This window comes from Poecilia mexicana, unplaced genomic scaffold (assembly GCF_051168715.1).
Source record: "Poecilia mexicana isolate PSO_F unplaced genomic scaffold, ASM5116871v1 scaffold_13, whole genome shotgun sequence".
In the NCBI taxonomy this organism is placed as follows: domain Eukaryota; kingdom Metazoa; phylum Chordata; class Actinopteri; order Cyprinodontiformes; family Poeciliidae; genus Poecilia; species Poecilia mexicana.
This window is the reverse complement of record NW_028263382.1, coordinates 11,712,852-11,829,674: the sequence shown is the minus strand read 5'-3', so window position 1 is coordinate 11,829,674 and position 116,823 is coordinate 11,712,852. Positions and strand designations below refer to the sequence as shown.

General features: G+C 38.1%; 4 protein-coding genes across 7 annotated transcripts; 1 reads left to right on the top strand and 3 right to left on the bottom strand.

The window, feature by feature from the left end:
* Positions 1-10,078: 10,078 nt before the first annotated feature.
* On the top strand, positions 10,079-71,613 carry LOC106926224 (FRAS1-related extracellular matrix protein 2-like). Its single transcript, XM_015001008.2, has 24 exons — positions 10,079-15,238; positions 16,312-16,401; positions 39,470-39,616; positions 42,180-42,410; positions 44,081-44,206; positions 45,125-45,376; positions 54,297-54,446; positions 56,931-57,140; positions 57,225-57,422; positions 57,529-57,693; positions 57,931-58,113; positions 58,211-58,341; positions 58,430-58,585; positions 58,787-59,090; positions 59,232-59,363; positions 60,380-60,711; positions 63,349-63,541; positions 63,679-63,783; positions 64,005-64,132; positions 65,024-65,158; positions 65,339-65,465; positions 67,089-67,276; positions 67,367-67,513; positions 69,398-71,613. The coding sequence occupies exons 1-24, from the start codon at positions 10,228-10,230 to the stop codon at positions 69,899-69,901; spliced, it is 9,345 nt and encodes a 3,114-aa protein (XP_014856494.2). The 5' UTR covers positions 10,079-10,227; the 3' UTR covers positions 69,902-71,613.
* A 737-nt stretch (positions 71,614-72,350) lies between these two features.
* Positions 72,351-88,627, bottom strand: LOC106926222 (tripartite motif-containing protein 3-like). The gene is made up of 13 exons (XM_015001004.2): positions 87,985-88,627; positions 80,984-81,164; positions 80,268-80,508; positions 80,009-80,160; positions 79,727-79,907; positions 78,265-78,994; positions 78,018-78,121; positions 77,053-77,220; positions 76,778-76,946; positions 75,507-75,566; positions 75,207-75,277; positions 74,538-74,678; positions 72,351-74,450 (listed from the first exon to the last, which is right to left on the bottom strand). The coding sequence occupies exons 2-13, from the start codon at positions 81,127-81,129 to the stop codon at positions 74,298-74,300; spliced, it is 2,316 nt and encodes a 771-aa protein (XP_014856490.1). The 5' UTR covers positions 81,130-81,164; positions 87,985-88,627; the 3' UTR covers positions 72,351-74,297.
* Positions 88,628-90,459: 1,832 nt separating this feature from the next.
* Positions 90,460-97,915, bottom strand: fhdc4 (FH2 domain containing 4). The gene is made up of 12 exons (XM_015001003.2): positions 96,929-97,915; positions 96,106-96,495; positions 95,270-95,331; positions 94,545-94,647; positions 94,348-94,433; positions 94,061-94,161; positions 93,894-93,964; positions 93,698-93,805; positions 93,096-93,166; positions 92,895-93,012; positions 92,627-92,791; positions 90,460-92,539 (listed from the first exon to the last, which is right to left on the bottom strand). The coding sequence occupies exons 2-12, from the start codon at positions 96,454-96,456 to the stop codon at positions 91,268-91,270; spliced, it is 2,508 nt and encodes an 835-aa protein (XP_014856489.2). The 5' UTR covers positions 96,457-96,495; positions 96,929-97,915; the 3' UTR covers positions 90,460-91,267.
* A 294-nt stretch (positions 97,916-98,209) lies between these two features.
* LOC106926220 (arfaptin-2-like) lies at positions 98,210-105,946 on the bottom strand. 4 transcript variants are annotated; one of them, XM_088011669.1, is made up of 11 exons: positions 105,862-105,946; positions 105,655-105,783; positions 105,431-105,539; positions 104,021-104,129; positions 103,546-103,608; positions 102,920-103,006; positions 102,668-102,768; positions 101,698-101,919; positions 101,468-101,625; positions 101,184-101,358; positions 98,210-99,456 (listed from the first exon to the last, which is right to left on the bottom strand). In XM_088011669.1, exons 3-11 carry the CDS (start codon positions 105,527-105,529, stop codon positions 99,301-99,303), a joined length of 1,170 nt encoding a protein of 389 aa, XP_087867795.1. In that variant the 5' UTR covers positions 105,530-105,539; positions 105,655-105,783; positions 105,862-105,946; the 3' UTR covers positions 98,210-99,300. The 4 variants fall into 4 exon arrangements, with proteins under 4 accessions (XP_087867795.1, XP_014856483.1, XP_087867797.1 ...); XM_015000997.2 differs by having other exon boundaries at positions 105,701-105,783; XM_088011671.1 differs by lacking the exon at positions 102,920-103,006 and having other exon boundaries at positions 105,701-105,933.
* Between the last annotated feature and the right edge of the window lie 10,877 nt (positions 105,947-116,823).

The following is a 116,823-nucleotide window of genomic DNA, read 5'->3' as shown; positions in this document are numbered from 1 at the left end:
GTTGTTTGTCACAACCATGATGTGTCAACTCCATAACTGACAATTTACAAAACTTTGATGAAATTTTGCGAAATAAAAGCTTAATTTTGGTAAACTGTAAAGATTTAATGGACCTGACAAGCTACAATATGGCCTCCTTCAGAATAACATCATATAAATTGAGGTAGTTTGGCATTTCGTCAACTCCGTCAGATGTCAACTCCGTCAGAGTTTTTCTGACTCTTTCAGTGAAATTGTTGTCAAATCTCACTTAATTGTGCAACTAATTCATTTTAATGTATTTTACATGAATTGCATTATTTCACATGTACCAAGTTTTTCATTTTATTCACTAGTTTGTCACCACCTTCAGTTCTGTGTCAACTCCGTCATGCACTGTCAACTCCATCAGATGGACTTTTTCTTGTTTTTTGTTTTAAATAATATTTATTTTATTTCTTGAGAAGCATTTGTCTGTAAATTGAGTAAAAATATCACTAATGGGGTATTTTAAAAATCATTTTATATTTATTTTTGTCAGATGGTGATGACAAAGTTTTGGGTCAGGTCGATTAAAAATGTAATTTTTTTTTAAAAATTCGCAACTGGGAGCCTGTACCTTAGCATCTTCATATTTTCTAAACATTATTTGTCATATTTGCATACATAAGGTTGAGAAATAATAAAAAAAAAATATGGGAAAATTAAAACCCATTTTGTCCCTATTCTCAAGAATCACTGGTAAACGTTCAACATCATGAAAAAACATACTCCAGATTATGAGGGATCTGTTTAAGTCAGCCAATAATTTGAATCTTCACCGGCTTGATTTTTTCCGACACTTCGCTAACATTCGGCATGCTAAGCTAAATATGCTAACACCGAGCCGTGTGGCGAACGTGACGTCTAGGTTGAGCTCAACTCAAAATAATAGTTATAAACCATCTCAGAAAAAAATTACTTACCAAGCGTGGTAAACACCTCAGACATGTGGATACTAAATAGTCCTGAAATGACTTGGCTTCTGTCGCTTCGCTTCCGTGGGAATCTGTGATTCTGGGGCGGAGTCAGTGAATTAACTCCTTCAGTGTTATGTCCGCTGGTGGAGTTCAGAGTTAAGAAGCCAAAAGTTATTGATTCCATTTTAACACCTCTAGATTTGATATGGAAACACTTTGTTTTAACACTGGATTTTAACTACTAAACATATACACCCCAGAGTTACATAAACAGAATGTGACTCTATAAGAGTAAAATTAAATCTGCTTTTGCACGAAGTCTACTAACACCGAAACATTTAACACTTTTGAATTTGCTGTGTACAAGTGTGTGGATTTGTCTTAAATGTTGTGGGTAGAAAATGTTTTTCAGAAGTGATGACCTTGGGTGAACGCAGTCTTATTTTCTCCCTTAAGGCAGGAGAAAGCATATGTTTCTCCAGTAATGAGAGGAATACTTTAAAATATTCTATTTCTGCAGCAGTGGTTGTCAGAGAAAGAAATCTGGTATGACTAGTATGAACTTCACTACTTTTCTGACGCTTCTGTCTGATCATTTATACTTTGTTTTACTGCTTAAAAACAGAGATGATTTAGTAAGTCTTGATCTCAGGTGTTTACAGAACCTTCTTTAATAAAATCTTTTATCATTTACTTTTTTTTTTATTCACAATGAAGTTGCTTCAAGCAACACACGAATGTCTGCTACTCTACTCCAATTCCAAGATGACAAATGTTCTTTGATGATAATTGTAGTGTGGTCAGCTAACTTTATGATGTGGGTAATGTGAACACGTCAGAACAGTCACGTGTGTGTGCAAGCACTGAGTACACACCCTCTGGCTGATCCGGTGTTCACTGGGAAGGATTTAGTTGTATTGTTGCCAGTTCTGACAGTCTGGCATCTGGGTATTAAAAAAGGTCCGGATCCAATCACAGCTGTTAGGAGTCTGCTTCCAACGGCAGGGTTGTATCAAACACTAATTATCAGTGTCCTGGCATAGGTGGGGGTCCAGACTCTTTGGGGGGGATCCAGGTTCATGAGGGAGGGATGTTTAGATCACAATAAATTGCTCCAAACATATCATTACTGCATGAGTGATAACAGAGGGGGACATTCAGGAAGTCAGTGAAGAGATCTTTCAGTTGCTCTGCACAGTTCTTTAGATGATGCCTTGGTATGCTGTCTGGTCCAGTGCTGGGGTTGATTAAAAAGGAAAAAAAGAAAGAAAGAAACTCTCAAACCAGACAGACATCGGTGCCTAGAGTCTTTGTTGTCAGCAAAGTGACTCATGAGTTTTCTGTGCATCTATTCTTCCCTTCCAGATAAATTTTTTTTCTGCCATTTTCATTTCTCCACACGCTGCTGCTTTGTTGCCAAGTCTAAGGGCAGCAACAGAGATTTCAGACAGTGGGGTGGTTTCTGCTGTCAACCAGGGGCTTTTGTTGCATGATACTTGGTACTTCTTACCGCAGCCACTTATGGGTTTTTCCTGTCACAGCCTTTGAGCAAACTTCCATACTATACTGCCAAACCTTTTTCATTCCGAATCTGTATGCAGACATCAGCATAATATCCAGCTATGAAACTTTGCAATAGCTTTCTTTTCACTTATAGGTTGGCAGTATTTTCATATATAAAGAAAATAAGCCTAATTTTACCTGAAGCTGATCTCCATTGCAGGAAACCTGCATTATTTTGTACTTGATCTCTGTTTAACATATTAATTCAATCAGTAGATCAAAGAACTCATTTGCCACTAGATGGCAGTAAGACATTTCCTTTTTTGTCAAATTTGTAGGGCGATCACTTTTTCTGTTTTTTCTTTATTTGTATTTCGATGACTTCCTGAGTCTCCTTCCCTGTACAAAAATAAATACAGTTCCTTCAGACAGTTTAAAAACTAATTACAGCATAACAGTGAAAGCATAAAGCATGTATGAGCTAGAACAAAACCAGTGCCTTTTCAGACCTAAACTGTGTGCATTACACAGGCTTGATTTCCTTGTTGGCCTTTGCCGTGCATGTGGGAGGGAAGTTCATTCAGCATCACAGTCCTGTCAATTAGATGCAGTGTGTGTTGGCCAGGTTTCATGCTTGCTTCTAAAAACGAACGTTGATGCAATAGCCGAGCTAGCAGCAGCGGTTCATAGTCATTAAATCAGGATTTGAGCTAATTAGGCCTGTCAGCATCAGTGATGACAGAACACAGCTGTTGTTTGCCAAATTTGACTCAAAAGTTACAAAATGTTTATGGCACAGTTTCAAAAGTCAACAATGATTTTAAAATTCGATTCTGGACTTTTAGCTGCATTTTAATGCCGTCTTGCTAAAGTATGTACACATTTTACTCTTTTTCCTTCTTTGTCACATTATATTCAAACATGTTATTGCATTTCATCGAGACTTTAGGTGATAAATAAAAACATTAAACTGTACATATAAGAAAAAAAAATGCTTATTTAGCCTAACTTTTAGTCAGTACTGCAGAATATCCTTTATCTATCTCTACAGTTTAGAGTGTCCTTTGCAAAATAAAATATCAATTTGCAAATCTTGCCATAGCTTCTCTGGATCGTGGCCTGGTCTTTCAAACACATGAATATAATTTGATCCGATTAATTACTTTGTAATTCTGACCCCATGTGATTAGGACTCCAAATCATGTATGTGCTATCATGGCTAAGATTTTTTTTTATTAGGGATTAGGGATGTTTTTTTTTATCTGTTATATTATTAAATCGAATCAATAATGACGTTTTTAATAATCACATAATGCAAAACACAAAATGCTATGTTCACTTTCGGGCAATGCAGAGATCAGTTACCTGTTTGATATCAGCGGAGGAAGCAGTGATGTGTGACGGATTTGTTGATGTCTGTCTGCAGCTCAATCGGATTAATAAAACCAGCCATGTGACACAGCTGAGGTTTTTGTGCCTGTCAGCAGCACACATGTGTTTGTATGTGTCTGTGTGTGGTGCTGGCGGTCAGAGAGTTAAAAATCGCTTGGAAGTCATGTGGTCAAAAGGCAAGTCAGAAAGCATGAAAAGCCCCTTGTTACAGTTAACGTAAATGATGACAGTTCGTTTTGACAACTAGGGGCCAATGGAAAGTTTTAAGTCAATTATAGCTTGGCAGGGGACTCAGAAATATTTGAGACATTCTCTCAGAACAACCAGGACCCACACATGTACTTTTTGTTCTGTATAAAATAAAAGGAAATTGAATAAATGCATTTAAACAACTAAAATATTGTACAATCTGAAGAATTTTGTAGCTATTTGTGATTTGGTTCAAAAGTGTTTGATTCCTTCTAATGTAGCACTTTCTACCCTTAAACCCTTAAACCTTTTGTTTCAGTTACAGATGAATGGTAAAACATCTGCTGGTTGGTCTTAGTTTACCACTGAAAAAGTCATGTTAGACAGACGGTAAGGAAGCTCGTTTTGACAGAATCCTGGTGCCTCTGCAGCTGCGTTCGCAATGTTTTATTGCTGAGACTTTCAGGCACAGCATTATACATCACATTCCATTAAGATCTTTTGGAAACAGGGTGTTCTCGCAAGAGTACTGCCTCAGAAAACAATGACATAGAGTTAGATGTAGCTGTTGAAACTTTTTCTATAGTAGAAAAGATAAGGTTGAAATCCTTGTTCTGTTAAATTTGGTATTGTATACATATTTTATTAAGTCTTACAAGAAGTGCTAATATGTTCAAGAGATGCAACATATATGCCAAGATGCATATCAGGTTATATGAGCCATTCTTTTTTCTTTTTATTGCCATCCTGTTATGATCCTTTCCTATAGTGTAACTTTTATAGCTATAAATGTTGATCACCTTCTTCACCATAACCACAAACTGATGCCTGCCTAGATTACTAATTTGCTAGCAATGATTGCATATTTGTTGCAATTTTAATGTTCCTATTCCTTATAAATTCTGAATTACCAGCCACAACAGCGTGCTCCTTTGGCATTTGCAGGCATCAAATAAAGTTTTGTGTTGCTTTTGTCCCCTGTGCTATCTTTGAGTCACTTTTTCCTGACTTCTGTGAAGACCTACTTCTTCTATCTTTTCACCCCATGCAGTCAAACCTTCTAAAAAGTCAGTCATCTGAACCTGAGCACCTGTCGATACACCTGCTTCTCATTCCCTTTGGAAATGGCCATGGAATTTACCAACCCAGTTTTTCTCATGCCATGCCAAGTTGCTGCTTATTGAGTTATTTATCCCTAATGGGACTTTGTGTCAGCTAGATTCTCTTGCGATGTTTGTGAATCTCAAGACTTGACTAGATTTAACTGAGAGCCAGTGAAAACTTCCTGTTCATGTTTGGATTCTGTTACTTGTAAAAAGTGACAAGTATTTAATTAATTAATAAATGCATAGTTTTATTATTTCTCAATCAAGTTGATGATCTTGCATATGCAAAGTGTTATGGAAAATCAAATGCATTGCTATCACTGCACTGTAAATACGATATAATTTGATGTATTTAATTATGCAGACAGAAGATCTTAATCATATATTATCAATATCTGCAAAAACATCATCACTTATGATTATAACCAGTTTGCCTCAGTAGCTATTACAAAATGATGTTTCTAACAATTTATTTCAGGCCTTTGGAAAATTTTATGGACTATAGACTTGAGCCAGAGCTTAAGAAATGACATTTTTCCCATCAAAGGTTGACCATGAATCCTTTCATGATCATGACTACTAAAAATGTATAGTTCTTACACTAGAAGAAGGTCTTTAGTAGTTTTCAAAAAGGAAACTAAAACCCACATAATTCTTCATTCTCTGAGTTAGTAATTTAGGTAAGCATAGATTTCTGCAGAGCATTTTGCAAGACCCTTTATTGTCATAAACATTCAGTAAATAGTTGAAAAAGCTTGAAAAGTGCTTTGTTCTTACATTAGTTCCATAATACATTCCTCTCTATATTCCCGGGGAATTTGCAGCCACAGATAAAGAAAATGATTAAACTTGACTGGTTCTGCTGCCTTTTCGTTCTTTAATATCCCAGGAGGAACATAACCTGGGGAAGATGGATTTGGGTGCCGCCCGGCTGTGTGTTCAGCTTCTATAGAGTATATAATTTACTTTTATGGGGTTGGATTTTCGGGAAGTTGCTGCGATCATTTTACTATATAGGGCTTCAACTTGGGGTTGTAAATGATAAAGATGTAATAGCCAAAATATAGCTTTATTGAGATCAGTGAGTGTGGCGTTGTGGCATCTCTTGAGAATAACCAAATGCAAAAATAGTCCTAAACACAAGCAGCTGTTAAGAAGGAATTGCTTTTGCAACACTAAGAGGAAAATTGGGGTAGCACATAAAAATACTGTTATCTAGAGCTATTCAATTAGGAGAGTAGGATAATATAACAGTGTCAGAAAGACAAGATATGGACTAGCTTTTAATTATGTGGAATAAAAATCAGCTTTGAATTAAAATTATACATAATGTCACATTTTACTGTGAGAAAATACTCACTTTTAACTTTTTTATTTTATCAGTTCACACCATAACATCTTTCAAGTCAGATTGTCACACAGTTTTAATCGGCTTGAATTAATATATGTTATAGAAAGATAACACAAGCAGACCACAATTCACAAATTGACTTAAAAGTCAGCATTCATATATAAAGGACTCCATTAGTGGGATTTGGTTGCAGATTTAGCTCATGCTGAATTATGCAGCTCGTTATAATACCAGCATCAGGTCAATTCTATGTCACTTCTCAGGACTCAAGGCTCATTACATGATGCACATTTCTGTTAAGATTGTTATGATACCAGTGGTGCCACTGAAAGTTGGGAATTTAACTGTTGCAGTGTATGGTTGGCTCCTATTGTCTAATGATTAAAAAAATGGGAGATTCAGCTGAGGGCCATCACTGCAATGACCCTGCAAAACAAAATATTTTCAGATTACAAATATGAATAAGTATTTTTGTTCCATTTCTCCTAAGCAACTAGACTGGCAAGATGAACTTAATATTTCAATTTACTATATGTTTAATAGCTAAAAGACATCTGGTATATTTCTTTAATAAAAAGAATGTGCAAACTGTATTTATAGTCAACATGTCATAGATAATACAATACATTTAAAATGTCTGTCTAGAATATTTGTACTTAATTTACATTTAAAAGCTGCAAGCTCAGCTCGAGCAGCACCAAATACAGGTAAATGCAAAGCTGGTTTAATCCTTCAGCACCATTTGTTTTTTCAAGGTAATTCAAACTGCTGAACAGACTATCGTTTCACAGCTGCTACCATTAGTGTGCACAAGCAAGTTTTATAAGAAGGCAGTGGACAAGCTCCATCACAACAGACAACTCTTGTGTGTCCTCTTTGGAAGAGTCATAACAAACAAGCATTTTCACTTTTTTGTTGACTGAATAATTTGGTTCATTCTCCACGATAATACAAATGTTTGAACAAAGATTACTGAGATAGCAACTAACTTTTTAGATTTATTTCAACAACTTTCCCCCCCATGGCAGCCACTGCTGTAAGATGTGCCATGACTGCTAAGCTTAGAATGCTAGCAAGTTTCACTTTAGGATTAAAGTTGATAAACTAGTTGAAGCTTTATATAATTTTTTTTTCTCCAAGACATGATGTGAATTAACAGTCTTGTGACAGTAGTGGAGAATTTCACTGCATTGTTGGTAGTATCAGGGGAAAAAATAGCTACAATACTAAAAATACAATAACACAATTTACAGAATTTCAATGGCTAATATTTAATTCCCATCAAAATTAATTTGTATAATACAGTTTATCTAAAGTGATAGATTAATTAGGCTTTTTTTGGTGTCATCATATGCAAAGGGTGAAAAAAATAACAAACAAAAAAACAGTCTTTTGTCATTAGCATTCAGTAGAACTGTGTAAATGAAATGGGGCAACCAACCTCATTTTTTGTTGTTGATATAAATGATGTAAGATGGTTTGCTGAGCTGCAATATTGCAACCTCAGCCCCACCTGCACCATATGTAACTGCTGAAGGATAAATCTTCTGCACCTCAGGTGTGCAATTACAAGCTTCAGTTCTTTATAGACTGACACTTCTATCTTCTAGCAAGGACTGGTCATTTACAATAAATTTGATATAAATGCACTATGACAGAATATCATCAAACTCCCCCTTGCTTGAAAAATAAGCTTGGAAAATTGGGTATGATCCAATTCCCTCTATGCAATCACTGCTGTCAGAAAATTCTCCTCATCTTCTTTTTCATTTTCTCTTGTAACTAGATGCTGTCAAGGCCCAGGGGCTTTGCTGCGCAGTTTGCTTGGCTGTATTTATAATTGGACCCTGTCAACAGTGTCCAGTGCAGCAGAAGTGCAAGGTTTTGTTATGGCATCTACTTTGTGCCAATTTCAACACATGGCAGCTGTGAGATGGTTTGTCTGTCATTAATGCATAAATATGGGATGGTGCGGACACAATAGTTGCCCCTACATGTTTGTGGAAGGAATGAAAATTATCTAAGCACAGCTGAAGCTAAATTCTTGTTTGCAATGTAAAACTTTAGGGTTGTCTATTTGCAAGAAAACACTGGTAGGTGTGTGTTTGTATACAAAAGAATGGAAGACAAACCTAATAATGAGGCCTGCGGTTCCCGTCAAAACCAGAATGTCACTCTTCTTTTCCGTTGACATGATAATTGCATGTAATAGCAGTAGAAATGCCAGAAGGGATTTAGAATTCAGTGCGGCTCCATCTCTCTGCGGCAAGCCTCTAGGTTAGGCATGTTTCAATCCCCTCTGTTATTTCTACTTTTTCTATGTTCCTTTGTTCCTGATCAAATGTTCTGTTCACCAAATTGTGGGATTTGACCTGCTTTGCTATTTACTAAGTATCTGTGTGGGTGTTCTCTTAATCAGTGTGGGAGGAAGGGAAAAAAAAAAAAAAAAAGAAGCCGGATCATGACTGAGCTTGTCAAGACGAAAATGCTCTGCTTGGAAAAGTGTCAGACACCTAGAGGACAGACGGGAAATAGGACAACATTGATTCCTGACTCCAAAACGACACTGTAGAACTTAGATCCGTTTAGAGCAGGGTGTGGACAGCCAGCCAGGGTCAAACACGCTGGCTGGCTGCAACGCAAAATTAGGAATCTCCTTAGTATCATGGTGCCTTGTGCTATAAATATATTTGTACTTAATAAATCCATGAACTGTATGGGTATAATACATCCTGAGCTAAAACCCACTATCTCCACAAGAAGTCATAGTAGGGTCAGCATCAAGCACTAGGTTCACAACTGTTCATTATCCAATGTGAAAAGAAGAATGCTAGCCTTTAGATGTTCAAAGCTAGTTCCTCAAGAGATGCAGCTGTAACTGAAGTGAAAATTGCATCATATAGACATAATGAGGCTTAATGAAAGCACTGCACACTTTTCAGAAGTTTTGCTGAATTTTTTTTAAAACCATGTATTCTTTTATTTTTACTTCACAAATGTGCACCACTTTATGTTGGTCTATCAATTAAACCTCTCCCTCCCCCACACCACCCCAGTAATATCTATTTAGGTCAGTTGAAGTGACATGTTGAAGTGGCAACATGGGAAAAGGTTCAAGTAGTATGAACAATTTCACCAGGCTCCTCAACACTCCAGGAGGGGGAGACACATATCCACTTTGGTGCGGGTGAGAATCCAGATTGTCTATCCAGACAAGACCTGCTTATGGTTGCTTTTCTTTACTGTTAGAGGCGTTGTATGAATAGTTAGGTGACCTTGACTAAGGCATAGTTCCTTTTTTTTATTTTTAAAACATGTGAAGGATGTGTTAAAAACACACCTCCCTTGAACTTGCACACAGACTTTAACCAATAAATCCACTTCTCACGGAAATTTAATCCTACTCATTAAGAGTTTTGCTTAGTAAACCTCAAAGGTCTATCCTCCCCTCATCACTCTTTCTGTTCAGAATGACACAACCGCCGTCCATTTATCACCCGACAAACGCATTCCAGGGGAGACACTGGCCAATGGGTAAAGAGGAGGGCGTGACTTTCCTTTTACTCCAGCAAAGCAGGAGTATGAAGTTTCGCCCAACAGTGCACAGCTGCTGGGAGAGAATGGTGCAGCTTCGCGCTCAGCTCAGGTGCGTGATATTTCCCAGCTCCGTTTTCATCTTCCTATAACTTTGACCGACGCTCTCAGGAGTGCAGGCACAAAGTTTAGACGCCGCAGCTCTGCTCCCCAAATGGCTTGGATTATTCCTTCGCATCTGCACGGGACTGGCGCTGCTTTGCTTCTGCTCGCACTGATTCTGACAGGTGATGCCGGAGCGAGTGTTTCTGACAGCTATGGATTATCATACGCCCTGAGGCCCGAGCTCTCGGAAGATACGATACTGGTCGCCAATAATGGGATCCGCGTGCCTTTCGGGAGATCAGTTTTCATTGATCCCATTAACGATTTGGTGGTCCAAGTTCAGCCCGGCGACAGATGCAGCATCACAGTTTTGGACAACGATCCGCTGTCTCAAAGACCAGGACACCTGTCTCCGAAAAAGTTTCCGTGTGAATTTGGCCCCAACGACGTGAAGTATTCACACTTTGGCTCCCGGAGTCCCCCGAGAGACAGAGTGAGATTACAGCTCAGGTACGACACCCAAACGGATACAATAATAATACCGTTCATGATGGAGGTGGAGGTGATCTTCACACAGCTGGAAGTGCTGACGAAAAACATGCCCCTTACTGTTGACAAACTGCTGGGCACGAGTAATCCCATCGATAGAGGGATTTTGGAGTTCACCTTTGACAGAAGCTCACAGCAATGCAAAATAGCTTCGCTCACCAGCGGCAACGTGATTCCCCGTTATGGGAAACTTGTGGATGAGGAGAGCCTCGGAACAATGGTAGACTGTGATGAATTCATTAGGATGAACATCCGTTATCAGCATACTTTTACTTCAAAGTCCCCGAACAGAGATTATATCCCCATGCTGGTGGAATTATATGATAAAGAAGGAAATGTGCTTAAGCAGGAATTTTTCCAGATTTTGGTGCGAATAAAAGACGGAGAGGACAACACGCCCCCTAAGCCCAGCTTTGTTGCCATGATGATGATGGAAGTCGACCAGTTTGTAATGACAGCAATAACCGTAGACATGCTGGCTGCTGAGGATGTGGAGTCTAATCCTGACGAATTAATTTTCAACATCACTTCCCCTCTCTCCTTTGAAGAGGGCTACATAGTCAGCACAGATGACAGGAATTTACCCATAACCTCATTTTACCAGGGAGACCTCAAAGAACTGAAAATTGCTTATAAACCTCCTGCTGTGGATTCAGACACTGAGAGGATTTTCCAGGTTGAGCTTGAAGTTGTGGACACAGAAGGGGCTGTGTCAGACACGTTTGAATTCATGATTGTTGTCAAGCCGATGAACACGTTGGCCCCTGTGGTTACAAGGAACACTGGTCAGCTACTGTATGAAGGCCAGTCCAGGCCGTTGTCTAGTTCACAGAATCTAGAAATCAGTGATGAGGACAATTTAGACAAAGTAAGAATTAGTGTAATTGATGGCTTAAGGCACGGAGAGTTAACTGTTCTGGGCTCTAGGAGGAAATTTTTCACCCCAGCTGACCTTGACGCTGGAGCAGTCATTTATCAGCATGATGGTAGCGATACATACAGTGATAACATTATCTTCAGGATGACGGATGGCACAAATGAAGTGGAGTTTTTGTTTCCCATCACTGTTGTGCCTACAGATGATGAGGCGCCTATTATCAATGCCAACACTGGTTTGATTTTGTTCAAAAATCAAGTTATGCAGATTTTCCCGTCAATGCTCAGTGCTGCAGATATTGACTCAGAAGATTCTACAATAAAGTTTGCATTAGAGCTTCCCTTTCCAACAGTGGGGCAGGTGTTGCTGCGTCAGTCTGAGGCACCAAAGGACCCATCTACCTGGAAGTTTAATACAGAGGATGAAATGTATGAGAAAGTAGTGACTGAGTGGCTGCAGCAGGACATTATCGATGGAAAACTGTTTTACAAGCACACAGGGCCTCACAGCACGAGCACAGTCATGGATCAATTTGTGTTTAGAGTACAAGATGACAATGATCCCCCAAATCAGTCAGGTAAGAGCACATTTATAATCAAAATAATTCCCGTTGATGACCTCCCGCCTGAACTTTACCCCAGTACAACCTTACAAATGACTGTTCACGAGTACCAGCTGACGCATTTCCGGAAAAAATTCCTCCGCTACACCGACCTTGACTCAGAGGACCGAGATTTAAAATACACCATTATCCAACCACCTATAGACACAGACGAGAACAGCCCTGTTAAACTAGGAGCCCTGGTATTGACTGAAACCCCAAGCACTGAAGTCACAACGTTCACACAGGCACAGATTAATCATCACAAAATAGCCTACAAACCACCTGATCTTGAGCTTGGAATTACCACTCATGTTCTACAGTTCAGATACACTGTGGAAGATGTCTCTAGAAATAGTGTGGAGGGAGTTTTTACAATATTCTTAAAGCCTGTGGACAACAAGCCACCTGAAATAACGAACACCGGATTTACTGTGCTGGAACGTGGCAGACATATCCTCACCAGGGCTGAGCTGGACACCACAGACACAGACACAGACAGCAGCAAGATAATATTCACTATTACACAGCCTCCTCTTCATGGCCAGATCCAGTTCATATTCACTCACATGACTAAAGGAGATACCTTCAACCTTGAGAATATTGGAAATGGAATGATCTCGTACATCAACAATGGAGATGAATCAACAGTAGACTTGATAAAAATAGACGTCAGTGATGGCGTGCACGTTGTTCCAATTTCTATAAAAATTACAGTGAAGCCAATTGATGATGAGACTCCAACAATCGATCTGCCAGCTGGTACAATAGGCTCCTACATAGATGTACTAGAAAATGCAGCAACAGAAATCACAAGTAACGTAATTCAGGGAAGAGACGAGGACACAGATGACCTCCGTTTGACCTTCATCGTTGAAGACAAACCATCATTTGGTGAAATCCTAGTGAAAGGAGTTCCATCGAGCACGTTTACTCAAGCTGATATCATTAACGGCTTTGTGGTCTATGCCCATACAAGCGGAGAGATTGGCTTAAACACAAAGGAGGACTTTTTCAATCTCACTCTGACTGATATGTCTGATGAGTGGACTATAGGAGGAAATAAAATTACAGGTGTCAGAGTTCATGTAACTATTCTTCCCCTGGACAGTCAGGCTCCTGAGGTCTTTGTTGGGCCACAGTTTACTGTTACGGAGGGAGAAAAAAATGTCATTCAGATTCTTCATATAAGCGCTGATGATGTTGACACCCCTAATGATGACCTTCTTTGTACAATTATTGTTCAACCAACTTCAGGTTATGTGGAAAACATCTCTCCAGCACCAGGCTCAGAGAAGTCCAGGTCTGGGACAGCTATTAGTGCTTTCACCATCAAAGACATTAGACAGAATCACATTTACTACGTTCAAAGCATTCACAAAGGAGTTGAGCCAATGGAGGACAGGTTTACCTTCAGATGCTCTGATGGCATCAATTTCTCTGAAAGGCACTTTTTTCCCATCTCCGTAATCCCCTCTAATGATGAAAAGCCAGAGATTTACATGAGAGAATTTGTGGTTATGGAGGGCATGAACATAGTTATTGACACTCCCATACTGAATGGTGCTGATGCGGACCTCCCGCCTGATCAGCTCACATTTTTCATCGCCAACCCCCCCAGACATGGATTTATTCTTAATCAGCTCACCACTGGAACTCTCCCTGTGTCAAACTTCACCTTGGAACAGATCAGGGATGGCTCCAGTATTGTGTATGAGCATGATGACACAGAGACAACAGAAGATAGCTTTAAAATTGTCCTCACAGATGGAAAATTCAGTGTAGAGAAAACGGTAATAGTTATGGTTATCCCTGTGGATGATGAAACCCCGAGGATGGCTATTAATGATGGCCTAGAAATTGAGATAGGTGATGTTAAAGTAATTAACAATAATGTTTTAAAAGCCACTGATCTGGACTCTGAGGATAGTACACTTACATATATTGTAAGATATGGGCCTGGCCAGGGGTATTTGCAAAGAACAATGCCTACTGGTGAATTGCAAAATATCTCAGTTGGAATGAATTTTACACAAAATGAAGTAGATCAGGGATTTATTTTCTACATCCACAATGGGCAAGAGGGAATCCGTGACCTCATTAAGTTTGATGTGACAGATGGAATCAACCCTTTAATTGACAGATACTTCTATGTATCAATTGGTGGGATTGACATAGTTTTCCCTGATGTAATCAATAAAGGAGTATCCCTTAAAGAGGGAGGTCGAGTTACCTTGACAACTGATCTTCTTAGTACAAGTGACCTGAACAGTCCAGACGAACACTTGGTCTTCACAATCACCCGTGCTCCTGTGAGAGGACACCTGGAATGCACAGACACACCTGGGATGCCAATCTCATCCTTTACTCAGCTCCAGCTGGCTGGCAGCAAAATCTACTACATTCACACAGCTGACGACGAGGTGAAAATGGATAGCTTTGAGTTTGAAGTGACTGACGGCTACAACCCCGTGTTCCGCACTTTTCGCATCTCCATCACTGACGTCGACAACAAGAAGCCTGTGGTTACGGTGCACGGCCTGGTGGTGACTGAGGGAGAGAATAAACTCATCACGCCTTTTGAAATAACAGTTGAAGACAGAGACACCGTTGACCGCCTGTTGAGATTCACAGTTACTCAAATCCCCGTTCACGGTCGCCTGCTCTTCAACAACAGTCGACCTGTCACCTCTTTCACAAAGCAGGACCTAAATGAGAACATGATCAGCTACAAACATGATGGCACAGAGAGCGCAGCGGACAGTTTCTCCTTCACCGTCACTGATGGAACCCACACGGACTTTTATGTCTTCCCTGACACGGTTTTCGAGACCCGAAAACCCCAAGTGATGAAGATTACTGTTCTTGCTGTGGATAATGGGGTGCCTCACATCATAGTTAACAAAGGTGCCCAGACATTGAGGGTGATGGAGAGAGATCTCTTGGGGTTTGTGATCACAAGTAAGTCCCTCAAAGCAGAGGACAGAGACAGCATTCAGGATTCTGTGACTTTTAGGATTACTGTTGCCCCAGTACACGGTTACCTGATCAACCTTGGCAGAGGAAATGCAACTGTGTCCACATTCACACAAGGTAAGAGAGCTGCTTTTAATATTTCTACTGTTCTTGCAACATTTGTGTCATCCTTCACATACTCTCTCTGAAGACTTTGTAATTCTCAAAGATGTTTGATGCTAATCTTAAACCTCTTTATATTTACCTGCTACGTTAAACCTTCTCCCCATTTGACATTATAAAAGCAACATTTCCTAACAAAGGTTTCATTAATATTTCACCCAAAGCTTCTTTTTTTTTAGATACAAAAAAAGTCTGTTTTCAGGGCCCCAGGCTTACCAGATCTCCAGAGGAGTGTATTTTTTCAAGCAGTGCCTAGTGGGTTCACTTTTGGAAAGAGCTGGTGGAGATTTGTACATTACTGGAAAACTATTTTCAAAGAAAAACCAAGGGAAATATAGATATGGTGGTAAATAATACGAACTGCAAACACGTTGAAGGGAGACTGGCTCAAAGGAAATCACTAGTTTTGTAAACAACACAAGGCTGTGCCGAAGTTATATTTCAAACAAGCCAGGGGGATGCCTTGGTTAATGGTAAATATAGGTGTAGCAGCACATCTGTTGTGTCAATGTCCATGTTATTTCTGCTTAGATTTATGGAGCCACTGTGCAAAGGGTATCCCCAGGTAATTAATATTTCAGCAGTTTTCACAAGCATAAATAGACACAAGCTATGCACCACTAATAACATTTTCTAATGCACTATTCCATTCATTTGAATATTTTTTTGACTTAAATAACTGAAGGCATGAAGGGTTAAACTTTACAAACTACCGTATCAATGATTATGAAGGATTCTGTTTGACAATATTGTCAAACAGAATTTCTGCCTGCTAAAAATTTACGCATTTTTAGCAGGCAGGTTTGCCTGCTAGAAATGTGTAAATATGTAAATTTTCCAAGACTTTCAGCATGCATATTTTATCACACGGCCTGAGTCTGCATTAGAACGTAGCATTCAAAAGTTGTTTTTAAGTAGCATATCAGGGGGGGGGGGGGGAATAAAATCTGAATGTATTTTTCTCCTTGTCACCATTCAAACCATGGCAGTGTTTGTTGTTCTGCTCATGCAAATTCTTTCTTTTTCAGCTGAAATCGATGACATGAACATATGCTACATTCTTAAGCCTGGTGACAATGCAACAAATGACATTTTCCATTTCTCCATTGAGGATAATGGTAAGTTTGCTGTCTGTCAATAAGATATTGATAAGATATATGAGAAGAATTCTTCTCATGCTGATATTGGATTTGTCTCAAATTGAAGTATGAGAATATTTTCTACATGTAGGAAAGCCTGCATGTACACTTAGTTCACAGTATGTCTAAATAAGGCAGAGTTATGTGCAAAGATGATAGAGACTTCCAGGACAATATTTTCTCTCACACATGATGGAAAGCGATACTGTTTATACAGTGAAATAGATTTTGACTCTGTTGTAATTTCTTGCCGTCTTGCTTATTACCATTTTATTTAAGCATTTGTGTTAGTTTTACTGCAAATTACCCAGTAGCTAGTACTACCTTATGGCTCCAACCTATAATTACTGGTTATTTTTCAGCAAGTAATTATTCATTTAGCAAATGACTAATTAGTAAAGCAATTAGCGAAGACCTTCCCTCTAACGAAGATTTGTAATCAGGCGCAGGCTCAGTGAAAGGTTTGGGGCAATGATGTCGGTGTTGCCGATTAGCAGAAGCAGTGTGCCTTACAGTGTGTCCTTTTCTCTACCCTTCAGCTGTGATGAGTGAGCACAAAGAGCTGCTCTAATAGGGGCCCTCTTTTCCCACAAGTATCTCCCCGGCCTTCATACTTATATTCTCATTTTGCATTTTTTTTTTTTTTCAAAATAAATCTGTTGCTTCGGTTTAAATCAGTGGTAACAGGTGGACGGGGTGCTGATGAGTGATGACTTAAAAGTAGAAGCTGGTTCTGAATTATAGATTTTCACCTGAGCGGCTTGCTCGTTTTGAGCAAAGGAGAAACTTCTTTGTTGGTGAGGCTCCATCAGTCCCCCTGTTATTACCACACCTGAGTTATTTGTCAGGGATCTCTGCTGGTTTTCTCCCTCGCTGTCACTCTCTTAACGACACACCCAAATCCCACACCAGTAGTTTGTTTTCCGGAGCTGATAATTAGATTCACTTTCTCGGGTCTCACAATAATGTTTACGTTGCTTTTACATTAAAAAAAAAGGTGATTCTGAACAGCATGTTCTCTTCCCCATCAATTACAGCTTTGTCGACGCTGACCATGATTGTCATTCTGTGACATTTGAATTGCGCTTTAAAGTTTTTCTGCCTTTAAACATTTCTAAGTAGTTGGTCGGCCCATCCGCAAGGACTTGTCACGTACTGCAGTGCAGCTGGTGAGGCAGTCAGTGAACATTTTTTCAATGAGATTTGAGCTCCGCTCGTGGCAGCCCTGATTCCCCAGACGGCGCTTGCAGCTCTTTGAACAGCCGTGTTGTGGAGGAGCTGAATGGTGTTCTCCAGCACACAGCTGCACCATGTCATGTTAAACAACGGAAAACATTCTCCTTCTCACTTCAACCTCATTTAGCCACTAAAACTTAGAAATGTTTTTTCCCCCCTCTCAGTAAATAGTTGCTTTTGATGGTGCAGCTGCTTGTGGTAATTTCAGGAGTTTGTGCCAACAGATGTGAACTATCCGTGTGTTTACTACTTGAAGGGCATGTAGAGAAAGTGTTTTTGCTGCTGATTGCCAGTATCTCAGTATGTGCGCTACCTCCTTTGCACATGCCATTGTCATGTAAATACTGTCATCATAAAAAGCATGTACACCCCTGCTGATGTCTAGTCTTTTTGGTATCTGGATATCATGAAAAATGATTTAGAGTACTGGCTTCTGTAAAAATTAAACCTATAGATCTATGCTGTCAGGATTTATTCAACAAAGATCACACCAGTTAGAAAAAGTAGAAAAAGTTTTTAACCCTCCTGTTATGTTTGTTTCTGAGATACAGCAATAATGTTCCTGGGTCAATTTGACCCGTGGAGTGTTTATAGCGTCAGAAACCAAAAAAAAAAAAAAATCCTCCAAAACATTTTTGTATCTGATTATTAACTCCAATACTAACCATTTCAATCAACATTTGTGCAATAATGTTTTTTTTTTATTTCTCACAAATAAAGGATCAATGACGACAAGTTACTCATTTACTCGTTTGGATGTAAGAATTGTAATTTTTTACGTCTACGCACAAAATTTTTTTATATTACATTTTGAATTTTTTTTTTTCAAGGTGTGATCTTTGTAATTTAACTTGAGACACATATACTGTTCTGGGTGAAAGTGACCCACTGATTCAAATCAAGACAAATGAGTCATGCAGAAAGTATTTATGTTTCCCCCACTTCTGCTGAGTGTCCACTCAGTGTGGGTGGAGTTTGCCCACGGGAACCGATAAGGTTCCTGTCAAAAGTTGTATGAACACCTGCTTTCTCGCAGTGAAGTAAAGAGAATAGCGAGAAAGTGGGCTTGTGTGTGTACACATGTGCATGTATGTGTGTGGTGTGTTTGTGTGTGTGTGTATGGTGAAATATGTCTCATAGTTGCAAAGACATTTTTTTACCCTTCAAATTGACCCGAACAGTATATATGTAATAGATACTGTTACATAGTATCTATTTACACAAATGTGTAAAATGAACCATTTTCAATTTATATGTAGAGTTCACCTATTAAGACAAATAGAAAAAGTTTAATGCAGAAAACATACATTCAACTATTTTTAAACTTTAAAACGGGTCAATTTGACCAGCAACATAACAGGAAGGTTAAGTAAGAATAAATTGCATTTTTTAACTGAACCACCTTTGGCAGCAATATGTTGAAGTGATTGTTTTCTGTGTGTCTTTATCAGTCATTTATGTTGAGACCTCAACTTTGGTGGTAGCTGTTTATTTCTCCGCTGCTCTATATGCATGAAATAGCTTTCTACCAACCATTTGTTGTACATTTTGACAACTGACTAAAGTAATTTTAGACATTCCAGTTATTGTCTGCTCTTAAGGTTGCGCAACTCAAATAAATCATACCTATTCTCACTTTTCAGTCATATTTAATGAGAACAGCTTAGACCAAATGGGGATCAGAACAGACATAAATCAAGAAAGAGTGTTATACTACTTTTCCAGCCTGGTGTGTCACATTTATTTATGCCATTGATTTGAGGAAATGGGAAATAGAAGTAGTTACAGGCAAAGCGTCAATATGAAGTATGACATTTGAGTACGAGTAATCAGCCTCATTTTGGGGCCATTGGACTACATTTAAAATGTGCAATTTTATCGCTTTTCTGAAACATGCAGAAATTAACTTAGAAGTAGACCACAGCATCAATATAAATATTATTCATTCATATCTCTGTCTAGATCTGTCTGAAAGAAGAACATGTTTAAACTGAATTGATGAAACTAACCCTATCCAAAACATGCTTTATGCAGTTTTATGTTTTGTGTGTATTCAAGGATTTAAATAAGCCAGCATTTCATTGATATTTTCATTTTATAGGGGATGTTTTATTATTCCAAATATGGATTTCCAGCATGAAAATGTCACTTTTATCTGTATTGGCCGGCATCAATATGGATTTAGCCAGGTTTATTTTGAAGCTTGAAAAATTTCCAGACTCATCAGATACGTCTAGAACACAGGATGGTGAATCAATGCGTCTTCAACATATGTTTATATTGAGTCAGAGGAGGATGCCACTGTGACAAGCGAGATTTGAAACTGAGCAGACTATTTAATTAATATGCCAGAATATTGAGCTGATTATGTATATATATATATATATATATATATATATATATATATATATATATATATATATATATATATATATATATATATATATATATATATATCATTGATTTATATACATATATAAATCAATGACCAGTAAGGATCTATTGTGTACCTCTTTTTTGTTACTTCTGATAGCCGTCCTCCCACACAAATACATTACATATCCATTTTCTTATGTCCAGATACATAAAACTCTGGAATTAAAGGTTGCCTTCTGGGACTGTGCATGTAAATATTATGGCAAATGCATATGTATTCTCCTTCTTGGATGCGTTTACATCAGTGTGATAAAAGCAAAACAATTGTTATCAATCTATAAATGAAGCACTGAGTAAATAGATAGTGACAAGCCATTTATTATACTTCTTTTATGTACTTAGATTAATTGGACTCCAGCCCACAATGTTACTTCACTTTGTTGAAAGTGATATTAAATTTTCTCTATTAGGCTTACTTGCCATTGACTTACTGTGACTTTGTTTTGTAATTGAACTGCCAGGGGCCGGGCTTCCTCTCTGCAGCAATTAATCTCCAGCTTTATGCACTATTTTTATTTTATTTTTTAGACTTACATGTCGTGTTAAGGGCCCAATTTGGAATTTCATTTCAATGTTTTATCAATTTGACTTAGCCGCATAAATCTTAAGATGTCTCTTTCACCTCCAATAAGCTACAAAGTGTTATTAAACATTAATATTTTTCCACAATATCAGGATGTAAAATAGGATTTTTTATTTTGTTGAAGTCCAGAATCTATATCAATAAATAGCACATTTATCCAGACTACTGACAGATTCTTTTTACTTAATGCTAACTCATAGGCCTATATAGCCCTTTTTTTTTCCAAAGGGAAGACGAGGCTTAGACTACTGCTTTGAAGTAACTTAACACCTGCAAAGCAGAGACGCAAACACAGCTTTAAAGCAAAAAATCTCCATAATTACTTGAAAAGTGTTTGGTTTGAAACCAAATTGGTATATGGATATTTGTGTTTATACGTATACGTTCACATGGAATGGGGCTGCTCTTGTCGTTTTAAATCAGTTAATTGATGTGTTTTGGTGGACTCCAGCACTCCCCTTGTCTCCCGGGGATTCAGGTGCATTCAGGTGAGCTTACCTGAACACACACAAGCCCTTGCATTCCCAGGTCGTTGTTTGTCGAGTTGGATCCCTGTCTGCTTCCAGCCAGTCAGTCAACATTACAGATGTTCCTAATGACAGACACAACTGCTGTGGTCTTTGTTTTTCATTCCAGACTTTCGTCTATGTTGTTTTTCCCTTTTCCTGGGGAACCTGGAGACTGAAATAGGTCGTTAAGAGCTCAGCTTTTAAAAGAAGTCTGAAAGGAATTTGACTAAAGAATTCAGCAGAGAGTCAAGTCAACAATTCAACAATTCAGATTTGTTGGGAAGTTATTGCGAATAATTACAAAATACAGATTTCTTTTTTTTTTTATACAATGAAGTGTTCTTGTCTTCAATGCACTTCTGCAAGCTTAAACCATTATGTTTTGCTTGTTATTTCTGCTCCATGGAATAAGGTAAGCTGAAGTCACTGAGTGCTTTCAGCTGATAAATCCTCTGAGCCATTTCAGGCCTCCAGTCATATCTCATATGTCAGTTGTCAACATCTTCCATGTTACCAGCGTGTAATCGCCTGTGACACAGAGCACACACTCCATCTCTCTTGTCCCTCATCCTGTTTAACTCTAGGTTTGGAGGGATTATCTTACTCCCAATAGCGTGCTAGAGTACAACAAAAGTAAGATGGAACATGCACTCACATGCAGTTGCGAGGTTAGTATACTATATTATTCCCATCACAGCTTAGGTGATGACTCTGCAGGTTTTTTTTTTTTTTCTGTACTTCTGTCCTGTTATTAATGAAACTGTTGGGGCTATACTTTTCTTGTGGAGTGTTACATTTCTCTGTCCTTGGAACCTGTATGGTATGAATCATATGTATAAGGCATGCTGTAAAACTCAGGAAATTACATAGCTGGTCATGTTGTCGTCTTTTAAGGAGATTTGGGGAGCATAAAGTTATTCTTCAGCTTCTGCTTCTGCCTGTGCTTGTTTCTTGTTTGTTTTTCACATTTTGTGATTAGAAACCTGACATTTGATTGCTGAGCTTTTCCTGGGAAACAGCTGCTTCATGTTGGGGATAAAAAAAAAAACACACACACACACACACACACACACACACATGAATTAGAGTGAGGATTTAGGCTAATCTTTTTTAATTTGGTTAGTAATTTGGGTCATTTTTTTGCTCCCTTGCTGTCTTTCTAATTTTCCAGACCAGCCTCCGCTATAGCTATAGTACATCATACTGCAATATATTTAAAGTTTATTCCCTAACATCTGGTTTTTATGTTGTAGAATAAGTGACAAGTCTTACCGCAGCTAACCACAAACTGAAAGATTATTGCAGCAATGATTGAATAGCTCTGATCTGGAGTAACAAACAGTTTGATCAAAAATGTTGAAACTTTGCCTGACTTTGACATGGATCGGCATACACCAGTGTTTTATGGCATCAAAATATGCAGAGAAAAAAATAATAAATTAAATGATCGAATTAATTGTAGTTGAAACAGAAAAACAGCAATTACTCCTATTGCTGCTAAAACAATGGAATAAATTGATTTCCTTTTTGCTTTTTGATGTAGGAACATAGACTTAGGCAAACATTTGTAATAATGGCCACTGTCAACATGCCACTTGGATATAATAAGACTTTTCATTGTTGATAACTTTATTATTGATTTCAGTGTCTCAAAGAATTTGTGTTTTGAGAAAATTAAAAGGTAACCCTGGATGATTAAAAGTTTCTCTTTGACTTAATGCACCATCAGCAAGTGTAGAGCCAAGGTTAACACAGCAAAGACAAATTCCCGAAAGTATCAAAATCCCAGGCTCAGACTTGTCCTGTGAAAAGATAATATGTGTTGTCATGACTGCCTTAGGATATCAGTTTAGCAAAACGGAGGTTGTCTCAGGAGTCAAATGCTCCTTAGCTTAGGCTAGCTTTGGATTTTGACAGCTTCTTTATGGATTGTCCCAGTTCTCAAAACTGCAAAGGCTGACATGTAAGAAAATACAAATGGCATCAGCATCTGTAACAAAAAGATTACACAGCACATTTCTATTAAAATGTGCTGTGTACATTTTAATAGAAACTAAATTAAAATGTCAGCCTCACACAGAAGGAGCAGTTTTTAACATATTAAAAACAACTTTATAAGATAGTTTTGACAGAGTGGGTGTCATTAATACTAAAGCTGCTGCAGTGACATCTCCTTTTTTTCACATTTGCAAGGCTTTTGTTGGTTTTGCTAAATCACTCTGGATAATGTGTTTTTTGGCCCCCAAATCCCAGCAGTGGAGCTTCTGGAGCTTCTCTTCTCAGCAATGCTGCATATTAAACCCCTGACAGCTGGTCCGTAATGTCCCGGCTCTCTTCAGATGAGGCCTGGTTTAGCTATTTGAACCCAGTGCATGATACACCTCTTTTATATGCACTTATTATGCAGATTCACAGTGGCACAATGAAAGGATCCATCCCGGGCCCATTGTGAGACCAGCTGCCTGATTCTTTAATCAGAGATCTAAAATCGTTCATCAGATTTCTTGGCTACAACTGCGGTTGATGAAAAACTGTTTTGTCGCTGATTTCTTGTCATTTTCTCTCTTGTTTACAGCAATGTAAAAAACATAATTGTAATTTTTTTTTTTTTTCAATCAGTATGCCAAATAAGTATAACACTAGGGTGAATTATGAATATTGAGCAACCTGATGGAAACCTTCTAAGTATTGTTCATTTTCTAACTCAGGAGTATGTTCTAGAGTATCTTTGAAAAGCCAATCTCATAAAAAATGCTGATGAAACCTTTAGAAGGTTTTCATTGTGGTTCAAGCTTCTGCTCTCCACCACATGCTTTCCATAAGTGTGGCCTGATAGACAGGATGTAAGGTATCAGCTTGTCGAGAAATGGGAAGGGGGAAGAAACCGAGGAGTTGAAAGATAGAAGTGCTTTGTTGGTGCTGCTGTTGGTGAGAGCAAGGCGTCGAGTTGCTTCCTGTCGCCTGAAGTGATGACATGAATGTGCTGATGTGCAGTTCACTCCCCAAACACCACCTATGTTGACAAGTAGTGAAATGTAGTAGAGTAGTAGTGGCTTCATCTGCATTTGAATAGAGCTCACCATTGACATGATTAGCTGTAAAGTAAGATGCATGTGAAGTAGAACCTTAGATCTCCACATTTCTGAGAATGCGTGCCTGCCTCAAAGGGTGAGGAATTAATTCAGTGATCTCTTCTAGTTTTGCTGTTTAGTGGTCAAATATTATCTTTGTAATGTCAGCCTTTAACAAGGCATAAAAAATATGGTGTTCAGTTGCAGTTTACAAAAGGAGAATTCCCAGTTTTTCAAGTACAAGCAAGACTTGTCTTTGTTAGAATAAAGTTGAAGCCTGATATGTTTTTTTTTTCTGTTTAGATGACTGTATGCAGTGCTGTATTCAGATTTATTCAGATTTTGCTTTGTTCATCATACAAATTGAACATCAGACAAAAATAACTGGAGTTAAAACAAAAAATCTGTTTTTGAATGGTGATTTTGTAAAGTCAAAAAGCTATAAACACAAACCTATGAGAAAAAGTAAATACCCCGTAAGCTTAACAACCGATTGCGCCAACCTTGGCAACAACAGCTGACATCAAATGTTTGTCATTACTGGTAGGTTTTACATCAGGAATTCTGGGATATTGTTGCAGAATTGTTTTAAATCAGCCACAGAAGATGAGTTTCCAACATTAAATGTTGCTTAGGATCATGCAACAATAGAATTTTAGTCCAGATTTAGACTAGGTCACTAAATCTTTGTGCGTGTGTGTCTGTGTTTTTTTATTTTTATTTTTTTATATAGACATACCATGTGCTTTAGATCACTCACCTACTGTATAAAACAAAGTTATTTTTAGCTTAAGGTCAAAAACTAATGGCTGGACATTCTATTTCAGGATTTCATGTGAAAGCAGAATGCATAGTTCCATTTTCTACAGAAAATCACTTGGACCATGGAGAGTCAAAGCAGCCTCACATCTGGCTTTAGATAGTAAAATTGTTAAGTGATCTAAAATGTGACAAAAAAAATTGAAAAAGGAAAATATTCTAAAAACACAAGAAATCTGATTAGGGGGAAAATACCGAATACCTTTTCACTGCACCATATATAATCATAAAAATACTTCCAAAACATCCAGCGCAACATTAATTGTACTCAGTATACAGTTGAAGTTTTGCATTATTGAATGCTTCGATCTGCCATCACTAATCTTTTCTGTCTTTGTCACAGATGGGTAATAGAGAAACTTTAAGAAAAGCTAAACCCAAATCTTAAAACATGGAAACTGTGCAGAGTTTGAATGAACCCTTCCCCCATCAAGAAAACAGGAAGGTCTTACTGACAGAAATTAACTAGACCAAGCAGGGGCTTATCTTAGTTTTCCAGCAGTTGAGCTGGGAGTGAAGAGTTACATATTAGCAAGCAAATAGGAAGATGGAAAAAAGAAAAAGAAGCAGAGGGTGCAGGTCTAGACAACTGGGCAGTCTCATACTGTGCTCCAATCATTCTTTAAATCCCCAAATAATTGGCTTATGCATAATAGTTACCACTAAAATGCTCTGAAGGTTATTACTGGTCAATTTTTTTTTTTAAAAATTGGGGATTTTTGTGCCTGTCAGACTTTGTGAAAAAATCTGTATGCTAAAAGCAGTCATTTAAATTTTTTAATTTAAAGGGCATATAACATATAATGTTTTGACTTAGATCCCATAATTGTTGTATTAATTTCCATGTCCTAAAAAGGCAAAAAGGTATGAAGGAAAAGAAGCAAACACCAGGCAGCCAGGAACACAGTCAAAACTTTGAATACCAAACTGTGGCATCAGTGCACAACACAATGGTCAGTCAGGAGAAAAATAGTTATATCAAAGCGAGAACTCAGCTTAATTTCGAATCCATAAAGTGGAGATTTATGCTGCGATCTGTAAAGTGACCAGGAGGAAATCAGAAGAGTTGTTGTCTGAGTGCAGTAGATTGGAGACCAAACAAACCAGCTCCTTACAAAGGATTTTAAAACAATGTGGGGGACCCAAGTAGTGAATGGCTGCTTATAACAAGAATTCTAAACACTAAAAACACTGACATTTGGCAGCATTCAACTTGGACGTTAAAGTTTGTGCTCCAGTTCTGACCATCTCTGCTAAGTTTATTCCTGTGGCTGTCAGCTTGTTGGTTTGTCCAAAAAAAATCCATGATAAGAATACTTTATATCATACAGGTATTGTGCAAGTTGTACTTTTTTCAGCATAACCAGTGCATGGTTTTACTTGTGATGGTTTAACTCCACCGCAGTAATTAAGTTGTTGTCATGTGGTATTTTATATTCTAGTCTAGTTCTAGAATATAGCTCCCAGGAAGAAATTAGACCCACAAATGCTAAACAACTATTCCTCAGATTTATCAGTGATCTGGGTGTTGAGTTGTAAAAATAATCTTCTAGATTCTGCAAGGTGCAAATAGATGTATTTCAACATGTACAGATACAGGCTGAATATTGCAATGAGACCACCCCATAATTGATGAACTCCATTGCGGCTTGTGTTTAAAGAAACAAAAGGGCTATCTCCTCCTCTCCCTCTATCTCTCATTTCATTATTATTACTCTATTGATATTCTGCAGCGTCCCATTTCATCTTTGATTCCACTATTTCCACTTCATCTCCCATATTATCCGGCCATTTCCACTTTTCAGCTAATTTCTCAAATCTGTTAGCAGCTTCTGCTGCTCCCAAGACCCTCTCAGGAGCAGACATTCAACACCTGCTTGCTTAATTCACACACACAAAGATACAGTAATTACATTCCAGATTCAAGCAAATAGTGGCATACGGGTAATGGACTCAAAGGAGAACATGCATTTCCAGGGTTATTCTAATGATTTACTAAACATTTTGAGGCTCTCTGACTGAATAAGTATGTCAATGTGTATATATTTTTTTACATCAATAAAAAAAAGCCCTAAAAAGTCACTTTAACCCAATACTATGAATGTTCTAGCTGAAGGAAAAGCTTAAATTTTCTGACAGAATCTGCAGTCAAAGACAACACTGCTACAGCTACACCTGGGTAAAATAGAGGATTTTCTTTCCTGATAAATTTTATGGTCACAAACAACTGTTGTCGCCTGGTGGTCTGAGCTATCTGTCCTAGGGGGGACATAAACCGTGTTATGTCCTCTTCCATCAGCTTTGTCTTGTTGCTTCTCTTACATCCAGTTGTTTCATAATCCTGGGGCAACACATGTTTCTGAACCAGGCATATTTTTGATGGTTGAGGAGAATTCTGTCCTTTGTTTGCCTCTGCAATACTTATTCCATTATAGATCTCACTTATCGTTTTAATTCCTTATTGATAAAATAAAAATACAAATGGGTTTGGCTGCATGAACAGTTTTTACAATTGGCACGTCTGTTGTTTCAGAAAGAATTTGAAATCTTTCCAGACTTAAGGTATCTCCAGTTGTAAAAAAACACACCCTCTCAGATGTTTTGTATTATTTATTTTTGACCGTGTCATTATACCCTGCCTCGATGAAAGGTTTAGCCAACGAGTGTGTGAGAGCTAGCCTCTGAGCCAGCCTCCCTCTGACAGTTCTCATCAACTGAAGGTTTATATGAGTTGACGGAAGTCGCTAACATTAATGTAATTAACAGGATCTGGAGACGTTTAATGTTACTTTAGATATTTAAGGCAGAAGACGCTGTGTGCGTGAAGCTTTGTTTTGAGAGTCACAGTTGTTACTAATCAACGTACATATGTGCAAATTAATTTCATGCTGTGTGGTCAAATACTTGAGCATGTTGGAGATGTTTCCTCCTTTTAAAGTGATGCAATTGGCCCTGGTATCGTATGTTTTTTTTTTTTTTGTGAAATGTAGCCATTTTGGACTTCTTCTTCTGTGACGCTGTCTTGGACATGTCTTCGACCAGAGCGTGTACAATATGGCATCACGCAAATACGTCTCACGTTATTGGAACCGTCAAGCGTAATCGTTAGGTAGAAAGATTAATATTTCCAAGGAACTGGCCTACTCAGATTCCCATCCCTCATACATGTTTTATTTTATAGTGCTTTCCTGGTTTTGACTAAAAGGGTGTTTTGTTTTGTTTTTGTTTTTTTTGTCCAGAAAAGTGTGCTTTTAAAATAAATATTTGCTTTAAATACCAAATAAAAAGCCACTCGAGGCTCATTAATGTTTTGTACTTGCTTTCGAAGGTTTCAACCCCAGTTTATGATGATATTATGCACTACAAATGAAAGATATTTTAAAGGGCATTCATTGTACCTTAAAGACTCATTTTGATTAAGGCATTCCATAATAGATTGAGTAATAAATGACATTACCATACTGGCATGTGAACTGCTGTGCTTGTTAAGAGGTTTTGCATTTTTTAGCAGTCTTGTTGTGAACAAGGTTTTATTGCATATTAAATTAGGTTGTGATGTTCAGATTAGCCCATGAAACAATAATGTAACTGTTTATCCATGTGAAAAACAAAATTGTTTGTTCAACATCTCAGTGCCACACTAACAATAATTTACATGCACAGGCTGAAATAAAACAAACAACAAAAACAATCTATGGCATAAAATGTTCCAAGCATCCCTTGATGTGCTTTTAACATGCCTGTGGAAATTTACATCCAAAGGTTTTTGTTCTGCTGCACAGACTAATCATCCGTCTAAGATTACAAGCGAGAGACAATAACAACAGTAAATGCTTAGAAAATTTCATTCCTCTTTTCATGAATGCAGAACAGCATTCTTATCTTTAACGTGCAGGTTTTTGCTGTTCAGCTGGATGTCTCCTTTTCGCCAGCTGTAAACAAAGGACAAAGAGTCATCCGACACCTATTTAAGAATTACCATTTTATTTTCGCAAGGAGCATTTTCCTTTTCAGGCAAAAGCCCTTCCGCATGTTGGGGGATTTGCAAGGAACGACTGTGAAACGCAGCTGCAACATGTTCGTTCAAATGACTCCAGTGAAGGCCAACCTTGAGAACAGGCTCACCAAATTCCCAGCTTTATTAGTATGGTGCTCATGACTCTGTGGGACCGGGATGGGGTTTTTTATATTCTACGGCCTCACACTGTTGCTTTCAGCAAACAGTCCAGCATTATTCGGTCTGACAAGAGAGCAAACACTGTGCATTGAGGGGTCAAGAAATAGCTCGTCCTCTTTTGTCAGGTCCTCTCTTCCTGTATTCTCATGTTTCTTTGTTTTTCTTTCCACACATAGCCATGTTGCTTTTTATCGTCTTTCTTTTCCTCCTTGGTGAACCGTCACATCTTGAAAACATTAAGTTCAGCAATTTTTTTGTCTTCCTGATCTCATTCTCACAAACATTTTGAATAATATATGAAATGTCGGTTCATAAAATAGCTAAGGCCAACTACACACATATACTAAGATGTTTTTTAAATCCAACTCTTTTTCTCAAACACGTATATCCACACACAGCACAATTTAAAAAAATAAAATCTTTTCTTATAAGAAAAGTTGAAGTGCCGGCAGCTGTATGTGTCAGAGGAGTGTTGACTTATGTGTTTCTCTTAATAAAACATTCTTCAGTGCAGCAAAGTTCAGCCCACCCAGGGTAAAACTGTCTTCACAGTCCCAATACAAACAGGGAAAGTTAGAACTAGAAGCAACAGAATGTATTAGGCTGTCCTTTAATTCATCTGCATGTCTCTGTTGTATCTGTAACCTTGACTTAATCGCTGCCTGCAGCAGGCTCCCACACAAAAAAGACACAACTTCCCATAACTTAAGTTTTTATTGCAAGGGAAAATCATTCATTGCATTTTGAAAGATTTAAAGTTACGGAAGAACCATACATTAAGCAGCAAGAGTAACAGATGGACAAAGAGACTGGAAAAATAAAAAAAAAAATAAAAAATGTGTTTAGCAGCTTGGACAGCGCTTCTGTGCGGATATATACACACAGAACAGACCTCTGTTTCACTGAGTGGTAGGTGATAAACTGTTACCAGTATCATAAAATAGGTATAGCTTTCAAAATGCAATCCCTTTAAAACTGAAAAAAAAAAAAAAAAATTACGCAACATAAATTTTTACTGTTCAAAATGCTGTTTTTACGCTAATACTAATAAACGAATGTTAAATAAAGTGCCTTATGGACCTGTGTTTCTGCCAGCCTTATGAATCACAGAGAAACACAGTACTACCCCTTCTCCACCCATTGCTGCACACTACCAGTCAGCTGGCTAAACGAAGGCTATTATGTTTCTCTTCTGTGTATAAAAGGCACATTTGGCCATTTGAAAACATTTGTATTTGCTATAATCATAAACATTTTCAGCATGGAAACGAAACAATCAGCAAACATCACACTTATAAAAGTGATTCCTCTTTTGAAAATACAGTTGCTAAGTTGTTTTTTTAAAGCAATTTGATTGTTAATACCATGATACAATGAAACTACTGTATTTTTGGTTTTATCATACCCTCGGAATCTCATACCGACACATATGAAATGAAATGAAATGAAATGAAATTTTATTCGAACATGATACAAATATAAAAATAAAATAGTGCACAGTAACAAGAAGTGCATAAGAAAGAAGAGAAAATACAGATTTTTTTGTTTCAGTTAACATATCATGCTCAAAATGGGGTAGGAAGAAGTGAGAACTTATAAACTCCTACCCCCTAAACACTTGAAACTTTAGAGTCCTACTGTCATTAAAAAAATCAAAATCAAAGTGGCAGTCAGAAGTAACAGTTACTAATATTTACCTATACATTTTCCCATTTTATGCTGGTTTGTCTTTCTAAACCCTTATCTAGTGCTTTACTGTGTTTTTATGAAGAAAACATGTAAAATATTCTGCTACTAATGTACTAATCCTGGCTGTTGCTTTGCCAGCTGCAGTGAAATTCTATACCATATATTGCTTTTTGATAAATAGTCAAATTTTACAAATAAAACAAATCAATGTAAGTAAGAATGTGTATTGTGTTAAACATTTTTTGAAGAAAAAAACATATTAGCTTAAATCTGTAGAAAAAATATCATTAAACACCGATGTTTTCTTGTAAATAAATCAGTTATTTCTGTTTTAAGCCAAACCCTGAGGGGGTTGAAATGGGAATTCATTTAAACCATTTAAAATTACTGTGTTTTTTTTTTTTTTTTGCTCAAAGGCTGGCAGCGATTTGTCTTTTTCTCTCCTGTGTTTTTTATGGTGTGTGAATGGTTTGCCACAGCTGCTTGAGCAACCTGTGTGTTCATCCCATAAATAATTGACTGGTAAGAAGTGAGAAACTAAATCCACAATGACCTTTATGTGAGTGCTGAAAAAAGCCCTGTAGCTGCTAATTCAGCCTTTTGTTGGTACTCCCTTTTATATTGAGACTTGAGGCTTTTGCTTTTTAAACCTTGCGGTTCACTGTTAATTAAGACACTCGAGGCTGTGTCCTCTTTGATTGACAGGAATGTTGGTCAAGGACAATCAAGGAGTACTTTTTTCAGACTTTTTCTACCAATTCAAAGATAACGAGCCCTTTAACGTTTGTTTTTTTATATAGCTATTTTATTTACAGCCTCTCTTTTCTAACCTGTTTATCTACAGGTTTTTAAGTGCACTTGTCACTAAAATGATACAAGATGTGGCTTTAATTATACATTCAAATTCTTTCCAGAGTTTATAGTAATTACGACGTTGCCAAATGATCGGATCTTCCTGCTTGTGGAGGCTTGATCAGGAAGAGGTCCTGATCTTTAATACGTGACAGGGCATCTTCTGTACTTTCCGGGAAAACAGCAAACCAAGCAGAACCCTGAATTGTCTGACAACTGTTTGCTAAATTATCATTCAAAGGTTGCCTAGGTAAACATAAATCCAGCCTATAATAATTAATTTGTTCTTAAAAATCCATCAGGTGTGTATGTAGACTTGTATAATCTTATTAAATAATTATCACCCTTTGAAAAGTCAGTAAGCATGCTTTGAGTTATATTTTCAAAAAGAAATATTCCTTTGCATCCGTCAAACCAAATGTAATTAGTGTTTTCATGACTGTTATAGAAGTATTGCTTTGCTATACACAACTGACGTCATAGCACTGTGTGAGGACACTGAACCTTAAATCAGGTTCCCAGGACGCGAGTGACCTTTACGTGTGATCAAATTGAACAGTGCTTCCTCTGCTGTGTTTTTCTCTCAGACCACAAATAAAAAGGGGTTTCATTAAAAAAAAAGAGCTTCCTGGACTCCTCTTTGCCTCAGTAGACATTTGAGAGGCTCCTACTTTGTGACCAAAAGGGACAGTCACAGTGTGGTTTCCACAGCAACCTCAAGTCAGAGTTAGAAAACAGAATGTATGAATGGCAATGCTTTTGTTTTTGTTTTTAATTTCTTTTTTTTGTCAATCATTTCTAGCTTAGATTGAGTTATTTGTTAAAATTCTTGTGAAATCATGCTAATTTTTATCTTTCTTTTTATGTAGGCATATTACTGCACATGTCTCTACATGTTAGAAAAATGGATAGGGCTTTTTGAAACCTCAAGACCTGTCATTTAGTCAATGCTTTAAAAGTATATGTGTCACTTTTGATCTTCATCTGTTTGGAATGGATCAAAGGTATGAAATTCATTGTTGTGTCAGGATGGTGTTACTTTCAGCAGAACACCACCTCATTTAAGAATAAACTGACCATCTGAAACTACAAAGTACATATTCCAAGTGTCAGCTGATGATATGATAATAACTGGGTGATTTAATCAGAAAGCATAGCAAGTTGTCAGTTTTACTTCAGCTTCAAGCATCCAGCATGCTGAGGTGAGTGAATCTCAATCAGTGAAGACAACATGGCACAGCAAGAGATTCAGTGATGTCATTATCGAGTCCTTTTCACAACATTTCAAGGAAGTTTGCATCAGTTCTCTAGGAGTGGTGCACAAGTGTAGTGTTTTTCAGCTCATGGCCTCATGGCACTCAGTTTTAGCTGAGTATTAAATTATGTATGATATTGTCAGATTCATAGTGAGGTGGTATTAGGTCTTTCTACGCAATTTATATGAAAGTCAGATAAGCAGTGGTATGACAGGGGTCTTAGTTTTATTTTGTTCTTCTGTTTCCTGACCCACATTGTCCTTTTCAGATATGGGTAGATTACGGTCCATACCTTCTGTTTTTACGCCAGAGTCGGAGCATTGCCAGCGCAAATGAGTTTATCACTTTCAACAATTTATTAGTTATATTCTCTTCATCAACAAAAGCATAACTAGACATCACATCCCACATTTAGAATGATCGCCAATAGTTTAATCACTTGTGTATTTGTTTTTTTGAGATGGTAATCTCACAGGATTTTCCTGCTGAGAGCAAACCTCTTCTTGCCTTAAGCTTTGATGGGATCTTTGACCCAGCACTTTTGTTCAGAAGCACCTCTGGCCTTTCTCTTGGGCTCCACAAATGTTGCCTGAGAGTGACCACAGTCCCAGAACGGCCATGGTAGCAGAATGGGTTCTGAGGAGAGGTCAGATTTACTGCAGAGAAGTTCCCTGAGAGGGTACAAAAAGGTCTAGGGCTTGTGAAATAATAACTGTGCTAAATCTTTCGAGCCGTAGCCAACTCTCCACTTGTGACTCCAGAGACAAGGCTTAGGGTGATTAGACCATATCATGCTTTCTCTCTCTGCTTGGCCATGTGTTTTCCCCTTCAACAGGATTATTATATCCACTTTCCCTTAATTGGAGAGGCATAGAATATGCTGGTATAGTCTGGTACACTGAGGGAGAGGTCATGAAATAGACATACTATATCTAAATGTTCAGATGAAGATGAAGAAACATGTTTTCTATGACAGGAATGCATTCGTTTTATAAAGCAAAGCCATGCAGAGATTCTTTCCCTATTAAAATGTTCTTTAAATCTATGTATTTCCAAAGCAATATTGTTCTTCCAACAAAAGTAAAATTGAAAAGAATAATAAATAAAATAAAAAAAAAAAACAACAACAAAGATTTGAAATATCTACCAACATTTGACATGCTGCACAGTTAAACAGATTAGAGTCTCCCTGGCAAATATATTAACAAAGACAAAGTACAGCGAAAGCAGAATTTCAAATCATATGAAATCCTCCCATGTAATAAGTAAAGTTTTTCCTTTTAGCATACTTTAACTTGCAATTCTATACAGCAGGTTATGTAGTGACTTATATAACCCGAGAGTTTAAAAAGTTGCCTTTTCAAAACTTTTACCCTTGCATTGGTTATACTTTTTGAAGTATTTTTAATAACAAAGAGTGACAGCTAAGGTGAGTTTTTTCCAGCTATATAAGGATTTAGTTATCCAATACCACCTGTCCCTCAGTCATTACATATTAATTTCATACATTTTTGTTTTAAATACTACATGAGTGTATGATAAGTTGGAGAATTGATACCAACTCATAATATACAGATACAAAATATAGGAAATGAGCATTGTTTTAAATTGAATAGTTGGATTTTTGTGAGTGAATTCCTGTAAGCCTTTTTGCTGTTTGTATTCATAAAAGACGAATCCTTGCTTGTAATTTGTCTAGCGTACGTTGAGTTACTTAAATGTTTCAGTGCATCTATTTAAAATAAGTTGTTTAACAATAAAGTTGTTTCCTCAAGTTCAGTTTAATGATAGCGAAGAAATAGCTGACGTAAAGACTCACTTGGAGCTATTAGTAATATAAAGCGTATGCTTTACTAAGGCTCAGATTTTATGTGTTTATTAATAATTCAAGGCCCTCTAAAGTAAAATCATCTTGCTTCTTTTACTGCCAATTTAGTCTCTTTTTATTGCTCATTAATAAATAACATTACTACGGCATACTGGCTAGTAGTTTTTGTGCAAGCTAGTGTTTGTGCAGCTTTAAGTTGCTTTCTATTTAAAAGGATCAGACAGATTATGTTTGAAAATTTATGGGGAATGAATGATACATGCGTATTTTTAGGTGTGCCGTCATTTAATTAGCATTTACAGGTTGGTACCCGTTTATAGAGTCTGAGCGCTGCGATGCTATCTCTGTAGGCAAATGGCTGCCTGTCTGTCTGCCCTGCTGAATTAACAGATGGGGGTTCATGGGGCATTGCCGTTATACAATGCTTGATGGTACCCAAATAAGGCCTGACTGCAACATGTATGTAGGGAGGAGACGGGGGCTCTACGCTGGCAGAGTCAGGCCTCTCACATTCTTTAACCTCTCTGAAAAGCCTTCTGTCTCTCATCACACAACCACCACCATGTGAGCGGAGAGAAGTTGGACAGCTAAATAGACTGTTCATTTATTTGAAAAAAAAAAAAAAGGTTAAGGTACAAGTGGTGAAAAATAATCTTTTGAAATTTGCTGAAAAACCTTGAATAAACCAGTCAGGCAAATCAGTTGATTGAACTAATAAAGTGTTCTCCATAGAAATTGATATAATGAATAACAATTTTTAACGTCTGTCAAGCACAAGTCAACAAAATGCAGTTCAGTAAAAAGGAGTGAAAAGAAGGGATTTTGATGTAGTTCAGCGCTTTAAGGCCGAGTTAAAGATTAACTCTGGTGTTTTCCTTGGGGCCTCTTTGAAGTGGACTTACTCCAGCCCCTTCTTATCTTAATTAGAAAGAAATTTGGAGGAGTGAAGTGGTTCTTTCGAAACTGGCACCTCCACTTCCGCAGTTCCTTGAAGTCTGTACTAATGCAGTTTTACCAGATTGAAGTGTTTTTCTCATGTTATTTTAGTCTTATGGTATAAAACTGTTTTCTGTGCAGTTTCTTGTGTTCCCAACTGGTCCTAGCATCTAAATTGACACAGCTGTTGATACCTAATTGATACCTAATTTATCTAAAGCACATTCACAGAGTGTTGTTTTTGGTCAAAGTGTTTTGCCTGTTCACCCGTTTCAAAATCTAAGTGACGTTCATTTCACACCGGTAAAACTGAATAAATCCACTTTGATTGTTTATTGCCAAAGCAATCTGTATTGGCCCTCTCCCTCTATCTCAGTCCCAAAATGTACTGTTCCTGGTTCATTTATCAGTTTTTCTTTCAATAAAATAGAGATCACCAACATTATGCTTCAGTTTGCACATCGATTCTGTCACTGCCTAATATTTACTTCCTGGCCATTAAGATGGACTTTTTAAAATTATTTCAAATTTTTCTGACTCTTCTTTTTTTCTTTTTTTTTTTTCTTTTTTTTTACAATTTCCACCATTTTCTGTGCACTTTAGCACTTGACAGTAAATATTATTTTTCCAAAGTCTTCCAATACATTGCTTAATTTCCAAACCCCTCTCAGTAAATGGTTTATAAAGCTGAGGAGTCAAGATCTCTCCTGAGTTATTACTGTAACGATCCAACACAACCTATGCTTCTCTAAATGTTTGCACAGAACCTGGAGCAGATAGATGTGTGTGGCATTTCTCTCTCAACACTAAGATATCTCCAAAAAAGGCCAGGCTGAGCAAGCTGAGTAACCACTCTGCAGCCAACAGACTGTCCACTGACAGTCTGGCCAATCTGAGAAATAAATCTGTTCATACATCTAAAATATGTGTTTATTTGGAATTCATGACTGAACTATATAATACAATATCCAACTTTCTGGCTGTAAACCTGAACTTCAAAAACAATCCAAAATATGAAGTCTTAATTCAGTATCCAACTAGGACAAGTCGGATATTCCTTCCAATAATGTGTCTGATCCAGTGCTGACATTTGATGGGATCTGTTCCAACTCTAGTCTTTGGAATCTGAAAATGCACCAAGGGAGGGATTGCCAACTTTTGGTGGGAGTTTTAGAGTTTTAGGGTTTTGGGTGCAATCAGTAGCAATCAAAACATAGTATGAGCAAATTTAAGTCAGAATGCTACACTGTGTTAAACACAAAACTGAATGATTTATTGCATTGATGCTTACTGTGGCTGGAACCCTGCCAAAATTAACAATGTACAGTTTAAAAGACTGTTCTTACAGTGACATCCAGTTTAAGCAGCTCATATTGACACCAATATCCCGTTTTTATACACTACATTGTGTTTGGTCAGAAAACTGTGGATTGTTTTTGTTTTAAAACGAGAACATACCTCTTTGAACCTCAGTTTCATGAACAAAGTATGTCCTTGCTGTCATATAAGTACGTTTTTGAAGCATAAAATTCATTGCCATAAACAAGACGGCTTATCGTTGCATTGGGACATTCTCAGCATATGCGACTGACAACAACTTAGATCGTTTTTCTTTAAAGATGTTCTAAGTTTAAAATCATGGCCAAGATACCAGACAGATGGCCAAGTCTTACATTTTTGTTGCCTTGGTGAGGGACAGGCTCAACAGCTTAGGGATCACACATGCAGTGTTTACCACTGGCATCAGTGCCACACTGCTGGCCTTAATCCAAGTGGTGCGCTGAGGTCCTGTCATACAAAGGTCACCTGTCTTCAGAAGAATGATGTGGAACACACAGGAAGGAAAAATCCTGCTCTGTGGTAGACCTTAGGAAGGCATGACTCATGCAATGATTGTAGTGTGTTTTTACCAGCTTCTGTAATTGAATACAGCTCATTCTGCATGTGCCTTTTTCAGCTAAAACATTAGATGAAACGGGGAATCTTGCTTTTTTTTTGTATTTTATTTAATTTAAAATTTGTGTCTCAATGTGTGTTGCAAAAACCTTAAAAGTCGAGAGAGTCATTGCTCTTGTGTGATCATACACTGTTGCACAGGTGCTGGGAAGTTTTTATTACATGTTCAGGCGCACACACACACACACACGCACGCACGCACGCACACACACACACACTTGTTTATATTTCTATCTATATCAGGACTTTGTGTTGACTTCAATTTAGTAACTGCATTTATGCCTAACCCAGACATTTTACTTAATCCTAACTATTACTAGTATATTCTTACCCCTAAGCTTCACCAAAACTCAATTCACACCTTAATACTAAATATAACCCCTGAGCCTAAACAACGAGGCCCACCTCATATTGGCAGGATTAGGAACAGGCTTTGATCTCCACATTGGTCTTCAGAAGGTTAGTAAATATGCCAGAAGTGGTCCTAAGAAGAATAGCTAAATAAGCACCCACACACACACCCACACATGCGCGCATATATATCATGTCAGGACTTTGCATTGACTTCCATTCATTTTCCCTTCATTTCCATAACCTAACCCAGACTTTCACCCTAAACTGAACCACTACCAGTACATTCCTAATCCTAACCCTAATCTTAAACCTAATCCCTTACCCAAAAACAGTATTTTTCCTAAAGGGGGCCTTATAAGATCTTACAAGGTGGGAATGCTAAGACACACACATACACACACAAACTCCCACATACATCCTAACCTCCCTCACACATAATACAACACCCATGGTGAAAGTGTAATGGCTCTACGGCGCTTAAAGAGAAAAGGAAATGAACGCAGCGAAGTGGTCGGCTGGAGGTGACAGATTTACTGACCATAACAATAAGGGTGGTGCTGTGCAGAGACTTTCACTTGTGCCCAACATAAACAACAGCAGCACTCTGAATTCTTTCTGCATTGTTCCTGAACCCTCCTGGCAGTTTTGCTTTTATCCCACCACTTTCTGTACTGTTAGCTGCTTAGTGGATCACTCATCTGAATCTCTCATGGCTCCTTCCTAATAGGAGAAGCCAGCAGGTCTTACTGTGCAGACTTTAGCTTTTATTAACCTTTGCCGTTATTTACGCTGTTAGCTACTCCTGTGGCAATTAAAATATCAAAGTCTGATGCAGTTTCTTTCTGCGTCACTGTGTGTGCTTGTTCCAGCGTTTTCTGGTGGAGTTTGTGTGTCAGTGCACGTTTGATGTCTGTTTTTGTGCCCGTGCTTTGAGTCTTTATGGTCAAATGGTAGCACTCTTGCCCTTCGGTGTTTTGAGCTTATAGTCTTTGAATAGAACTTCAAAAGGGAAGAATAAAACATCTCAGTTCAGCCAGAAAACAGACACCCTTCATCTTAATTAGAAATAAAGCAATTAGATTGCGCAAACTTTGTTCCTTTGACATACGGGTTTTGCACGCCGCACACCTCCCACTGAGTCCTGGCCAAGACTCAAAATCAACTTCCTAAGATGTCAAAAAAATCACTCTAATAAGGGATATTAAATTTTTGCTCCAAACTAAAAACAACCACCGTGTTCATTTCAAAAATATATTTTGAATGCTCAGTCCTGGCTAGGTTATCTGACTGTGTTTTCTTTTGCAGCTTTGTAAACTAAAGAACCTTCTTTCACTTGTATGTGCAGGAGGCAACAAGCTGAGAAACCAGCAGTTCAGGCTAAATTGGGCTTGGATTTCCTTGGAAAAGGAACACTATGTGGTGAACGAGGAGGTCAAGTTCCTGGAGGTGGTGCTGAAACGTCGTGGTTACCTGGGAGAGACTTCGTTTGTCAGTAAGTGGATTTTTTTCCTCAACCTGCCTTTTTAGGTAGTACAAAATCATATCAATGCAATGAAAATTGTGGTCCTCAGATTTTATTTTACGACCATAACTTAAGATTCTGACAAAGAAGATATTGTTTGGCAAGCCATTATATTGAAAGACAAGCAGACCCTTTGATATATTTTGGGACAAAAGTAAGACTTGCTCAGAGATTCAGTAGGGTCACTCAGGTTACGACCTTCAACCTCTCTCCTCCGGCCAGTGTTTGTGTTTCAATCAGACAAAAGCATAGGACAATCCCATAATAGCTGTGCCTTCACATGCATAAGGCCTAAGTTAGTGACTATAAAGGATGAACTCAAACCGGGAATTTACTAGAACAAAACAATTTTTAAATCTTATTTGTTCAAAGTCTCAAATTCTTGCTACTGGTGCCATTTTTTATTGTAATTAAAATGGCTTCTTGCTAAAGGTTAATCTGTTTCACCTGGTTTTATATTTTATTTTCTAATGGCCCCAGAACTAATAGTAAAACATAAAATGTAAATGTTACAAAACATTCTGGTCTGCCTTTGACTGTGCGTGTATGCTCACAGATGCTTTTGAATTTTTTAAAAGTTTCGTCTTTTAGTTTGACTCATACTCTATTGCTTCTTCCTTTAAAGGTGCCAAAAGCTTTTATTGGGCCATTTTCTTACAAACATAAAATGAGTACATCTTTGTTCTCTAGACATCGGGTGTCTTCTGTATCAATAAATTTTAACTGGTCATTTTCACCATCAATGCTGAGTTTTTGTTCAGAAATACCTTAGAGAAAAATCTTATAGTTCACTAAAGTCTGCATTATTATAACATCTCTTGCAAAAACAAAAACGATCTTTGATTTTATATGCAAAAAAATCAAAGTGCTGCCATGACTTTCTCACTGCTCGCTGAGAAAGTTTCTCATAAAAAAACCTTTTCATGAAAACTTAGGATAGCTTAATTTGACCTGCCATGCCAAACTTTGATCAAAGAATGCCCCCAGTGGTGGGCTATTGCCTCACTGCTCTGTGTACACAGTGAGGGCTGCACCAGTTTGGAGGCTACAGTTAGCCCACCTGCCACGAATCCTTAGAAAACTGCTGTGATCAGGGCCATTCATCGCAGGCCTCGTGTGGGGCATAGAATTCAGGCAAATTATATTTTCTCCTCTCATGGCTCTTTGAAGACTGGGGATCTTTTAAGCCCCATTGAGTGTGACTGTTTTATCTCGGCGTAGACGTGCAGAGGCATTTTCCCACTATCTCCGCTTGCATATCAAAGTCCAGTCTCATTTTCATCAAATACTGAAACCGCAGTTTATAAGAATTTGCTAACTTTGCAATCCTCAACCTGAAAGTTATTGGATGTATTGTTTGTATTTACAAAGTAATTATAGTTTTCTTCGCCTTTTTTTTTCTCCAGTGTTTCACATTTTTAATGCACAGCTACCTAACGTCTTTACATGTTTTTTTGTTGTTGCTGCTGCGTGCAGTCATGCTTATTGTCTTTTTTTCCAAAGCTCTGATGCATGTTATGTAGTCAGTTAGCAAAGACAATGGAGGCGCTGTGTGACATTTCACTGGCCTCAGTGCTCCGACCCAACAGGAATCATGCCAGAGTCACCGCTATGGTGACTACCAGTATACAGCCACACAGTGGGCATGCAAAAGGTCAGAAACTGCATGGTGGACTAAGACCATTTTTGCTGAGATCAGGCTGGTTTCTATTTTTTGATTTTCTTCCTGCCAGGATGATTAAAAAATTGTCCAGATGAAAAATGTATCCCCCTTATCAGTTTTTTGGATTTCATAACTCAGCCAGTCATATTGGTCATCAAATATCAACTCAGTCTGACAACATAGTATCATCATTTTCATTTGAATAATAATTAAAAAAATGTGATTTCTATTGTTTTTAGGACTATTGTTTAATCAGAAAAACTGGGCAATAGCTTACAAAAAAAAACTATCGAGGAAAAAATGAGTTGCATATCAAATAGTTAACTTCTTCTCGTTACTACCAAACAAGTAAAAGGTTTTCAAAAGTTGTCTGCTGCTTTTACAAGAAAGAAATCTGATCAAAGAGCAAAATGTTATCAAAATATGACTTGTTCACTGGTCTACTTCGGAGTTTTATCAGGCAGAGAGATTAGAATTGGGAAAATGGTAAAGAAAAAGTAAAGTTGCAAGGTTATAAAACACCAGAGAATCCACCCAGATTAAACTTTACAACAGCTTATTAAGTAAGAAAATGAAATTAAAAAGCTAAACCCTTTTGATCCTTTGTTTTTTCCCATAAAATATACTCTATTAAAATTCTACATGGCTTCCATGTAGACCGAACAACACAACAACAGTTTAGTAGCTCACAAACACATCCTGTATCTAAACTAAGAGTAAATTTTGCCTAAATCATAAAATCCAGTTGGCACAGTAAAGTAGGCAAGAGAGCACAAAGCCTCTGAAGGTGAAATGTGAAGATTAAAAATTCACACACATAGATTGTAGAATATGATAATAAAAAAAAGAAAATCCACATCTTTCTTTAAGGCATCGGCACAAAGGATAATACTGCAGTGAAGGACAAAGACTTCCGTGGGAAGGCTCAGAAGCAGGTGCAGTTCAACCCAGGCCAGACCGCAGCCACCTGGAAAGTCAGAATCCTGTCAGACAGCGAGTATGAGGTGTCAGAAACCTTCCAAATTGTCCTGTCCGACCCGGTGATGGCTGCTCTCGAATTCCCAGAGGTTGCTACAGTGGAGATCCTGGACCCAGATGACGGTCAGTTACTATTTTGCTCAAAAATATGTTTGCAGCTTAACTCATTGTGGTTTAAAGAGTCACATCTACTGCTGCAGTTGTCTTTAATTTCTACTAAGCTCTTGTATGGTTTTGAAGCACACTTAGAAGTTTATTTTAACAGGCAAAGATGTCAGTTATTGTTTTTGAAGAAGTGGCAACAAAAAAATAAAATTACCACACGCCGTTTTTCTGACAAGCAGTATGTTCATATAGGTACTGTACGAAAATGGTTAAACCAGCAATTTTCTCATAGTTTGTTTGTCTTTTAAGTAGTAGAGAGCTCGGTTTAAAAAAAATAAAAAATCCCTCAACCCTTATCAAAGCTAGCTTCATGTTTGGATTTGATCATGGAAATTCATCTTTCATCTGCCTGAGGGCATCAGAGCTCTATAAATACAGCGCTAATCCAGAAGATAAAAGAGGGCTGACAAAGTAAAAATACTGAGCACTACCGTATTATGAAGGCTGGTGCAGGTTCTAATTTTAGACAAGTACGGGCTTTGAAGGTATTGTCTTTCCTCAAATGTCATGGAACATTATTAGACAGATTGGTTATGAACTTCATGTGAAATGCTCATTATGATAATATGGAAGAAGCAGAGCTAGAACAGATAAAAAGGTGCTGATGAAAAAAAACAGAGATTTACTCTTGGACAACTGGAATAGAGAAGAGCAAATATTGATCCTATAGGTGTTTACTGAGCAGGCATTTGTTGTAGACATTGTATTATAATTAACATGTTTATGAAATGCTTGTTTTTAGGCAAACACTTGGAGCTGGAGGCTTGTCAGGAAAAAAAAAAAAGTCAGCTGCCTTAAGTAAAAAGGTTTTTTTTTTTTTTTTCTCATGCCCTGAGCCCTGAGTCATCCTACATCAATTATTATTGCACTCTGCTGTTTATAGTTTTCAAAGTTTTAAAGTATTTTGGCCTGTCAAGGTCACATAAACTCCAAAGGCATAAAAACATTTATTTTATTTATTTATTTATTTTTTTTCTGAGCGCATATGCATAGAAAGGCCGCAGGACCTCTATGCAGAACCAGTGAGAATAAATTATTACAGACCAGACCGACTACATTAGCTGAAATTCAGAAAAAAACTAAGTATTGTGGAGAGAAGCTGGTATATTATGTGTTGTTTGCACTGGGTTAAGAAAGGACAACGCATTTATTACTACCTGAGCAGTACAATGGCCGTCCTGCAGAGGAACTGATGACTGAAGCTGAAGCCATTTAAATAGATTTTGTGACTGAAATGCTGCAAAATTATTAATGTTTTGAATGACCTACAAAACACAGGGAAGGAAACAAACAAAAAAAGAGTTGTCAAAAAAAATGTTCATTAAAGAAAATGTGATTTCTCAGCTTAAGAAGAGAAATTGAAACAAAAAATGTCTTGCAAGAAAACACTTAAATCAAATCGGAGTAGCAAAAAGCAAACTAGAAAGATGTTTTATTTTTTATCTAAAAGCAAAAATCACATCCACATTTAATAGGTCCAAACATCACAATTTCTTTATTCTGGTGTGTTGACCAAAAAAAGGTGGTAAATCTGTCGGTAAATATGGTAAATATGTTGTTCTGTTTGCATTCGTGTATTACAGCACAAACAGATTGAACGTGACTATTTAACTTTTTCCAACATACAGAATCAACAGTGTTCATACCCTCAGCTGTATACAACATAGAGGAGGACGTTGGTGAGCTGCTCATCCCTGTACTCAGAAGTGGGGATGTGAATCAAGAGCTTATGGTTATTTGCTACACTCAGCAAGGTAACCCCATACCTGTGTGTGTTAACATTAATGCTGTCTTTGTTATTGTTGGCATGTGGTTTTCATAAATCCTAATGCGTTTTAGTATTGCGTAACCAGTACAGACGCTGCAGCTTTCTTCTCACTTAGTTTTATAGAGCCTTGGCAGATACAATTGTACCCAATTTAGATTTTTCCTTGAAAAACCAAACATAAAAAGATATAAAGGCAGCATTCAAAGGGTTTTTTTTCTCTCTAGCCATTCTAAGAGGAGTCACCATACAGTATTTTTATGAAGAAAAGACAGGCTGATCGATAACTAATTTTAGCAATGAACCTGATTAGCAAGAACAGCATTACTAAACATTAACAAAACGAGAAAAGTCACAGGATTGCCAAAGGGGACTAAATACTTGCTAAATCTAGCGGCAAAGTTGCCGAGTTGAAAATGCCTTCTTCACTCAGCAACAATTTCCTTCCTTTCCATCAGAGTGATCAGGTTCACTGATTGGAAAAAGAAATGTTTTTTTTTTTTGTTTTTTTTCCCAGCTGGTCACTGGTCAACCTAAACATTGTTGGTCCGGTCATCCATGAGCGCAGATCCTTTAATTACTGTCTGTAAAGTATATAAATGACGATAATGATTCTATTTAGATGTTAATTAAATAATCTGCTGGTTTGATTTTGTTGGATGAGATTCTGATCTAGAGTGTTAAGACTAGCTTCAATAAACATTTTACAGAAAATTAACTATTTTGTATTGAATTACTAATATTAGCTTTTTGCAGATGCACGGCAGACTTGATTGCCAAGCCGATAAGAGCTAAATATATTGTTAGGGGAAAAAAAGGCAAATTATACAACCGGTCGTGCTTTGTATTGTGACAAATTTCAGCTCATTAAATTTTTATTCTGTAATTCTCTTTTCTGCCCGTTCAGTTTCCGCCACAGGCACTGTCCCCACCACTGTGCTGTCCTACTCTGATTACATCTCCAGGCCTGAGGACCATCACAGCGTCCTGCGCTTTGACAAGGGAGAGATAGAGAAATCCTGTCGGATAGTGATAATTGATGATTCCCTGTACGAAGATGAGGAAAGCTTCAATGTCACCCTCAGCATGCCCATGGGAGGACGCCTCAGCTCAGAGTTCCCCACAGCCAGAGTCATAATTATTCCAGATATGGATGACGGTAAGAGAGCATTTCACTGATTGTAACTGTGCATTAAAATGCAATCAGTCCAATAAATTACAGGGCTGTGATTGTTCAGTGATTTCTTTGGCAAATTTTTTTTCTATTTTTTTACATTTTCAGAAATGTTTTAGGAATCAAAAAAAAACAAAAAACCCAGCTTGTTCGTGCTAATTGCCCTTCTTTTCTAGAAGCGTGCCTTATGCCACATACAACGTGTAAAAGTGCCTGAACTTGGATGTATTCTTACAGCAGAAACAATGACTTCAGGAAAAGTTCTGAAATTCTTTTTCAACTCACCCATAAAATTATCAAGGGACGCAGAACATGCCGATGTCAGTGCGCCGTCATGTTTTTGTAAATTCTGTTTGTTTGTGTTTCACTGACTGTGTCTGTGAGAGAAAATGTTTGGGTGTGCAGTTTTCCTCCTTGGAGGTAAAGTGTTTATCTCACATCTGCAGGCTCACGTCGTTGGGCTGCTGGCTCCCATATCTTCCTGATTTCCTTTGTTCCGAACACCTGTCGGCCTCTCCTCACTCCCCTATCAATCCGGCAATCTGTGAAAGTCCGGCGGCAGTGAGGACTCTATAAGATCGCAGGGAGGTCACAGTGAAGCCGAAAAGCTAAGCATAATAGCAAAATCATTCAAAATTTATCTAAAAAAAAAAAAAAAGAAAATTAAATCACTTTTTTTTAGTCATATAATTGAAGTGATTAAACAATATGTGGTTATAAAAAATGGGTGTTGATTGTTTACTTTTAAAAGTAAAAAAACGACTACTGGTTCTAAAGCTTGAACGCTCATGGACAAAATTGGATTTGCATGAACGTACAATCGCAAGCCAGTAGAATTGAGCTACTAGATGATAACCGCTATTACATTTTTAAAAGACCAAACTGTAAGTTGATCTGATTATGTAAAATCTAGCACAGTAGATCACATTAACAGAGCATTTTCTTCATAACTACATGCAATTAAAAACTAAAAAGTAGTCCTAGTTCTAGCGTTTAAATGTAAAAGAAGATTTGCTTTTTAACGACTTTAGAGTTACAGTCTGAAAATGTCTGCATTTTCCTTTAAATATTTTCCTGTTAAGAATAAGTATGTATAAAGAAAATAGCTTCAGACTTTATACCTTCATCCTCAGGGACTCGTCCTTCCGTTTGTCCATCTATTCGCCCTCTGGTTTTTCTCAGGTTTCATATTTTAGTCCTTACTACAGTAGAAATATCATGCATAAATTTATGGAGAGGATTTTTTCCATTTATGCCTTAAAAAATAGACAAAACAAGAGAAAATAGAAATAAAAAACACACACACAACAGAATTATTTACATAAAATCCTAAGAGAGCTTAAAACCACACAACAGACTGTCATTATTTATTAAACAAAGCCAAAATAAAAAAGCTATATTTGAAAGGGGATTTAAATATAAACCTTTAGTTCTGATTCCTGTAAAGTTTATGCTCAATTAAAACCACAACCTGACAACCTGTGCTTTATTACTGACATATATAATAGATCAGAATCCAGTTTATAATCCCACAGTAAGCAAAGTTTGGAAAAGGATTAACACATTTGCTCTTTGCAGACATTTAGTATGGAAATTTTAGATGCAAGTCATGTATTTAATGAAGATCTATAGACTCATAACACTGCAGGGATCCAATCAATATGCTAAGAGCATAAAAAGAAGAGCTATCAAAATAAACGTAAAGGGATGCTCAGATTAATAGTTCTTTCTTTTAGAGGCTTTTCTTCCTTAATTTCTTAACTTCTTTATTCACTGACCCGACGCTGAACTTTCCTCATTTTCCTCCTCGGGTAATGTTTTCTCTGGGATCCTGCTGCTGCAAATTAGCTTACAGATTCCTGAAGAAACTTGATTGCTAACTTTTTTAAAGGCCCTATGTCTTGGAGTGACTTTTCGTGCTTTGTATTTCTCTCTTATCAGTAAAGACTAACTGATTTCTGTAAGTTACGTGTTAACCAAGAGACTTTCCTATTTTACTCCACCTTTGTTGAAATCTGTAATTTCCCAGTAATGTTGATAAAAATGTGTCAAAAATCTGCAGCTTTCTTTGAAACCTACACCTTGAGGTTCTTCTTTTGTCAGTTCTGTTCTGTTTTATCCTTCCAATATGCTTTGAAATGGAGGATGCTACGTGTTTTAAAAAGTTAGCAAATTGTTGTAGCCTGGAGTGTAACCTGAGACTGAGCTTGGGGGCTTTTCGCCCGTACTACTCTGGAGTATTGACTGCAGCTGCTGAAAATGACTCCTTACAGCATTAAGTGTTCTTTTAAAAGGCGTCCCTCTCCATTGAAACTATTAAATTTCAATTTCATGGTCTTTACTGATGGCTTTAACTGTGACAGTGTCAGTCATGGGTGTCTTTTTAGCTCCCATGTTTAAAGGTGACACATTTTCTCCCCGAATGAAGAATCAATGATGTTTGAAAATAAATTAAACAGTTAAATAAACACAAAGGTATGCCTTTGGCATTTCTCTGAAGCTCTAGACGGTGGACCAAATGTGCAGAGTCAGTCAGAGTATATGTATGTGCTTACTGCTATGACCAGCTATCGCCTGCGCAGAAAAATGGCGAGGCATTTAAAAGTCTTAAAGAGTGGTGTAGAGACTGTCTTACAAAAGTATTAGTACTCCTTGAACTTTTTTTTTCCATGTTACAACTAGAACAGTGGAAATATACAACATTTTCTTCAGTTTTTTTTGTAAACAAAAATCCTAAAAGTGTGGTGTGTATGGATGTTTTGTTCCTCTGAGTCAGTACTTTGTGAAACCCTCTTTTTCTGCAGATGTGTTTTTTTTTTTTTTTGTCTAAGTCTCTGCTGGTTTTAATCATGTTGAAAGCAAATCCTTTGAACGGTCCTCTTTGAAATTTAGCTGAAGCTCAGGCAGACTGGATAAACAGCAATTTACATTTTTTCTATCATTTTTTTATTTGCATATTTCTGCACTTCCATTCAGTCTACTGCTTCTAGAAACAATAAAAAAACAACATCTAGATAAGCAAGATGGAGGGGCATCAACTAACTCACTCCCTCTTTGGTTACCTGGCAACCACTTGTTGTTTTGCCACTGTGCCTCACATCTACTTAAAAAATAAATAAATAAATAAATAAATAAAAAAACGGCGTGTTGTCCTCTCAAGTGCAGCAGCTCAATAAGACAATGTGCATAAGACAGGAAAGGTCACACCACCAGTTTGCCAGTATTTCAAATATTTAAAGCAAAAAAACCTCATTATTAATTATTGATATTGATTGATTTGAAGCACTTATTAAGATTCTGTTTGCGCTGTGACAAACTCCAGAGCGTGTGAATACCGTTGTTCAGCCAAACTATTGTGAGTTCAAAACTAAATAGAATCTGTGACCATGCATCATAGACTTACTGTATTATTACTGCGTCCTTCTGGGCTTTTATGTCTCTTTCACTTTCCTAAGACGATCCAGATACATTGTAAATTGACAACAATCATATTCAGTTCAGCTCGTTGTTAGTTTTGACCTTGTGGAAGCTGTCCAGGGCGTGCCACACATCTCAGTCAGTGTCAGCCAAGACAGGTTCCAAAACTCCCACTGCCCTGAACATGGTGAGGTTGATATGGAAAATGAAATAATGTTGTCAAAACATGAAGAGTGAGGAGAAATAAGATCATGTCAACTCCTCGTGTCTCCCCAGAGGAGTTGATAATGAAAAAGGCTTGAGCACTGATGTTGAAGTAAACAGCTCTGAGGCAAGTGGAACAAAATTGATCTCCTGTCTAAAAGAGTAGAGAGGCAGCAAAAGATTCATTCCCGCTGTTAGTGCAGCTGTTCTGGCTACAGCCAAGGTTCTAATCCGCCCTCTAGACTCTAAGTACACATATGAGTCTAAAGCAAATGGGGGCATCACATCCTTCTTTGTCATCCCTCTTCGAGAATAGCATTCAAGTGCAGCACTCACATGTGCAGAAAGATTCTGCGGCCAGCCAAGCACCTGGCCAAGCCTAAGATGTCTATATGCTTCAACGTCCCCAGGAGGCTTTTCAGCAGCTTTGCAAGGTTGTTGGTTCCAATATTTATTTAAAAAAAAAAAAAAACAGCAGCTCCCCATTTTTTGTTGAAAGCAAAAAATCTTGCTTTCAACAAGATTTTTTTTTTCACTTCCAGCAAACAAACTAAGGCACCATTATGAAATTAGATGCAGGTCAATAATGTAAATTTTCCGAGCTTCACATACTGAGTCCCTGCCAGCCTCTAATAAAGGCTGCAATAGGCATCAAAAGTGACGCAAAGGTGAGACTTTGTTTTGTAACTTTACCTTCGCTTTAAATTAAAGTCAGCTGCTCTGATAATCAGCTTTGAGGGAAGATAACACGGAGGTGAGGGTTTTTCTTTTTCTTTTTGCATAACTAGAAAAATATATTATTTCATCTCTTGTATTCCAAGTTATCTAGAGAATAAAATAATATTATCAACATGCTGGGTCAAAGATGAACACGCTGGTATATGTTCCATTTTCCAGCAGACTCTTCCCACAGTATTTTTAAATAGTTTGGTATCTTGCATTGTTGAATTAAATTTAGGGTTGAGTGCTTGAAGATGAAGAAGTGTTATTATTAAACTTGATTTTTATATGATAGCAAAAATATATATTTTTTTTAAATTCTGTAAGAAATTTGGGAACATTCCACACAAACAGCAAACTTTCACCAGAGGGTCTTTGAACTTGACAGTTCTTTTATATTTCTATGCTGTTTTATCTTTTTTTTTTATGTACTTTGTCTTAAAGGGAAATATTTGTTAAAAAACAACCTCGTAGAGAGAATACACCATCACGTCTTTACTCTTTCAAAAAGATTAAATTTTCTCAAATTTTGTGGTGCTTTGATCTAAGATTTTTAGGGTTTCAGTCCATTACCTACCTATATTTAAATATATGCCAATAGAAACTGTTCCCAATCCAAAGAGTTTTTACTTAAATATTTAATGTTGTTTTTCAAATGTGTCCTGGTGCTGTAAAAGCCGATATGATTAAACCACACAGGTTATGCTGAGCTTCAGGAACGCAACTTTTAGCCCATATCTTCTGTTGTAGTTATATTTACATCAATATATTCATCCTTGTGTCAGACTCTACTGACAGACTCTTAGCAACTCCAGATTCTTTATTCTCTTTATTTATTCTTTATTCTCTTTATTCTCAGTTATTGTTACTGCAGCAGTCCAACAGAACTACACGGCTATAAACATTTGCATAAACATCTGTCTTGCGTTTTCACCTTTCTGTCACCAAACTATCCCAGCAGAAGAAGATGCTGAACAGCAGTCTGTTCTCTCTGCAGCGTGTCCGCTCTGACGGCACGCTTCGGCAACAAGTCTCCTGTATGTTTAAACTTTAATCTGTCAGATCTAAAAGGCACATCTTTTGATATATTTGGAACATCAGTTTATCTAAATTTCATATTTCTCTGTATATTTTATTATTTAAGCATGCCACATTTTCTTGACTGAAACCTTAAAACGTGTCCAGAAATGACCTTGAGCAGCTCAAGACCCTTCGGATCGCATCTAGCTGATCTCTTGTCCAACAATGAGATCACAATGGGTTCTGATACCAATAATCAAACTAGATTCATATAATTTTTGCACCTTTTCTAGCTTTTCTTCATCTTTTTAGCTTTTTTTTTTACATATTGTTAAACAATTTCAATAACTGGAAAAACCCGGTTGATAAATTGTGACAGATTTTTATTTTGTTTTCTACTAAAAGGTACATTTTTTGTTGCTGAAAGACTGGTAGATTTGCAATCTGTCCAGGCTTTGTGTGTTATTGCAGCCATCCTTACAACACCAGCTGTTTTCTCAGTCGCAGACAATAAGACAGCCAAATCCCTGTGATTTCCACCCCGTTTCTTTTGCCTGCTACGCGGCTGGAGAAACTTGTCGTCTCTTGCGGAGGTAATTGCTGTTTGATATTGACTCCGCATCCGGGGGAAAATGTTTTGGTGGGTCGAAACTGTAAGACATGAGACTGCTTGTACAGGTGTATTTATAGCCGTGTGTCAGTTGCCTGTATATTTGACTCTGGTTCTAGGGGTATGATTATAAACCATTTTAACGATGGGCGGCGTGAATCAGGAGGGAAACTTCCAAACCCTGCCATCATAGCTCACCTGGACTCTTATTTCCTCACATGCTAACAGATGTCTATAACACTTAAGTGTAGAAAAGCTGTCTTTTGACAGACATTTTTTTTGTTGTTGTTGTTTGAAAATTCAGATGTTTATGCTTTTAGTCCCTACTGACAAAGGAAATGCACTTTTGCACTCTGCAGGCTTGGCTAGACTAGAGCGCAGGTGGCAGTAGAGCATTTACCTGAGCTTCAAATGAATCTTACCAATGGAGAAGCTACTTAGAGCTGCGGGAATTATATTCAAAGTTCAAGTGAAATTAAGCTACCAGAGGGAGTTTAACAATTTGCCAAGAGAAGTCTGTGTCTCTCTCCGTGTCTCATCTTTTCGTTTATGCTCACATGAATATAACATAAATTATTTTCCTGTCTCTTTAATTTTGCAGAATAAGTGGACTTGCATAGTAACTATCTGCAGCTGTTTTTTTTTTTTTTTTAATTCAAGTAAGAACAAAAAATAAAAACAATATGAATGTGATGCTTAGCTATTTTAAATAACTAAAACAAAACATATAGCTAGTTTTGATTTGGCTCTTCATTACTGACATCCATGAAACTCTATAGCCTGTGTGCTTTGTGGCGTCAGAGGCTGCTGCTGAACTGAAGGATATGGCTGATGGTTTACCTTTCAGTTAATGGGCCTTGAGTCTTTGAAGGGTTTTTTGTTTGTCTGGTGTGCAAACCTTATCTGATTACTGGACTAGTACAACTGTGCCTGAGTTCCTGGCTGCCAACCTCAGTCGTGTAGATCTTATTACTCCTCCAGGTAGTGTGTGTGCAGGCAGCCAAAACCATCTTTGTTTGGCTTCTCTGTGGGGAGAAATCCTGGCAGCTGCAAGCTTCTTGATGCAGCATTTATTGTTCTGGCCATACTCTCATAACATATTAAAACATAAAAGTGTTCTGGCCTTTGCTTTCACTTAGGTTTAGTGCTTTTCTTAACCACGTGTTTGACTTCTCCGGGGGCTACAAAGTTGCTACGTTATTAGCTTCTTTTTCCCCCAAAGACCAAGTTTTTACTTCTAGTGTCGAGATGCTGCAGCTGGGTCAGTCTGCATCAGATAACATATAACGTATATATATATATATATATATCATCTGGATGTTGGACTGGTTGCAGTATTGAGGCTGTCATCTATTACTATTTTATGTGTATTCTATGTCACAGAACAGTGAGGTGGAAGTAAGAAAGAAAAAAATACCTGAAAAGTATGTCTTGTATCTTTATCTCCAAGTCTGTTGGGGTATTTCTGCTGACTTTGCACAATTAGAGACTGAAATGTTCTGTTTTTCTTTGCAAAACAGCTCAAGCTCAGTCAGATTAGATGTTGAGCTCCAACAAACCTCATTTTTCTTTTTATGTTTTACCTCAATTCGACTGACTTCGAACCTTTCTAACACATGAATATTCTTTGATTTAAACAGCTTCGTCATGCTCTATGGTAAAACTCAGTCTGAAGCCTTTTACAGCCCCTTACAGGTTTTCTTCCAGGATTGTCTTGTATTTAGCTCCATAAGTCCTCCAATTAATGTCCACAGCATGATGCGTTCACCACCATATGCTCAGACAGTTTTCTTTGCATGAAGGGTTCAGGGTGACAGAAACAGTAAAGATTTGAATTTCTTCTGAACAGAGCAATTTCTTCCACTTTTTATGGCTTGCTTTCAAAACTGTCTGCTACTCTTCCATAAAGCTGCATTTATAATAAAAGAAAACTGTATTAGATGGACTCTAATTACAAATACAGTGGTTTCTGATGGCAGATGGTTGCACTTGGTTTTATTTAAGGATATCAGAGTAAATAAAAACCACACTTTTCAAAATTGTATATGTAAAATAAATAAATAAATTAAATCATGCATCATTTGTTATCTTCTACCACTCAGTTATGCACTACTTTGACGAGGTCTATCACATAAAATATATTTAAATTTGTAGTTACAATGTAATACAATGTGAAAATGTTCAAAATGTAGGAATGCTTTCACAAGGAAACCCTCAACCGTTGTTTATATCTATTGTGTAGGAATACACTCTTTTGCTTGCTGTAATTGCTGCTTGATTGATTTCAACCTTTGGCTCTCGCTGTTCTAGATTTGCTTGTCACTGGGCAAACTTCCCGAAAATAAACATCCCCCGGAGTCCAAGATCCTAAACCAACTATTTCACAAACAGCATGACATATTGGACACCACTAAAAAAAAGGAGTGTGGTTCTCTAACAGTTAAAAATCACAGCGGGTGAGTTTGGCTGCAGTTGAAACTCAGTTTATAGAAACGCTAATTGCAGTCAGACAGGCCCGGGCTGGCACTTGGAGCTTTTACATCCCCCAGACCTCCTGTCAGGCCTCCTGTCTGCCTCTCAGACCCATCACTATCAAAGTTAGCAGCTCCAGCAGACTCATCCCAAAGAGAACAAGGGAGTCTATTTTGCCTCAAGGTTGCTTTTCGCCTATTAATCTTTGTTTCAACTCTAGAGATGCTTCAACATTGTGTCAGGAAGTTAGAAAGTACAATTACAGCGCTGCTAATTTGATGGAAGAGATCCTTCAGTTTTCCTGTAATTAGAGATAATGCATGTGTGCCGCTATTAAAGATTCAGCTGTGCATTTACATCAAAATTTAACAGCGTTTGTTGGAAGCGTTTAATGGACGTCGCACTCCTGTTTCCCTTCCCGTATGCATTGCGTTTCACTCCTGTCTCTTTTGTCATTCCTAGCTCCGGTTTTCTACTTTGGAAGCACGGAATACCACGTGGATGAGAGCGACGCCTTTGTGGAGGTCCAGGTGTGGAGGACGGGGTCTGATCTCTCCAAAGGAGCAACTGTGACGGTGCGCTCCAGAAGGACCGACCCGGTCTCAGCTGAGGGTATGTGCCTCTGTTAAAGCCACAGATTCCTCCTGCACATGTTTATATTAATGCACACCAGGCTGAATGACAGGCTTAAGTTGCTGTCCCGCCACTCTTTGGTTATGTTCACACAGCAGGCAAACGTGCCCCAAATCTGCTTCGTTTGCGACTTTTTCTCCGCAGTCTGAACAACCCAATTCCAATCTTTTCACCAAAAAAAAAAAATAAATAAATAAACCTGATTTGTGGTACTAATCCGGAAATGTATCAAATTGTTTTCAAAGTGTCTGCAGTCTGAACAGTCATGTGGCGTTTTATTCAGCTTTTATGTCATTGATGGGAGAAATACGTCTTAATTCTGCGGCAGAAAAAAAACAGACATGGTAAATCAGGGCATCAACAATGACTGAAAGTTATGATTATGAAAACTCTGAACCTATGAAGGAAATTTGTGTCACATCACAATCAGACCACTCCTGGCTCTGACTACACATCCATTTCCTTACTGAAATTGCAGTCAATACAACTAAAGCCATCACTATTAGTTGTGCTTCCTTTTTATTATCTTCTTTGATGATCTTGTGATGTTGCTGTCTGGTCTCATTGATGAATAAACTTTTAAATCGATCCATAAACGGCTCCATCCATTATTGCTTCCATAAACAATGCGCTGCTGCGTGACGTCTACGTTTTTCTTTTGCTTTGGGGATTTAATCTGTTCACGGAGAATTTTTATTGCAATCAGATTTAATTAGCAGTATGAACGACCAGGAAAAAAATAAAAATAAAAAATCACATTTTGGCAAAAAATTGGGATTGAGCCTCAAGACCTGCTGTGTGAACGCAGCCTTTGTCATACTGAGCTCAACTACAAAAGAAGATTTTTCACTCTGGATATGTTGAGTGGATGCACTGGGGAATGTAAACATGTTGAGGATGTACACATTGTTATGAATACAATGCAAGTCTGACTGCGAACTGAGTTTCAGGCGAGCATGCTGATCGCTCTGCATATTGCCGCGCACTTCGGAGGATGGGACTGATTGCTGTTTCCCCAAGTCTTCCCTGCAGCTTCTATTATCTCTGACCCCCAGGCGGTTGTCCTCTTAACAGCAGTCCTTCTACCTGTGCAACGGTTTTAAAAGGGACCGAGCATCTAATCATATCCAATAGAATGAAAATCCAAGACCACATATAGCTGGGTTATAAATATGTGAAAAATGGCCTGCAGGCAGAGGTTGTGCTTTCAGTACAAAAGGCTCTTTAGAGAATGCTAAAAGAAGAATCGGTCTGCGGTTGGAGAGCTGTCCAGTCCCTGACAATGCTGTTTTACTTATTAAATAAACTCACATATCCATCAAATGCTCACAACTGTCATCTGTGTGATGAAATATTTTTGCCAAATGGTTGACGGTATTCTTTATTTGCCTGGTATGACTTTTCATCTTTTTCAATAAGTGACATTCACAAACCAGTTGGGATGTATTTTAAATCTACTGTCAAAATAAGATCAAGTATTGCCTCTATGGCTCTTTTTAATTGTCTGTCTTTAAAGGACTGGTGTCAGGTTCCAGTCCTCGAGGAACTTGACACCAGTGCCTGAAGTTTTTAAATGTTTCTGTCTGTTAACACACCTGAATCACATTAACAGGACTATTCAAGTGTGTTTAACTTGGGACACACACAAAAAAAAAAAAAAACAGGGATAGAGATTTTGCATAGTGATGTTTTTATAAGTTATATCTCCCCTACATGTAGCAGAAAATGAATGTGCATTTGTAAAAATGTAATAAATCCTAACTCATTTATTTAGTTTTCCATAAAAAGTCAATACATTGTGACATTTTTCTAATATGGGGTAAGGGAACCATGAATGATAATGAGATTTGCAGAAAAAAAAAAAATAAAAAAAAACTTTTTAAAAAGTTCCTCTTTAAATGATATTTGAAAAATTGATGTAGCTGAGTCACAGGTGCAAGTGGATACAGGGATCACACACAAATCCAATACTGAGTGCAATATTTCCAAATGTTATGTGCATACGAATTTTTTTCTCAAACAACATTCAAAACAGATTTGTAAAAAGAAAAAAACTCATACAACCTCAAAGGAACTAAGATTCTGAAAAAAAAAAGATTTAGAACGGAAAGATGCATTTCAATTCAATGCATTATTGAACAATCTCAACAGTGAGCTAAAACAATTTAATCTGAATTTGAAAATAATTTTAATGAAGCAATATGACATTGAATAACCTGATATTTTGTTGTGTGTTTTTTTTTGTGTGTATGGTATGAAATATGTCTGTAATAATCTCCTGAGTTGAAACGCTAATTTCCTTTTATGTGAATAAGGAGCAGATATTAGAAGTTTATATGTCTTTCTGCTCCTTTTCATTTGTGTTTTGTTTAGTTGAAATATTTATACTTATTATTGATTGAAAGAAAAAAAAAATCAAAATGAAAAATGATATTTGAAAGATCTACATCGTGTGGTGTGCAGCTGGCGTGGATTATGTGGGGATCAGTCGGAATCTGGATTTTGCTCCGGGCGTCACCATGCAAACATTCCGCGTGACCATCCTGGATGATCTTGGTCAGCCGGTCCTGGAAGGTCCAGAAAGGTTTGAGCTGGTGCTGCGAATGCCGATGAACGGAATCCTCGGCGAGCCGAGCAAAACGTCCATCATCATCAATGACTCCATCTCTGACTGTGAGTTAAAACTCTTTGTTGAAAGTCGTCCCGATGATTTTGGAAGTACTTGTGACTACAGGACAAAATTATTTTTTGTTTCAGTGCCCAAAGTTCAGTTCCGGCATGCTGTGCATGTGGGGAGTGAAAGCTCAGGACAGATCTCAGCTACGGTGTACCGCAGTGGCGACATCAGCTACAAGTCAACAGTCCGCTGTTACAGCAGGCAGGGGACAGCCCAGGTGATGATGGACTTTAATGAACGGCCAAACACAGATGCATCCATCATTACCTTCCTACCAGGTGGCGTTGCAGAGCCTGACATGTGTCTCCTTTTTTAGCTCCATATGTACTGATGTAAAGATATGTCAGGCTGAGTTTCAGCTTTACACTGTGATTTATTTTGCAGGAGAGATTGAAAAACCTTGTTTACTTGTGCTGGTTGATGACACGGAACACGAGGAGGAGGAAGAGCTTCGTCTCGTCTTGGGGAGTCCCAAGAGCGAGTCTCCGTTTGGAGCATCTATTGGAAAGCAAAATGAAACTCTCATTAAAATTAAAGATGATGCAGACAGTAAGAATATTTTACTAATCTATTATATAAAAAATGCCTACAGTGATGCACACGATAGCCCAACTTAAAGTAATTACATGTAGAACTTTAGTAGCCATATTAAATATTTAAAATTAAATAATCAACTTAAATCAGGACTTTTATGTTTTCAGATTCGCACTGCTGGTGACATATTACGAGTCTCACTAATGGTGACTATAACGCAGCATTTGATTTCACAGTAACGTCTTTTCACAGGATCTGTTATTAGTTTTCAAGAAACCAAATTCAATGTGAACGAACCAAAGAAAAAAGGTCAAGTCTCGGTGGTAAAGATCTCAGTGTTGCGTGTCGGAGACACCTCCAAGGTCTCTGTTGTTCGAGTGCACACCAAAGACGGATCTGCTACCTCAGGGGAGGACTACCATCCAATATCTGAGGGTAAATATTAATCTCGGACTCTTTTATCAGGCTGCCAAGTTAGACCTGCTGAAAATACTTCTCAAACTTTCTCGTTTTCTTTTTTTTTTTTCTGCAGAAATCGTGTTCAGACAGGGAGACGTGGAGCACCATGTGGAGGTGGAGGTTTTATATGATGGTGTCAGAGAAATGAGGGAGGCCTTCACGGTCCATCTTAAGCCTGACGAGAACATGGTGGCAGAAACAAAGGTCATGCTTTAACCTTTTTATTATTATCACATGAAAAGTAACATTTTGTTTCCTTGTAAGAGAAATTTTCTTATTGGTCAATCAACAGATGAGCAAAGCCATCATCTATATTGAAGAGAGCAACAGCATGGCAGATGTGACGTTTCCCTCCATTCCCATCGTGATTTCTCTGTTTAATTATGATGACATCCAACAAAACAGACCCTCCCTGCCTGTGGCTGGATACCCTGTCGTTTGTGTCACTGTATGTGCTAAACAAATCTCAACGTTTCCTTTTCTTTTACACTGTCAACTGAGTTTTAACTTTGTCTTATAGTTACTGAAGAAAATGTTCATCTGCTTTGAGTTTAATTGCAAAATTCAGCACCTGCCTTAACAAAATGAATTTGCCTGGGAAACAAATGTTTCTTTTCTTTCTCTTACGCGCCTCTGTTTCCTCTTCCAGGCCTGTAACCCCAAGTTTCCAGACTACCACAAAACAGGGTCTATCTGCGTGAGCGAGAGCATCAACAACACGTTAACTCGCTATCGCTGGCTTGTTAGCGCCCCCACCGGCCCAGATGGTGTCACTAGCCCAATGAGGGAGGTAGACTTTGACACTTTCTTCACTTCCTCCAAACTCATAACTCTGGACTCAGTCTATTTCCAGGCCGGCTCCAGGGTCCAATGCGCTGCCAGGGCTGTGAACTCTAACGGGGATGAAGGGCTAGAACAAACTAGCTCCATAGTGTCAATCAGCACAGATGAGGGTGAGCATTTCTTATTAACTCTTTTAAAAGATATGGCAATATAAAAAAGGTTCTGGTGTGTTGTGTATCTATTATTCTTCTATCAGACTTTTTTGGGTAAGGATATATATGTTTATTTTTTCATCTGTTGCACATTTTCAGGAATGTGTCAGCCTCGTGTTGTAGGGGCGGTTGGGGCTGAGCCGTTTTCTGCCAGGCTGCGATACAGCGGAGCAGAGGAAACAGACCATCCAAACCTCATCAAATTAACTGTCACCATGCCTCACATCGATGGTAAGAGAAAAAGGTTTCTTTTTTTTTTTTTTTAAGTGCCTGAAAGGCAGGGTACTCTCTGGGAGTCCAGCTGTGTGTGATTTAAACTTAGTATCAATACATCTACTCTGTAAAGGCATCAAAGGTTTGTTTGAGAAGATTAGTGAACAAACATCATCAGAAGAGCAAAGAACACACCAGACAAGTCAGGGATAAAGTGGTGGAGATGTTTAAAAAAGGATTGAGTTATAAACATTATCCCGTGCTTTGAAGATCTCATTGAGGTCTGTTCAAAAATAGAACCGTTTCAGAAAAGCTCCAAGGTAATTCTGAACTCTGAACAAACCCCTCACTGAAAGGAATGTTGAGAAGTTTTATTTGCACTTTGCCACAAGCTGTGTAAGAAGGGTAATGGTTTAAAATTTTTGAATTGCATACAAAATGCAATGTGTAATAGAAAACAAACACTCCACACGACATTCCTACATGTTGACGGCAGCATCATGTTGTAATAATGCTTTTCTTTGGTTGGGATGGGAGAGCTTGTCATGATGCTTCCAGAAGAAACCCTGTTTCTGCAAAAGACTTGAATCTGGGGGATAAAGATATAACCATAAGGCCAAAGTTAGATGGGAGTTATCTAGATTAAAGCATTTTTATGCGTTAAAATGAACCAGACCTAAATCACATCTATATATAAATCTATATATAAATGGGAATCTATATATAAAACTTAAGAAATTGCTTTGGGTTTATTTCAAATGTAATGGAAAGAGGGGGAAATGAGAGAAGTTTTAAAGAGAGAGAATGCGATAAGAGCAGATGAGAAAGCAGCACAGGAAGAATCCCAGTCAACACCCTACAAGTCTGCTTCTACACTTGCAGAAAGAGAGAATAAAACAGAACTAAGACACTATAGCAAAAAAAACAACATGCATAATAATAATTATAACATCACTGAATGTAAAGTGTAGAATATTTATGCTGTCTTTAAACACTGCAGCATGTCATTAACCCTTGTTTGTATCCTCCAACAGGAATGTTGCCCGTCGTATCCACCCGACCCCTTTCTAATTTTGAGCTGACGCTGAGCCCCGATGGGACCCGTGTCGGCCACCATCGCTGCTCCAATTTGTTGGACTACACTGAGGTCAAGACCCACTACGGCTTTTTAACTGAAGCCACCAAGAATCCGGAGATTATTGGTCAGACAGCGCCTTACCAATACAGCACTTCTCTGAGGGGATCCAGCACTCTACGGTTCTACAGAAACCTCAACTTGGAGGCTTGTCTGTGGGAATTCACCAGCTACTATGACATGTCAGAGCTTCTCAGTGACTGTGGAGGCACCATCGGGACGGATGGACAGGTAAACACTACTGCTTTTGAGCTTCCGCTCACCTCTGAACTCTTCTTTTGTCTCTAAAAATTAGGAGCTTCAGCTCAACTCAAGATAGCCTTTCCTTCTCTTGGGGATAGGATCGTGGCCTCCAGGAGTTACTGATTCAAATTTATGATCTTTTATAAAAACTTGCCTTTTTGATTGCCACCCAACCACCTAGTAATTCTAAACTGAGAACAAGCTTGTTTGGAAGCCAATAATTGCTTGTAGGTTTGTCCCTGCTAGTAATGTCTAACCCAGCACCTGCTCCCCTTTGTTCCCTCTAGAGCAAGTTATTTGTCTTGTGAAAGTGGCAGTAAATGGCCGACAGTCTCATAAAAATCCAAATTCATCGTTTTTGCCACATGCACAGAGTGCTCGTTGCAGCAGCAGATGTTTTACACAGCACAAGAGGGTCGAAATCTCCACTCTTCCCCTGGCCTTCAGGCACACATGCCTCTCAGGCTTCAACATTTGCATTCACCTTGGAAGCTTGCCCTTAGTTCACATTGAGTTAATTAAGGCAGAGAGTTGATAAAAGAGGTCCATAAGAATTCAGAGGGCACCTCATGGTGAAAAACTTCAACTGCAATCCCCTCTGAGGATCAGTAATTTAACAGTGTGCCACTGTATTCTGTATTTCCCTGCCTGTTGGACTCCACCAGTTTGTCGATTTTTCCAGTTTAATGTGAGATTTTCATTTTACATAGCTTCGGGTTTGTTTTAATAACAAAGCATCACCTCGGTGATAAGGACCTTTTTCAACAAGTGGAAATGTGTTGCCTGCAACCTCATAATTTGAATGTGAATGCGGCATTTGGGAACTTGTCTCGACAGGTAACCAGTCGGCTGCCTTGCAAAAGTATTTTTGCCCATTAAGCCTTTCCATATCTCCTCTACAATCACAAATGTCAATGAGTCTTTGAGGATTTCAGTACATAATTGTGACATGAACAGAAAATGATACAGGTTTAACTGAAAATCTTAAAAAGTGTGAAGCGTGTCTGAATGAAACCATTTGAGTCAACACCATGTAAAGCCACATTTTTCTGCAGATACAATTGCGAGTCTTTTGCGGTGTGACATGTAAATGCTTTTTTTCATGAAGAGGGAGGGATTTCCCCCCATTTTTTTGTGTCTAAACAGGTCAGTTTTTCTCACAGACTTCCGTCTTGCCATCGATTCCCAATTTAAATCTGGACCTACTCTGGGCCATTCCAACTCATTATCTCAATATATCCATGCTTTTGTAACTCCAGCGAGCCAATTTTTTTTTCTTTTCTTCCAGGATTGTCACCTTCTTCCATGTTTTTGCTGTGTATCATTCATGACTTGCAACAAACTGCACTTAGGACTTTTTACGGCGTTGCTTTTATGTTTATTTTATTTTTGCTTATTTTCCTACTGACAGATTTTTCTAGCTTAGCTGTGGATTTCTGCAGCTTCTCATTGAGTCTCTTGCCTGCTTCTCTGATGTCCTCTTTGCCTGAGCTGTCACTTTAGGTGGAGTGAGTTGTTTTGTTAGGTTTGCAGTTGTGGAAAAGTTTGAAATGTTTTTAACCTAACCCTGCTTTAAACATCTCAACAACTTTATGCTTGTACATTACTCGTAAGTTAATTTAGTCTTTTTTTATCAAGCGCATTAAGATATTTGCACTAGAAACTAAACCATACACACTTGGTAAGATTATGTGTTTTTGCAGTGTAGGTAAATTATATACCTGACTTCTGCCACGAGCAGACGTAAAAGAGTTGAATGCCTTTTCTTGGCTGTTTGAGGAAAGACATATTAATATTTAGGGCAATGGTGATTTATTAGATGAACTGTGTGCTTTTGTTCATCCTCCTGGATTTTATTTTTTTTAAGACAGAACTACATGCATAGAATGAAGGTCCTCCAGCACAGACTCGGGATGTACATGACAGCATGAGTAGAAAAGAAAACAGCCTTTTCTTGCCGGTGCCCTGTGACCCAAGTTCTCCCCTAAGTGGGCCGGCAGGCTGATTGGAGACAGCTCAGTAGAGGCTCGCTTTAGTGTCATGTCACAGTGCAGGGCTTAGTGCCCAGCTTAACAAGACCGCAGGAATCTATTAAAACCCAGCAGGTTGTGTCAGAAGGCCATTCAGCAAATCATTCGGCTGAGCTCTAAATGCCCAAAGGCGGAGGCACGTCTCCACATGAACACAAAGCCAGTCCAGGCAGGTACCTCTCACAGGTCAGAGGAAAGTGCAGATACCAAAGAGCGCTCCCTCTGAGGACTTTGGCCGTTTTAGGACAGCTCTTTTTAGAGAATGAAACATTTAGTACAGCTGCCATGAGGCATTTGTGGAAATAGAAAATGCAGAACTAACTCTGTGGAGGCACGGCTAAGCGATTCAAACACAGAATGCACTAAATATTTCAGCTATAGATCAGTAAGAGGAAACTTTTACTGCCATAAGGCATACTAAATAGTCTTTAAACATCCCTAAAGTATTGTCGTTTGACTGTATCTGTTGCTTTTGTGCAGCAGAACATTGATCGGACATAATACCGATATGTGGTTCAATAGTTGGTGTATTGCATGCATAAGTGAGTGAGTTCCATTAGCAATATCACTCACAATTATGCTGTTTTCACCACAGGTGCTGAATCTCATCCAGTCCTTTGTGACCCTCCGAGTCCCACTGCATGTGTCCTACGTCTTCCATTCTCCTGTGGGAGCAGGAGGCTGGCAGCACTTTGACTTGCAGTCAGAGCTAAGGCTCACGTTTGTGTACGACACTGCCATCTTGTGGCGAGATGGCATTGGGAGTCCACCAGAGGCTGAACTGCAAGGCAAGTTTGGGGAAGGGGGTGGAGTTGTTAATATTTGATGTTTATAAAGTTTAATGTGTGCCAGGTTTGTTCAGAAGGATGTTTAAAATTTATGTAGTTAATAAATAATAGCAGCCTTTCTTCCACCGTCTCTGCAGGTGCCCTCTACCCAACCAGCATGCGTATAAACGGACTGGGGCAACTAGTAGTTAACTTCCGCACTGAGGCTCGATTCAGAGGCCTGTTTGTGCTTGCACATCTAGGTACAGTATCTATGATTAAATGTACCTTAATATAATAGGTGATTTTTACTTAATATGTCATTTTGAATAAAGATTATAACTAGATATTTATTTTAAAGAAATGTAAAACTTAGCTATTAATGTGAAGTTTTGATACTTTTGATTGACAGTCCCTTTGTTTGCCAAATTTTGATATCCAGCTACTCTAATATTTATACTGATGTATATTATTTTCCCCTTAGCTTCACCTCTGACCTCAATGGTCATGTGTGCAGACCACCCTGGTTTAACGTTTAACCTCAGCCTTGTTAGGAGTGAGCCAACCTACAGTCAGCCCATTCAGCAGTGGACATTCATCTCTGATTTTGCTGTAAGTAAAAGTTTTGTTATGATTTGGGGAAACGGTAAGAGAATCTTTTTTTTTTGCTTGGTTTTGCTTATTTTTGTTGTAATAATGCTTCCTGACAGTAAATCTTATACTGTTGTGAAGGCTGTTCATTTCCCCAAAGATGGTATCATACTTATAAGGAAAAATGCATTTGTAGGTCGAGAATCAAGCTTTAATTTGTGGGTTGTGGCCATAAAAAATTTTTCACATATTCCTCTTTGACATTTTCAAACAGCTTTTGGCATAGGCATCGCCCTCACTGGAATAACAGAACTAGTCATTGGAGAACTCCCAAGATGAGATTCTGGAGTGGCAATCCTATATCTCCAAACCTGTCAGAGCAGGGTTTGTCTGAGACAACTTCCAGAATTTAGGATGGGAGAGGACAAAATGTTCTGCCTGCAGTCATCGCCACAACCCTAATGTAAACCTCTGAGAACACAGTGGGTGGTGACGCAGCCATATTGGATGACTGAAGAATGGAACACAATCCCCCAGCATTGGGCTGCACACAATTGGTTGTGTACAGTTGTCTCACTTTTGAGGTCCATTTTGTGAAATGAATAAGCTGCTAAATTGCCAGATTGTTTTGCTTCCTCAGACTCCAATCATCCAAACCAAGAAACCACAACCAAAAAAAAAAACAATCAAAAGTAGAATATGTTGTTTGGCAAGTGTATTTGGCAAGTTTTTCATGGGCAAATAGAAATACTCAACTCTGCTTCCCAGCCCACAAAGGCATTTTCCTTACAAATGTATTCAATTTAAATGGAAAATATCAGCCTTTCCAGTCATAGCAAATGCACATATCCTCATTTTTAACAGTTTTCATCCCTTTGAACATTTTTTAACATACGGTTTCTCCTCCCTCAGGTGCGTGACTACTCTGGTATGTACACAGTAAAGCTGATTCCCTGTACTTCCCCTCCGAGCTTGGAGTACACCCTTCCTCCTGTCTGCAGTCCCAGAGAGCCCCTGACCTTTGATTTGGATATCCGCTTTCAGCAGGTACATTCACATTAATGAATTTTGATTTGAGGCAGCATTTTTGAAAAACACATTTTTAGAGCGTTTTAAAGATAAACATACTCTGTATTGAATTTGGCCTGTACAATCCCTAATTTTGATTTTCTCTATTTATTTATTTTTTTTTATATTACCTGTGCTGAATCTTCTGTGTGATTCTAGGTTAGCGATCCAGTGGCTGCTGAATTCAGCTTAAACACACAGATGATCCTGTTGTCCAAACGGACACTCTGGCTGTCAGATGGCTCCATGGGCTTCGGACAGGAGAGTGATACGGCTTTCTCACAGGGTAAAGTGTCTGTAGCAGAATTTTATTTCCATATGTTTTAACAGGGCATTTTCGATTGCTCAACTCTGTGGGTTTCCTTCATTGAACTTACTAAAAACAAAAATTTCATATTCCATGAAACATTTTTTGTAGATTTAGCAGATCTGTCTCCCATTATTTTCTGACTTAGAAGAAAAATAAAAGGAAACGAGGCCATATGAACTGTCTTTTTGACTTATTTGCTCTTCCTGAGAAAGGAAATAAAAAAATGAAGATTTTATTCCAAGTTGGAAATTTAATCCAGTTCTGGGATAACTTTAAATAGAATCAGTGTAATTTTCCCCCCTCAATATTGAGTTTTATTTTTTCAATTAGGTTCCAGGTCACTCTGTTCCTTACACAGTTCATAGCCCTCTTTTGTTGCCATGCAGAGGTCTTTTCTTATTTCATACCCATGTACATTGCCTGTAAAAAGTATTCACCCCCCAAGATATTTTACTATTCCTGTTGCTCTTACAAATCAAACATAATCAACACTATCTGGCTTTTTTGACAAGAAAAAAAAAAACCTTAAATGTTGAAATGAAAACTGATTTCTGCAATGACTCCAGTAATCAATCAATCTTATTGTATAGCAATTTTATTTGTATAGCACATTTCAGCAGCAAGGCATTTCAAGGTGCTTTACATAGTTAAAAAAACTAAATAAAAACAGCATGTGACATTGAATAAACGGTAAGAAAGAGAAAAGCCCCTGTCGTCGCCAGACTCCACTGATCCGTAATGACAAATACAAAGATTTTACATAAAATACATGACTAGATAAATATGAATCTCTTTTTAGTCAGTATTACAGGGAACTTCAGCTAAAGGCCTTGCGGGCCAATGTCTCTGCTTCAACACACCTTTGTCAAATAATGATGTTAGCAGCAGGTTTCTGGAGAGTTTGACTGCACACTGACGAGGTAACTCAGCCGTTTGATTCAGGTGTGTTGCACAAGGGACACATCTACAAGTTGCAGGACACCGGCCCTTGAGGACCGGAGCTGAAGACCCCTGATTTAGCAGCCGCACCTTTGGCTGCAGTCACAGCATGGAGTCTGTGTGAACAGGTCTCAATCAGCCTGGACAATGCAATTTCACTCCCTTCTTTTTTGGTAAAACTGTCCCAGCTCTGTGAGGTTGTCTGTGGACCTGCTGTGAACAGCCCTTTTCAAGTCTTGCCATGAATTCTCTATCGGATTGAGGTCTGGGCTTTGACTGGGCCACTCCAGAACATCCACCTTGTGTTTTTCCAACCATTTCGGTATAGCTTTAGGTGGATATCTTGATGAAAAATAAATATATACTGCACAGTAAGGGCAAAATTACAATATAAAATACTGTGCAGCTATCAAAAATAGAATACTCTGATTCTGATTTTAAAAATGTGCATGCATTTTTGTGCATTGAGAAAAACAAACTGTGAAAATACCAGCAGGTATATAAACACTTTTTTAGTTTATTGGAAAAAATAACCCAAATCTATTTTTTTATTTTAAAATTATTTTTTTCTTGTCAAAAAGCTTGAACAGTCCATTAAAAAAGAAATTTTCCCACCGTTCTTTAGAATAAATAAGACTAAGATTTTCTTTTTTTGTTTAGGGGATACAATCTATGGCAGAGTGATGGTGGATCCAGTTCAGAACTTGGGCGACTCCTTTATTTGCAACATAGAGAAAGTGTTCCTGTGCACTGGTGCTGATGGATACGTCCCAAAATACAACCCGGGCAACTTTGAGTTTGGCTGCCTGGCTGATGCTCCGTCCCTGCTGTACAGGTTCAAGATTATTGTGAGTAAAAGATAACAACCCCTTGTGTCAAGATGTGCGCTGTGTGGCCATTGGTACATCAGTGTTCATTTCATGAATTTGTCTCTATAGGACAAGGCCCAGCCAGAGACCCAGGCCCATTCCTTTGGCAATGTTGCTTTTAATGCTTTTCTGGCAGTGGATGACCCTGGCGCTTTGGTTCTGGTCAGACAGTCTGGGGCAGATGGTTTCAGAATGGATTCTGCAGCTCTCTTTCAGGTCAGTGTCCATCCTTTAAAAAGAAAAAAAAAATCCTGTGGCTATTTTATCAGCATTTATTTGGTTGCGCTTAAATCAGCCTCACAATTCCCATTAAACCTGGTATAATCACAACATTTCCCCTGTCCTGACAACCAGTCCGTAAAGCAAAAAATAGATAAGAGTCACAGAAAGTGATTACATGATATTTTTCCCCACACATTTTTCTTTTAACAAGCTGTAAAAAAAAAAAAAAAAGATTCACTCTTTCCACTTAAAAGTTTCCAGCAAGTATATAATTCTGGCTTCTAATGGTCTTGAGCAGCACAGTCAAGTATGACTCAAAGTTTCAGCCTTTCATCATGTCTGCGTTGCTTCTTCTTCTAGCCACCAAGTCGGTTTTTCTTGGCTTATTAGGAGGAAAAAGGATCATTTGGTTCACAGCTGGAAAGTGTTCTGCAACGGCCTGAATGCTTCTCTGCTTTAACGTAACCACACAATTTATGGACTCTGTTAATGTGAAAAATCACATCATATTGTTTATATTAACTAGATAAATGTCAAATTAAATATATATATTTGCAGAAGTCTACAATAATGCAGGAGAGTTCAATAAGTTCTTCTGTAACAATTTTCATAGGTAAATATCAAACCCTATAAGAAGGAGAGACAAGGAAGTATTGGTTTCTATAGCAACGTTGATACACAAGGGCTTTACAAAAATTACAAAAACTGCTGAAAACATAAAAAAACAACAACATTGTAATACTTTATATTATGAGCTAGGGGGAGCATAGATATTGAACAGACTGTAGCCTTGAGAAACCCCACTTGCAATATCTGCCAACTAATATTTTTATTTATAACCTCATGAATTTACATTCCACTAACTTTATTTAATAGCATTAGTAGAGTTTAGTTTCAGGAACAACAGCATTTCATCAAAAAAATCATTAATTAGGACAGATATTTCGGTTTGAGGTGACCATGTAGTGCTTTTAATCTTTCCTTTTTCATTACTGTTGTACTGTTGTAGCATCTTGGTGGTTTATTGTGAGTATTTTGTACTAATGAGACAAACGTGTAACAGTATGCTCACAGAAAGGAAACATGTTGAAAGTAAAGTTCTTAAAAAAAAGTTAAATATTTTCCAAATTGAAAATAGATTTATTTTTATGCCTTTCTACGTTTTTTGATAAGTTGGGCCAGGAAGTTACTCGTGTAGGTCTGAAGCCAAAATACAGTCAGGAATTTGAGCAGAGCATAGTGAAGCTTCAGTTATAGCTTGCAGAGCTTGCACAAAGAGAAGAGGACATGGAGTGCAGGGTTAGTAACAGGAGCAACCAGGGAAGAACAGCAAAAAAAAAAAGAAAAAAAGTAAGCTTATATACAGAGGAGAGGGTGGAGAATGACATTGACTGCAGGTGTGTTCATCAGGGGATTAGAAACAGCTGTGCAAATTTCTATAATTGCTCAGACTTATTTTTGCAGTTTTTTGTGCTTCTTGCATGTTCTTTTTTGTCTTTAAGTAAAAATAAAAATGTGCACATTGAATTTATGACAGTTTCTATAAAATGAATGAATGGATGTATAGTTGGGTACTTGCTAGGAGTTTATTTTTTGTTTTGTTTTTGCAAGGGAATGAGATGTTTATTTTTCTGATGCTACGTTGAGATATTTGGTTAAGGACTTGTGTACAAACTTGATTTTTTTGGAGTTGGACTCAAGAAATTTTCCCCAAATTATATCTAAAATATGTATTTAAATGCCCACAAGGGGGTGCTGCAACTTTATTTTGTATGATAAATGCTTTTTAAGTGTAATAGTTTAAACCTATTCATGTAGACCCATAAATGAATGACAAATTGAAGACTTTTTCTAACTCCCTTATTTTGCTTTTGTCAGGTGGCTGCGGGGAGAGAGTGGTACATTCATACCATCTACACAGTCCGTTCCCGGGACAATGCAAATCGGGGGATAGGGAAGAGAAGTTTGGAATATCATACGATTGGCCGTCACTCGGATCGTCTGCCTAAGAGTCACCATCGCACCAGAAGGTCTTCCAGCAATGAGCCTGACATAGTTGACGAGATTGGCGTGGAAAACAACCGTGGTACCAACATCTTGCACATCTCACTGGACCGTAGCAGCCAGCAGAAGACGAGTCCAGAGAGGGAGATCTTCACCAAAGGAATCATCCCCCGCGAGCTCAACCAGAGAGACAGCGATGACAGGCTGGTGTTAATCATTGGGATCTTTGTTGGATTGCTCCTCACTGTGCTCCTCATTACTGTAGTGGTCTTACTGGTGCGGTCTAAGCAGGAGAAGAAAGAAGTACCCAGGAACTCCACCAGTATAGAACCCATGATTACTCAGAACCTCAGCAACAATGACAGTTCAGAGGTCTAACACGCCAATGATTGACAGATGTAGTTCATTTTTGTTTTGAAAGTGCCTCACAGTTAGCTGAAAAATAAGTTAAGATTTCACATGAAGCAACGCAAACAAAAGCTTTGATATTATTCAAAAAATGACTTGAAATATTTCTTCACTTCCAAAGACAGGGAGTGGACCGAGCACTAAGTAGGTGATGGACGTAATTAGTCGATGTCTCAAAGTACTTGTCAAGTTGTCAGCACTCACTTGCTGTTATTGATTGGCAATAAAGCCAATTAATCCAACAAAAAAGATCAAAGGTATTGTGTTTCCAAAGGTGCTACAGGAGATCCCCTCCCCCCCTTATGTTGAATGACTTTGGCCGTTTTGCTGAGGAGGTAAGAAGTTGAATATTACGCTGACGTTATTGTAAAAAGACTTTGTAGACACTGACCATGGCTTGCTTACACTGGTAAAAAAATATTTTATCAAGAAGGAGTTGTCTTTAGATTCAGAGTGTGCCTAAGACGTTCCCACGACTTTGAGATTTTATGATGTAAAGTGTTTCTTCAGCGTTATCAGCAAAACATACATTTAAATTAAACAACACATTTTAATGGACATTTCTGTGTTCATGTGTGTGCATGCTTTTAAGTTTTGTATTTTAAGCAGTCTAACCACTTATTTGACTTTGTGAAAAAATGTGTCTGATCTGTGTTTTCCACCAACCTGTAGTCGCACTGTATATCTCAGTATTTATCCATAGTTAACTGTTTGCATTTCCCTGGATATTTTGCTGCTGAAACACTGTTTTAAAACAAATCTGGATTTTATGATTAATATATGGCACTAAATCAAAGAAGAGCATTTCTTTTGGTATTACAGCAGATTTTAAGACAGCTGGTCTGCAGTGGATAGCTTATACAAATGGTTCAAATCAACGTTTTTAAAAGAGGAACCGTTTTACACACTTGAAAAAACTTGTACACACTTCGTTTGTGTTGACTGGTGGGGTTTTGTGGCGATTACTGTGACACTGAACTTTTGTCAGCTGTGCTGTTTAGTTATTTTTGATCATATTTCACACAAAGGGAGTTAAATGTTTTCCTTCAATTGCTGTTGTTCACCTTAAAAGATGATTTGCTACTATTGAATGTGTTAAGTTATTTTCAATGCATTATGTCTAGGCATGAATCATTCATGCCTTTTGTTTTCTTCTTTTTGAGAATATTAAATATTAATGTGCTCCGTTTTCATTGAAACACGGTTTACCGAGTTGAAACTTTATCTTTGCTCTTCCTCATATCCAGGCGCCTGACTGCCACAAAGCCGATTTCCCCTTCATCCTGTTTTAAACGCTGACTTCATTCCATATTTTATAAATGTTCTGGCATTTGCAGTTTAATTTGAGATTGAAAACAGTTCTATGCAACATTGAATCTAATGCGGTTAAATGTCACTGTCAAGCCTTTTTTCATAGTATTGTTTCACAATCAGTTTGCAACTTTACATTTAACTCTGTATCTGTGTCTTGTTTTTAACATGTGCTTTGAGTGCATTCAGAGAGTTTTATGTATTTATGTATATACATATCCTGTATTTTACATTTAAATGTACTATTTGGAAGTTTTTGGGAATGGTTATTGTTTTAAAAAAAAATGGCATACTGTATTTGCTGTAAGAATTTGTAACATAGACCTGAAGTTCAACATGGTCTGCAAATAAAAATAATTTTCCAAGAAAAATCTTTGAAATGTATGAGTTGCAATTATAGTGAAATATTGGCATGCTTGCAAAGTCATACAATCAGTAATAAAAAGAAAAACTTGAATATTATTGAAAAAGATGTTTCACCACAGTACTGAGACTGCCCTCGTCAAAGTGTTTCAATGACATCCACATAAAGAGACTGTGGAAGAACCACAGTGTTGGTTCTGTTGGACCTCAGCAAAGCATTTGACAGGATCGACCATGACATTATTGAAGCGACTGGAGAGCTGGGCTGGACTCTCTGGTACAGTACTCTGGTTTTAATCTCACCCAAGCAACAGGAATTCCTTTGTGTGGCTTACGGAAAATAACACAAAATTATAAACGGACTAAAAAAAAAAGTTATGACCAGTATAATAGAAGAGATTGCCGATTTGATAGTTGTCCAGCTTTACCTCTCTTTCACAAGGAGGGTAAAGGTACAAAAGGTAATTACAGAAGAAGCTGACTTTTCTTAGTGTTGCAGCGATGCATAGTTAAAGTAAGTTTAGTGGAAGATAGAACTGGTACAAAAAGGGGCAAAATCTCTTTCATGATTTTGGGAGGAGATTGCAATATAATCAAAATACTGTTGATGGATATTGTCAAGAAAGAGATGAGAAACACCCCATCAGTGTCACAATGCTCATCACATCTATATCACTATTCATGCAAAAGGAGCCTCACCAAGAAGTGTTTATATGTTATAGTACACAAACATTAAAAATTATGAAAAAAAAAAAAAATCTTTTATTTGGATTTATTGCACCTTGAAACTCTCTTCACTACAGTAAGGAATACATTTATTGAACTAAAGGCAAAACAAACAGTCACATTCATTACCGTAGTTCAGTAAACCATGTGCTTTTATTACCAGTGCATATTCATAGAGAAAACAAAAATATGGGTAAGGTGGGAAACCTGAAACACATTTAAAAAAAATTAAAGTTAAAAAGGCAAGCATTTGACTCTTAAAAGATGTCACTGCTTCTGTTTGGCAACAGTTTAAACAACAGGTTAAGACTATTATTTATTTATGTTTTGTTTTTTTTAAGAAAAAAAACATTAGATTAAACTTGTGATATTTGAGCTCAGAAAGCACCACAGAGTGAAAGAAAGTCTGTGCTTGGATGATAAATAGCGCTGTGGATAACTGAGTGGAACCAGGAGCCCGTTTTGACTACATCCTTCTTCTCTGCTGCAGTACATCTGGCATTACAACAAATGAACAGCAGGGGCAGCACTAGCAGCAACAACTCCTTCTGCGCACAACTCTTTGCTTTTGAATTTTAGTTTGGCATCACGAAGGAAGGAACTTGAGCAGAAAAGACAGGTAGCTTATAAAATCATTCTCAGTGAAGTCTCGAGCGTTGATGTGTTCACTAGCCAATCCATCTAATAAACAGCAATGCACATAAATCATTTTTTATGAAAACACAAACATGTAAACATCTTAAAACAGAATTCAGATCCCATTTCCCAAATTTAAGTAATTTTAGTCAGCCAAATTTACATTTTTGTGCACAAAACAATAAAAATTCCTAATATTGTCTCACTAGCACTTTTGTATAAACTTTGAGGGCTCACCTGAGATTTGTGCAGTGTTACTGCCAGACAGCAGCGCTCAATAAAAAGGTATTAACTAGCTTATTAAATGCCATAATTTTAATTCAAATGCTGAATACGGATTTATTTCAAAGCAAATTCGCCGTGGAAATAAGTGGCACTTCGGCACAAATCCTGGACCTGTGAATTCTGCTTCAAGTGGGAAATCTCCCTTAAAAGTTTAAGAAAAAAAAAAAAAAAAGCAAAGGAAAAATTAGAAAATAATTTGTAAAGACAGAGCTAGTAGAAAATAAAATAAATTAGCATTTTACATCAGTTTTCCCTTTAAAACAGCTATAGACGAACAAAACAAAGAAAATTGTGCTGCTTAAATAAGCATTTATATGACACTTATCTCTAATGCATGTGCTGCGGATGCCGTTCAAAAGCTCCTTCAACAGCTGCCACACGTGTAAAAAAATCCGAAAATCCTTCATTGTTTACTGCGCTCTGAAAAGGCAAAAACACTGCGCGTTTCAAAATCAAACAGCACTTACATACAGAGTGATTTAATATACACAATGTACATCCATGTACAATATATACAGTACATACAGCAAAACCAATGCACGGATGGTGGTATTCATGACAGATGGTGGTAAATGAGAAATGTTTACATTTCATTCCATTGCTAAAGAAGCAGAGCATTGTTCACTTCACTGTAAGCATTTTAGGTAAAACCAGCTAATGTGCACTAACCCGTTGCCTAGAAACTGAGGGGGGTGGGGGGGAAAGAAAGAAATTTCATGCATCAGGAAAGATTTGAGCTGATTAAATATTTCAGTCTATATCTTAAAGTGTTACCGACAGCCTGACTGAATAATATCACACAACAATGCACATCCATAGATTTGTGTGACCATTTGTCCCGAGGATGCTACATTACCGAGCTTGAATAAAAAGGAGAACCAACCTTCAATACACATCGTAAAAGGTAAAACAAGTTGACGGTTATATCTAAGAAATATGCTGATGTGCACATCAAAAGGCTGTACTGGAAATATCATTGCACCCTGTGGATTACATTTGTTGTGTCGTCAGTGCTCCCAGTTGAGGAAATGGCCGTCTCGGGTCTCTACTGTAGGTAGCGGTAGACTTTAAAGCAGTGGTTCCCGGAGTCCGCCACCGCCACATGGCCGTCGGATGTTAGGGCCAAGCCCTGAGGGCCGTACAGCGGGTCAGCCGACGTGTTGATGTAGGAGAGGAAAGACCCTGAGCTGTCAAACACCTACAGCAAAGAGACCGCCCTCAAAACCAATATTCAACTGATATCATTTCCCCTTTTTGATTTTACAGTTTGTGTTGTGAAGCAAACCTGGATGCGACTGTTGCCCCAGTCTGCAACAATGATGTTTCCATTGGCATCAACAGCCACGCCTGTCGGAGCGTTGAACTGGCCGTTCCCCTCACCGTGGGAGCCAAATTTGAACAGGAACTCCCCATCAGCATTGTACACCTGTCAGCGGGATTAAATGTGGAGATGAAGAAAAAAGAATTTGTTTTTTTTGTTTGTTTTTTTTTAAATCAAAGGAAATATGCACACGTAAGGAAGAATACAGAAACATAACAACATAGTTTAAAAGAGTCCAACCATTCAGATTAGATAACTGCTGGGCTAATGCTTTTATAAAGTACAACTTAAATACAAAAACAAGAATGGATAAGATAGGTTAACATTAAGCTCCTGAAATTGTCTAACCCTCAATCCTATTCATTTCTGAACTATCCTTAAAAATAACCTATTAAAATTAGTTTAGTTTTTTTTTTTTTTTATTTCTGATAAGAGTGATCAAACATACAGCAAGAATTGTGTGGGTAAGAGAAGCTCCACAAAAAAATAAAAAATAAAATCTGAAATATGCACCTGTCATATTATTTATTCAGTCCAACATGGAAACAGAAGTGTTCACAGACCCAACATCAACGTCAGTTTTTAGGTGAGGTTTTGTGCGACATATATTGTTCTGACATAAGAGCGCCTTACCTTGACTGAGTGGTTGTGAAAGTCTGTTACCACAATCTCATTTTTGTTGTTAACAGCCACAAAGTGAGGACCTGAAAACGGTACAGCAGACAAAAAGGGGAAAGAATAACTATGAGTCACCTGACAAACAACACGCAAGAGGAAGTTCCACAAACTTTGAAAAACACAAAGAAGAGAGTCATCTCAGAGACAGCGGACGGTGTGAAATAGAAAAAAGATGTGACGTGACAGAGCTGATGAATGAACATTTAAAAGTTTGAGGTTTTTTGCAGTTCAGACTAATGTGGATTCGTTACTTACTGAAAAGAGGGCCAGATTTACTAAGCTTTGATTCCAGTGCAATGTTTGCACCACTTTTCTCTAAAAGAAAAAAAAAAAAGAAGTGAGAAATGAAATTTAAAGAACATGAGTGTCATCTTGAAATGCCCGATAGTCATCTTTGCAGCATCTCAGCGAGGCACAAACGCAGCATGCTGCTTCATGCTTTAGTATCTTTAAAATGTATGCCTCTTCCTGGATCGGTTATGAGTTAGGAAAGCAGACAGCATAGGACTTACTGAATTATTTATACAACTTGAACTTTTCTACAGTGTTGTGTTACAACCACAAACATCAATATAGTTGTTTGGGATTTTACGTGATAGGTCAACACAACGCAGTGGATTTTACAATGTGGAAAGAAGAAAATATACAGTTTTCAAAAATAGTTTTAAACTCCTTTCCCACTCATTAACTGCATGTCTTTAAGAGTACATCTTGACTAACTTTTTGGCCAATTTTTCTATGCAAAATAGTTCAACATCCATAAGATTGGATGTAAATCCACCTGTGAACATCAGTTTTCAAGTCTTGCCACAGATTGGCTCTATAAGAATAAATCCATTCTTATTCTGTTTGGTTAGTGTTGTGGTGTGGGGAGGAAAACATTTGTCCCAGGTCTCAAACCTTTTCCAGAATTTTTCATGTTTTCTTCCTGAAGTGCTCCAATCATGATCATAATCATAATCATGATCATAATCCATTTTCCCCATCAAATTTGACCAGCCTCCCTGCCCCTGTTGGAGCACAGAACAATGTCGCCAACAGATCCTCACACCTGAGCTGTGGCTCTTTACAGCTCCTCAGAAGCCACCTTGGGTCTCTGGGATGCTTCTCTGATTAATTTCTTAACTTCTCCATATACTATATAGGCGGATTATAGATGTTACCATTTAGTTGAGTTCTGAGGGTTGAACTTGATTTTACTTAGGGTTTTCTTACACTCCAAAATCCTAAACTACTTTGTGTTTATCTATCACATAAAATCCCAATAAAAAGTAGTAGTTGGAAGCTATATGAAGGCAAAATTTTAAAACTTCAAGATGTATAAGCAGATTGTGGATATTTAGTACAAAAATTAAACATGCAGAAATCTACATAGACTCCAATTTTAAACAGCAGCATGCTGATCACTTGAGCACTTTAGAGACATGCAGTAAATCTGGCCCATGTCATGCAGCTTCATTTGACGTGCATTTCCTCCTGTAGTAATTTTTAAACAGTCACACTTTGCATACAACAGTAGAAAATACCTGCAAAGTGTCTCTCTGAGGTTCCTCTGGCTCCAAACTTTGTCACCAGCTTCCCATTTGATTGGAAGATGAAAACGCAGCAGGCTTTGTTATCAACAGCGATTATGTGTCCATTTTTATCCACAGCCACACCTTTGGGTCCCATCAATCTCCCAGCACCGATTTTACTCTGCAGATGGGCGAGTCAGATATATTTTTATCACTTAGCTTGTATTATTCACTCAAGTGTATAAAAATAATAATAATAAAAAATATGGCTGTCAAACACTGCTCACCTTAAACTTCCCGTCCGAGGAGAAAATGCTAATCCATCTGTTGTCATAGTCTGCCACTATTATGTCTCCGTTCATGTCCACCGTTACTCCCGTGGGACGTTGCAGCTGTCCCGGAGATCGACCCCGCACACCAAACCTCATTTTAAACTGGCCGTCGTTGGAAAATACCTACACAAATAAAAATATAACTCAGGGTTTCTGCAGGGGTGGGAGACAAAAGTGAGTCAGTGGCGAAAACGAACGTCGTCATGCCAACCGGCAATACATTTACTCAAGATCGACAGAAAAAAAAAAAAAAAAGCTAGCTCGCTAGCAAGGCTATATTAGCACCTAGCTTCTATCTTCTCCTTTCAAAAAACGCAATGATGTCGCAAAACTTTTCCTGTTTTGCTGACAGAAAAGTCTTGCGAGAAAAAACAAAAACACAACCAAAAACAGAATATGCGAGAACCACGCCACAACAAAATTTGAGACTTATAATTAATGTATAGTAAGACCAAATATTTCGGACATTTTAAAGCCTTACTTTTAAATGCATGGATTTAAGATTTTTTAAGGATGTGGGGACACCCTGTAATTAAAAATAACTGGAGGAAATGCACGGTGACGAATGGAAGTGGAAACACGGAGCTGGATTCAACGTCAGACCCGAGGTAACAGCATTATAGTTGGTCGGAATTTCAAAATGGCGTCACCCATATAAATTGTTTGTAATAGTTCTTAAACATCCTTATAAGCTTTACTTTTCTTAAAGACCACTTTAAATTTTTAAGTTTAGAGTTGCAAGCACTACATACAACATTGATTTTAGATGCACTTTTATATGTATCTTGTAAAACACGTTTTCACCACTTCTTACTAATGTTGATGGGAGCAGCAGCCACATTAAAACGTGAAGTTCGCTTTGCAAGTTGTAACTGGGGGTAGGAACGCAGCATAACCATTTCAGGATTATAGTTAATGACCTGTATGCACTGGTTATTGCTGTCTGCCACTACGATGCGGCCATTACTGGAGGCTGAGATGCCCTGAAGATTTGTGAACTCTCCTTTGTCCCGCCCTCTTGTCCCTGCCACGAGAACAGTACGTTGGGTTATTTATGCACACTTCAAGCTGTACATTTCAATTCAGCTGCATGATGCTCAGATTATACAACTCTGTTCATATGTGTAAACCATCATGCAACAATAGAGCCAACAGTTTTCCACCCACCAACTCTGTAAATCAGCTCGTCCTCTATTGGGTTCTCCTTTTTCTTGGTGGTGCTGTACATGCTGGAGGGCCTCCGGACAGCCTTCTGACGGACATGGCCCCCTCCTCCGCTTGGGGACTTCACTCTTCTCTTCACATCCTCTGGAGACTGCAGGACATCTGACGGTTTGACGGCCCGGAGGCGGAACGGACTCCCCCTCACAGGCTGTTCATACAGCAGCAGAGAGAAGGTGAATTCTCCCTCGGAGCGGAGGGAATACCCGACCTCGTAGGTACCATTTTTGTTGTCCACCACCTCAGCTTCAGTGCAAACTCCATCTGCAGAAGCTATTTCTGCCTTCAGAACAGCATTCCCAGATTTCACCAGTTCTCCATCCTTGTCTTTGGTGGTGACGGTAATGGTGGTGTGCTGGCCGACCACTGCGTGTCGCAGGCCTTCGCCAGTGGCGACGCTTGTATGGCCCACGGCCCCCGTTGTGATGAGGACCCCCAGGTTCTGGATAGAGCGTCTCAGTCCGTCCGTCTCTACCTGGCATTCCAGATGTCCATTTTCATGAGGATGCTCAGGGAAGCTGTGTCTCGCCAAAGCGCTGACCCGCTCGCCCATTTGCTTCTGAACCAGAAGGATCTCGGTGGCGCTGCCATGGCTAAGAGCATGTTCTGTGAAGCTGCAGCTGCTCTCAATGTTCTCTTTGCCCTGGAGCAAAGAAGTCAGCTGGGTTTGAAGCACCTAAAGATGAATCAACATGGACACATCTTAAGATGTAAGCCCATACAGTGCCCTGGATATGTTTTCAAACCACAATCAATGGATTTCAATGGGATTTTATCTTAAAAAAAAACAAAAAAACAAAAAAAAACAGTGATTTCATCGTTACCTTGATTTCTTATTACTCCATGAAAAAATAACTAATGATTACTTGGTTTTTAAAGTAACCGTGTTAGATTATACATTACTTTATTAGTTGTTTTATTAGCTCAGGTTGAGGGACAGCCATTTCTTGTGTAACCCATAAAGATTTTCTTTATGCAAGAGTGTCCAAAAGAAAGCTGATCAGAGTTGATGAAAAATGTAAATGAGATTCCAAGATGTAAACTCCTGAACCCATTTTCCATTTAATCCAACTGAGCTTGAGCTATGTTGCAAAAAAAAAAAAAAAAAAAAAAAAAAAAGAGCAACACCTTCAGTGTCACAGTCTTGGGAGCTGAATGAGACTTTTAGATGTATACTTATCTCCTTTTCGTTCTACTTAGCAATTCTGTGCAACTATAAATTCCCCCCAAAATACCCCAAGGTTTGTGGTTCTAATGTGACAAAATCTGTAAAAAAAAATAATAATCAAGTGGTGTGAATACTTCTGAAAAATGCTGTATTAGAGCACGTATTGCTTGAGCTAATGTGCTTAAAATTACAGCATGTCTTCTGCCCTGATGCAAATCACACTAATCATAGCTCTCTGACCTTCTGCTTGGTGCTGCAGATGTTTTCCACCTCTGTAATGAGAGCGGTCTTGCGTTGGTGCAATGCCTTCTCAAGCTCGTCAAAAGTATTACTGATATCAGTCACTGCCTCGTTTTTCCTCTCCGTTAGCTGCTTGGAGATATCATTGACCAGCCCGATGGCAGCTGTCAGCTGAGGTAATCTTCCAGAGAAAAAGGTGAGCACAGGTTAAAAAGTTTCTGACTAAGTATTTCTAAATTCTGAAGTAAATCTTGTGACATATCAAATCCCTTAAAATCCTACCTGTTGCGCACAGTGTCCAACTGGTTTTTAAGAACCGACTTATGCTGCTCCAGCACATCCCTCAGAGGAACGGTCACATGTTCCCTGTGTTCCCCCTCTGTGCACTCCAGACACATGGCTGTCTCACATGATTCACAGTAAAACTCCATTACCTACAGAGGGAGCAATAGAGCACAGGGACAAAATAGCAACAAGTTCCTCAAAGCCAATTTTACAGAAGTGGAAAAGTCCTGTTTTGGTCATTTTTATTGGGGTTTACCTTTCCTTCATGGTTGGGGCAAGAAAGGGGTTGACAGGTCGAGGCTGCGTTGGCCGACTCCAGTACGTTACACGCCTCGGCTCGACTGCATTCTGTGTCTCTCTGTAACACTTCCATTAGGTTTGTGATGAAGAAGTTGTTCTGAAGGGCCGCCACGCCCTTTTCTGGCAAGATAGACGTCTGTCTGCATACTGGACAGGACAGTGTCAAAGACTGGGGAGGTATGTAGTTCTGTAGACATCTACAAGAAAAACAAAGACAGGAGGGACACCCAGACATGAATCATTGTTACTGATGTTTTTACTAATCTCAGAAGCTAAGCAATAAGCCATAAGGTAATAACCTAGAGAACACAGTTTTATCTGTTAATCTTCAACAATTAAAGGGTTCCTAAAGTATTACATGACAAAACACCCAGACGTTTCCAGACACAAATGTCCAGAGCTCTCGGCTCCTTAAGTCAAAAAAGAAAGCAAAAACACGGGAAAGAAACTAAGGAAAAAGTAAAAGAAGGAAGGAAAAGAGGAAGAACATTGGAAAAACCAAAAAAAAAAAAAAAAAAAATCAGAGACAGAAGGAAAATGGAAGGAAACAAGAAAAGAATAAAGGGAGAAAAGGAACCCTGAATATAAAATGCTTTTGCTGTCATATTAATCACAGTTTACCAGTCACTTCAACATAAAGGTAAAATCGTATCTGAATAACAGAGATCTTACTTCTCACAGAACGTATGCAGGCAGGGCAGAACCTTGGGGTTGTGATACCGGTCCAAACAGATGCTGCAGACCAGGAATTGCTTGTCTATCTGCCTGACCACGGGGCTGGTGCTGCCGGTCTCACGCTTGGCCATGATGAGTGACATTCAAAGGTGGAGGGGGCGAGGAGAGACCACTTAACCTGCACACACAAAGAGGAAGAAACAGAGGAAATGTTAAGAAAAACCTTGAGGAAACATTCATACAGGGTGAGGAGGGAGTGTTTGCTTCAACAAACCGAGGAGGAAGTGACTCATGGTTATGCTGGGATTATAAATCCTCCCTTAAATACTGTACCAGCTGGCACTTTATGCTCCTCCTCTCTAAACAAACTTTGTCAGACATTTCAGACTTTCAGTCAAAGGTCATTTGACTTGCAATGTGAAAAATTCCAAAAATTGAAAGCAGTGGCAGAAAAAAAAAAAAAACGTGATTTAAACCACAGAGCACAACAATGACCTCAAACTGATCTGCACAAATATGTTATGTAAAACTGTTACAATGCATCTCATGTTTGATTCCTGGTAATAATTTGCCATGCGCTGTGCCAGTTTTATTATTTATATGAAGTTCAGATAAGAGGATGTCACGCTGGGTCTCTGCTCAGATGAAACCGTATCACTGGGTCAAGCACAGATTAACTCTGCATGTCTATGATGTGTTGTACATCTGTCATGCCGTACACAAGCATCACAAGGGATTAAATCCAAACTGAAAACGCACTGCTGTATCATGAGAACAGTTATGAAAGCATCAATCTATATTTCACATCTGAATCAGATTTCAGGTCACAGTTTGGGAGAAAAAGTGAAGAAAAACAGGGATTAGTAACTACTTCCCCCTCCCCCCTCCCCCCCTTCTTTGATATTAGTAAGACATGTCTCACTTTATTACACTCTAATGAAAGCAGCACAGTTTGGTAAATGTCCCACTACTGATCTTTACTCATAGAAATACTCAAGACAACCATAAAAATTAAAAATGACGAAGAAAAAAAAAAAAAAAACGACAAGCAGTTTCGGCTTTTTTAGTTCCCACATTATTACAAAATATAGGAATTAAACTCATCTGGGAAAGTGTGCAAAAACAAGGCATGTCAATACTAGAATGAACTATACATTACAACATTTTCATGGTTGACTTTATGCAACATTATAAATGAAAACTAGACCCAAATAATATTCTGTTATTACTTGTCTCACTAAAAATAAAACATGAAATTCTTCCATCTGACAGAAAATGAGTTAATGGTTAAGAATGTTAAAATTATGACATTGTAAGGATATCGCCAAATACTATGATAATTGGTACTGATTGAAAGTAACCCATATATTCTTTATTAATCTCTCTTTTCCATCATCATCATCATCATCATCATCATGTGCCAACCACTTTCCCTGAGGTTTATGAGCTTGGTCACTAGGATCGATATCAGACACGGACCTGAATGACGGACCTGAATGATGGCGAAGGTCCAGTTCAATTGGCTAAATGTGTTACTGAGAAGCAGAGTTTTAATGCATGGAAACTAAAATATAACAGCTTTCCAGATTTAAAGTCCCAGAAGTCATGTGTGCGATATTGCACACAGTGCAAAAATCAAATGAGGACAAATCTGCAGCGGTAGAGGAAATGAATAGAACAAGCCCATCCTGCTTACCGCTGTGCAACAGGATGAGTCTGGATCCATGACCTCACTCAATATTAGTTTCAGTCTGATTTCTTGGTCAAATTTAAGATGACGATTGTTTACTTGACATCCCTGAAAATCTCATTTGGCTCATATCCAAGCAGAAAGTTGAAGCTTGGCACACTTTTCCATCCTACTTTTGCTTTAAATGCATGAGATATTTTCCTTTGAGAGTAAGAAAAAGGAAGTTAAAAAAAAAAAAAAAACACCCTCCCCAAATTCCTTCCAGTTCCTTCCCCTGACTCGAAGCAGGCTGAGTTCAGGAACCACCTGTCTGCCTGCCGCGTCAACGGGGAGACGCTCTGTGTGAACTGCGCTGCCTGTCTCACTCCAGCAAGCGGGCCTCCAATGCAGCTGTTCCTCCCTGCAGCAAAAGCAAAAACAGCCTCCAACAATGGCAGTAGCTCTGCTCACAGCTACGCTTCATACATCCCTTTTCATCACTGCCATTTTTTCCCTCAGTTATATAAATGCACTCAAGAGTCAGAAGGCTTCATCTTGGCCACAGACATCTTGCAACTGGAGGATTTTCTCAGGCACACAGACTCTATTGTTTCTGCTTCCCAAGTGATTCGAAGCGGAGTCCCTTTCACTGTCCACACAACAAGACCTCGCCCAACCCTGTAAGACCCCCCCCTTTCCTCGTCTTCCCTAGAAGACCTCCCCTCCCCGTTCTGTTTTCCCTGCAGCATGGACAGTGACATCAGGAGGAAGCTTGATGAGCCAAATCCCTCCAGGCTCCTCCTCCCTCTCGGCTCGCTGGCCGCACAGCCTTTTGGACTGCGACCATCTCCCCCACCTTCGCTTCCCTTCCCTCGTCGCTCCTCGGTTCTCCCAGCAGCCTTTCTTGGCTCGGTTCCTCCCACTCGCCTCACCACAGAAAGATCATCTTTCTTTAAAAACAGTCTCTGCCTGACAGCAGGCCTTAGATGGTCCCAGTGTGCTAAAAGAAAAGCTAAATAAAAAAATGTGAATAAACTAAAAATCAGGGCAAAAGATTAAGTTTACAATCATTGTTCTAAGTGAGCTAGTAAATGACATTTCCACATATATCAACAGTGACACCAAAACAAACAAAAAAAAAAACTAGAGTCGTAGTACTAGCAACCTGTTTTTATAGACAACAAATGTGTATACAGACCTACTTTATTACTTCAAATGCAAATTCACGTATGAGCTCTATTAGCATGCACAGAAGGCGAATGTTTGCCAATTCAGCTGTTTGGATTGCAAAGTATTTTTTGGCACTCTCTCCCTGTATTTACAGTTAAGTGGCTTAACGCCCTCCTGCGGGGTCAGGTCCTGTCTGCCATCTGGATTACTGGGTCTAACACATTCAGACGACACCACTGAGTTCATTCAACTTAAATCTGGGAAGAAGATAAACTCTTCATTTGCACAGAAAATGTTAAATAACACACAGTGGTTCTCATCAGACCAGATAAGATAAAGACGCGCTCAAAAGCTCACACTGTTACACACTTTCACACTGTTACATTAACAACGGTGTGAAATGAAGGAATGGTGGCTCTCTTTTTAGATTTCACAACACAAGTAATTGGGTTCTTCTAGACCCGACATATGTCAAATGAATTTGTGTGTAAGAAAACCGTGGAAGCCATATGTTTCCTACAATTACATTCAATGAGTAGTGTGTAATAATAAACAATACGGATTTGCTGGCTAGATAGATAGTTAGCTACATATATGGATAGCTAGCTAGATTGATACAAAGCCAATTTTTAGTTATGGGACTGGCACTTTTATGCTTTATGTTTAAAAGAAATTACTAACATCGGTGAACACAGATTTTATTGTGCATCCCTAAATAAATATTTTAACATTTTACTACTTCCGTGTGGGACTACAACCACTATGATATTTATCCTTGTTGTTGTGTAGCACAGCAGAACAGAAACCTGGGACAATTTGTTTCAGCTGTCGGCTTTGTACTGGTCATGCAAACTTTGCCAAAAGTCTCACCGACCTGAAATCAGAAGTGTGATATGCTGTCAAGATGGGGCTTTAAAAATAGACTGCAGTTTATGTTTCAGCCACTTGCTCCCATGTCTTCATGCAGTAATTGTTCCTGCAGTCTGCTTGGATAGTTTCTAGGTATAAAGAAGGCTGCAGTGCATTAAACAGCTAGTCAGGCAGATTAAAGTGGGGAAGGCAGCTCAGGAAGTGCTCTCTATATTACCTAAAGCCCCTTGTCAGCAGTAATGCTCTAAATATTTTGTTTGAGCTTTAAATCTCACTGTTTTAAAGCAAAGTATTCACTAAGCAGTAAATCCAAAAACGGGCAACCTCATTTAAACGCAGCTCTAGCATACTGACTGCATTGTTTCATTTGTGATACTGACAACCCAGGGAACAGGAACTGTTGGTGACGTTTGAGAGTCGCCCACCGTTTTTTTTTTTTCTTCTCCTTCTTCCTTTTTTTTAAAAAGAGACGGCTGAGAGGGCATCAGGGGTGCTATAGCTCCATGATGACTCATCAGTCATTATCCACATAACACACAGTACCTTGGACAAAAACTAACTAGCCCTGCTGCTTCCGCTTGGCTGCACCAGCTGAAGGAATCTGTCCGAATACATCAGTCTCTGTCAGAAAGGCCACGGACATGAACTTCAATATGAATGTTAGTTTTTCATTAAAAGGCAGAAAGCAACCTGTGGTGTGACAGGTCAAGGTCTCAAGACTGTGCGAAACTATAGACTTCTCTTTGTCAAATTATTTTCAAAAGAGTTGATAGCCAAATTATTCAATTACAGAGGGTCAGTGTGTGAAGTGGTAGAAAATATCATTTAAACTTTTGGATAAATCACTTCAGTGGCTGCATGATAAGAGAATGTTCAGAATCAGGGATGAAGAAATTAAAGATTTATTTGAAAATATGTCTGCTTGGTGGTGTGGCGAAGCTAACATTTATTGACCCAAAGTGAGTGCCACATTTTACAAAGCCTTTGATTAACTTAAGATATTACATTTATCTGTTTTGTTTAATTTATCATAATCACAAATGTCAATTACCTCCATCAATAAATATGTTTCTTTTTATTGATTTCATAACCCTTTATTATTCTTGGTACCATCCTTCATGGCTAACTCTGGCATATTTTGTAATGAAGCATTGTCATTTTTGAAATAATCAAACAACTCACGCCGCCACAAGTTACAGAAGAATTATAAAACAAGTGCATGTTAAAATGATTTAGACAGGTGAAACAGCTTTTGATCAGGATGAAAACATTAAATCCCGACTTGATTTCCTCTAAATGTTAACTATAATCCAGGTGATGTGATCGAAAGTCATTGTACAAATACATTTATGTATTGTCTCCTTTGTTGTTACACACTCATTTTATTTAAATCAAGATGGTGACCTGGCTCTTGCAAGGAAAACCATTACGTATGGATGGATGGATGGATGGACAGATGGAGTCCAGTTAAACTGCATTGAAGTTCTATCAAGGATTTATGAGTTATATAAGTGACAATGAGCATCTTAAAAGGTCCAAACTTGTGTCTCAAAGCTATTAAAATTCTCAGCTACGGTTCAAAAGTAATTTAATTACATTCCAGAGAAAGTGCTGGAGTGACCAGTGTTTTCTCTGATCACAGAGCATAATGTGACAAAGCGGTGCCCCTCCCCCACCTGTTGCTACCCACCATCAGTGAACTGCCTGAAAGAAGGCTTTTCCTCACTTGCAAGAAAGACTAATCGACTTATTTAGAACCATGACTAACTTTCAAAAAAAAAAAGACAAATCTCAGTTATGTTATAAAACATAAAATAGCACCACTCAAATTACTGCAATCATTGTACAGACACATTTATGTATCGTCTCCTCTGTTGTTACACACAGCACTCATATTGCTGCTGCATTGCTTTAAAACTACATTGGTTAATGTCTTTGACTGCAGCTGGACTGGAACACACAATCTAACTACCTGTAATCAACCAGCTAATATTGACGTGTTTGTCTGCATGTCACTCTGCAAAGAGCAGAAGAGCAAAAGGTGATAATAATCTGAAATTCTACATTTTTGCTAACGTATGTATAGTCAAAAACAAACAAACAAAATTTTTTTTAAAGATATTAAATAATTTTCTGACTGAAACTATTTTTTTTAAGTTTTTTTGGATTTACTTAGTAAGTACTCTTGCCCTAAACACTGTATTTATGGTTTGTTTTTGGTTAGTGTTATAACAGGGAGCACTGAATTTAAAAAACAGAGTCCATGATTGATCTTTTTTTTTTTTTTTTTTACTGCCACATGATCCAGTCTGGGTTCAAAGGTCATCCTGTATCTGGCCAAACTGGACATAAAATTTTAAATCCATTTCAGAAGATGCACTGCTATCACTTTCCTTTGTATGAATACAGACAAGAAGGCAGTCTAAAGATCATCATATTGAGTATGAAAACCAAGAGAAATCTGAATCCCTGACACAGACATGGAACAACTGCTGAGTATCTGCCCTCTGGCGCAGCATCCAGGACCGTCTGGCAACCTCTCAGTGACCCAGAGAGGAAGGGGGGAGAAAAAGAAATAAATCACCTCAACACCTCCACAATCTACTCTCATAAAAGTAACCTTTTAACATAATTAAAGAAGCAACGACATCAAGGGATAAAAAGACCCATCGGGGCTCACTGTTTAGGCCAGAGGTGCAAGACTGATGCATCCCTCTGATGCTGTTGCTGCAGTGCAATCGCACAAGTAGTCATGGGCTGACATATTTATACGAGCCTCTGAGAGCTCCCCAGCTGCAAAACTCTATACGAATTCAGATCAGACATGCAATCAAAGATCCCCCTAATCCTCGAAACAAAAGCGCATGTATGGCTGATTGCAGAGCCCAGCCCTCAGACTGCAGCAGAGATGCCCACCTGCCACAGAGCCCAGCCGGCAGCCAGCTCAGAGCCAAAATGGAGAACTGAGTGGGCAGCTGGAGGAAGCAGCAAAGAATTAGAGCACAGCAGAATATATATATTTTTTTATGCATACACAGCTGAAATAAAAACCCTCAACGCATCCAGATAACGAAGAGAACATACTATAACAAAGAACACCACATTATCACAAATAAAGAGCCCTCTGTGATTTATCAGTGCACAGCAGCTGCTTCAGATGGGCCAATCAATTATTCATCTGCTTCCTCCTTCCCTGGTCATTGCATTATGGAGGACTCCAAACAAGATGAGAAGGCAGAAACGCGATCCCGCAAAAACAAATGACAAGCCCAGATTGGATTGTACTCACACACACTCCCAAGCAGGAGGAACCGGGGGGTCAGCACTCCAGGCGGTGGAGAAAGATTTCCATTGTCAAGTCTCCTCAATTCTCAACAGAACCCACAGACAGGGCGACATAAAGGAAAGGGCAGGGTCTGTCTGGAAGAAGACGGGGACAGTAAGGAAGAGGACGCGGGAAAGGAGGAGAGAATGGGCGTGGATTACATGCAGCATTGGTCAAATCTCCAGTGGGAGGAGTTGAAGAAGCCAATAGAAAAAGGAGGGGGCAGGGAATATGGAAATGAGCTGACATCTCAGGATCTGACTAAAAGGAAGAAGCCTGTCTGGTGCAAAGGGGCTTGGCTTTTTTAGCAACCACCCATTACCCTTAAAAGGACAAAGGATGCAGTTTGTTGCAATGAAAATTCAGATCGCTGGTATGCAAAGTATTGTTAGACTGTGAATACAAAATTAATTTAGATCTAGATTAAACAGTTCTGTACTAACTGGTTTGATTTACCTACTTTAGAGTTTTATTTTACTCTGTTCTCCGTAGAAAGATAAAAAAAAAAAACAACAACAAAAGGAAAATTGTCAAATACTCAGAGTATGATGTCAGTGAGAGTCATCACCATGTATGTAAGAGGATGGGGCCTGTGGGTTGGTAGTGGTGCCACCAAAAGGAAAGGGGTGAAGAGGGGCCACATAAATTCACATCCACAAAAAATTGTGAAACTGGCCTGTCTTTCCAGATGATCTTCTATGCACAATATTATGTATGAATTTGAGACAGGAAATGAAAAATGTAAAATTACTTAAGTAATTATCTATCTTGTTAATGTCCTTACCTGGGGCATTTAAATGTCCAAATACTGTATATTAAATCGACATTAACTTTTATAACATCCAACTTTCTTTCACGAAAGCAAAGTACAATAAATTGATGGATAAGTATAGGCTTTTAGCACTTAAAAACTTTTCATTAAATAATTTTTCATTTATTATTATTTTTTAAGTTCCATAATTTCTAAAATCATCTATCCAAATAAACATGCTCCCCCAACCCTAAAATTGTTTTAATACTTTTTCCAGGCCTGCAGAGTGGGAATGTGGCACAATTACCGAAATGCCCTATAAAAAAAACAAAGAAAGAAAGGAAAAAGAACCGTGGAGGATTTGCTTGAAGAAATGTGTTTTTACATCTGATGGGCTCCAGGTCAAGGGTTAGGCTTGGAGACAGGGATATTTTATATGTGTTTTGAAGAGGTTGCATATTGGAATTTACTTTAAAAAGACCTCTGAGTGTTTGCATTTTCTTGTAACTAAACAATACAGCTGATTTTTTTTTTTTTTTAACAAGAACAGATCAGGTCATATTACTGCATGAGTCTGCTTTCACTAAGGAAAGAATAGTTTTTATGCATACATACACAGCATAAAAAATATTGATTGCAGCTGTACTGGACATACTTATCTTTAAATAGTATATTGAAGATTCAAAACTTCTAAAGAAAAAAAAATGTGCACAACACTTTTGAATCTTAAGTTTTACTTCAGAAGATGGTAAAAATACTGTATCTTCTTTGGCAAACAGATGAATGTCAGAAGGTGGACCTGTATGATGATGTACTGTACTGTGTCCACAATAAGTGAGCTGATACATTCAGTGGAGGATTAGTTAGGGGGTGGGGTCTAGTAAAGGGCAAACACAGACTTCTACTCTCCAACTCGGTGTTGCCATAGAGACTGCCTCCAGCTTAGTCAAGATGGCTGCTGCAGTCTGACAGCAGCAGATCACCAGGACTGAGACGGCCTCACAATATACAAATAAGGAAAGAACCCAGATTTCTGTTTACACATTTTTAATAAATCAAACTCAATTAAAAAAAAAAACAACACATATTATACATGGTATTAAATAATTATATTAACATTTTGAATGAAAGTACAAATCTGTATGGAATTTCTGATCATAAATATACATAAATACAGTAAGCTGGACACTAGACATGACTCCTGTTTATTCATGCATACAGGTCCTATTTTCTAAATTACCTATTCATACCTATAGAAAGAGTTTTAAAGATAAAATGGTACACAATGTTTTAATTTTTTATAATTTTAAAGTTGATATATCACAGTCATTTAAATAATCTCTTTCAAATAAACAGTAACAGCTATCAGTCTGATAATTCCAAATATTTTACTCATTTTCACTGCGTCATTGCGCGTAATTGAAACCAGCAAATAATAGTAAAGAGTTTCTATATTCTATGTTTAACAGTGAAATATCCACAAAGGTTCAACATAAATTAGCAATTTCTATGTATGTCACAAAAGATTGGGGCTTCTGTGAGCTTTTGCCTTTTTTCCCCCCCAAATTAAAGGAGGACAACAGATGTGTAATTTAGCTGTTCTGTATGACAACAGGTTCTGTTATAATATTAACAGTGTCAAGTTTTTGTAACAATATTAAACATATATTCTCAAGTTAGAATCAGCATTCTTTTTTTTTTTTTTGACAAATACTGGCCCTCATTCAGCTCTGCTCAGATACAGACAGCCTTTGTAACACTGACCCATTTCACATAAAAACAATAGCTGAATTCAGCGTGACTGAGAGAAATGACAAGCGGCTGCTCCTTTGTTGAGCTTCAACAGCAACTAGAGGCTGAGAATCAGAGGAATGAGAGCTTACAGATAAAATCACAATTGCACAACATCAAATTAACCACACTGTAAATAAGCAGACATTACACACTATCACTACAGTAAAAAAATAATCAAATAAAAATCCTAACATATTTTCATTTCGCAATGTCAGAATCTCTTGACTTTGACCTTCTCATCACTTTCTCTGCATTTTCTATTCGGTTATTGCTTTTTTTTCCCAGACCAAGACACACAATGTAAGCATTTTTTAATTTAGCCAACATATGATTGAATGTAAATGACTTCAATAAAATAAAAACGTGACAATGTGTGTCTCCCTCTCTTTTGGCAATCAACGTAAGTTGCAGGTAGATTCATTGAAACTACCTGCAAAGTTTCAATGAATCTATATTCAACTCAATCACTGTTAACTCTCGCCATCTAGTGGTAAAACATGCGAAATGTCTTCTCTTAAAACATTCCCCTAACAATTTCTCACAACTTCCTTTCATACCTTTACCTTTCTATCAAAATCAAAAATTAAATGGCTACACTATTATAATGTAACAACAAATCAACTATATTTATGTCTGATTAAGTAACACATAAGTTACATTTTAAATTAATACAACTGTTCCCATCATTTTTTAATTTAAAGCCTACACACTTGAATCTTCAGGATCAGCTTCTTTGCTGCTCGGTGATTTGCTTATGTCTCCAAAGCGTCTTAAGAAACTGAAAAAATATCCAGAGCCCTCAGTCTTTAACCACCCACTCCTGGGAAGTATGTTTTCAACATTAGTGTGTTGGTGGCTCTCTCTGCGCTCCATTGACTTCTGTCCTTGTTTTTCCTGAAGCCTTCTTTCTGAAGCCTGGTCCAAGGAATTGCTTGGCTTACTTTTCTTTTCTGCCGATGGAGAATTCTGATCCAGACTATAAGATTTTTTTATCTTGTTTGAAATGTCAGTGAAATCAATTGCCTCTTTTGAGGATGTGTGTTCAACACCCTGTCTTTGCTGGGGTTCCTTGATTTGGACCAAAGGATTTGGACTTTTAGATGAAGACTGAGTCTGCTTATTTTCTTTCTCTTTTTGCGTTTTAGAAACTTTAGTAGGCACAGTGTGTCGGCGGCCAAGATTGCGTTTCGTGGAGGACTGTGGGCCAAGCAAAAACTGAATCAAATCCTCATAGGTTGGGTCTCCAGGATACCTTTGCGTTTCCTCATCAAAGGTGAACTGGCGAGCCAAGGTCTTCTTGACAGGAGGGGATTTCTGGTTTTCCAGAGAGTGATCCACAGAGGAAGAACTTAAACGACTGTTCTGGTACTTTAAAACCTTTCTAGAGGCTTCACGCAACTTCTGTGCCTCTTCCTCATTATTGTCTTGTATATCTTCCTCTTCATCATCTTCAGAAGTGGCAGAGGTAGACTTAATTTTGGGAAGAGTGTGGGTTGTTTTAGATTGGCTCGTGGAATCCTCGGAATACACTTTGTCCAACGGTTTTGTCTTTTCTTCAAAGGTAGCTATGTTTTTAGAGTCATTCTGTTGAACATGTGACTGTTCTTGTTTTTGTGGAAAGTTCTCAGTGAGCTCAAATGCAGAATTCCACTCTTTTTTGACCATATCTTTGGCTCTGAAAGTGTTCCTGTGCTGTAGCGTTCCATTTGAAAGGTTTGTCTGAGAATTGATTTCTGACAGGCTCCCATTAACTGGACTCCCTCTTGTGGGGCTTCCATTGCTTGATGAAGGCTTCCCCAGTCTCCTCCTAGAGACGCGTTTAGTTAGGGCGTTCTGTAGAACATACTCCAATGCAACACCCTCCATTTCCTTGTCTCTACTTGAACAGGTTGCAGTGGAACGGCGCTTGGCTGCATTCTCTAATCTATTGATGTGTTTCCGTTTCATGTCTGCCATCTCTCTTGCCTTGTTTTCCTGCAGAAACATCTCCACGTTAATGAATCAGAGCAAGATTTTTTATTGTATAGCAAAGACAAGAGACATGCCAGTGTGTAGATTTACCTGCATAGCCCGGATAAACCTTTGGCAGAAAGAATGAAAGACAGAACAACATTCCTCCAGCTTAAAGGTCTTGGAGTCTTCACAGAAGTACTCAGCCACAGAGTCACTTACAGCCTGAAGTTCTTCAAAATGAGTCTCTACTTCTCCCAAACGAACATCAGCTTCCTAAATTGAACCCAAATAAGTAATTAGAAAATGGATTCATAGTTTTACGTATTCAGAATTAAGACAATGTTTAACATTTCCCACTGCTGAAGGCAACGGTTACCTTTAGAAAACCCTCCATCTGTTCTTTTAGTTCTTCCTGTTTCAAAGTGTCTGCTTTGGCGACTTGTACTTTCTTCTTTTGTCTTTCAATCTCAGCTTCAATGTCACCTTTAATTATCCTGAAATAATGTTAAAATATTCATCAACATTTTGACTGCATCCCAAATATAAGGACAAGAAGATTATTTTTGCTAATTTTTACCTTGATCCAGCTTCAATGTGTTTGAGTTGGTCTGGAAATTTCAGCAGTGTCACATCTACCTTCTTTGCTTGCTGTAATAAACACACAATTTAGCTTAAGAATCACATTTCTTCAAAAAATTTAATCACAGACCACTTTGCTAGCTACATCTGTTTGGAAAGATTTAATGAATCAGCCAGTCACAAGGCAGCCACTCAGTACATTTAGGAATCTAGGCTCTAATTATTTCAGGAACTGCTGATAAATCAGGAATTTCACATCATTTCTTGAGTTTACAGAGAATGGTTAAAATATTTTTTGAGGCTTAGCTGTGTCGACTAAATGGCATGCTGATCTATTCCTCATCTATGCACACTTATCCTCGGAGAGTCTTGGGGTGTTGGGGCCTATCTTCAGAATTTGTCAGACAAAAGACAGGCTAAATCCTGGATAGGTCTACAGGCATTTCAATTTAGATTATCCAATTAACCTTCAGGTCTTGAATTTGAACTGTGTAAGGAAGCTGTAGAACTCAGCAAGAACGAGAACGGTGCTAGCAGCTGTTCAATTGTGCAACCTTACAATAAAAAAAAAAAACAACAACAACAAAAAAAACTACTTACCATCACAACATAATGCATGAGATTCATTCCAGGTTTGTTTGCTTTGGTGTCTGCCAATTTCAGGAGAGATGACATACGGAAGCCAACTGCACTGCCTGCGTAGCCCCCCTGCAAATAAACACAAATCTTCAGGTCAGTAATGCAAAACACAAAGGAAAGTTCTCCAATACATCAAGAGTGCAAATTAACTGCTTACAGCATTCATGTAATTTCCTGTTTTCAGCACCAAGCGAATGACAGAGTGTAAATTATCACACTCCAACAGCTCTAAAAAAGAAATACAGTGTTAGCAGCGAAACTCAAGGGTTTCCAGTCCTAATTTATTAGTCATGTCTATTGTGAAATTAGCTCAAGCAACAATACCTTTTCCAGCTTCTGTGAGAGTATCAATGAATCCTGTTATTTCCTTCATGAGAGTGAAGAATTCCTCCTTAAGCACCAAGCATCTCAGGCGCTCTTCATAACTAACGGACCACATGTAAACCAACTGTTAGCCAGCCTTGAAAAAGTTCTTTGAACTTTTGAACTGGTTTGTCACATTATAGCAACACACTTCTACAAATTTTACAAGGATTTTCTGTCATAAACCAACGCAAAGTAGTGCCTATTTTTAAATTTGCTGTTCATAGAGGTATCGTCTAGCTGCTTACCTGGGCATCTTTATCAGCATTAGCATAAACAGATCAGCTTCAGGGAGGGCTGATGGGTCACCTTTAAAACCGACCAACTGCTTCATCTGAATAAATGAAAAATAAAGCACAAGTATTCAAACCAAGTCGTTTGTTTTCCCATTGGTATGCCTTAATTAAAACTGTGCAAAATTAATCAAACAAATTCAAATAAATACCTCCCCCTCATCTGGCAGCAACTTGCACATTTCCCGCAGTTTTCCTGTGCCAAAACCGAGCCCATTTCCCGACTGAATGTCTTGAATCAGATCCTTCACAGGGCTGTGGATGGAGGTGGAAAGATCACCAGTCATAACCAATCAGAGTGTAATTAATGCTTGTGTAGGCCTGTGACTGATGAGCTGTAAGTCCATGTTAAGACCATCCTTTTGTTTGCATGAAAGACTTGAGTTCCTGGCCTTTACAAGCCTCTACCTGTTCAAAATGGTTTGCAAAGACCTAACTTCAATCATAAAGAAGAGAAATGCGGTACAGGGCAAAGAAATGATGGATGAACCTATGTTACAAAAATGCTTATGACATAACAAGCCTTCCACATTTTCTGTTTGCACTGCAGTAGAATAGCCTGTCAGTTTACTTACAGATGTTTTACAGGATAAACAACGATGCAGTTCCATTTCTTGCTGGGGCTGTTGTGGTTGCCAAACAGCCTCTGACAATACATTTACAAGACTTTCAGTTACCAATCTGTACTGAATACCACAGGGAGGTCACAAAGCATGGATCAGACCTGTCTGGGCATGTTGTCTTTCAAAGGCTCGTAAGCGTCATGTAGCCATGTCAAGCACAAATTTATCTGTCTCATCGTGTTGTTTTTACCCTCGGTATGAAGAAATTGTTGAGCAAAAACACTTACACCCTAAAAGCACAGCCACTGACTCACCGCTTGAACTGCTTCAGGAATATTCCAATGTTCATGCTCCTTTTGGAGCCGAGGATGGTAACCTGGAGATGGAAACAGACAAAGACACGGCAAACAATCAGTCGAGTCAGTTGTTAAGATAATTTCACTATTGGCTTGAGAAGCATCTTTTTCTATCACATACATCTCTGCGTTCCAAAAAAAAGGACGGCCGATTCCAAAGGTTAAGGTTTCTTTGAGTTGTTTCTATTGAACAGTCTGAGTAAAGATAGCCTTGTATTCTGAAACAACATTTACTTAAGCTACATTTTAGTCCATTTTATACAACAAAACTAGAATCCTTCAAATCAGTTTGATTATCTATGGACAGAGGAAATGTATGGCATAAGGTGGTCACTATAGGATCTACTAAAGAGACAATTATTTCTTCCTTTGGCAAACATGATCAATAGGGAGACTCCACCCTTGTACCGAGTGATCCTACAGCCATACACAATGTTCCTAAGATACTGTTTTCTAAACTTACTTCAATTCATGGAAACAGCTAAAAGGCTTCGAAAATATGTTTTTAATCCTCATTTATTTTAACAAACTAAATAAGAGATAACTTCTATCCATTTCTAATGAATAATTCCCAGCACATGAGGCTGTAAGAATTTGAAGGGATGTTTTCTGTTTATCTCACATGTAAGCCAAGGGGGAGAAAGGAAATCAATCGGGGTCAAAGGAACAAGTTTTCATGTCTAAGTGTTACACCGCAACAAAATTCCCAACATTTTAATGTACGGCTTCAATCCCTTGACCTCCAGTTTCTAAATGAGAACTTATCTAGCAGAACACCATATGGGTAAACTCACCATCTCTCCTCCAGTGCCAGAAGGTAGCTGCCCCCTCACACTTAAGCGGTTCAGGGCCTTTGGATGCTGCTGACCATGGTTGTGGCTAAACAACTCCTCCATGTGATCAGTGTCCAGCTCATACTGGCCATCAGTCTTATCTGATGTCCATATGTTGTGCTTTCCAATCACGCTGTGTTTGGGAAGAGCTTCCCAGTTAAAATTGCGCATCCTGGACCGCCGGCGGTCTCCCCAATCCATGAGGCCACCTCCATGCTGGGGAAGTCCAGGAGCTGGAGGTGGTGGTGGTGGAGGAGGTGGTGGTAGCGGTGGAGGAGGTGGTGGTGGAGCGGGGGGATTCACTGCTTGCATCTTTGAGGGTCTCAGCAGGTTTAGGGAGCCTTAATGATCCTGGTTCAACACATACATGATGTTATCTTATGTAGTACAATTGATTTAAGACTTGTTCCAAAACAGGAAAGCTGAGCTGAAACTGAATATAGAGCTGATTTATAGCTGTTAAAATAAAGAAAGAAAATCATTTAATCTTTAATTTTCTTCCAATACATTTAATATTAATTACAATAACACAACTCTACTCCAAGAGGTCCCGTAGCATAAAATAAGTGATACTGCAGTTTGCGCCAGAGACTATATTCACAGGTCATTCTCTTATCTACATGTTTTTTGGAAAGAGAACACATGATCATGCTTCAAATAGACAAGATTGCGTTTTTGTTCGAAAACGAAAATATTGAATACAATCTTTTTACAAACTTTTCTCTGCACATTTCCGTTATCATAACTTTGGTAGGCGATTTAAAATGTAAATCAAAGAACTTACATGTTTAGTGCCTATATGAAGCAGTTCCATTATCCTTCCTTGTGGCCCTCCTGTTGAATCCTAAGGAGCACGAGTTGCATTAACTTGGATAAGGCGAGGAGAGTTTCGAAATGTACTGCGTGTTTGACGACACGCCTAGGTAAGTCACTTCCATGATATCCCACGCCTTCCCGGCACAGCTAAGTCTGGCGTTTAGCCCGAAGTTGCAGTTGTTTTGGGCATGGCGGCAGGAGTCGGCTGTTCTCTCTGTCCAGCAGCCCGCGCGCAGCTCATGTGAGCAGACCGCTGGGTTCCGGCTGCCTAATAGGTGTCCTGTCTGAATTCCTATTGATTTTGTGAATTTCTGAACGATTATGCACCGCTGAGATAAAGTCACAAGCTGTGAAAGTAAAAAACAAAGTTCTTATTCTTATTTTGTATTTACCATTTTCGCTTTCTTTGCTGTTTAGCTCTTTAATTCCCTTTCTTTCTCTTCTCTTTGTTTTACACGAAAGGTTTAAAATTATGACTCACACGTGACCTCAGTAAAATTACAAATGAATTACCTGTGATTAATCAAAAACTTTTTGTTTGTTTTTCTGAGTTCACTTTCACTAGCCTCACCCAGGTGATTGCTGTTAGACCCAGTGGCGGTTCTAGACTATATTTGGTTGGGGTGGCCAAGGTGGGGCCAGTGTTTTTTTTTTTTAGTTTTTTTTTTAAATTCATTTTACTATTATTATTATTTCAATGGAGGCATAGTACAAAAGGATTAAACACACACAAACTTCAATATTTTGTTATATAATACATTACTTGCAACTTTGGAGCTGCAAATTCTCAATTTGTCTAAAGCTAAAAGTACAACACCTTAACTTTTAATTTGTTGTTAAAGCAGGAGTATTATGTTAATGTTTTTAACATATCATGTTACAATGTGATTCCCTCATCAAAAGCAAAATAGTGTTGCTTTGATTTCCCCATCGTACGTTTGAGAAATCCTTTAATCTCCCATGGCAGCCATTTGGAGGTGCTTAAATACTGATACAAAGTGCTGCTTTTCCCACAATGCTCCTCTCATCTACAACCACCCATATGGTTCTGCAGAAATTCAACAGATAAGAAACAAAGTCACTGACATTCATCACTCTGAAACTATGAATTTGGGACTCCAGTGAACAGTAGTGAGAGTTATAACCCACAAGTGAAAATACATTTGTTTCATATGAAAACATAATACATAGTAAGCTTTAGTTCTGAAGAAATCTGAATGCAACAATAATAGATAACCACAAAGTTCAATGAAACTTATAACATCCAGCACTTTATTGGAAATGCAGACAGAGGAAAAATACAACCAGCCAACTACAACCTTAGAGAACCCTCAGTATTATACACGTATGTTACAAACAGGTGAATAAATAAAATATGAAAAAAGGTACGATCTACATTCTGTCTTGGAAGGGACACTGACCTTTGTTTTTAAACTAAAGTGCATTCATTATTAGGGGTTTACTGTTTATGTTCTATAGTTTGAGACTTTAAGAACAAGTCTCGCATCCTGTTCATAGCTTTACAGTCACCTGCTATTATACCAGTCAAAAATTGACTTGGCTGAAACTGATTATTTTTTAGTCTATGTAACTGAAATATATGCATTTACTGACAAAGGATCAAACAAATGCACTGATGTGGAATATGACAAAACACACTAGGGTAAAGAAAGTTTGTTTTAAAAAAGAAAAAAAAGAAAGAAGCCTGTAGTGTTGCTGCGCTCATTACAGCATAGTGTATCTGGGGATAATCAAAAAATTAGAAGACCAAAGTGATAATGACTGTTTATCAGAGTAAAGAAAAAAGTAATTTCATTGAAAATATTAGTTCATTGTACAATGACCCTTCTGGAAGGTATTTCACAAAGTGACAGGAGAAACACGATAGGTTACTTTGAAGAACATGATTCAGAAAATAAATACCATTTAAAGATGATATGTCAACCTTATGTACAGCATCTCAGGGATGTGATGTGCTGCTCCAACTTGTGGACTTCCTCAAATTTAATATACACCAACATGTTACATGTATCTTTAGGTAAAAATTAAAAATAAGGTGCAAAACTGCCCGAGGGAACCTCCATACTAAACTACAACCTTGAACATAAATAAGTGACATGTCTGAAAATGATTGTGCCAACTATAAGAAGAGCAAAATAAGAGGTTTGCAATGTAACAAAAAGAAAAAAAGAATATTTTCATCTATGTCATAAATGATACTAAAAAAACATTACAAAAAGGTTTTTAATCTGGGTCCTAATCATTTAATATATATCCTTCGAACCACTCATCTGTTGCGTCACTGAAAATGTCAAGAAGCAGATGAACTTTGTGTGTCCATTACTGCTCCTCCAGCCAGGAAGGCTTGTCTGACCCTGGAGGCTTTAACTTTACATTGAACTGTATTAGAGTTTGTTCCAACTGCTGCTGGTTGCCAGCAAAGTAAGCTGAGATTGCATTATGGAAGAGAAGCAGCTGCTTGTGCATCACCTTCACCTAGGAAAAAAACAAATGAGAAGGAACATTAAGTTATTGCAAACAAAATGGAAAAAGGAATATTTAAAAATTCAGAGAGAAACAGTCCTTTAAACTTTTTCATGCCATGTTCTATGAGAAGCACAGACTGTAATATATATTAGTGTGATTTTATGACAGCCCAGTGCAAAATAGAGCAAAAAGTGACTTCAAAGTGGTAAGATTTTCCCCTGATCTGTCTCATGTGTTCTTTGGTCTTCATGGTGTTTGTTCACTAACGTCTGACAAACTAATAAGGTTAGGTTAAGTTATGTTGTAACTAAGGGGACTGGATTTATAGTGGGACTAAATCACACACTGGTGGACGGACTCCATGTAATAGATGACTTCTGAAAACAATGGTTGTGTTGGATTTTACAAGGCAGAGAAAAGGGGGTATGGGCTAAACAGAGTTTCTGAATGTTCCACCAAGTAAAATTTAAGATTTTTTAAAGAACATTAGGACAATAAATGTAAGCCCTATATCACGACAAATGTTTAAAAGAAATGTTTTCTTTTCAGGGGACTAAAAGTGTGGAATCTTTTTGTGGCTCTTGGCATGGGCTTTGTGCTTCTCACGTGGCATATGGCTCTCTACAGCCTTAACCCTTGTAGTGCCAAGCTTCTTTTACACAAATCACAGTGATACAGCTCTCTCCATTCTTCACATCATTTGTTTTAACTGTTTACTCAGTTTGGTCATTATGTTGCGTCTCTCGTGTCTTTATGTCTGTCTTTGTGGGTTTTTTGTTTTTTTGCCTCTCAAGCGCTTTGTCTTACACTAGGCTGCTTTTTTAATACTCAGCAATATTACAACCAACTAATTTCCAAGCGACATTTGAAAGCAGCACCTTATTCTTCTCCTTGGTTTGCTAGTTTCGGCTTAAACACCACATCAAGCATCAGTGATCTCAGAGTTTGGGTGTGGTCACATTTGTGCCCCTGCGTATGTGTAACCACATCCAACAGTGATGTCATGGCATAATCACTGAAGCATGGCGAGCTTGCAATGACTTGCATAAAATTGATCAAATTCCTATACAAAGACTTTTATAAGAATTGAAAATGGAATGTTTTCAAGGTGGAGTAAAGGCTTTGTTCAAATGTAAGTAATAATCAACAGTGTGTATATTTGGAAACTGGTGTAGCCCAACTAAGTGTTGAGACCATCAATGCATTTATCCGACAAAAATGATAAAAAGAGAAACTGCACAAATTGTTAATTTCCTAGAATTTATCGCAACGTGTAATTACTAGAACTGGGACTTTGATGCGTTAATTTTGATATTTTAGATAACTTTTTTTTCACAAATTAAAATCTATTTCAATCAATTGCGTTTATTTTATTTATTATTTTTACAAACAAATAGTTACATGAATGATTAGGGGTCCTGAAACACTTGAAAGCTAAATTAGTATAACAGCACTTTGCACCAATCAGATGGTTGAAAAACCAAAATAAATTAAAAACAACAAACATCTTTGTTGTTGAGCTCATGTCTCTTTATCCAGTAATTTACAGTCAAAAAGGGTTTTTGAATCTAAAATGTTGCTTATTTTGCTGATGCATAGTTTTCAATTAGAATGTGACTAATTACAGACCTCGAAATCAACTCATTTAAAGATTTTATTTGAGTCCCACCACTAATAATAGTTGGAGTTTATGACAGAAAATAAAATGGGAAGATGCATAAATCTGCAAAGCAAACCTTATTTTCCTCCAGAAATTTAAGTTTGATGGACACATCACTACGAAGCCGCTCATATTTCTCTCTGTGGGTGTGGTACTCCTGCTGAGCCATCTCAATGCGAACCATAGCGGCTGCATCCCTTGGACCCAAACTTAGCTCCTCCAGATCAGAGCGATAGGCATCGAATTCAAGTCTGCATGCATGACAGAAAAAACAGAAACAGATAAAACTTTATCCGTGCTTTCCCCTTGCAAATATTTTATTGTTACTAATCTCTCATGTAAAGTGTCAACACTTTATACCTTGCATTTTCATAATGTCTGATTGTCATCAGAGTATCCTCCATGGTTTTATTGACCAGGGTGTTCACGCTGGACACAAAGAAGTTGATGGCACCCAGCAAAGCCTCACCATTCTTGCACAGCAGCTTTTGTGTTTCTGCATTATACCCAAATTCATCCTGCAGGGATACACACAAGTTTTAATCGCCTGTTTGAGACCATCCGACGTGGACATTGAGTCATCGGTGCACCTGTAACTCGGGGGACTTCTGACTCAGGTCTGTGAATGTGTCCCCAAGAGCCTGCTGCGTTTGCACCATGCTTTGGAAATGAGTGATGAGCGCAGTCGCCAGTCTTAGGATGTTTTCGTATTTGCTCTTGGTGTCCCTCAAAACATCGATCTGGGCTTCCAATTCCAAGTCCACCGTTCGAGAGCCTCTGCCGAACTTCTCTGAGAACATCTGCTTTGTACACTGAAACCGCCACAAAGATAATATAGGTTTATTCCTAACAAGATGACCAGTTAACATTACTTTCATTTCAGTAATCTACTACAAAAAGGGAAACTCATGCAGATTCATTGCAAAGAGCATAAATAATTTGTAGCTGTGACTGGAGTCAGTGATTCATGGGCCACCACTGGCATAGTCCTTGGGCTAGGCCACTCCTAAGTCAGGGACAACATCCAATGTCTCAAACTCAGGAGAAAAAGGAAAAAAAAAAGAAATCCAAAGTCCTCTTCGCATATGAAACCAACGTTTGCTTTTAATTTAGAAACCAAGGCCCCGGAGTTTGGATGAAGAGTGGAGAGATACTAAATCAAGGTTTGATGAGGTCTAGTTTGAGGTTTTCCACAGTCAGACCTATGTGGAGCCATGTCAATTGCTGGCATTGGTCCACAATGTGTTATCAAGTAAAAAGTCAGTCCAGCCGTCTGCCAGGGAATTTCAGAGTACTTCATGCTTCCTTTCATGGATTATTCATCTGTCATGAGGAAGATGAGAGACAGCAGAACCAAACAATGCAGATGAGCTGAAGACTGATATTTATCCATACTGGGTTTACTCCATACCTCATCAGAACCATGACATGCTGCACTGATAAAATGCAAAAGGAGCCCTAACTATGTACTGAGTGCATATACTGTGCAGTACATGGACATACAGCTTAGCATGCAAATGTTTTCTACAGTTTAAACATGTAGCACACAACTGGCATTACCTTGTACGTATTAATGCCCCATTTCTTTACACTGTCCAGTTTCTCCACTGCCACACCACGAGAAACTTCTTCAGTTGAATTAGTGTTATGATTCAGTGACCCTTAGATGAACAAAAAAAAGAAGAAGAAAGAAATATTGTGTATACTTTGGGACATTGTACTTTTTCTTTTAATTTGCAGGGTGGTGGTATATTTGATGGATCATGACAATAAGCGAGAATAAGATGGAGACGGTGAGGAGCTCGGTGATACCTGGATGCTGGTTTGTGTGATGAGCTAGTCGACTGGCTGAAGCATTACTATAAGGCAGGTTAACACCCCTGGATTTCATGCGAATGTCTGAAATGAGCATGGTGGCGATGAAAAGCAGGAATGAGAAAAGGTCACAGATAATGAGGAAGCTTATGCACAGGAACTTGATAGTGAAATAACAAGCTGAAGGAACATATAGAAACTGGTTTTGGTGAAGATGGTGTTGCAGTGAGTTTGAAGACATAACAGTCCACAATGCAGGTTTTTCATGCAAAAATAAAAGTCACTAAAAAAAAAAAAGATAAGAAAATGCACAATATTAGGGTCACAATGAAAGTGCAGCGCAACAACAAAACAGTCATCCAAAGCTCATTTTACAGCCCACAGGAGTAAACTGGACATGAGGTCAACATTTTAAGAGACAAAACAGTAATATCACGTTAGTACGTCCCTAATTCTGAAGGTTGCAATACAGTCGTGTTTACCAATGCTGTGAGTCAATAGATACGAGCAAAGTTGCATACAATCCTTTTAGTCAAGCAATACAAAAACTCTTAAAGAATGTCACAAATCCCAACATATAAAAGGTTTAATTAAGAAAAGTTGTCATTAGAACACACAGCCACCTAGTCCTGGTGCAGGGGCCCGTCCTCTGTCCAGATACTCAGGGTTGTAGCGAACTCCAGGCCCTAAGGAATATGATGTTTGGAACATGAACCAGCAGCCTAGAGGTCACGAGTTCCTTAGAGGCACAATAATATACGAGGAGGAAGCGTTCTAGCTCTGCTATGGTTTCCTCAGGGTGCATTACATTAGTGAGCTGCTTGGAGTTCCTTTAAGGCATTCAACAACACTGACAGATCTCTGGCTAAGCTCAGAGCAGCCTGCTTCTGACAAGAGAGTGAAAACAGACGGTGGATGGAACAGTGTTCTACTTCAAATCATGTCTGCCTTGGAAAAGTACATAGAGTAATTTTTTTTTTTTTTAAACGAGATATGAAATGGTAACTAATAGTGCATCATCAAATATGAGCTTTTAAAAGAAAAAAAAGTCGTCAAAATGAAGAAAAGAAGACAACGCATTTGACCTCCTGATAATACCTTTGATGGAGCTTGTTGGAATGATGCCCCCAGCCGGTCCTCCATAGCCTCCTGACACGATACTGGTTTCATTCAGGTTGGGTCCAGACACCATCACCTGCTGCAGATCCTGAGAGATTTACATCCAAAAAGATGTCCACATAAAGGGTTGAAAGGGCCAAAAACATAAAAAAGGCATAAAAAAAGAAAATGCATACGATCCTCCACACATTGTTTTTCAGCCAGCTTCACTAAACGGGACATAAATTAGCAATGAGGTACCGTTTTGAGACACCTTGAACAAAATCAAGTTTCATTTCAGTAAAGTCAAAATCAGAAGCAAGCAATTTTCTCATGCCTACTTTAGATTCTGTTTGACTAAAACTAAAGAGGAAAGATGAGTGTACTATTTATTTTCTTACTTAAATCATTATGTGCACATTGAAATGCTGCTTCGCAAATACTAAACTAAACTTGTATGATCTAAGCAGACCTAATCTGAGTCACAATGACAGATACCCTTCTGCTGAAGGGTGACAGAATTATGTTGTGTTTAGCCAATCCTAAGGTTTACACACCCGTTAAAATAACAATTGTTTTAGACATAGAAACAAAGAAGGGAGGCCAGGTTAAGTCATGGTAAAACCTCAACAACTCAGCTACAAAAAAAGGAAAAGAAAAGTCTGTTTGGCCCACTGTTGGGTGCAGCATAATGCACCGGGGGTTCCTTCTGTTAACATTTTGTCAAAGTGGATGACATCATGAACAACTGAAACCCAATACTTCCATGTGGCTGCCAGAGCCTGGAAGATGATGAGGTATTTCATTTACGTGATTTTTCAGCATCACGTTAAATCCAAATGAACAAAATAACTGCTTAGGCAGACAAAAAATGAAGTTCTGGCATAGCTAAAATCAGAGTTTATTACTTCTGCAAGTTTGTTGGGGCAACTAAATGCATAGTCAAGATGTTACATGCAGATAGCTTCCGACTGTAGAATGAATCCAAGTTAAATTAAGCATATCTGAACAAAGTCTTAGTTTAAAGGTGCAATGCAACCATGTTGATGTAGCTTTTCTATTTTATTGCTTGCCTAAATATGTCTGTTTTATTGCACATTATTTTATCGTTACATTATATATAAATAACAAGGGATGCATATGACTATCATCAGTGACTGAAGCACAAAAAATACTCTTTGGTGCCGTCTTGGACAAACAAATCATACGTATTCCATGCACATGTTCTTAACCAGCTGCTAATCTTAAACGTGACTTATTAATACTTTCAAAACCCTGCAGGGTTAAGCTAACATTTGGCCTAATCAGTTTAAGACCTAAACACACAGCCAGGTAATGTGTAAGAAAACAAAAACACCTCACTGGCATCATGTACTAAAATATTATGAGGTGGAATAAAAGTTGACTCACCTGCTCCAGGCTGTCATCTTCAGTCAGAGTCCCTGTATCCCCATTGCTATTAATGGGGATCTCCATGGTAGCAGCCTTGCTCATGATATTGTCTGCCATGATGAAATCTCTGCAAGAAACCAACACAGGATGATAAATTGTTTCTACCTTGGCAAAAGCTAATCCCCAAGCTCTTTAAATCCATGCGAAATCAAAACCAGCAGCTCGATAACTCAGATGCTAACGTGTGTGACTGGGAACAGCGGTGCTGATGTGGCTGCCTGCTGCTACCTGACGAGCTAGCTTCCAATCCTCACAACTGTGTGTTGAAAGGCAAATCCAGTCTTTCGAAAAGGAAACAAGTCGCGGTTAAACTGAAAGAAAATGTAAATGTAGAATCAATTCAACAGAAAAGCGCCATTGTTTTCAATTTAATATCTCCGAGAGCATACATTGTTAATCCTAAATCGTTCACATGATTTTCTGTCTGCACCCATAGAAAATCCCTGCATCTAGCCAGCTAACGGCTTTATTAAAATCCCTTCGAAATAAACGTCTCCTTTATATTTATTTGATCACGCAGCTCGTTTAAAACATGCACATGAAAAAAAATATGGAGTAAAAACCTGGATTACTCTTTCAAGAGTGTCAGGTGTTGCAAAATAAGAGGAAGGGATCAATAAAGTTAACCAGAAGCCCTTATTGTGAAATGTAATACCCTTTTCATAGCATCACCTCCACCCACAGCTTCATCTTCCACGTAGTACTGTTGACGTAGCCATAGAGCGTTTGCATCAGTTGCAGTTTTATGACAGTCCGCTAGATGTCATTCTAAGTTCGTGTTTATTTTTGTGATGAGGCACTTTTTCTTGGCTGCCTGTCGACTTGTAAATTAGATTGTATTAAATTTTTGTTGAACCCTATTGAATTAAGCTTTAGGATGAATTTACCACCTTTTTCTGATGACAACATCCCAATAAATTAAAATGTGCAGACAATAATTTATTTTGGGATGTTAACAGTCTGAGAGGCTTGGTAGTAAACTGACCACACTTCTAGATATTTGCCCAATTTATTTTAATCAGGGATGCATGGAAGTTGCACATGGTTTCCAAATGGGGAGGTTTTTCTGTAATTACTCAAGCTCTGAACAGAGAACCATTCCTAATGCAGATTAATGCACAAACACACAACAATGCGCTGATAGTTTCACTATGGCCGATCTTCCTTAATATACTCTTTTCCTTAACAACTGTTTCCCATTCCCTGCTTCCCTCACAAATATCTAAAAGTGCTTGTTGAGAGCAAATATTTCAGAAAAAAAATTGTCAGATGAAAGCCAATAAAAAATGCCAAATACGAGAAGACAGGGTATTATTGTTTCAGCTCTAATCAACAAATAAGCATGTCAACAGATTTGCAGATTTATGTGAATCTGTTATGCTGCTGCCTCTGGTTTTAGCATTTTAATGACAGTTGTTGCCTTTTTACTATTGAAATTATTGGAGCGTCTCATCAAATTTAACCATGTAAATAGAAGAGTGAAAAGCCTGAGGACAGGCCTCAGGCAAGTATAATTCCAACATCATCAATTAATTTCAACTTCTAATCATTGGCCCTGTTTGTTTTGATCAGTTTGTTTCAGTTCTAATCAAGATCTTTCTGACAGTTCAGCAGTCTTTTTGCATAGTGAAAGACTGTTAGACTGTTAAGCCAGGGAGAGAAGAAAAATAGATCCACATCATATTAGGCATTAACAACTGTTTACATATAGGTTATGAAATAAAAATGGGACTATTTGAATTGAAAGAATAGACTTTATTTCAAATTCAAAGTTCAGATCTTCAATAGTTCATTTAGTGTATAAACATAGAAAAATGCACCTTTCAGTACCAAGGAATTTTAATAGATTTTTAATCAGCCCTCCTGAAAGTAGTTTCCTCTGATTCTGCAGTTTAGGGTCAGTGGATTCAAGGTTTTGTACCAACTAGGGATACAATACCAGTAGAAGAGACATTTTTTTGGTCATCGACCTTCACCTCAGATTCCAACATGGCTGCCTTGTGTTTAAAGGGGGTGTCATTATGTGTTTTCCAAGCACATAGTTACTTGATTGTGCTATAAAATGTTACTATGTGCCTGGAAGGAAAGACATAATACCACCCCTTTAAAAGAAATTTGACTTTGCGGTTTGACGCCTTGAAATTGGCCTTTTTGTCTTTGTCTCTGTAGCGACAGCTCAGCTGGAGACTGTAGCTTCTAGGAGGAGCTTTGGGTAAATAGGTGGTGCTTTGTACTAGCAGGTGTTAGGGCATCTATGGTTGCCACGGTAGATTCAAGGATTCCTTGAATCAAACCAACACTCCAGGTATGTGGTTTGTGATGGAACAACAATACAACACCGTGTAAAAAAGTTGGACTTCACATAATACTTTCTCTTTCAAAGGTACAAACACAGTTTATTTGTACTACTGACAGCTTGTATCACATTTCACATTTTTCTCTTATGCATAGTGCTGTATAGCCACTGTAACTCAGTGTTTTGCACGTTCCTGTTAATTCATATTGGTAATAGTATTTAGTTTATCACTGACTACAGTGTTGCACAGGATCCTCTGGATGACACAGATGTAGAATTTGGTAAGCATGTTTAGACTTTTGTCCTTATTTTTTAAGACTTTTTTTTCTTGTTTCTACCTTAGCCCTCTGATGGCTAAGGTGTGTTGCTTCTCACTCGTTTACTCTTCAAAATCACATCCTCGTCAACATAAAACTGAGAAAGATTTTACTTTCACACTTCTCTTATCCAACTGAACTAAAGGTAAAATATTGGATAGGGTTAGATGATTAAGACTGTGGAAGATAACATTTCTGTCTGCCATTTCTTGGTGTCATTTCAGTTTATTGTTCTGCTTGGTCACCAGGACTTTCATCATTTAATTACACTGCAATATTCTGCCCAAAACCCTCTGGTCTTGACATTCATATGAATGTCACCACATATTCCTTGCAGCCCAGCCTTTTATTAGAGGAACAGCTTTCTATTAAACTCTGAAAACTATTGCCCCTTCATGGCTCAGTTCAGAGACAGAAAATGATCAATTCTGAAATGATATCTTCCATGTGATTTCAGGTAAATGTGTCATATAAAAAGACAACAACTGTTATCCTTTCCTTGAGCAAGTGTTGCAAATGGCTCAAGTGTGTAATTATGATGCTGGGATTAGCCATGGGATTAAAGCACATGAAAGAAAGAACATGCGCACGACTTATTTACGTATGTTGTCTAAAAGTAATACAGAACCTATCTTTTCTTTACTCACTGTGCCATTAATCAGTTAGGATTACCAAAATTATTTATATTTGTTAAATAGCAGAATAATTAAAGAGATTTTTTTTAATCGCTTTCTTCAAATTCAGATTTGTTCTATGAATATTATGCCTGATATAAGGGCCTTATGAGCTGCTGGTGTTTGAGTGCACAAAACACACTTACCTATATATTTTGCAGGCAATGTTTTAGGCACACCGATTTCCTGCGTGACATCATGACAAAACAAACAAAAAACGAACTCAATAAAGATATCAGTAAAAGAATTATGAACCTCCATAATTCACAATTTCCAGATGCCTGAAGGTGCTATTTTATCTGTTCTTACAGTGATATGCGAATCAATCAAAATATAAAACATTACAGTTTCCAAATGCATTCAGAGACAAGGACCTTTATTTTTGGGAGACATTTCCTACCGTCTTGCCCAAATGATTTGTTACATCTGGAAAAATGAGGGTGGTGTTTGCGAATAAGAGGTAAAGTATGAGGGTGGGAGCATTACGTTGTGTTTGCCTTTTGCCTCTAGATGGGATTGTGTGCAAAAAAAAAAAACAAAAAAAAAAAGATGAGACCACGACTAAAGATAATTATGTGGAAACATGTCTTGCAACACCTCAAAGACATCATTGAGGAAGTTAACGCTTTGGCACACGTGTCCTCCAAAAAGACAATGACCTTAAGCATACCATCCATTTAGTTAATGAGTGGCGGAGAGACAGCATTGTTTTGGAGGGGCCAGCACAAACCTCTGTTATCAGCTCCTTTGAAAAGCTGGGGGTTGAGCTGTAAAGCTGTTCAAACAGGCTGTTATGAGAAGTTTGTGGAGGCTCGTTTGACTTAAAACGTAAAAGTCTACAAATGAAATACCTATAAACTTTTGAGTTTGAGGAAAGTCATTATTCAGGCATTTAGCAATGAAAATCAGCCTCATCATGCTACTTGACACTAAAGAGGAAAGACTTAGTCTGAATTTAATGCCAGGCAATGTGGTTTAATCTGCAAATTCCTGCAAACAGATTGCTTGGGAGAAATAAGAGAGAAAAAATGTACCCTATTTGGTAACATTTTATTTAAGGGGTGTGCATAAGACTGACATGACACTGTCAAAAACATGACATAACACCTGTCATGAACATAAAGAAGTCTTTATGAGTGTTTATGACAGTTTATGACAGTTATCATGAAGTGTCATTATTTACCGAATGACACTTCATGACAACTGTCATAAACATTCATAAAGACTTCTTTATGTTCATGACAGATGTTATGTCATGTTTTTGACAGTGTCATGTCAGTCATGCACACCCCTGCAAATAAAGTGTTACCTTTTATTATATGCCTTGAGATGAAATAAATTGTTAGTTTATTGATGCAAAAGTCAGTTTTGGAAGTTCTGAATGTTTGCAAGCAATGATTCTCACTCTGATCATGGCTTATTCTGAAAGGTGAAAGTACCTTTAAATAGTTTAGATTTTTCATCATCCTCACCTTAAAGAACATCCATCAAAAAAATTTGCTGGAATGACATGAACATAAATCAGAGAACCAAACTACTCACAAGGCTAGATGCCAATAGCGTGTGTGAACTTTTTTTAAAAATCAGTTTAGAATACATATCATTAAAGTTTTAATCGTAGATTTAGCAGCATTGGCATATCTTTTAGAAGAGGTACATTTAATGTTTTGAAAACAATAAAAGCAGCTGTTTCACTCATCAGAGCAGAAAGAAAGGAAAATATGTGCTACACTTTTAAATAAACCTGCACAAGGCTGCAGGTTGAAGAAGTTGCAATTAAGGATAATTAAGACAGAATTTAATCATAAATTCTCTCATAATTAAGCATGCTAAAGTGTTACCCATCACAGATGTAACTTTATAACAGCTGGATTTTTCAACAAGGGATTATTTGGGGTTGTGTAGTAAACCTTTATTTTCACCCTTGGATAGAAGCATTCATTTCTCACGCAGGAGAATATAAATTTAGTGTTGCCTATAAATTTAGAGCAAGTCCAAATTAAACTTTAAAGAGCACAGGAGAAGTCTCCGCTGAGACCACACTGCTCGTCACAAATGCAGAATATAAAATCGGGGGGGCAGGATGGGGGAAGCGTGAGACCTAGGCTGCAGTCTACCCCTCCCTGTGTCATTTTAGAAAATAGTTCATCTTGTTTTTCAGTGATCATTAAGCATGCTTCCAGATGTGGGGAGTGAACCTCATCTTCTCACAGTCGTCTGTTCTCTGTAGCAGAAAACAAGGCTCTGGAAATGGATAGTGAAGCTAAAAAGAAAACAATAGAAAGCAATGCGGCTTGCATAAAGACTCCAGTAAAATTAACAGTGTTTCACAATTTTCACAAGAGAGCATATGGAAGTGATTATTTTGTAGTGTCTTTTAGATATCATTTAAAAACAGTCAATCAACCCCTTTTCCAACTGGCAGTTCAATCACCAAAGAGAGTAATTCATCATTATCTTGGATCTTTGAGTGCTGGGACTTTCACCAACTTTTTAAAGAACCAGCACACCAACAACAGCACATATGCTAAATGCTTTAACTTCAATACAACTCAAGCAACATAAAATACAGAAAGCGGTTTTCAAATAATGCGTTCATTCATTAAAAAAAAAACAAAAACAAACTACCCCAACAAAATTTGGTGGGAACAACTGCCATACTGCTTTCACAGTAACTGGCAATGAGTCTTCTACATTCTTGTTTTGCAGAATTGTTTTAACTTAGTCACTGAATGACTTTGGAGCATGAAAGGTCTCCTGGCCACATCACACCATCTCAGTCAGGATGGGTTTTGACCGGGCCAATACAAAGCGTTTAATTTGTTTTTTCTTTGTTTGTTTAAACCACCCAATCGCTAGTATTCCTCAGATTATTATCCTGCTTCATAAACCAAGTGAGGAATGTCTAATCAAGAGGATAATTTAAGATGAAATAACAGAAAAATCATCCAGATGATGAAGCAGCAAAAGCTGTCCCGGACCATTAAACTGCCACCACCATATGGTATTGCTATTGTGCAATGGTTTGAAATATTGCTTTAACAAAGTTCAGTTTTTTTTTTTTTTTTTTCCTCATCAATCCAGAAATCTTGGAGAGCATCAAGGGTGTCAATGTCATGATGGGCCTTAGTGTTTCTCGGACTGAAGCCTGCAGAGCCTTAGATGTGGCTTTGGGTTGTTTTTTTTTCACCTTCTGAATGAGTCAAACAAAGGCACTCTCAGAAAAATTTCGGTCGGCCAGCATCCTGGAGGGTTCACCACTGCTCCTTTCCTCCCCCACTTCTTTTTGTGAATAATGGCACTCACCATGGTTTGCTGGAGTCCCAAAGATCTAGAAATGTCTTTGTAATATTGTTGAGACAGATGGAGTAGATGTCATGACTTTGTTTACTCTGTAAAACTTCTTCAAACCAGCACATTTGATTTTCTTTTTTTGGTGTCTGAGTCTTACTGCATGCAGGTTTTGTTTGAATTAATTCTTGATTTTACAGGTCTGACAGTAATCTGCACAACTGAACGCAGTTGTTCTTTATCTATTCATTAACATTGCACTGAGCCTGTTTCATAGTTGTTGTTTTTATTACCTTAATAAATAAAATCATTATTTGAAAACAGTTTTTTTTTAAGTTTACCGTCATTATCTTTGTAAAATGATAGTGTCAGTTTAATAACAAAGATGTGTTTAATATTACACACATTTGTGTGATATTAAAACTTGTTTGACATTTCAGCATCACAAGAAAGTAAAAACAGAAGAAATTTCTAAGAGGCAAATACTGTTGCATTTGCGCTGTTTAAAAAGCAAACATCAAAAGAAGAAATACATTATCTTGACTGGCAGATGTGCTTAGATGAATTATTGCTGCCACAAAGAGACTCTGTTTAATTTTTTGAAGGTGTTAATTTAAGAAAAAAACACAGGAGCTGTCACAAGTATTTATTTTTTTTTCAATATTTATTTAGGCAAAGTCCCAAACAACTCAGGAAAATCATATCGTAGTGCTCACAAATAAAAAGTCCACTGAATTATTTAACATGTCAGCTTGAACAGTTTTCACCCTAAATTTCACAAGAGATTGCTTTATGAGCCTACAATTTGGGAGCAGGCAAAATTAACTTCACTATATGGCGTGAGAGCAGTGGCCCCCGTGAAATAAAGGCCTTGCTGTTGCTCTGATGTTTCCACTTAAATTCACCTGCATAATAAGAGGGACGACTTGTCAGCAGCCACAAATAAACTGTGAGAGCAATTTCAGAATCGTAAATCCCACTAGGAATTACTGGCACTTTCAGTTAAGTGTTAAAGTCACCATTATTTGTTTTCATGAATGCTACCTTTGGCAGGCCCACAGACGCTGTGGTTACGACAAGCGTGGAAGCCAACGTCTTGTTTTCTTTTCCTTCTTCTTCTTCTCCTTTGTACACTGTTTACTGACTTTCTCATGCAATTTTCTGATGCAGACTTCTAATTTCACAGTGCTTTTGGACGTATGCTCTTTTCCCAACATTGGAACAAAACCTCTGACAGCACATTTAACTTAAATGAAAGAACATGGGGAGATTGATGAATATTCTATGTATGAGTAATTGGCAATACACGCATATTGGGTAATGGTTTACATGATCCTAATTTTCCATTTTAAAACAAACATGTTTTAAAACTCACCCTTTAGATATGCTTACTTCTATGTCAACCCTTCCTAAAAAGGCTGGAGATGGAAAATATATGACAGGAAAATCTCTTAGCAATAAAACATGAGAACAGTTTTCATACCTGGATTAATACACCATCAGCCAACAAAATCAATGTTTTACCCTATTATTTACATTTTATTTAATTATTTTATTTTACCACAAAGTTTCAATAGATAAACTGTCCTTCAAGGATGATATTAACATTTCATAAAAAATGACTTAAGTACAAGTTTAAAATACAACTTACAAGAACAGAGCAAAAATTAAGACTTTCAAACCTTTTAAAAAGGATTAAATAACATACACTCTTTAATTAAATAGCTTTTAAGAAGAAACTGACTAAACAGCTTCTGTTTAGTGAAACAGCTTTTGTTTAAGAACAAATTTCTTCTTAAATTTGTTCAAGAAGAAAATTATTAAGAATGAATAATTTTTTTTAAAATTTATTAAAAGCACAAGTGCCACTGGTGGTAAATATACAGGAAAATGCAAAAGTGATCACTGTGATTGGCTGCATCGTGGCGCAGCTATTGGGTTCAAAACGCCTTTCTCAACAGTGAAACCCCCCCCCAAAAAACAAGCCTGTTAGACTTAGTGGTCTCTTTAAGAGCCACTGTGTGTTGCCCTCTGAAAAACTGGAAATCTGTCCAGAGTGTATCTCACTTGTCACCCAATAGCCACTGGAAGACTGTCTCATCAGTAACTCTGATGGATGTATAAACTATGAATGAAAAGACTGGCAATTGTGATGAACTGGATGACAGTTAGCCAGAAACAAGTGGTTGGTGGCAACATGTGCTGTGTTCCCTTTTACTTTTAAAGTCCAAATCTGAATTTAGAAGTGCCTTCAAACCAGACCATGATTCAATTAGTTCAATCAGTTTGAAACACAAAGGGATTTAACCACTGATGCATTTATTCACCAGACTAACTGAGTATTTAAAAGTATTTAGCTGCCCTTTGCACTCTTTATTCTTTGGTTTTCTGGTTTAAGCTTTGACCATATCTGTGTTGTCAAATCAGTTTGCTGTATTTATTATTGTTCATTAGGTCTTGGCATATAAATGTAATTTGATTCCTTAATTCATGCGAGTGTTTGGTTCCTTGTGTATGTTGGATGCAGTTATTTGTTCAATATTGTTTTTTCCCTTTCTTCGAGTCTCAGTTCAGCTCCTAATGTTAATCATTCAATTTTCCTGTCTACCTTTCTGCCTTCTTTCCCAGCAGCACCCTGTTTGTAATCAACCACCGGCCTCTTGTCAGCTATCACACTTCACAGTATTTAAGCTTTTCTGTCTCTGCCATATTTTGATGGATTTGTATACTTTCCCTGCCTGATCCACTGCTCACGTATAAGCCCCTATGCCATGATTATTTTTGTCATATAAGTTTATCATCTTTTAGTTCCTGTCTGCATTTTTTTGGGACCGGTGAAACAAGTTCACCAAGTTGTATAGAATGTGAAGTTGAATGGGAGAAACCACTGACTTTCATTTTAATATTATTCAGAACTTCTGGGGAGATCTGACTTTTGCTACTTTTTCTCCAACATCAATTTTGAAAATTTAAATTTGCAAGTGAAATTATAACACACATCTAAAACTGTATTCATCCATGAATTATGTAGTTCATGAATCTAAATGTTTTTCTTTCTGCTTTTGTTTTATAAAGAAAAAATACGACACACTGAGAAAGTCTAACGCCACTACTATTTTAAACACTCTGTAAATATGATGGTACTTGAAAAAAAAGTAACATTTTCATAAGTGGTTTTTTGTGAAACCGCCGAGGTGGAGTCTAACTTTCAAGTACCATAACAAAGAGTTTTCTATAAAAGTCTGAGTCATGCCTAAAAGATTACTCACACACTGCACACTCCACTTTTACTGGCACCCCATAAAGATGTGTACAACACATTACAAGTAATTCATGTTTTATTGCAGTTGCAAACTCGTTCCCTGAAAAATTGCTACAGTTTTCTAACAGTGAGAGTTTCAACCTACTTTTACGGTCTTCCTCTCTGTGTGTGGTGGCCGTATAAATACTATTCCTCGTCCAGTCCTTCTCATCACAGTTCCAATTGTACTGAACTTTTTATTACATCTAGGACTCTGGAGGAGTGTAATGATAAATAGGACTTTAAGTTTAGTTTTGTCATATTTGGTCTTGACTGTTGGGGTATTTGTTTTTCTTGTTACATTTTGTCTTCTGTGTCATCTCCACTGTTTATACAGTTGGTCTTGTATTTTTATTAGATCCGTTCTTGAATTATCGTGTCTACTTCCTGAGTAGTGTCCTCTGAAGCAATGTCTTATGACAATGTGGTCAAGGTAGAGCAAGTAATTTCCAACACCTGCTTAAAGATCATTTACTGACTCTCTGACGATCTAATTTGAGTTAAAGTCAAGAGAGCATGGAGCAATAAGAGATACAGTTGTTCACTTTGTCTCTGTGAAGTGGCTTCTATAAACATCTGAACAGAATTCTTCAACACTGAAGTGCTAGGAAAGCATTTCCGTCTAAACAATCTTAATCCAAGTCTGGAGCTCTACTTAGCCACAAGTTGGTTGGGTCTGCAATTTCTGGAGTTACCGTAATTAAAGTATGTAACTACTTCTATCTTAAAAGTCCAGTTGGATTACTGGCACCTCGAAGTGGACCATAGGCTGGACGCAGAGCTCCTGTAGAAGAGCCAACAATGTCTGCGTTAGATGTGACTGGAAAGATCACAGTAAACGCGGTCCAACACAACACAACGTTCAGTCAGAGTTAGTCTTCCTGCAAATGTGATCTCTCTCTCTCTCTCTGCACATGCAAACTTAAAACCTGTGAGTAAAGCCAATTACTAAAACTTTTTTAAGGTGTGCCAATTGGCCTGTCACCTGTTAGATTCAAAAGACTGCTGGTGCAGCAATGATTCAGCTATGCCACACAAATCTAATGGAGGAGAAGTAAAAGGAATTCAAATGTTTCACCTTTCAAATGGTTAAAAAAACCCCATTAACATTCCAAAGTATAAAACATCTGACATTGCTCAGACGTCTCCATCATAATTTCTTTTTTTTTTTTTTGCATTGCTTCTTTTTCCTACCACATAGGACACAATTTGTATGCTGTGAAAAATATTACAGTGACATGTGAAGGGAATACTCACTAAATCACAGAACAAGAGAGAAAAGCGATGGAACCAGATGGCCTCTGATCTTTTTTACTCTGTCACCAATGCTTCAGACCCCCGGAGGCCCATAAAACTGCCGCCGTTTTACAGTCGCATAGATAAAATAATGTTGCAAATCTCAACTATTGTACTACACTCTGTGTGGAAAATACCCTGATTCAGCTAATGGTCCAGCAGCAGAAAAAAACTCT

What these genes read in the sequence shown, in the direction of transcription:
- LOC106926222 (XM_015001004.2), bottom strand. Translation starts at nt 81,129, where the DNA reads ATGTCACTCATCATGGCCAAGCGTGAGACCGGCAGCACCAGCCCCGTG. An exon ending in GCCCCAACCATGAAGGAAAG is followed by an intron (nt 80,161 to 80,267) that starts GTAAACCCCAAT and finishes CTCCCTCTGTAG; the next exon opens with GTAATGGAGTTTTACTGTGA. An exon ending in GGGGCAACAGTCGCATCCAG is followed by an intron (nt 74,451 to 74,537) that starts GTTTGCTTCACA and finishes TCTTTGCTGTAG; the next exon opens with GTGTTTGACAGCTCAGGGTC.
- fhdc4 (XM_015001003.2), bottom strand. Translation starts at nt 96,456, where the DNA reads ATGCAAGCAGTGAATCCCCCCGCTCCACCACCACCTCCTCCACCGCTA. An exon ending in CTGGCACTGGAGGAGAGATG is followed by an intron (nt 95,332 to 96,105) that starts GTGAGTTTACCC and finishes TTCCATCTCCAG; the next exon opens with GTTACCATCCTCGGCTCCAA. An exon ending in ATGCTGATAAAGATGCCCAG is followed by an intron (nt 94,162 to 94,347) that starts GTAAGCAGCTAG and finishes GTGGTCCGTTAG; the next exon opens with TTATGAAGAGCGCCTGAGAT.
- LOC106926220 (XM_088011669.1), bottom strand. Translation starts at nt 105,529, where the DNA reads ATGGCAGACAATATCATGAGCAAGGCTGCTACCATGGAGATCCCCATT. An exon ending in TCCAACAAGCTCCATCAAAG is followed by an intron (nt 103,609 to 104,020) that starts GTATTATCAGGA and finishes CATATTCCTTAG; the next exon opens with GGCCTGGAGTTCGCTACAAC. An exon ending in AATTTCTGGAGGAAAATAAG is followed by an intron (nt 99,457 to 101,183) that starts GTTTGCTTTGCA and finishes TTTTTTTCCTAG; the next exon opens with GTGAAGGTGATGCACAAGCA.
- LOC106926224 (XM_015001008.2), top strand. Translation starts at nt 10,228, where the DNA reads ATGGCTTGGATTATTCCTTCGCATCTGCACGGGACTGGCGCTGCTTTG. An exon ending in GATCCTGGACCCAGATGACG is followed by an intron (nt 42,411 to 44,080) that starts GTCAGTTACTAT and finishes TCCAACATACAG; the next exon opens with AATCAACAGTGTTCATACCC. An exon ending in CATTCATCTCTGATTTTGCT is followed by an intron (nt 64,133 to 65,023) that starts GTAAGTAAAAGT and finishes CTCCTCCCTCAG; the next exon opens with GTGCGTGACTACTCTGGTAT.